The sequence below is a fragment of the Salvelinus alpinus genome, chromosome 24 (assembly GCF_045679555.1).
Source record: "Salvelinus alpinus chromosome 24, SLU_Salpinus.1, whole genome shotgun sequence".
Taxonomy (NCBI): domain Eukaryota; kingdom Metazoa; phylum Chordata; class Actinopteri; order Salmoniformes; family Salmonidae; genus Salvelinus; species Salvelinus alpinus.
Genome location: NC_092109.1, coordinates 20,416,408 through 20,560,586, shown reverse-complemented (window position 1 = coordinate 20,560,586; position 144,179 = coordinate 20,416,408). Strand labels below are relative to the sequence as shown.

The window sequence follows — 144,179 nt, the reverse complement described above, 5'->3', positions numbered from 1 at the left end:
TCTGGTATCTTGTTTGGTATGTATGAGTGTCTGAGCTGTGTGTTAACCGAATAAAAAGACAGTTTGATACTTTAATACGTCAATACCTCTCAAAAAGACCAGTAGTGATGCAGTCAATCTCTCCTCTACTTTGAGCCAGATGAGATTGATTTGCATGTTGTTGATATTAACTGTCCTCATAGGCCTTCATTTAAGGGCCAAAAGTGCTGCTCTGTTCTGGGCCAACTGTAATTTCTGTGTGTGTGTGTGTGTGTGTGTGTGTGTGTGTGTGTGTGTGTGTGTGTGTGTGTGTGTGTGTGTGTGTGTGTAAAACCTTTTGGAGATCCCTTCTCAATGGTAAGTGCCTCACAAGGGGTAGCAGACAGTAGTATGCATCTGCACACATGCAATCAGTTGTGTTTGCAACGCTCCCTGTTGGCAGCCAATGGGATCGAATCGCATACACATATACATCAGAAGCAGTGGCACAGACACAGAAATCTATAAACATTATATACATTGGAAGAAATGCCGTCTAAGACTTGGCATTGTGGATTTCAGAATGACATGACTGTAACCAGTACGGTGTCTGCTCTAGACTGACTTTTTATTCGGTTGTGCGTGGATGAAGCAGGTTACTGTCTCCCTCCCATCCCTTTACAAAGCTAAAGCCAGTCTTTAGACTGTACTGCTAAGACCACCCAATCCAACAGTCGGTTTCAATTTTTATTAACGTTAGAGTCACCTAATGTTATGCGCAAATGTCGAGGTTTGAGGAATCCCAGACGCAGCTAATAGCGCGTCCTTCCGCGCAATGGGGAAAACCCTGGAACTCTATTCCTGTCTCGTAACCTCAGCAGCCAATCCAGAAGTGTCGATTTGGGAGGCACTTTGGATTGCGGCACGGACGGTGCCCTAGACACATCAGAATAAAAATGGATCTCTCTAGCTCTCTCCTTTTGCCTGCTGTGACGTGCCCACCGATTCAAAGTTTTGAGCATTACATCATAGTTTAAAATAGCCAGACGCCTCATAAAAAATACAATTTCTACGCACGATGACATCACCTGTCAATCAAGTGATGCGGAATAAATGGGAATATCAAACAACCTTGAAATAAACCAAAATGGTGATAAACCACCCAATATTTGAGTAATTTTGCTCATGAGAGTTTAAATGAGCAATATTTCGAAAAATATACCAGGTTATTTATATTTATATAAAATGCATTCATTATGACCGAAAATATTAGCTGAATGAACATACCCAAGTAGGCTAATGCGTGCGTCTACACAAAATCTCTCAAAGGCTATTGCACTTTTTAAGGTATTACATCACATTACATTGGCGTGGGTCAGTTGTGAGATGAACTCACTCTCAAACTCAGTTACGAATGCATGTTTTACTGTGACAACCGTGCATGATTTGAGCTAAAACAACATGCATGATAAAATAATAGCCTACACAGCCAAATATGGGTCATGACATTCAATTGGTTTATTAACATATATTAGCCTACTTTACTTCTTAATGTGTACGAGGTAATAAAATATACATATTTCACACTTAACTTTGAAATGTTGTTGAATTTTAAGGCGCATAGACTAGTAAAATCATTCTGATAATTCAGTAATTTGTGAACTGAGACAGTTGTTTAGGCTACCTGCAATCACCGTAGGAGATCGTTGACCTCCCTCTGGTTTGATCCACATCTCCAGAGTAAAATTCCCTCTCGGTATCTCCACGCCCGGTTTAAGCCGAAGTTGGTCTCCCCTGCCGGTAAAATAAACAGCTTTCACCCGACTTGGAGAGTTCTCCTCCGCCTGAGAGGAGCGCCGACGCTGGCGAGGCACCCGTCGTTCCATGCCGGGCAAGGAGCGTTTGCCCCGCGGCAGACGTGTGGCACAAGCCCCTGGGAAGGTGGCTCTCGCCTCCCTGATACGCACCAAGTCCCTTTTGGATCTCCCCTTTCTCCGGACAGTCCCGCACTCTGATCCAAAACATAAGATGAGTATCACCAGGCAAGGCAGCCAGGGAAAAGTCCAAAGTTTCATTTTCAGGAGAAGGGGTGATAAAAATATATAAAGAGCAACGAATAGATATAAATTCGATAAGTATAAAAATCGTAGGTCCACAATGCTCCTCTATAAAATCTTCCCGAGTTTCTCTTTCTGTTTTTTTTTCTTTACAGCTGCTTGTCAAACCGTAGAATCAGTCTAAATAAACCCATGAAGCGATACTGTAATATCCCCCTTATTGGCTAATGTTAAGCCACGACCCCCTTTCCTTGCCCGCGTTTAAGCAAAAGTAAGACTCTTCTGGAGAGATTCAAGGGACACAGGAATATTTGATTCGTGCAGGTGTTCCACTGTGCCTTTTCAATGGGTCTCATTAAGCCAAAGGGATGACTAATAAGTAATCAATCAGAGGGATCCGGTTGATCATGCCCCCCATCACTCCTTGGATTGTATGAGTTAGCTTAGTCGCAGAAACCCACAGTTGTCTGCCAAACGCTTATTACATCTTTTTGTTTCCTTATCTCACCAGTAAAGTAAAACAGTATGCAAAATACCACATATTACATTCTAAATAAAAGTCATAATAAACCGACCTGTCATTATTTTATTAAAGAAAAAATAAACATTCCTTGACTTGCTTTTTGATATTCAAAAGTTGAAATGCACAAAATTATCTTGTAAGGCGAGAGAGAGCTGCAAAAGTAATAAGCATCGCGATCCTCATTCATTTGCCTGAAGCAGAGAGACACTTGGAGAGAGAGCCAGCACTGTGCGTCCGCTTTAAAGCAATTTCTCAAGTCTTTTTAAGAGCGTGGAAATCATGTTTCGAACGTTCCGGGCTTTTTGTTTTTAGCCGAAGTGGGAAGTCAGACCGGTACTCACTGGCGGCAATTCCATTTCTCCGTGGGACACAGTGATGGGACGCTGTTTACGGAGTTTGGAAAGCGTATGTGTATCCCTCTAGCGGCTACAATTTTACCTAAATCTGAGACAAAACAGACGTAGACTGGAAAGTGACAGGCCATCCAAGCAGTTCCCTTGTTGCGGTTGGATCACATTCCTATACGATTTCCTATTTAAAATACATGAACCCAATGTTGATTGTCATGTCTTATTAGCTATTAAATGGTCAGCAGTAATCAATACAATTGTGTAACTAACCAGGATTGGAAAATATAGAGAGTAGGTTAGGCCAGGGGGCGGAAGTCAGATTTTGCAATACACAGCAAAGGCATAAAAAACCTTACACCCAGAATTCCATTTTAATATCCCACTTGTAGCGTACAGTAACCTGTCTGTGGTACAATATTGTGCATCGCTAAAACAAAGCTGTTGATGTTCAGCACTCCCACCAGCAAAACTGCATTGTAATGTGTCCCTAGTTGGAAATATAAATTCTCATCACATAAGTTGACAGAAATGTAATGCTTTACAGCACCCTTTCATGGCTTTCCCCAGAGACAGTCAGGAATATGAATGTTTCCCCTTTTGTCCCCCTGTGGGTTCTTTGGTATAAATGTATGCTTGGAGAGCTGGACATTTCCACCTACCATAAAGTAAGAGGGAACAAACATTACATATTTGCCTAGCCCAAGCCATATTGTGTTGTGACTTTGTCGTGGCAGGATGGCCACATATTTCCATTTGTGCCTTAGGAAGGGGAAATGACATATGGTAAGGGTAAGAGAGAGCACAACTCTGGGAGAAGGTTTCAAGTGGACCACTAAGTGTTAAGTAGAAACCTCAGCCAAAGAAGAGGGATAATGTTCTACTTTTCCAACCCCCATACAGTAGATACACCCATTCTTCTAAGTTCTGGCTGTCTAGTGACCTCTACTGACCTCATAAATACAGTCTTGTTCTGTGTTGGTCTGGGTCTTGGCCTGCAACACCTAGTCTATCTCTCGGTCAAGTCCCACAAGATTGGCACTTACATTCCACTGCAATTATACCGAGCACACCATCAGTTAGAGTAGTGATGTGTGCATACTACCTCATCTTATGTCTGTGTCAGGAGATTCAAAACTCTGAGTGATCTTAATTCCTGTACTCAACTCTCCTCTCACCGGTACACTATGTACCAACTGGAGAAAACAGCTGCAGTGTGCATTAAGGTATGACAATTGCTCTCAATTTTACTATAACCTGCACGCTTCTAGTGCAGCGACACTCACATTCAAATTAGCCAATTGTTTCTATGGCCTGGATATTATACAGGGATGATAGCATCCCATCTTAACCCATGACCAGTGATGCTGCGTGTCATTGTGCCCACCATTTATTCTAAATTTTCCGGTGAACTGAAATTAGCAACCCTGGCCTGGAATAACCCTCTTACATGAATGGCAGCTTAGGTCAACGCTGGGTCAGGGTTGGAAATAAGAGGAATGGGGGGGTGGAGGGTGCTGTTCTGGATATTGCCACTACAATGGATATTCTGGATATTGCTCCTACAAAAAAACAGGAGATGCTTTCATGTATCCAGAGCATTGTGTCAGAGTGATGAGCATCATGCCATTTAAAGCAATTGTGTGATGCTGGTTTTATATTGCGTAATCATTTTTGTATCTTGAAAAAGCATATTAGGAGATCAATTGCAATTTCTGTGTGCCTGCTTTGTCAGAATTCCAGATTATTCATGTCAGCATTGACCATTGGTGCCCTTGATGCGATGATCAAAACACACCCGTTTGAATTATACAATGAGAACTGGTGCAGATACAGATGTAAGATCCTCATTCGAGCCAGTTTGCTACAGTAGGAAAATAATCCTGCAGAAACAGGAAATTTGAATTATTACGTGGATTCTAATTAATGACAAGAAAATGTGTAGGGGTTGATTAATTTTTCGTTAGAGCAAATCAAGTCTTACATTTTAAAGTGGAAATTACAAACTTTAGAAGCCTTTTTAAGCCTTGAATACACTACAAGCTTGAATTTCTTGCCGTGCAGGAAAATTCTCATCAACAAAGGAGTGTTCTGTACTGTAGTTTCTCTTCTGTACTGCAACATCCATGAGATGCCAGAATAATAAAAGACGGTTAACTGATGCAGTTAGGATTACCATTTAAATTCCAATGCATGCAAAGGCATTTGGGTTTTTCTCTCTGGCCACTCGTTATGGACAGATTACAGTTTAATACTTGCATGAGTAGAACAATCTGGGAGGGGAGTGACAGCTGGGAGAGAGGCAGCATGAGTAGAACAATCTGGGAGGGGAGTGACAGCTGGGAGAGAGGCAGCATGAGTAGAACAATCTGGGAGGGGAGTGACAGCTGGGAGAGAGGCAGCATGAGTAGAACAATCTGGGAGGGGAGTGACAGCTGGGAGAGAGGCAGCATGAGTAGAACAATCTGGGAGGGGAGTGACAGCTGGGAGAGAGGCAGCATGAGTAGAACAATCTGGGATGGGAGTGACAGCTGGGAGAGAGGCAGCATGAGTAGAACAATCTGGGAGGGGAGTGACAGCTGGGAGAGAGGCAGCATGAGTAGAACAATCTGGGAGGGGAGTGACAGCTGGGAGAGAGGCAGCATGAGCAGAACAATCTGGGAGGGGAGTGACAGCTGGGAGAGAGGCAGCATGAGCAGCGGTATGCATGTGTTTGGAGTGAGGGGAGGACCCTGTTCTCCAACAGCAAAAGTGTGTGTGTCAACTGACTGAAGTCAAACAGAAAAAAAACACTGTCCACTATAATCCATTAATGCACTGGGCTTAATCTGCCACTGTGCTAAAGTGCAAACCTAAATGCTCTCTCCTCTATGTTTTAGTATGATCCAGAAGAGGAATAAATATACATCACACTGACAACACTAGGGAAAGAAGTGGTGAGAATGTCATTCCATGACATACAGTGCATGCACAGTACATTTGGATAATGTTATGTCAGTTGTAAAATGGTAGTTAGCTATGAAATGAAAACCATCACGCATGGATCATTTCTAGAAAAGATTTGGTTATTTCTGGGGAGCAGATAAACTATTATTATTATTATTATTATACTACTACTACTACTACTACTATATACTACTGTATGTATTACATAGTAACGAAAATAACAATTTCACGTGTACAAAAATACAACCATAAATCATATCTAATATTTTTTCATGCTTATGACGTCTCTCAGTTAAGCACGCTTTGCATCTTAGGGGAGACAGTTCAGCAGGGCATTTCAATTTACTACAAATATATGAGTTGCCCATGACATGATATGTGACCATTGGTATGGATAAAATTCTTGGAAGAGTCTTGACACAAGTAAGAGATCACATACATTGCACTGCTACATCCTGGATTAGACTTTTGTGACGCCAATACACCAAAACAGCTGCAAGCAACTAGATTCAGCCGCGGGGCGATTTATGTCGGAGCGGATGGTCAGGGGGCCGGAACATAATTATAATAATTCTTACATAACAATTTGACCACAACTACTCCCCAAAAGAGGTTGTATTTGAAAAAAAAACTATAATTTCATACCTTGATTACATTGCGAAACGATGAAGTCTCTTTTTGTATTTGTGGGAATACTTGGGAATATTTTTACTATAAACTTTGGGGGGGGGGGGGGGGCTGGGGGCAAAAAAACACATAATAATAATAATGCTGAACCCTGCACTAAAATATCAGAAAAATACCACTCCAATGGCACAACAATATAGAAACATGTACAGTTTATACTGTTGTGATTACTGAAAGCATCTAGTTGACTAAACTCCACTCCATGGTGAAGAAAGTTTCTGATGAACTACCCCAACGGAGTGGAGCAGACACCAGGCTTTCAGTGGCGTGTCCAGGGGGTGGCCCAGGATGGCTAAGGCCCCACCTGAAATCTGATTGAACAAACCCCCCCCCCCCCCCTCTGTTTGCTATGAGACTCGAAATTGAGGTCAGGTGCGTCCTGTTTCCACTGATCATCCTTGAGATGTTTCTACAACTTGATTGGAGTCCACCTATGGTAAATCAATTGATTGGACATGATTTGGAAAGGCACACACCTGTCACTATAAGGTCCCACAGTTGACAGTACATGTCAGAGCAAAAACCAAGCCATGAGATTGAAGGAATTGTTTGTAGAGCTCTGAGATAGGATTGTGTCGAGGCACAGATCTGGAGAAGGGCAACAAAAAATGTCTGCAACGTTGAAGGTCCTCAAGAACACAATGGCCTTCATCATTCTTTATTCGGAAGAAGATTGGAACCTTCAAGATTCTTCATAGAGCTGGTCGCCCGGCCAATCGGGGGAGAAGGGCCTTGGTCAGGGAGGTGACCAAGAACCCGATGGTCATTCTGACAGAATTCCTCTGTGGAGATGGGAGAAACTTCCAGAAGGACAACCATCTTTGCAGCACTCCAATAATCAGGCCTTTATGGTAGAGTGGCCAGACGGAAGCCTCTCCTCAGTAAAAGGCACATGACAGCCCGCTTGAAGTTTGCCAAATGGCACCTAAAATACTCTCAGACCATGAGAAATAATGTTCTTTGGTCTGAGGAAACCAAGATTGAACTCTTTGGTCTGAATGTCAAGCGTCACATCTGGAGGAAACCTGGCACCATCCCTACGGTGAAGCATGGTGGCCAGACTTGAACCCGATCGAACGTCTCTGGAGAGACCTGAAAATAGTTGTGCATCCAGCCTGACAGAGCTTGAGAGGATCTGCAGAGAAGAATGGGAGAAACTCCCCAAATACAGGTTTGTCAAGCTTGTAGCGTCATACCCAAGAAGACTCGAGGCTGTAATCGCTGCCAAAGGTGCTTCAACAAAGCACTGAGTAAGGGGTTTGAATACTCATGTAAATGTGATTTTTCAACCCTTCAAAATTATACATTTGCTAAAATAAAAAATATAAACTGTTTTGCTTTGTCATTATGGGGTATTAAAACAATTTGTAACGTAACAAAATGTGGAAAAAGTCATGGGTTTGAAACATTTCCGAATGAGAGTGCACATGTTTATCTCCAGAGGTTAAATTAATAAAAATTACTATAAAACGTGATCATTAAAGTAACAGGGTTGACCTTAAGAGGGTTGACAATTTTATCTTAAATCAGCCATTACTCCCCTTGTGACAGGTGGAATGGAAGCTTATTGCGTGCAACAGGTAGGAGCAATTGAATGTAAGCTTCCAGTAACAAAACCAACTTGTTAAAACATTGCTAGCAATCTATCTATGAGTAACATGTTATGACCGACGCACTCAGTTTTCCACCATAAAACACTAGAAAATGGCCAAAAAGAGTAGTACCAGCTCACCTGCTTTCACACTATTATTTGACTATTAGATGTTCAATGTTTCTTTTGAAAAATTATTTTTAAAGGAATAGTTTCACCATATTAAAACAAGAGTTCAGTTCATGTAACAGGGTTGACTTTAAACCTGAGGGACAAATGTAAATTAATCACATTAAATAAATAACAATCTTCAGAAGTGACATTATCAAAACAACAAAATAACTAGGGCTTTACAATAACGAAGAAAACATGGGATTTTGGGGGGGTTAACTGAGTTAATATCATCATAGAAGTTGGACAAACACGACGTAGGAAATCCCAAAATGGGGATTTTCAAAGAAAACAACGTATATATTTTTATTAAATACGCTACTACTGGAAGTTAGTATGGTTTACTTTAGTAAGAAAGTAGATGTATGGGATCCAACGGTTAAATTAAGGGCTCTATTCAATCAGATCCACTTTAGCTCATAGCGGTTGTTTTTGCGGTGTCAGAGGTGGAACTGCATTAGGGCTGTCAAATTCACAAGCGGCTCATGTCATTACAGAATGTTAAACTTAGGTGAAATAAATCATTAATTAATAATTCACTTTTGACAAAATGACTCTGCCCAAAAGGCACTCCATTTGTGGAATGACCTTCTTGCAGTACAAGATGTGTTCAGGAAAAGTCACTTTTCAGTGCCCGTAATTGTGTCTGGTGTGGAGAAATTGTTAATGCCTAATTTTGTGATGACTCATTCATTACTTTACTTTATCATGACATTTCCTATGACTCGATCACCCTCGTCATACCCCAAGAATCCTGGGGGATGCCCACCGCAGCCATTTCAACCCTTCACTTGTACCAATTCCTCATTCTTCCCCGCAAACTCCTCCGGTCTTTTCCTTATCCAAGCGCTACATTATTAGCATTAGCCTCCAGCCTCAGAGCGACGTGGATTGCGTTGTCTCTCTCCCTCTCACCTTGGCTGCCACAGAAAGAATCCTTGACATCTACACTCATATCACTTTACATCTCTCCTATTTCCTGCTCTCATGGTTTACCATGTTGAGAAATAAGGTGATGAAAGAAATCAGACAGGCCAAGGCAAACTTTTTATTAGCATTATTGGTGAAGCAAAGGGAAATTCTAAATTGATCTGGGAGAATCTAAACAAGTTAACAGGGAAAGACCATAGTAACACTGCAAAAAGACTAGAAATCATGGTGAATAACAATCTAACACAGGATGCAGTCGAAATAGCAATAGCCTTCAATTCCTACTTTATTGACTCTGTCAGGGTACTGACACAGAACCCCTCCACTGGTTTCTTGCGCTCAGTGCTAGTGAATGACGCGCAACCTGTCTTCATCATAAGGGAGGTTTCTGAGTCAAAGGTGAACAAGGTGATTAGCTCACTAAATAACTCTAAAGCCAAAGATGTGTTTGGGCTGGACTCTACCTTTCTTAAAAACTACAAAAAGAGTCACTCATTGGCCCCATTACTAAGGTCACCAACACATCTATTGGTCTGGGGGTGTTTCCAAGGGTATGGAAGTCGGCCATAATAACGGCCATCTTTAAATTGCGCGACCCTGCTGACGTGAGTAACTACAGGCCCATTAGTATACTACCTGTGGTGTCAAAGGTTGTTGAAAAGTGTGTAGCAGAACAACTGATTTCCCACCTCAACAACAGCCCCTTCACATTACACTCCATGCAGTTTGGCTTCAGAGCGAAACACTCCACAGAAACGGCCAACTGCTTTCTTCTGGAAAATGTCAAGTCCAAGATGGACAAAGGGGGCGTTGTTGGGGCTGTGTTTCTGGACCTAAGGAAGGCTTTTGATACTGTTAACCATGAGATTCTCATCACAAAATTGTCCAAGTTCAACTTTTCCCCCGATGCCTTGAGATGGATGAAATCATAGCTTGAAGGCAGAACTCAGTGTGTCAGAGTGAGCAATGAGCTGTCGCCCACTCTTAGCTATGATGTGGGCGTGCCACTAGGGTCAATACTGGGGCCCCTCCTGTTCAGCCTGTACATTAATGATCTGCCTTCTGTCTGTACTGGGTCTGAAGTTCAAATGTATGCAGATGATACAGTGATATATGTGCATGCAAAGAGCAAACAACAAGCTGCACAAAAAGTCACTACTGTAAGGGTCCAGGTTACAAAGTAGCTCAGTGACTCGTGTTTGCATCTCAATGTTAAAAAAACTGTTTGCATGTTCTTCACAAAGAGGGCAACAGATGCTACTGAGACAGATGTCTATGTGTCAGGGGAGAAGCTCCAGGTGGTATCTGATTTTAAGTACCTTGGCATCATACTTGATTCCAACCTCTCTTTTAAAAAAGCATGTGAAAAAGGTAATTCAAATAACCAAATTCAACCTAGCTAATTTCTGATTTATACGAAATTGTTTGACTACAGAGGTAGCAAAACTGTACTTCAAATCTATGATACTCCCCCACTTAACATACTGCTTGACTAGTTGGGCCCAAGCTTGCTGCACAACATTGAAACCTATTCAGTCTGTCTACAAACAGGCTCTCAAAGTGCTTGATATGAAGCCCAATAGCCATCATCACTGTTACATCCTCAGAAAGCATGAGCTCCTGAGTTGGGAAAATCTTGTGTAATACACCGACGCATGTCTTGTATTCAAGATCCTAAATGGCCTGGCTCCCCCTCCACTCAGTATTTTTGTTAAACAGAAAACCCAAACATATGGCAGCAGATCCACAAGGTCTGCCATGAGAGGTGACTGTATAGTTCCCTTAAGGAAAAGCACCTTTAGTAAATCCGCATTCTCTGTGAGAGCTTCCCATGTCTGGAATACACTGCCATCAGACACACATAACTGCACCACATATCACACTTTCACAAAATGCATGAAGACATGGCTAAAGGTCAATCAGATTTGTGAACATAATCCCTAGCTGTGTATTGCCGCTTTCCATGTTGTCTGTAGCTTGTGAGGTGTGGAAACACTGTTGCTTTTATGAATTTTGTCTTGCTGCATTTTGTTCTATGTTTCTCTGTCTGTATGCTATGTCTTGCTTGTCATATGTTGCTCTGTCTGTTTGCTATGTCTTGCTTGTCCTATGTTGCTCTGCGTGTGCTCATTGCTTAATGATTGTCTATATTGTAATTGTTTTTAATAACCTGCCCAGGGACTGTGGTTGAAAATTAGCCGGCTGGCTAAAACCGGCACTTTTACTGAAACGTTGATTAATGTGCACTGTCCCTGTAAAAAATAAAATAAACTCAAACTCAACATCCAAACAAGCCCTTCAATTAACCTTTCACCAAGCCCCGCCCCCCTTGGTTACTGTTGCAACCTTGGACAACATTTCCCGGGAAGCCCAATTCCCCATTCAACCACTGCCAAAATCCCCTCCCAATGATCTCAAACTGTGTTTTTAATACACATTGAAATTAAACACAGACTGTCCCTTGCTAATAAGGAAACTATTGGTTATGTTGTGGTGGACTGTCATTACAATTGCTTCAAGGGAACCTGGTAAAATGATGTTTGTAGTGGGGCTAGCCACTGAACGGCTCTGAATTCACTGTCAGCATGCAGTCAAAGCTATAACCACTTTAGGAGCAAACTAGTTCTCTCAAACAGTATACTGATGTTAACAGCAGATGAGTTATATTCATAACATCGCTAACATACATTGAGAAAACAAGTTACATTAAGTGGCAATCGATCTAGTGTTAGCAACAATTGATGGTTAATCAGATTGAGAGCTGGCTAACCAGATAAGCTAGCAAACAATGTAAAAAAAGTATAATTTCAGATTCCGAAAATACTCCAACAGTCCTTGCATTTTAGGAATCACAGTAGCAAGTACAGGTAGCCTAGCGGTTGGAGCGTTGGGCCAGTAACCAAACTGTTGCTAGTTTGAATCCCTGAGCTGACAAGGTGACACATTTGTCGATGTGCCCTTGAGCATATCACTTAACCCTAATTGCTGTAATGGCAGTCCCTGGCCGTGACCCTACTCTCCAAGAGTGTGTCAGGGGGTTGGGATATGCAAAAAATACATTTGTGAAATAGGAGAAATAAAAGCACCCACCTAACTATTATCATCATCCTGGTGCATTGTTAAATTATTTAGCTATTCAAGCATTTTTTTATATTTTTGAACAGTCAGTTTTCTTCATATCCCTCACTGGCTTTCATGCAATTTAAATGTGAGCTTGTCCGAGGTGTCAGACTCAACGACAGTTGCTAATCATTGAGAGCTGCAGTTGGTTGCCCAAAAGTCTGGGGCGGGGTTTAGCGAAGGATCAATTGGGCAGATTTTTGGCAGCAAATTGCAACAACTCATCCTAAAGGTTAATGGAAAAATCCACAAAAAAATTATATTTGTATTTTTTTATTAGCCCACAAAATGTTTTCCATGTCAGTAGTCAAGTTTTCAAGTCATTTGCCACAACATGATGATGCGTTCATCAACATCGGACTAATTAAAAAAATATATATTTTTTTTTATAAACCTTATTTTCTGCTTAGTCACTCACTAACTCAATTTGACGGAAACAAGATCAGGTTTGACAACATCTTTTACAAACTCAAAATATTTGTCCTCTGCTCACCAGATCACAGCGACAGCATAATATGCTGAGGCAAACATTGTTATTATTCTTATACCCAATGTGACTCTATTTTCTTGTTAGGTTACACTTAATGTTATAGCCTCCACACACACCATCATACTCATTTTGGCATCCCTTAACTTTTGAAATGCACTTTCATTACAAGCACTATTAGATTGCTATGTGCCCCATCATTGGGTACTTACTTAATCAAAACCAATTCTGGAAACTGACCAACCAACACACAAAGTGTCATTTCAGGCCAAATCAACTCTGCAGAAATTAATTGAAGCTGGCAGTTGAAGTGGAGAATCACACCCACTTTCTAACTTCACAATATGGCCCATATACTTTCCTTTAATCACTCACTGGTACTGAAGCATGACTGATGCATAAAACACTCCTTCACTCCTTTAACTTATAGCAGAGAGAGAGAGAAAGAGAAAAGGAGAGAGAGAGAGAAAAAGGGAGACAGATACACAGACAGAAAGGGGACAGGAGAGGAAAAGAGAGGTACCACCAAGGACACACAAGACGTTAAAAGAGAGGCAATGCAGACAGAAACAGAGAGAGATCCTTCAAAGGATCAGCTGGCGAACGGTTAAGCTCCGCAAGGTGTTTGGGCGTGAAAGGACACAAGGGTGATCATCTTTTTCCCTCCCCAGCCCCAGGTCACTTCTGCTCCTAGACACAATCAACAGTGAAACAACAATCTAATCAGGATCACAAGACCCAACAGCTGGCACCCTCACCTCTAGCCAGGCTGCCCTAATATCCAACACATGATAGACACAATCCTATGGAATCCAATGAGCTCCATCAGTTCAGCCATCAGTTATCTCGCAAGCGAGTGCCATGAGAGGACAGATTGAACCCCTATTGCATCAGAAGTGGGGTGGTCTTGACTGGAGGGCAAAGATTAGGCTCAGAATGTAACAGAGGAGTAGAGATTCTGGGTTGGAGCACTGGTGATGTACCCTTGAGGGAAATTGTTTAACCTCAGTAACCAGACATGCAAATTAGATGAATTTATGATTTGTTTAAACTGGTGGCAAAGGACGTTTAGGGATAAACCTAACACCAGGGTCGGGGTCAATTCCACTAATAAAATTATAATTCAATTCTCTCTCCCTGTAAATTCCATGTAATTCTCCCTGTAATTCAATTCAAATTCCAGGTCAGTCTTTGAATTCAGATATACAGTAATTCAGTTCCTTTGAATTCCAATGTTAGATAATTCCAATAATTAAATTCCCAATTCAATATTATCCCCAACAATTCAACAAATGCAAATTCTTCAGACTTTCAGGCAGATCTTGTCACTATTCAGACATCCTAGCTATACTGGAAATATAGGAATAGAAATTTTAATAATTAAAAACAAACCCTACCCTTACCGAAAAAGCTTCTGGCAAACAGTTGTGGCAAACTCAGTATGAATATGCAGATGAAATCAAGTTTCTGGATGTTAACAACATTGACATGTTCTATCTACATAAACCAAATCACATATAACTTTAAATGAACTTGCTTCTCACAGAGAACTAAACATACTTAATGTTCTAAATATACTAAACAACATGTACTGCATTCAATGTCTTATCAGATAAAAATAAATCCAATACAACTTGAAATCATCAACATTCTTGTGAAGACAAGATTAAAAGATCATTTACAAAATGTAAATAATTAAAACAACAAAAACTAAATCAAACCCAGTTCAGAACTATTGCCTTCTTGAGGGAACTTCAGAGATGGCGGCTCTGTGGAAGTCCTTCGTCCAAAGCTTGTTGGATGCATGCTATGAAACAATCATAGACACACACAAAACAAAAACAAAATGAGGATACTGAAAACATTTTCTATTTTGGCATCTTAAAAGGTTGACTCGGTGACTAATTGGCTTTGGAAAAATGAGGTCAGACTGTTAAAGTTGCCTTGATGTTGCTATACTTCTTACAGAAACTGGCATTCTATATATTTTTTCAGCGAGGGAAACAATGTTTCTGCCCTGTATAAATACTTTATAAACAAATGAGGTATATAGCATAAACTGGGACTTAGGCCTACTAAATGTACCTTTAAACTGTTCCTAGAGAACCACATTATACAAGATGTTTCTCCAGCTTAGTCTCAACACAAATGATTCAAACCAACAAACTAATTATGATATTCAATCTAGACTAGGGACTTAATCATTAGGAGACAGCTGTCTGATAGTTATCTCTTCTTCCTCACTCAGGTGTATAAGGCCTGGGTGGAAGAAAAGCAACATAACATTGAGTTACGCCTAATATGGTAATCCATATTATTTTTCCAAAATGAATTATTGTTAACTTATATCAAAAAGCCATGCATGCAAGATGCCTCGACCTGGTGCACACACATTTCTCTGTCCTCAGTTTGATTGAAGGTATCAATCTGTCTTTTTACATTGTAACTGACTGCTTCTAGAAAGACAGAAGGAGCAATACATGATGAAGATGAGCTAGCTATTAGTTTAAAGCAATGAAATATCTAATTCTTACAAAGAATGAATGTATGGGCTACATTTATGAGAATAATACATGCATTTGCTTACTTTATCAAGCTTGAAGACGATCACTGATTTATCACTCAAAAAAAGTTTTATGAGCGAGTGCACCACAAACATCTTTCCAGGTTGTTGATGCCATCCTCCTCCCAATACAGCCTCTTTCAACACCACGGGTAGGGAAGGGCAATTAGCTAACAATGTTTAAGTTTGGTTCCATTTTCTAACAGATTTTTTGAATCCCCCTGATTGGTAGTCAATGGTTACTGGTCTTGGAACTCGTGTTCAGCAGAAACGGCTTCTGGTAAACTGTTTGTCACTCGTGTCAATAAATAGTTGCCACAGGTTTGCCATAGATTCAAATAGAATCTTGAGAGAATTGTTTGCCAGAAAAGAACCTCTGGTCAATAAATATTATTGTTGCCAAATATTTGCCACACATTCAACACTTGTGGCAAACATTTGAAAACTTCCGGTAACATTTTGTGACACACTATTTAGTTTGCATCAAATTTGCCACATACTTTCGGGAATGTTTGCAGCAACACATTCATTTTTGTATACTATGTGCATTCATTCTATTAAATAGGAAATGTAAAAATATTGAATTCCAATTCAGTTCCAGAGATTAAATGTTTTTACATTTCCAATTAAATTCCAATACAAAAAGTTCAAACAGTCTCATTCCAATTCAATTCCAATTTCTTAACTTAAAATTGTATACATTTGAATTTAATTCAAGGTAAATTCTCCACTTCATGATTGAATTCAATAATTTAATTGGAATTAACCCCAAGTTGACGGTTATGCGTCAAGATCTTGTGTATCGAATTCTACAAGGAACTTCAAATTATCATTATCACCAACTCTATCCTTGATCAATACTGCTTTGAAGATATCTAAAGTGACATCATCGTCTCCAAATCAGAACCTACAGAACTAACGTGTTTCTAGTAATCAAACTACAACTTTACCACCGCCATAGGGCTCTGTGGGATACAATAACTCTTGAGGACTTGCCCTCGGTTTAACTTTTTGGGGTAAGGGGAGCAGAGTCAAACTTTGGCCCAGTCGGCAGCACACACGCATCTGCCACTGCTCCTGCCCCATATTACGTCTCGTCTGGTCAATAGAGCACATCCATATGGAGATGGTTAAAACCCTCATTAGTCGGCTTAATTTAAATACAGTCACAGTGACGCTTGTCCATAAAAGCACAAAGCAAAGTGGTTTCTGCGGCGGCATTAACCAGGTCGAGGCATCAAACCCCTGTTCGCTCGAGTGATGGCTGAAACCTGACTGCATTCCAGGAAATGAGAAGGAAGGAGGTTTTCTTGGAAGGTTTCTGGATCTTTTTTGTTGTTGTAGCCTGGTTGAGGAAGGATGGAAAACTTAAAAAAAATATATATATGATGGTCTACGGTATGGTCCATTGGAAGAATAATTACTTGGTTTTATTACAAACATACAGTATTGCAAAAGTCTAGCTTGAGGGCATAAACAAGAATGGTAATTTCTGAGTCTGTGCCTAAAAACTAAACGAGGATCCAACAATGGTACACTGTTTTATTATTTGAGCTTTTTCATGATATCCAATTGGTAGTTAGAGTCTTGTCCCATCACTGCAACTCCCGTACCTCCGACCCTGCCAAGCCGCACTGCTTCTTGACACACTGCTCACTTAACCCGGAAGCTAGCCGCATCAATGTGTCGGAGGAAACGCTGTACAACTAGCAACATGAGTCAGCGTGTGCCCGGCCCACCACAAGGAGTCACTAGAGCGCGATGAGAAAAGGACATCTCGGCTGGCCAAACCCTCCCCTAACCCGGACGACGCTGGGTCAATTGTGCGCCACCTCATTGGTCTCCCGGTTGCAGCTGGCTGCGACACAGCCTGGGATCGAACCAGGGTCTGTAGAGACGCCACTAGCATTGCGATGCAGTGCCTTAGACGGCTGCGCTTCTCGGGAGGCCCCGAACAATGGTACATTTTGCCTACATTCTGGAGAAGCCTACAGAGAGCACTGGATTAGGTTACATGCAAAAACCATCTTCAATGTGACATTTTGCCTGTATTGAACGGGACCCTAACTTGACTCCATTTTGAAAATGGTTTTGAAGTTAGAGATATGTGTCTACACGTGATGCTTTCCAGCTAAAGTATGTTAGTTTGACGGTTGGATAATGGTACCCAAAAGTGTTTGAGTGACATTTGCTGGGCCTTTTGATTCAGACCCTAAAAGTTCTGATCTGTTTGGTGGGTAGATGATTTGAAAAAGTGGCTTTACCACTCACTTTAAAATATACAATCTGCAAACAGGAGAAAGTTTGCAGAGCTATTGAGATGCTTTACAATCAAACATCACTCCTGATTTTAATGGTGTTTGTGTGTGTGCTCTTTGACAGTTCATTTGTCACCTTATTGCCTCCCTTTGGATGTGACCTTTCCTCTTAATAATTCTTGCCAAACCAATATTATACAGCCATAAATGTTGGGAAACTTTACAACATAAAGATACCAAACTATGAATTTGCATTGATTTGGCAAAAATGACCAATTGCCACTGACATACAGTATGGAAAGCGCTGTCCATGGGTGTTGGAAAAGCTATTGGATAAATCAGGTTAGACAACGGCAACCTGAATATCCTGTCAGAAAACAGATTCATTAAAGTGATCGCTTGGCTTTTTTCCCCCCTAGGCGTTAACACAGACAATTGAGAGATGTTTCCACTCTCTGCAGAGGTCAGCCACCTGTGCGCATATTTCGGCCAATATGTGTGTGTGTCTTTGTGTCTAGGTGTGTTTTTACACATGCATTTCCACACATGTGTATGTATGTATGTTTGTATGTGTGTGACAGGAAGAAAGAGAGTGCATATGTACAGTATGAACATCTGTCAAAGCAAGCATGTCCATGTGTACATATGCCAAATTCAATGTGTGACTATTTGTTTGCACAGTCTACCAGCAGTAGTTAGTAAATCAGTCGCTGTCAAAAGTAGAACGAGTTCAACACAGGAACCTACAGTATTAGCAAGTCAATACACATGGATCAAAATAATCCATTGTGTGTGCATCGCAAAGACCAACACCTATCCAAGTGTTCCTTTGAATACCTTCAAGAGTTATTTCACAATATCTGTGAGGCAATGGATTTTGACAGGCAGGACATTTTTACCTTCAAACTAACAATTAAAGAGTAACTGAATGCCAACTATTAACAAAGCATCCGATTCTGAGAATGGCGCTAGAGCGAGCGGCATCTGTGTGTTTGCGTGGTTGCGTTTGAACAAGTCGTACTACAGAGCTGGCTGTGGTGGTGTGTTTTACCTGTAAGCAATACATGGAAATACCTAACAAGAGAAGGTGGAAATGGGTGAATGTGCACAGCAGATTGCAGTGTGTGTGTGTGTGTGTACACAACATCTGCAACATAACAGAAGAACATAAAGATTTCCACCAAGCCACCTGAAAGCTCAGAGTACCAAAATAATTCAGTCAAGTCAATCTCCCTGGTTTGTTATGTTTATTTGTACATTTTTTGGAGGGAAGCCTAGCTTTCTTTGACATCCATGAATACATGCCACTTTGTAGGCTGAATGTCATTACACTTATGGTGTTTGTAATAGATGTCCCTTTCCATTCAAATTGCGGGAGCACAGTGCACTGTTCAGATGCTGGACTTATTTTGGAGTAGACTAATGTGTGCAGGTAACATACTTTTTGAAGTGATTTGTTTGACAATAAGATAAAAACATCTTGACTGGTTGTGTTCATGACACATTAAAAGGTAATACATTTTTATAGTGGAATTACAGCACCTTCAGAAAGTATTCATACCCCTTGACTTATTCCACATTTTATTGTTAAGGCCTGAATGAAAAATGTATTAAATATTTAAAAAAATCTCACCCATCTACACACAATACCCCATAGTGAAAATATCTTTTTTTAAATACATTTTTGCACATTTATTGAAAATGAAATACATAAATATCTAATTTACATAAGTATTCACACCCCTGAGTCAATACTTTGTAGAAGCACCTTTGGCAGCAATTACAGCTGTGAGTTTTTCTGGGTAAGTCTCTAAAAGATTTCCACACCTGGATTGGGCAACATTTGCCCATTATTCTTTTCAAAATTCTTCAAGCTCTGTCAAATTGGTTGTTGATAATTGCTAAACAACCATTTTCAGGTCTTGCCGTAGATTTTCAAGTAGATTTAATTCAAAACTGCAACTCGACTCAGGAACATTCACCGTCTTCTTGGTAAGCAACTCCAGTGTAGATTTGGCCTTGTGTTTTATGTTATTGTCCTGCTGAAAGGTGAATTCATCTCCCAGTGTCTAGTGGAAAGCAGACTGAACCAGGTTTTCCTAAAGGATTGTGCCTGTGCTTAGCTCCATTCTGTTTGTTTTTTTATCCTAAAAAATTCCCCAGTCAAACTATTACAAGCATACCCATAACATGATGCAGCAGCAACTATGCTTGAAAACATGGAAAGTGTTACTCAGCAATGTGTTGTATTTGATTTGCCCTAAATATAACACTTTGTATTCAGAACTTAAAGTTAATAGCTTTGACACATTTTTTGCAGTATTACTTGTTGCAAACAGGACGAATATTTTGGAATATTTGTATTCTGTACAGGCTTACATCTTTTCACTGTGTCAATTAGGTTAGTATTGTGGAGTAACTTCAATGTTGTACTCTTTAACTGTTTTAAAGTCACCATTGGCCTCATGGTGAAATCCAGAGTGGTGTCCTTCCTCTCCGGCAAATGAGTTAGGAAGGACACATGTACAGTGGCTTGCAAAAGTATTCACCCCCCTTGGCATTTTTCCTATATTGTTGCCTTACGACCTGGAATTAAAGTTGATTTTGGGGGAGTTGTATCACTTGACTTACACAACATGCCTACCACTTTGAAGATGCAAATATTTTTTATTGTGAAACAAACAAGAAATAAGATGAAAAAAACAGAACTTGAGCGTGCATAGCTATTCAGCCCCCAAAATCAATACTTTGTAGAGCCACCTTTTGCAGCAATTACAGCTGCATGTCTCTTGGGGTATGTCTCTATAAGCTTGGCACATCAAGCCACTGGGATCTTTTCTCATTCTTCAATGCAAAACTGGTCCAGCTCCTTCAAGTTGGATGGGTTCCGCTGGTGTACAGCAATCTTTAAGTCATACCACAGATTCTCAATTGGATTGAGGTATGTGCTTTGACTAGGCCTTTCTAAGACATTTAAATATTTCCCCCTTAACCACTCGAGTGTTGCTTTAGCAGTATGCTTAGGATCATTGTCCTGCTGGAAGGTGAACCTCCGTAACAGTCTCAAATCTCTGGAAGACAAACAGGTTTCCCTCAAGATTTTCCATGTATTTAGAACCATCCATCATTCCTTCAATTCTGACCAGTTTCCCAGTCCCTGCCGATGAAACACATCACCAAAGCATGATGCTAACACCACCATTCTTCACTGTGGGGATGGTGTTCTCGGGGTGATGAGAGGTGTTAGGTTTTGTGCCAGGCAATGATAGGTGCATTTTTTTGTTGCCAAAAAGCTAAAGTTTAGTCTCATCTGACCAGAGTACCTTCTTCCATATGTTTGGGAGGTCCCCACATGCCTTTTGGCAAACACCAAACATGTTTGCTTATTTTTTTCTTTAAGCAATGGCTTTTTTTCCGGCCACTCTTCTGTAAAGCCCAGCTCTGTGGAGTGTACGGCTTAAAGTGGTACTATGGACAGATACTCCAATCTCTGCTGTGGAGCTTTGCAGTTCCTTCAGGGTTATCTTTGGTCTCTTTGTTGCCTCTCTGATTAATGCCCTCCATGCCTGGTCCCTGAGTTTTGGTGGGCAGCCCTCTCTTGGCAGGTTTGTTGTGGTGCAATATTCTTTACATTTTTTAATAATGGATTTAATGGTGCTCCGTGGGATGTTCAAAGTTTCAGATATTTTTTAATAACCCAACCCTGATCTGTATTTGTCCACAACTTTGTCCCTGACTTGTTTGGAGAGCTCCTTGGTCTTCATTGTGCCGCTTGCTTGGTGGTGTTGCAGACTCTGGGGCCTTTCAGAACAGGTGTATATATACTGAGATCATGTGACAGATCATGTGACACTTAAATAAAGTCCACTTGTGTGCAATCTTACTAATTATGTGACTTCTGAAGGTAATTGGTTGCAACAGATCTAATTTAGGGGCTTCATAGCAAAGGGGGTGAACACATACAGTTGAAGTCGGAAGTTTACATACACTTAGGTTGGAGTCATTAAAACTCATTTTTCAACTACTCCACAAATTTCTTGTTAACAAACTATAGTTTTGGCAAGTTGGTAAGGACATCTACTTTGTGCATGACACAAGTAATTTTTCCAACAATTGTTTACAGACAGATTATTTCACTTATAACTCACTGTATCACAATTCCAATGGGTCAGAAGTTTACATACACTAAGTTGACTGTGCCTTTAAACAGCTTGGGAAATTCCAGAAAATGTCATGGCTTTAGAAGCTTCTGATAGGCTAATTAACATCATTTGAGTCAATTGGAGGTGTACCTGTGGATGTATTTCAAGGTCTACCTTCAAACTCAGTGGCTCTTTGCTTGACATCATGGGAAAATCATAAGAAATCAGCCCCAAAAAATTGTAGACCTCCACAACTCTGGTTCATCCTTGGGAGCAATTTCCAAACGCATGAAGGTACCATGTTCATCTGTACAAGCAATAGTAGGCAAGTATAAACACCATGGGACCTCGCAGCCGTCATACCACTCAGGAAGGAGACACGTTTTGTCTCCTAGAGATGAACGTACTTTGGTGCGAAAAGTTCAAATCAATCCCAGAACAACAGCAAAGGACCTTGTGAAGATGCTGGAGGAAACGGGTACAAAAGTATCTATATCCACAGTAAAATTAGTCCTATATCGACATAACCTGAAAGGCTGATCAGAAAGGAAGAAGCCACTGCTCCAAAACCGCCATAGAAAAGCCAGACCACGGTTTGCAACTGCACATGGAGACAAAGATCATACTTTTTGGAGAAATGTCCTCTGGTCTGATGAAACAAAAATAGAACTGTTTGGCCATAATGACCATCGTTATGTTTGGAGGAAAAAGGGGGAGTCTTGCAAGCCGAAGAATACCATCCCAACCGTGAAGCACGGGGGTGGCAGCATCATGTTGTGGGGGTGCTTTGCTGCAGGTGGTGCACTTCACAAAATAGATGGAATTATGAGGTAGGAAAATTAGGTGGATATATTGACGCAACATCTCAAGACATCAGTCGGAAAATGAAAGCTTGGTCGCAAATGGGTCTTCCAAATGGAGAATGACCCCAAGCATACTTCCAAAGTTGTGGCAAAAAGGACAACAAAGTCATGGTATTGGAGTGGCCATCACAAAGCCCTGACCTCAATCCTATAGAACATTTTGTGTGCAGAACTGAAAATGCGTGTGCGAGCAAGGAGGCCTACAAACCTGACTCCGTTACACCAGCTCTGTTAGGAGGAATGGGCCAAAATTCACCCAACTTATTGTTTGTTATTTATTTATTTCACCTTTATTTAACCAGGTAGGCAAGTTGAGAACACGTTCTCAACATTTACAATTGCGACCTGGCCAAGATAAAGCAAAGCAGTTCGACACATACAACAACACAGAGTTACACATGGAGTAAAACAAACATACAGTCAATAATACAGTAGAAAAATAAGTCTATATACAATGTGAGCAAGTGAGGTGAGTTAAGGGAGGTGAAGGCAAATAAAGGCCATGGTGGCGAAGTAAATACAATATAGCAAGTAAAACACTGGAATGGTTGATTTGCAGTGGAAGAATGTGCAAAGTAGAGATAGAAATAATGGGGTGCAAAGGAGCAAAATAAATAAATACAGTAGGGAAAGAGGTAGTTGTTTGGGCTAAATTATAGATGGGCTATGTACAGGTGCAGTAATCTATGAGCTGCTCTGACAGCTGGTGCTTAAAGCTAGAGAGGGAGATAAGTGTTTCCAGTTTCAGAGATTTTTGTAGTTTGTTCCAGTCATTGGCAGCAGAGAACTGGAAGGAGAGGAGGCCAAAGGAAGAATTGGTTTTTGGGGTGACCTGCTGGAGCGCATGCTACAGGTGGGTGCTGCTATGGTGACCAGCGAGCTGAGATAAGGGGGGACTTTACCTAGCAGGGTCTTGTAGATGACCTGGAGCCAGTGGGTTTGGCGACGAGTATGAAGCGAGGGCCAGCCAACGAGAGTGTACAGGTCACAGTGGTGGGTAGTATATGGGGCTTTGGTGACAAAACGGATGACACTGTGATAGACTGCATCCAATTTATTGAGTAGGGTATTGGAGGCTATTTTGTAAATGACATCACCGAAGTCGAGGATTGGTAGGATGGTCAGTTTTACAAGGGTATGTTTGGCAGCATGAGTGAAGGATGCTTTGTTGCGGAATAGGAAGCCAATTCTAGATTTAACTTTGAATTGGAGATGTTTGATGTGAGTCTGGAAGGAGAGTTTACAGTCTAACCAGACACCTAGGTATTTGTAGTTGTCCACATATTCTAAGTCAGAGCCGTCCAGAGTAGTGATGTTGGACAGGCGGGCAGGTGCAGGCAGCGATCGGTTGAAGAGCATGCATTTAGTTTTACTTGTATTTAAGAGCAATTGGAGGCCACGGAAGGAGAGTTGTATGGCATTGAAGCTCGCCTGGAGGGTTGTTAACACAGTGTCCAAAGAAGGGCCAGAAGTATACAGAATGGTGTCGTCTGCGTAGAGGTGGATCAGAGACTCACCAGCAGCAAGAGCGACATCATTGATGTATACAGAGAAGAGAGTCGGTCCAAAAATTGAACCCTGTGGCACCCCAATAGAGACTGCCAGAGGCCCTGACAACAGACCCTCCGATTTGACACACTGAACTCTATCAGAGAAGTAGTTGGTGAACCAGGCAAGGCAATCTTTTGAGAAACCAAGGCTGTCGAGTCTGCCGATGAGGATGTGGTGATTGACAGGGTCGAAAGCCTTGGCCAGGTCAATGAATACGGCTGCACAGTATTGTTTCTTATCGATGGCGGTTAAGATATCGTTTAGGACCTTGAGCGTGGCTGAAGTGAACCCATGACCAGCTCTGAAACCAGATTTCATAGCGGAGAAGGTATGGTGGTATTTGAAATGGTCGGTAATTTGTTTGTTGACTTGGTTTCGAATACCTTAGAAAGGCAGGGTAGGATAGATATAGGTCTGTAGCAGTCTGGGTCAAGAGTGTCCCCCCCTTTGAAGAGGGGGATGACCGCAGCTGCTTTCCAATCTTTGGGAATCTCAGACAACACGAAAGAGAGGTTGAACAGGCTAGTAATAGGGGTGGCAACAATTTCAGCAGATCATTTTAGAAAGAAAGGGTCCAGATTATCTAGCCTGGCTGATTTGTAGGGGTCCAGATTTTGCAGCTCTTTCAGAACATCAGCTGACTGGATTTGGGAGAAGGAGAAATGGGGAAGGCTTGGGCGAGTAGCTGTGGGGGGTGCAGTGCTGTTGACCGGGGTAGGGGTAGCCAGGTGGAAAGCATGGCCAGCCGTAGAAAAATGCTTATTGAAATTCTCAATTATAGTGGATTTGTCGGTGGTGACAGTGTTTCCTATCTTCAGTGCAGTGGGCAGCTGGGAGGAGATGTTCTTATTCTCCATGGACTTTACAGTGTCCCAGAACTTTTTTGAGTTTGTGTTGCAGGAAGCAAATTTCTGCTTGAAAAAGCTAGCCTTGGCTTTTCTAACTGCCTGTGTATATTGGTTTCTAGCTTCCCTGAAAAGTTGCATATCACGGGAGCTGTTCGATGCTAATGCAGAAAGCCATAGGATGTTTTTGTGTTGGTTAAGGGCAGTCAGGTCTGGAGAGAACCAAGGGCTATATCTGTTCCTGGTTCTAAATTTCTTGAATGGGGCATGCTTATTTAAGATGGTGAGGAAGGCATTTAAAAAAAATAACCAGGCATCCTCTACTGACGGGATGAGATCAATATCCTTCCAGGATACCCTGACCAGGTCGATTAGAAAGGCCTGCTCGCTGAAGTGTTTCAGGGAGCGTTTGACAGTGATGAGTGGAGGTCGTTTGACCGCTGACCCATTACGGATGCAGGCAATGAGGCAGTGATCGCTGAGATCTTGGTTGAAAACAGCAGAGGTGTATTTAGAGGGCAAGTTGGTTAGGATGATATCTATGAGGGTGCCCGTGTTTACGGCTTTGTGGTGGTACCTGGTAGGTTCATTGATAATTTGTGTGAGATTGAGGGCATCAAGCTTAGATTGTAGGATGGCTGGGGTGTTAAGCATGTTCCAGTTTAGGTCGCCTAGCAGCACGAGCTCTGAAGATAGATGGGGGGCAATCAGTTCACATATGGTGTCCAGAGCATAGCTGGGGGCAGAGGGTGGTCTATAGCAGGCGGCAATGGTGAGAGACTTGTTATTAGAGAGGTGGATTTTTAAAAGTAGAAGTTCAAATTGTTTGGGTACAGACCTGGATAGTAGGACAGAACTCTGCAGGCTATCTTTGCAGTAGATTGCAACACCGCCCCCGTTCTATCTTGTCTGAAAATGTTGTAGTTAGGGATGAAAATGTCAGAATCTTTGGTGGTCTTCCTAAACCAGGATTCAGACACGGCTAAAACATCCGGGTTGGCAGAGTGTGCTAAAGCAGTGAATAAAACAAACTTAGGGAGGAGGCTTCTAATGTTAACATGCATGAAACCAAGGCTATTACGGTTACAGAAGTCATCAAAAGAGAGCGCCTGGGGAATAGGAGTGGAGCTAGGCACTGCAGGGCCTGGATTCACCTCTACATCACCAGAGGAACAGAGGAGGAGTAGGATAAGGGTACGGCTAAAAGCTATGAGAATTGGTCGTCTAGAACGTCTAGAACAGAGAGTAAAATGAAGTTTCTGGGGGGCGATAAAATAGCTTCAAGGAATAATGTACAGACAAAGGTATGGTAGGATGTGAATACAGTGGAGGTAAACCTAGGTATTGAGTGATGATGAGAGAGATATTGTCTCTAGAAACATCATTGAAACCAGGTGATGTCATCGCATATGTGGGTGGTGGAACTGAAAGGTTGGATAAGGTATAGTGAGCAGGGCTAGAGGCTCTACAGTGAAATAAGCCAATAAACACTAACCAGAACAGCAATGGACAAGGCATATTGACATTAAGGAGAGGCATGCTTAATCGAGTGATCATAAGGGTCCAGTGAGTAGAGTTTGGTTGGGGTCACGGCGATTCAGACAGCTAGCCGGGCTATCGGTAGCAAGCTAGCATAGGATGGAGGTCTGTTTTTAGCCACCTCGTCCGTTTCCGTCGGTAGATTAGTGGGGTTCCGTGTGGCGGAGGGGATCAATCCAATTGGCAAAATAGATATAGTTATAGTGACCCAAGAAAAATTGTCCGATAGACTTATTCAGATAGCAGCCGATAAGACAGCTAACGATTAGCGGGCCCCAGATGAGCGTTCAGGTAACGTTGCGACGGAGGTGCTAGTTGGATAACTCCCTCGGGCAGATAACGTCGGTAGTCAGTCGTGAAGGCCTGGTGGGGCTCCGCATTGGCAGTAAAACGGGTCCGGATAGGTGATTGTAGCCCAGGAGTGGCTGATGGAACTCTTCAGCTGGCCAGCTCCGGAATAATTGATGTTTGCTCCATGATCGACGTAAGCCAATAGACACACGGGTGGCAGCTAGCTAGCTGCGAAATCAAGGTGTAAATGTCCAGAGCTTGCGGTTGAAATCCGGGGATATGGAGAAAAATAGGTCCGGTATGTTCTGGTCTGAGTCGCGTTGTACAAAAGTGGCGATAGATTATCGAGCTAAAGGAATAGCTGATGACCACAAACCGTGGTTAGCTGAAATAAAAAAAATGCAAATGAATTACTTAAAAATCATACAATGTGATTTTCTGGATTTCTGTTTTAGATTCCGTCTCTCACAGTTGAAGTGTACCTATGATAAAAATTACAGACCTCTACATGCTTTGTAAGTAGGAAAACCTGCAAAATCGGCAGTGTATCAAATACTTGTTCTCCCCACTGTATGTCCGCGCAGACCTGCTCACTTGTCACAATATCTCGACAATTATGGCGATGGCTACGAGTCAAAGCACAGACTACCACACACATCCACATACCACTCCTATGAGGGAGAGTAGCTAGAGGGTTTTCTTGAGCACTTGAGACAGGATATACTGCAGTCAGTGCCCTTCTTCCCCCGACCACCGTCGCCTGTACTTACCTGATGGACACTGCCAGGTGTCACCTGACCGTCTCAGCCAGTCCTCTCCTCTTACAACTGAAAGACGTCTTAGAGGGGGAGAACGGTGACCTGTGTCACCAAGCTTCCGAAGAAGTTAATGGCATATCAGAGATCATCATGCAACAAATACTACACCAGAAGTGCCAGAATGAGTTTCTGCGGTGCCAGCACGACCAGCTCATTGACGCCAGATGTCAGATGCTCGAGACGCAGTGCCGTTCCACATCAGCTTCACCATTAGCTCCAGTCTCAGAACCAACCCCTGCTGTGTAGTCCCCCACAGTGGTGCTACAGCTTTCTCCAGGGCCAGTGGAGCTACCAGAACTCATCCTGGTGGAGCACCCTGCCACTGTGCTCCAGCCGACCCCAGCCATGCTCCTCCAGCCTGTTCCGACAATGGAGTGCAAGTTAGTAGTGGGGCCTACTACACCGACTCCAGTCTTGGAGCTTCAGCTTGCCACTCCCACATCTCCTGTCGCAGAGTCTCAACAGGTTCCCACAGTTGTGCCATCGCCGTCTCCAGTGACACAGGTTCTGCCGACCCCTGTTTTGGGCCCAAGATTTCCTATACCAGTAGGCCCAGAGCTTTCCATCCTGATAGATCTAACATCCCCTAGCTCACAGTCTGTAGGCCAGTCAGGCCCCAAGTCAGTAGCTCTGTCAGACCCCAAGTCAACAGCTCTGTGCACTCAGTGTCTCCCTCTCTTTCAGGTGTGCCTGTCCTGAGATCATCACCTGTCACTGCTGTGGAGATCCAGCCGACCCCAACTTCTGTCCCTGGGGCCTCTCGTTGCCGCTGGAGCTCTGCTGCTGCAGACCTGTGGTCACTAATTCTGAGAGCTTCGTCGAGGCCTGTGGCCAAACCTCCGCCGTCTGCCGTGCTGAGACCATCGTCGAGGCCTGTGGCCAAACCTCCGCCGTCTGCCGTGCTGAGACCATCGTCGAGCTCTGCTGTTGCAGCCTGACCTCCTGACCCGGAGCCCTCACCTCGTCCCTCTGCCTGGGTCCGGGCCTGTCCGGTGGCCATCGCCCGTTTCTGCTTCGTGGCTCCATTCTGTAGTAATTGCTACCGGCCTTAAGCCAGCACCTAAGGTTTCTTATTATATTCATGGGCCTTCGATTCTCTACCCCTATTTTTCAGTCTGAAAACTTATGTCATATTTCAGTTTTTTATTTTTAATACATTTACAAAAATAAAATAAAAAACGGTTTTTGCTTTGTCATTATGGGGTATTGTGTGTAGATTGATGAGGGGAAAAATCAAATGTAATCAATTTTAGAATAAGGCTATAAATTAACACAATTTGGAAAAAGTCAAGGGGTCCACATACTTTCTGAATGCACTGTAGACAGGTGTGTGCCTTTCCAAATCATGTTCAATTAATCAATTGAATTGACCACAGGTGGACTCCAATCAAGTTGTAGAAACATCAAGATGATCAATGGAAAGGATTCATCTGAGCTCAATTTCGAGTCTCATAGCAAAGGGTCTGAATACATATGTAAATAAGGTATACAGTGGGGAGAACAAGTATTTGATACACTGCCGATTTTGCAGGTTTTCCTACTTACAAAGCATGTAGAGGTCTGTAATTTTTATCATAGGTACACTTCAACTGTGAGAGACGGAATCTAAAACAAAAATCCAGAAAATCACATTGTATGATTTTTAAGTAATTAATTTGCATTTTATTGCATGACATAAGTATTTGATCACCTACCAACCAGTAAGAATTCCGGCTCTCACAGACCTGTTAGTTTTTCTTTAAGAAGCCCTCCTGTTCTCCACTCATTACCTGTATTAACTGCACCTGTTTGAACTCGTTACCTGTATAAAAGACACCTGTCCACACTCAATCAAACAGACTCCAACCTCTCCACAATGGCCAAGACCAGAGAGCTGTGTAAGGACATCAGGGATAAAATTGTAGACCTGCACAAGGCTGGGATGGGCTACAGGACAATAGGCAAGCAGCTTGGTGAGAAGGAAACAACTGTTGGCGCAATTATTAGAAAATGGAAGAAGTTCAAGATGACGGTCAATCACCCTCGGTCTGGGGCTCCATGCAAGATTTCACCTCGTGGGGCATCAATGATCATGAGGAAGGTGAGGGATCAGCACAGAACTACACGGCAGGACCTGGTCAATGACCTGAAGAGAGCTGGGACCACAGTCTCAAAGAAAACCATTAGTAACACACTACGCCGTCATGGATTAAAATCCTGCAGCGCACGCAAGGTCCCCCTGCTTAAGCCAGTGCATGTCCAGGCCTGTCTGAAGTTTGCCAATGACCATCTGGATGATCCAGAGGAGGAATGGGAGAAGGTCATGTGGTCTGATGAGACAAAAATAGAGCTTTTTGGTCTAACTCCACTCGCCGTGTTTGGAGGAAGAAGAAGTATGAGTACAACCCCAAGAACACCATCCCAACCGTGAAGCATGGAGGTGGAAACATCATTCTTTGGGGATGCTTTTCTGCAAAGGGGACAGGACGACTGCACCGTATTGAGGGGAGGATGGATGGGGCCATGTATCGCGAGATCTTGGCCAACAACCTCCTTCCCTCAGTAAGAGCATTGAAGATGGGTCGTGGCTGGGTCTTCCAGCATGACAACGACACGAAGCACACAGCCATGGCAACTAAGGAGTGGCTCCGTAAGAAGCATCTCAAGGTCCTGGAGTGGCCTAGCCAGTCTCCAGACCTGAACCCAATAGAATATCTTTGGAGGGAGCTGAAAGTCCGTATTGCCCAGCGACAGCCCCGAAACCTGAAGGATCTGGAGAAGATCTGTAGGGAGGAGTGGGCCAAAATCCCTGCTGCAGTGTGTGCAAACCTAGTCAAGAACTACAGGAAACATATGATCTCTGTAATTGCAAACAAAGGTTTCTGTACCAAATATTAAGTTCTGCTTTTCTGATGTATCAAATACTTATGTCATGCAATAAAATGCAAATTAATTACTTAAAAATCATACAATGTGATTTTCTGGATTTTTGTTATAGATTCCGTCTCTCATAGTTGAAGTGTACCTATGATAAAAATTACAGACCTCTACATGCTTTGTAAGTAGGAAAACCTGCAAAATCGGCAGTGTATCAAATACTTGTTCTCCCCACTGTATCTGTTTAAAATTGTTTATACATTTGCAAACATTTCTAAAAAAGAATCAATTTGAGAATAAGGCTGTAATATAACAAAATGCAGAAAAAGTCAAGGAGTCTGAATACTTTTCAAATGCACTGTATATTCACAAAAATATATGGGGGATTGGAAATGATGCAGACAATTACATTGGACTCTACAATCTGCACAATTAAAGCTGATCTACACCCTAAAAAATGTATTTAAAAAAGTATGTTATTCAATGGGCTAACAGCAGTAATGCGAAATTCAATGTTTCATCAAATAATGTTATAATATGTATTTTTGATACCTTAAGTCTTAAAATTCGAAGTCAAATAGCTAAATGATCCTTGCTATGACCATCTTAAAACAATTCCATATGTTAGTAGAAACCCCCCTCCCCTGGCTTAGACAGGGCTTAGACTCCAGAGGGTTAATCACCTTCACTCTTCTCACGACACGGACACTACGCTACCACGGAAGCAGACAACTCGCTCTGAGTGAGTGCCTGAGAGTTTTGTTGTCCTATAATTTTCATGTTTTGAATTCTCTGACAGTAGACGTGTTATGCCACAGGAACTTGTCGGTGGGCTCTTGTCAGATGGATGTCTACACTTCTAAAGAAAAGGAAAAAATACTTTTGTTGTCCATTTTCATTGTTGTGTGTCATAAACTTGACTGACTCCATGATAGCAACTCTCAACATTTCCGTTGACTGTTCTACACTGACACTACAAGCCAAGGGACTGAATTACATAATACATTTGCTACGATTACCTGAAAAAAATGACAATTTTGTATCTAGCATTCCCTCCAGTGACATGGGAAGGGAAGAAAATGAGCTAACTTTCAAATGAAATGTTGATGAAGATTAGGGATATGATCATTGTAGATTTGGCCACAGAGAGTACACTGCAGACTGCGCTCACTCGCTGCCCTATCTTGTCATCTCCATCTTGACATTCTCATTGGTTGTCAGACATCATGCAGGGAGCTGGCCCAAGTCCCCAGATCATGACTATGATTAATAAATAATAATGGAGAGATCACAGCTCTATTTATAGACAGGCAGTTCAACCTTCACCTCACTTCACACACTGACCACGGTCGTCCTCCTCAAGCCAAGACCACTACGTCATCCTTTCACACCTTCCTCTCACCCCCTTACTATGAAATATTAACACTGGTATACTGTATGTTTGGAGGTTGGGGATGATGGGGAAAGTATCACCTGTGTATTTCATCAGTGGACAGCGATACATCTGGGTGCTTTTTCTCTGAAGTAGACAGTACACTATTAGTATTAGTAGTTACACCTGCATACTGTGTCTATTAGAAACAGCGTATCTATTAGAAACACACCTGCAAACATGACGGTGATACTTAAATTCTGTGTCATTATAGGATAAGACTGCCTAACACACCATCTCTTCTGTACAATGTTCTAGAAGTATTGTGTGTAGCCCAGAAGTATAAAGCCTGTATGTGTCTTTAAAAATGATATTAAAAGGGAGGGAAAGGGGGATACCTAGTCAGTTGTCCAACTGAATGTATTCAACACGCTCACAATCTTTATGCCATACTGTATCATTGGGGAAAGCCCCACCGATGTGGCTGGATGTTGAATCCAGTCCAACGTGTGTGTGTTTCTATGTGTGTCGGTGTGCAGGGAGGGAGATGCAGTTAGGCAGGCACACTGGGTGCCTGTGAAGTCAGGGGGGGCTAGGTGGAATATTTCCTGGGGGCGACACCTGACAGCGGTGGGGTGGATGCGCCCTGGCACTTCTGTACATCCATGTCACTGCGGATAAAGTCACCGCCTGTGATGAAGAACTACAGCACTGCTGCCACTGTCAGGGACAGGAGTTCTCTATACTTCTATTCCTGTGTCCTCCTCTGTCTCCCTGCACTCACTGAACAGACAGCTGGGGACAGGTGGGATGCCCACCGGTTGTCTGAGGTGGAGGTGCCAGCACCCTTGTCGTTGTCAGGCACATGGTATGAGATGCATGTCCAGAAAGCAAGATGAAGCTGTGGTTCTCTCTCTGCTTGGGTAACAATCAAGAAGTCCAATTGGGACTTGGGGCGTGGTCTGAAGTGAGTCGAAAGTGGCTCTCCTCTCCTTTTCTTCGACTGGAGACGCAGGATCTGGCAAACTCTGTTATAAAATGTCAATTGGACACCTGTTAGCGTTAGTAAGTAAGTGCCGGTGGAATGAGAGAACATGAGACTGAGACAGCCAAGGTGGAGACAGTGTGAAGGGCTAGTAGTGGCTTGTATTGTAGGAGAAGCATGGCACAATGCCCAGTGAGAGTCATCAGATCGGAACTGTGTGTAGGCTGCTTACTTCATTACATTTAGCATGTTACCCACTGTCATACCGGACACCCACGCAGGGCGGGGGGCACACAGGCCCATACGCCGGTCATCGATGTCTTTTTTTTGGTACAATTTATTTGTATTTTAAAACAATACCATCACACCTGCCCATACACACCTGCTCACAACCCCATCTCCAGCGTCCGCATCACTCTCCACCACATGGCCTCAAACTGCACCATTTTGTTTCTCTCCATCGCCCACACACTTTCAACATTTAGATAATAAAGCTTTTGACCTTTCCATTGTGTTAACGATGGAGGATTGGTTGATTTCCAGTTAAGTATACGTTTTTTCAAGATGATTGACAAGAAAAGTGTTGTCCAACTTATCTGGTATCTCACTGCACCCTCATATGCCATGTCTTGAAATATGCAGACAGACGGATTAAAAATACATTTATATTGTAATACTTCTGACAGGCAACTTTCTAACTCCGCCCATAACTTTGACTTTCTAGCGTCCCCAGAAGGTATGAATTATTGAGTCATTGTCAGTTTTACATTTAAGACATGACTCTGACATTGTGCGGTCGAATTTGTGAATTTTTCTGTATAATTAAACCTATACATTGGTTTATACTGAATTAAGTGTACATTTTTGTAAACTGTAATTTCATTAGTCATGTTCCAACATTCCCTCCATCTTGTGCCAATATCAGTTATTTCTAAGTCTTGGTTCCAATAGTTTATTTTTTCCCCCGAAGAGATAGTCAGCTGGATAGGCTCTCTGCAAGGTTTTGTATATCGTACCCATCTTATAAATATCATTTTCTGACTCAAATAGGATTCCCCAAAGACTGCTCTGATGTCCAAAAGATTTCAAATCAAAATATCCTGATATGAAACTTTTAAGTTGCATGTATTTGAAAATATCTACATTGGTCAGTCCAACATTGCTTTAAATGTATTTTTTAATACATCATTTTGACAGTAACCCTCCATAAAGTCATTCATAAACCTTTTTTAATTTCCATATGTAGGAAGCTAAGTGCTTATTAAAAATGTTTTTTTTCTTGGGCTTCAGGAATGTGACTGAAAAAGTGCTACAGGCATTGAATTATTTATATATTTTTTACTGATTGAAAGAAAGGGAACATCGGTGAACAAATGCCGTGGTCAAGGCTTGGACGGCGCCAGTGCAATGCGTGGAGTTTACTCAGGTGTTCAAAAGAGTATGTCAGACCGAGACCCTAATGCTTCTTAGGTCGTTCTTTATGAGATTTAGTTTAAATAAACGATCTCTCTGCAGAAGTTAGTTACAGGGATGGTAAAAGCTTGATTGCGGTAGCAATGTCACGTGTCCCTATGGTTCTATTTAGTCCTTTTTCTTTATTCCCTTGTGTGTACTTTATTTTGAATATATTAACCGAGATGTGCTTTAAATATTTATCCTATCTTGTGCTGTGTTTTAGTATTTCTTATTTGAGTGACTTCCTTTTCTTTGAATTGTTTAATCTCCTTTTGTGAGTTTGTCTCGTTGTGGGAATGAGTGTGTTAATCAGGGACCTGAGCCACCACGCCCCACACACCTGAGAAGCATTGGGGCTAATGAGCAGTCCCTGCACAAATGGCAGCTCTCAGGTGTATGTAAACTTCCGACTTCAACTAGATACAGTTGAAGTTGGAAGTTTACATACACCTTAGCCAAATACATTTAAACTTAGTTTTTCACAATTCTTGACATTTAATCCTAGTAAAAATTCCTTGTCTTAGGTCAGTTAGGATCACCACTTTATTTTAAGAATGTGAAATGTCAGAATATAGATAGAATTGTTTAACTTGGGTCAAACATTTCGTGTAGCCTTCCACAAGCTTCCCACAATAAATTGGGTGAATTTTGCCCCATTCCTCCTAACAGAACTTCTGACCCACTGGAATTGTGATACAGTGAGTTATAAGTGAAATAATCTGTCTGTAAACAATTGCTGGAAAAATTACTTGTGTCGTGCACAAAGTAGATGTCCTAACTGACATGCCAAAAATATAGTTTGTTAGCAGGAAATTTGTGGAGTGGTTGAAAACCGAGTTTTAATGACTACATACACTTAGGTTGGATGTATGTAAACTTCCGACTTCAACTGTAGTAGGCTACACTGCATCAGCGGTGATTGGGGGGGGGGGGAGGGGGGTGGAGTGGGATGCATGCCAGCAAAGCCACAACACAAAACAATACATTAATTGCACTATAACAGTGACCACATACTGTTAGGGCCTAACATAAAGCTGTCCCAGCGGCAGTCCCAACATCTTACCACTGCTACACCTGGCTATCAGTGGAGCCTTGTCTGGCAGCGAAACAGTTAATTCAGCCTCATTTAATGCCTTTAAAAAAAAGCATAGCTGATATGGCTGACTTGCTTAAACAAATGTGGTTTCTAATGACAATTGAGATGTATAAACTATGGCATAAAGGGACGAAGTGGATAAGAGGCAATCCATAATTTCGATTAAGACATTAATAAGCGAGCTAGGACGGACGTAATGTTAGTCAATATAACTATTTGTTTAGCACTTTTGAAATGTACAGCGACAGAATTCAGAACATGGGCCGTTCTTAGTGTTCTCCCTGTACACCAAGTCAGAACCGTAAGATAAATAAAAGGTGGCATATAAGCAGTGGCTGCATGTCCACCACCAAATCAGAACAGTAGGCAAAATTAAGAGGGGTAAATAGACCAAATTATTAGGGTGAGGCGCATGGGCTACTAACATCTTACTACACAACATTCTTTCTTAGCTACAGTATACATATCTCCCTGGCATATTATATAATTTATGCAGCAGCATACAATACATTTTTGGACTCACCTTGTTGTGCTGTGCTCACTTGAACCGGAAGGTGGTGTGACGGTCCTTCGTGGGCAAAAGACTTGGAAAAGAGCCGCTTAATCCCAGATTTGGGACCACAAAGCCACTGATTCCTTCCAAACCACTCATTGTTGAATTTCCAACTTGTGTAATATTTATGTCCAATGGCCGATAAGCACCGATATGTTTAATAATTTCTCTTCATATGACAAGGAATTGCCAGTAGATTGTCGACTTGATTCATGACGATGCTAAGATTTTGAAAAATATGATGTTGACATGATCAGTCCAATCAAAGCTAGTGTACATATAACATGATTTGATGTAATTTTATCTGTGGCCAATGACCTTGATCCTTCTTGGATGGGCACTTCTAATCCAACTCTATGGCGGCACCCAAGGTGCAAGAATTTGAGGTCTCCCCTTAGACTTGGCGGTGACATAGTATCCCCATTAATGACAGAACACTGAGCCAATCACGGCGCAATGCTCCGTATTTTCTGCTGGCTTGCCCCACCACCACTGAGCTAGGCTGAAACACCTGCATTTTGGAGATACCTTACTCAAAAAAAAGAGACCGTGTTTGTATGCGGCTTTATTAACTCAATTATATATTATTTTTTACATTGTTTGCAAACTGATATGGACACGTATTAATGCCAAAATAACATGCAAAACAGGCAAATGGCGGGTCGGCCACTTCACCGCATAATGGAACAATCCCTAGTAAGGCGGCGTTAAGAGGGTGAACTAGCTTATTTGGCATTAAGACTGGTTTTACGCACAACTTTCTGTCCAAGCTGGGAGAGAGCGCAAGGACGGCTCAAGTCATGCAGGCTAAAACCACATTTCATTGGTCGCATACACATATTTAGCAGATGGCAATGCGAGTGTAGAGAAATGCTTGTACTTATACAGGAAAGTTATATTTAAAAACAGAATTAGGGCCCGAATTCCCTTGCAAGTGGTCGAGAGAAACTGCGTTATGCCAGTGATGGTACCTTGCAATAATCAGTTTCATCTCATTCATCAAAACTCATGGGTTTTCACTTTGGGGTGGGGTGTGCTCTCTGGGAATTCACTTGCTGCACCTGAACGAAAAAAGTATTCTCACATTTACCTTAAGGGCAACACGCTATCGGGTTGCACTCCTGTCTCGATGTATGAAATATTAAAAAATACATACACATGCTGCACGTGGGCCCCTGGTCTTGGCAGCACTTGGCTGTTAAATAAATGTTCCTCCCGCTTCCAGTCCTGAAGTATGTCAGCCCCTAAAGCACAGCACGGCATAGCAAAGCCAGAGGTTACCTGGAGTTGGGCTATCAATGTTTTCCCAGTTTACCCCCTGAAGAATGTCTCCAGCTATATTGAGCTAAAGGCTGTACTGCCACCTGCTGGCCCAGAGTGTAAACAGGGGAACCCCTCACAATCCCAGAGTGCTCTTAAACGAACTTGTCTGCCAATGAAATGAAGAACTAGTCAGGTTAAAGGCGTTATAAAGCTACAGTTTATATAGAGGTGCTAAAGTGAATGTGAAAACGTGTGTGCACAACATATTTCTATGCTACCCTTAGAAAGAGCTGAGATGCAACAACTTCTCTTACTAGTGCATAACAGAAGCAATTTTCTAAGGGTGGTGTTTTTTTTCTCTCCCCTCTGCTTTCTAAATGACCAAACATTTGAGCTTCCCTAACACTTGTGCTGTAAGCAAAAACAAACTTGGCATCCAACTCTGTGGTTAAATGGTATGGAAAAACTCACCTTCAGCAGTGGGGCGGGGAAATGGAGGCCCGGATGGGCACATGTGCTGTGAATTAGCTTTCGCGGGCAGGCTAGTGGTGGGAGTAACCTTAGAAACCAGCAAGGGTGTTTCTGCATGGCTGCAGTCTGCAGTGCCTCAGGGGCTCAGTGACCCGGGTACGAGGGGAGGAAGAAAGACAGCAGGCCGAAACCCACGCTCCCCCTCACTCTCTCGCCACACCAGTGGCCCCCAGGGAACCCTCGCACGCACGCACCTCCAACCAACTACCCTCTGTATGGCTTCTCTCTATCCTTCCATGTGAGTCTTCTCTCTCACTCTTCCTTTACATAAGGCCTCTCACCCCTTTCCATGAATCCTCAGTTTTTCCTCTCAGCCACTGTGTAAGGCTTTGCTTTCTTTCTCTCCATGTGGAAGCCCTCTGTATGCCACTGAAAAGCAGCCACCTGTCTCAGTGTGTTCATATCTGAGGGGCTCTCTCTAACTTGGTCTACATGTTAAGAGTCCTTTCTGTCTCACAAACACACTCCTCTCAATGCATCAACACTGCACATTAGAACGTGGTCAGAGGCTGATGCTCATTTCGGCCAGTTTATTCACACAGCACATACTACAGTGGGTAACGTATTTCAGAACATTCTACAGTGCGGTCACTTCTGACATTCTGAAACAAAATACTTTGTATCCTATCATCAGCAGTATATCAAAATAGTCACTACAAAAGTATAAATTAGGCCTACCGATAAGACAAATATGGTGGAATTAAAATAAGTTAAAATAAAAAAAATTGCAGTCTAGCAGAGTATAAAAAGTACAAACAATATGACATGTTACCATAAAATTAGACAAACAACATTGATGCTCAATTAGAATTGAGAATAGTCAATTTCTGAAGGAGAAGGAAAGAGTATTTGTTAGCCATCTTGTACTTACAGTGAACATTAGAATCTTGTTATACCCACCGGATAATAACAAGACCTGCGTTTCTGCGAAGCCATTAGTTAGCGGCAAAATATATATTTTTTTGTAATCTGAATTCAGTTCTTTATAACAAACAGTATTTATCTTGAGTTGTGTGTATCAAAACCCTTGAAATGCTAGTTTATAAAAAGAGGTATGGCGTTATACACTGTACGCCTCATTTCTGCAACACTTGCGCCCTCTACTGACGTAAAACAGTTATTGTATTCGCATACTGCCACCCCTTGAAAGGAGGTTGAAGTTGCCCCTAGACACTAATCTGAGGTCAGGTCTGTGCCTTTGCCCCTAATGGTTCAAATTGGGATTAGGGGAGGGTAAACTGCCTACGAGCAACTTCTGACCCCCTGAAACTTTTCCGTTTTTAGAATAAACATTCTGGTTTACATGATAGAATAGATCAGTCCTCTAATATTGATTGCATGCATATCTTTGTTATAAATTCTCATCCTACCAACAAAGTGTACGAGGCAATTGTATAGTATTGGAGATCACCAAATCAACGACTGCATGTCCAGGAGAATTTACTGCTTGAAATTCTTATGTAAGATCTACAGGTTAAATCCCTTGACTATGGTTGTCTAAAAAAAAACCCCACTTAAACACAGAAATCAATTTCAGTGGCATTATCTATATGCTACACTTACTATTTCATTATATTCATAATGTCGGACAAATCATAGCCTTAACTGTATGTCCTTGAGTCATTGAACTGGAGGTAAGAAAGAACTCAGATGCTATGGACAGAGGAAAGTTAAGTCAACCATCTATACTGAATAGACATGTTATCAAGATGTGTGTACCTAGGTGTGTGTGACACTCACTTCCAATATAGTACTGGTCTAGCTAGCCAGTTGGATTCCAACTTATTTGTGCAAGTCTTCACAAAGGCAACAATAGATTTCACACACTCAACTCCTAAATGAGAAAGTGGAGTGTGTCACTGAATGGAGGACAGACAAAACTCAAGTGCGGGGATGGATCAACCATGCTAAAACATTTAACCCTACAAGAAAAATCAGTGCATGAATTAAAAGCATGAAACCATAATTGCCACACCAGTAAGTTTCTTTGGACTATTTGCTTTTGGATAAATGAATACATGGGTCTATATTCGATGTAAAAAGTACAAAACGACAAAATGAAGACTAAGACTAATATATCAGAAACTGACAAACATTATACATAAAGACATGGAGTTTGGTGTAGTGAGACTGTCTATAAAAACAACAAGGGTTAAGGAAAGAGAAACTGTGTTTGTAGACCTCATTAAATCTCACAAACCATGTTTCCATCCAGTTTTTATGCAAGTAAAGTCATAGCGTATAAATCAAAAATCCCGACAACTGTGATGGAAACAGGAAGTTTCGGTACAATTCTATAAATGCTGACAGATAATTTGTTTGTTTGACATGGTGGGATCTTTCTGTGTCTGTAAAATGAATTATGTGAGAAATGGCAGTGGAAACGCCTTATGCTCAAATATTTATAGAACAACCATCAAATCTAAGTAAATTTGGAGTCACATGATGATATGGTGTGTGGTCCTTCCACTATGACTCGGGAAACCACGCAGTTTATTAAACTATAGAATCAATTATTTATGATGAACTTCACAGGGTGGTGAAAGTGCTGATTCTGGTAACATGATCGATGCTTGACTGCCGTTTGACAAACATATTCTAATCTATAATAATCTCATCATGTAGACTAGCCTACCCACACTGTATTTGATAGTTGTTGGCTAGATGGCACGTGCCAAGACCAGAGTACGCACATTTGCTATTTAATGCAACAGTTTGTGTGACAAACTGTAGAGTAGCTAGCTAAATTTGGCCCTTTCCTACATTAGCAATGATGGACATCGAGATTTGGACTTGTGGTTTTAATTCTCCGTACTGGCCAATGATTATAATGGTGATTCTGAGCCAACCATTAATTCATACATTGTTGTGCCCCTGGCCCAAGAGGATGGAAGTTTAATATGTAGCTAGATGTAAAAGGCTAATGTTAACTAGCTAACGTTGGGCTATCGAGCAAACATTTTAGCCAGGTAGCCCAGGACAACAAAAAAGTAGTGTGTACTGTTTGACAGTGATAGACCGTTTCGTCAACAATAACGAGAGGAGGATGGCATTGGCGTTTCTCTACAAGTAGGGAGAGTCAACATATTTTTCTACTTGTATGAACGTGCATACACATACACACAGAAATCAGAACCATGGACAGCCAAATTATATTTAGCTTACAGTGATTGGACTAAATTGTGAGTGACTGGGCCTCCCGAGTGGCGCAACAGTCTAAGGACCTGCGTCCCTACAGACCCAGGTTCGATCCCAGCCTGTGTCACAACCGGCCGTGACCGGGAGTCCCATAGGGCGGTGCATAATTGGCCCAGCGTCGTCCAGGTTAGGCGGTGAGAGCTTTACTTTGCTCATCGTGTTCTAGCGACTCCTTATTGTGGGCAGGGCGCCTACAGGCTGACTGCGGTCATCAGTTGAACGGGTTAAGAGGGTGGGTGTTAAGAAGCACGGTTTGGCGGGTCTGGCTTCCCCAGTGATTTTACCCACGCACTGCTACTGGAGTTTTATTCTGTACATAAAAACTTATGTGAAAAAGTACATTTTCTGTGCATAAGACATCACACACTGATTTTTATATCTGTAACAAATCTGTTTTGTGGAGACACCACTTGTGGGAAAATGCTCATATTCTTTTAATGCATATTTTTGAATAATTGCATGAAAATCTGTCACCAATTGGATGAAAACATAGCTACTGACGGTTAACTAGAGTTAAAATCTATAAAGATGTATCATTTTCATTTGGAAAACAACAAATTGGTTGCCATCCCATTCCACTCTTTCTAGGAAGAGCAGTTTGATACTCCCATTCACTGAACAAAACTACACACAACATGTAAAGTGTTGGTCCCATGTTTCATGAGCTGAAATAAAAGATCACAGAAAATGTTCCATACGCACCAAAAGCTTATTTCTTGCAAATTTTGTGCACAAATGTCTTTAAATCCCTTTTAGTGAGCATTTCTCCTTTGCCAAGATAATCTATCCACCTGACAGGTGTGGCATATCAAGAAGTTGATTAAACGGCATGATGATTACACAGGTGCACATTGTGCTGGGGACAATAAAAGGCGACTAAAATGTGAAGTTTTGTTAAACACAATGCCACAGATGTCTCAAGTTTTGAGGGAGCATGCAATTGGCTGACTGCAGGATGTCCCACCAGAGCTGTTGCAAAGAAAATGTAATGTTAATTTCTCTATCATAAGCCACCTCCGTCGTTTTAGAGAATTTGTCAGTACGTCCAACTGGCCTCACAACCGCAAACCACGTGTATGGCGTTGTGTGGGCAAGCAATTTGCTGATGTCAACATTATGAACACAGTACCCCATGTTTGCAGTGGGGTTATGTATGGGCAGGCATAAGCTACGGACAACAAACTGCATTTTATCGATAGCTATTTGAATGCACAGAGATAACGTGATGAGATCCTGTGGCCCATTTTCGTGCCATTCATGAGCTGCCATCACCTCATGTTTCAGCATGGTAATGCACAGCCCCATGTCACAAGGATCTGTACACAATTCCTGAAAATGTACACAACACCGAAAATGTCCCAGCTCTTCCCTGGCCTGCATACTCACCATACATGTCACCCATTGAGTAAAGTGTGTTCCAGTTCCCACCAATATCCAGCAACTTCACACAGCCATTGAAGAGGAGTGGGACAACATTCCACAGGCCACAATCAACAGCCTGATCAACTCTATGTGAAGGAGATGTGTCGCGCTCTGGTCACACCAGATACAGACTGGTTTTCTGATCCATGCCCCTACAGGTATCCGTGATCAGATGCATATCTGTATTCCCAGTCGTGAAAATCGATAGATTAGGGCCTAATGAATTTATTTCAATTGACTGATTTCCTTATATGAACTGTAACTTCAAATTGTTGCATGTTGTGTTAATATTTTTCTTCAGTATAAAACAAGACTTCACAATCCGAATGTTTCAGTTGAAGATCTTGTACACATTTCTGGCTACTAACAAGAGGTTTCAAATATGGGGCATTGAACAATCCCATTTGTGCAATTTTTTTGGTGTGGAAGTGGAGGATTTGTTACATATTTTCTGGCATTGGGCCATAGTTTCCAACTTTTGGGCAAAAGTACAAGTGTTTACTCCGTTTTATACTATTGTGTTATATCTCCACAAACAGTTAAATTGTGACTTAAAGGAGAGACTTAAGGGAGATAAAACACGATAAAGGATCTCTTGATTCTGCTGGGGAAGGTTTTCATTTTTTTAAACTCAAAACCGATATGTTATTATTATATTCTTTAAAAATAACTGTCAAACAATATTATACACTGGGAGGATTTATTGCAAAAGAAAGTGGGAGGTCAAGATTTTACTGAGAAGTTGGACCAAATAACACAAAGAGGGATGGGCCTGATTTCATAGACAAATGAAAGGTGCTCCTGATAGCCAGTTATATGACAGTGTGTCCACCACACCGAGGTAGTGGGGTGTTCTGGGGGAGGTGTGGCAGTTAGTCTGAGGGACCATGAATCTTTAGCTCCCACTTCCCTAATGTGGGATGGCTATTTGTAACGGCTGTCAATGGCATTACATGCCCACGATTGAAACAAATAAATAAAAGACAAGAAAAAAAAAAACCAAAATTAAATAATAATTTAGACAAATTACATCCATTAATAATACATGATGATTTCTTTCTTTTCCCCAATGTCCACGCTAGCTATTCTCTCTTGGAATTTGAAGGGCCTTTATACTTCTATTAAACGTTCCTGCTGTCTTGATATCCTAGCAAGAAACCATATTAATATAGCAAAGTTACAAAAACACATCTGCTCAAAAAGGACACATAGAAAAGAGAATTTGTAAAAAATGACTGCTTTTTCATCAGCCCCAAACAAAACTAAAAGGTGTAATTATAATATTGGGTAATGGCGAAGACCAAGAAGGCAGAATCGCTTCCCTAAATGTATCCATAATGGAAAGAAAAATGCCTTAATTAATGTGTATCCTCCAAATTCATATGATCCTACGTTTTTTTGATTCTCTGAACAACATATTGTTAGAATTAACTGATTTCCATGTTGTTATTGGGACAGAAGAATGTTTTATGCCTGTTTGAGTGGAAAGTGTACTCTTCTGCTTTAGGATTATTTGCTCGCCAGGCATCAATGAGGTTGTAATCAGAGAGTATATGCTGGAGAGACTTGGTTGCGTGTGGATTGTAGTTGGTCTCATTGTACTTGTCTCGCATGTCTATAATTAAATAAGATATCAATATTGGAAATGTTAACTGTGTTAGAGCATTCTCAACAAACACTCTTTATAGACCAGGTAGATAGTACTCTTTCCAAAGTCAAGACAGAACGTCATTTACTGATAAGACAGAGAGCAGAATTTGCCATCCATCGAGTTAGACTCAACCATTACTTTCATGGTATTCGTCCCAGTCATTTACTGGCCAACAAGCTATGGACTAATGATCAATTAGCTGACATAGCGACTATTGAATCTGAAACACGGGAATTACCATTAGAACCCAAATGAATCAAATATTTTCCACTTCTATAAAGAACTGTATACCTCGGATTAGAAATCCACACCAACCCAGACTAAGTCCTTTCTAAAATAATTAAGAACTCCTCTTCTCTCAGAGAAAGCCACCTCGCTGGGAGCACAAATGTCTTTCAGTAAACACAAAAGGGCAGTTGGGCTAGCATGATCACCTGGATGGGAGGGTATTCCTCCTGAGGTCTAGTACAATTTTGGGAATCAATTAGGTCCACTATTGCTCGAAATGATTAACACAGCCATTCACAAAGGTTCATTTGGGAGAGATGTGAATATAGCACTAATTTCGCTTTAATTTTTTAAAAAAAGGTAAGGATGCCTGCCAGTGTCCTTACTATCGCCCCCTATCTTTGATAAACACAAATATTAAACGTTTTTTCCAAAATACTGTCGTCCCATCTCGAGACTTACCCAAATTGGCCCACATGGGTTTGTTTAAAAACATATATCCTTGGATAACCTCCCTCGATTATTACATATCTTAGATGCTCCTTGGGCTGTATTCTCTCTCGATGCAGAAAAAGCTTTTGATAGACCAGACATCTCTCTAAAATTAACAAACTCACAAAGAGGGAAAGACGTAGGACTATCCCTACCAAACGTTAAATAGTATTTCCAGGCACTAGCATTTCACACCATCCTAAATTGTTTTAGACAGGATTCTTCTTCCCCTTGGCTGAGTAGAGAGAAATATTGTCTCCTATTGCCCTGGAAGAGGTGGTCTTCACAGATATTGGTCCCGTGTGGCTCAGTTGGTAGAGCATGGCGCTTGCAACGCCAGGGTTGTGGGTTCATTCCCCACGGGGGGACCAGGATGAATATGTATGAACTTTCCAATTTGTAAGTCGCTCTGGATAAGAGCGTCTGCTAAATGACTTAAATGTAAATATTCCCCTTAAACAATGTCAAGTATGCTTTGGTCCTATTATAGCTCACACAATTTCTATTTTGCGCCAATTTTTAAACAACGCAACTGGGAATCAAAATGGCATGCTCCAATATATCACAAGAATGCCTTGCGATATGTAGGGAGGCCTTTTGCATCCTCCCCAATGGTCCAAATTTGGAATCCGTACCTTTACCGATATCATGGACAGAAATGGTTTGAGAATATTCCAAGATTTGAGATACATACACATTACCAGGCAACTCTTTTTTTTGTTTGTATTTTTTTCTTACAACTTAGGTCAGCTATGCTGGCATAAGAAGTCCCTTGGGAAACACAACTACCGAACCATCCAATGATGGGATTTATAAATAAATTATCTGGGCTCTGGAAAGGACTGATCTCTATAATATATAAACAACTTGGAAAGCTCATATTCTGAGCTAGCCATTTAAAAAAAGTATTGTTCGACAGATCTAATTAAATCTGAACAACACTAACGAACAGAACATGGAAATATATGACCTACACAAACCATCAATTTATACATTTTAAGTTTGTTCACAGACTGTATTTATCACCAAGGAAACGTTTTATGATGAAATTGGCCCCAACTCCCAACTGTTCACTGTGTCCCCTAAATCAGGTAGGCACATTTTTCAAATTATGTGGGAGTGCCCTGCAGTTAAATGTGCATCAATGTAAATATTCAATGCTTTGCATCTATTATGTTACTTAACAATGATAGCTCCTTGAATCTCTCAATAAGAGATGATTAATTGCTGGCAGGCAGCATTGCCGCAAAAAAAAGCTGTTGTGTCTTAGATGGCAATCACCTCACTCTCTCCCAATTCTCCAGTGGATACAGTTACTGTTAGAAGCTCTAACATCAGAATTATCCTCAGCGAGAATGAATGGTGCTAATCAAGGAACAATTGAGGCCTGGACAAATATACTTGACTCTAAAGAATAATCTTAGCTAAAGCCTAATACATACAAATAAAAAAAAATGTATAAAGCCCAACACATATACAAAATAATAAATAATAATAAATTGGATTGATTGTCTGTGTGCCATTCAGAGAGTGAATGGGAGACAAGACAAAATATTGAAGTGCCTTTGAACGGGGTATGGTAGTAGGTGCCAGGCAAACCGGTTTGAGGTTGTCTAGAACTGCAACGCTGTTGTATTCACGCTCAACAGTTTCCTGTGTGTGTCTCAAGAATGGTCCACCATCCAGAGAACATCCAGCCAACTTGACAACTGTGGAAAGCATTAGAGTCAACATGGGCCAGCATCCCTGTGGAATGCTTTCGACACCTCTGGTCACCTGGAGGGGGGGGAGTGCTGACTGACGAGCAAACCTAGTTTCTAGGGGGGTGGGGAAACATGGTTTCCAGGTGTGGGGGGTTGGATGGAAACATGTTGGCTGCGTGGGGTTGGAGGCCCACTTCATTTAAGTTCTCTTTTCCTCTTTATATTGAATTTATTATTACTAATATATATATAGCAATCAGGCCGCCGAGTTCCTAATCACACCCACCCCAACCATCAAGTCATTCAGTATAGTCACTCAGTAACAGACTGCACTCCAATGGCACCATTGTCCAGAACGGATCTGATGCCAGGCCATACACAACCACCGAAGGCCAATCTTCCTCCTTTAGTCCTTCAAATGGCTACTAAAGCCAGACAACTACAAGCCATTGAAGAAATTGTAAAAAGACGGCAGTTTGATAACATTGTAAAGGCATGAAATTGACTTTGACACATAGGGTCAGAAGTGATTCAGTGAAAGCGAGATCTTTAAGGGCCAAAGAATAACAGCGGTTACTAGCTAGCACCAGATGCAACACCCCTTGTCTATCCTTGTCATTTATCCTATCAATTTTAAAAGCCATTCAACCCCTGATAATAAATTTTTTCTTTGTTGCATTTGGCACTAACCACAGTTTGATCAGCATTTTGAGAAGATCGCACTATGGGTTCCGCTATCCCGCTGTAGATAGTCTGTGTAGTCATTGGTGGGTCGGTCTAGGACAGTCGAGCTATGGTCGTGGTTCGGTCAGCCTTATTGGTCGGACCGTAACATTCAGGCCATGTTGGAGCGCAGGAAGATGAGTTTGTTCATCTCCTCGGCGGTGACCTGCTGCCTCCTCTTCATGGCCAAGCTCTGTTCGCAGACGCTCACACACTCGCTGCGGACGCCCACAGCGGGCACGGCCAGCAGCCACAGTGCCAGGCGTGCCAGTCTGGGGTAGCGGTCGCCCACCGTGGTGCTCCAGTAGTGGAAGAGGTCTGGGTTGGTACCCTGGAGGAGCGGTTCAGCCAGATACTGGAACACCTCCTGTCTCACCTGGGTCTGGCTTTCATCTGACGACGCCTCAGACGACACGGCTACTACCCCTCTGGCATTCACCCCACCCCTGGGGACGTCCAAGCGGAGCCGTTTGAGTGTTGAGGGTCCATCCACGTCCTCACCTCCGGACCCCCCACCGTCGCGGGCATCTGTGGCCATCTCGCAGGCGTGGGCGATGATCTCCTCTTGCTGGTAGGCTGGGACAGGACGTAGCTTCAGCTGGGGGTCCAGCACCATGGCTACCTGGTGGGCTTTCTCCACCTTGAAGTTCTCCTTAAGAGCTTCCAGAAAGTAATGGCAGAGCTTGCTGGAGGTCCCCACCTCCCCAGCCTTGGAGGTGAACAGTTTCTCCAAGCGCAGGTAGACAGGTAGGACCTGTTGCAGGGTTGGCCTCCTCTGGCTGCTGAGTTCCAGGGCGGCCAGGCGCAGAGGGGCCAGCAGGCAGGTCAACGTCCCTAGAAGGTGCTTGTTGAGGCCCTGCAGTGTGGAAGCCGTGGCCTTGCTCCTCCCATAAGCCTCGAAGATCTGCTCAAAGTGGGAGTGCACCTGAAGGAGAGCCTCAGCCATGTGGTCCCAGCAGGGAGGAGTGGGGCTGAGCCCAGGGGGAGTGGAGGGGTTAGACATGCCCTCATCCGTGGCGGCGCTGGTGGACAAGAGGCTGGTGGAGGCGGCAATGTCGTGGCAGGCAGCCAACAGCTCAGCCAGCTCGTGGAGCCCCCTTGTCTGCAAGCTGTGCTTCCCCAGCACCGCTTGAACCACAGCACCCAACGAGCACCCGGCGCACCGCAGGCAAACCCTCCTCCGCCCGCCTCCACCCAGCGGCAAGCCCCCCACCCCCACCCGCGGCTCAGTCACGTACACCGTGCGGATGTCTGACATGACGAACTCCGACAGCACGTTCTGTGTCCACTGGTGCACCTGCTCTGGCCCCTCCCTCAGGTCTGCCTCCTTGACGCCTAAAACATAGCGCTTGAGCCTGGACCCCTCCACCTGGTAGGCTGTCAGCACTAGGCAGGCATCAGGTCCCACTGTCTGGGAGTGGCAGGTGACGGCAATGCCCAGGTAGGAGTTGGAGCCTAGGGCGCAAGTCACCTTCACCTTGACCTGGTTGTACATGCGGGGAAGCTGGCGTAGGGCCAGAGAGCTCATGTTGCCCAGGGCGTCACGGGTGGAGTAGGCACCGTGGCGGGCACCCGTGTCCACCAGGGTCTGGGCTAGCTTCAGGAAGTCCTTGCTGTTGAGCATGTTGAGCACGCCCAGGTCTGTACACATCACCCTCAGGAGACGCTCGGCTACCTGTTGCCTTTCCTTCTCCGGTAACCCACCACTGTTCTCTGTGGAGAGAGAGGAATGGGAGAGATGCAGTGAGTGAGGAGGAGAGAGGGAGAGGAATTGGGATGAAGAGAAAAATAGAGGAAAACTATGGGAAAGGGAGGTAGAGATAGGAGAAAGAGTTTAAGCAAGAGAGATAAAGTATGTATTCATAGGCAGTGTGGCCTAAGTGTGTTTATTAGGGTGTCCAAACAAACACGCATATTTTGACCAGTGGGTAAAATAATCATGTCTCTATCATAATCCATTCAAAAGGTTATTGGAGATTTGGCCAAAATGAAGGTGACTAAATCAATGGAGACCAGAGAAAAAAAGTGGTCATTAATCAGGATTATGCCAGCTAGGCTGGATGCTGTGCGAGAATGCTAACTGACAGGCTAACTGATAGGCTAACCATAGAACACGTCATCTTTCTTCTGGAATCCGGAGGACATAAAACAATAGAGGTAAGATGGATATTGATTTTGAGACGTCATGCATTTTCATATTTTAGTATACGCTTTTCATATTAAATTCCTGTTCAGAAGATTTCTCACAAAAATAAGCGTATCTCTGACATGTCAACGGAGCACCGAGCATACTGCAAGCTTTTTACTTGCAAAGCCTTTTACATTTAATTTAGATTGTGTCATACTAAATTTGATTTTTGCGACCTGCAGAACCAACTTTGCAGACTACCACCACAACATGTAAAATCCGAAGATGTTTCTGCAAAAAAATGGCACCGCTCTGTCAACAGAGCTTGGTGCTTATCATCGGATCTATTAGGTTACGAAATACGACTTTTTGGATATAAATGTTTATATACACGTTAGAGAAAGAACCCACTGAACAATTCAGAACATGAAGAATCCTGTTCTGGTAAAATGTATTTTATAACACAAGTGAAATTTCATCACCATAGCACGTTTTCAAGAGTGGGTGGAAACCCTGTTTATTCATAGGCAGCATGACTATAACAGCGATATTGAATGATTCGTAGCCTACTCACGGTTGATGGAGTGGTTTCTCTGTGCAGCCTGGGATTGAGCCTGTATCTGGAATTGAACTATTTGAGCTTGGGCCTGATGCTGGGTCTGGGGGGACCTCCATAACTGGTCCTGTGAGGCTGGGCCCGGTGATGTCTTTGGAGACTCCCCTTTGGTATGCTTTTCATTATCCGCTGAGGGGAAACAGACAGATAGAAGGTCGGTTAACTGTTATGCTAGTGTTACAGTATCTAACCGCTACAAGCTACCGAGGGATAGCTAAAGGCTAATAGCTAAAGTGTTTGTAATTGGTTAATTGTTATAGGGCCATATACACTGAACCAAAATGTAAACGCAACATGTAAAGTGTTGGTCCCATGTTTCATGAGCTGAAATAAAAAATAACAGAAATGTTTCATATGCACAAAAACCTTATTCCTCTCAAATTTTGTGCACACATTTGTTAACATCCCTTATAGTGAGTATTTCTCCTTTGCCAAGATAATTCATCCACCTGACAGGTGTAGCATATCAAGAATCTGATTAAACAGCATGATCATTACACAGGTACACAGGTGCACTGTGCGCTGAGGACAATATTGGCCATTTTAAAATGAGCAGTTTTGTCACAACACAATGCCACAGATATCTCAAATTTTGAGGGAGCGGGCAATTGGCATGCTGACTGCAGGAATGTCCACCAGAGCTGTTTTATTTATTTCACCTTTATTTAACCAGGTAGGCTAGTTGACAACAAGTCCTCATTTGCAACTGCGACCTTGCCAAGATAAAGCATAGCAATTCGTCACATACAACAACACAGTTACACATGGAATAAACAAAACATACAGCCAATAATACAGTAAAACAAAAGAAAACGTCTATATCAGTGAGTGCAAATGAGGTAAGTTAATTAAGGCAATAAATAGACCATGGTGGCAAAGTAATTACAATATAGCTATTAAACACTGGAATGGTAGATGTGCAGAAGATGAATGTGCAAGTAGAGATACTGGGGTGCAAAGGAGCAAGATGAATAAATAAGTATGTATGGGTATGAGGTAGGTAGATAGATGGGCTGTTTACAGATGGGCTATGTACAGGTGCAGTGATCTGTGAGCTGCTCTGACAGCTGGTGCTTAAAGCTAGTAAGGGAGATATGAGTCTCCAGCTTCAGAGATTTTTACAGTTCGTTCCAGTCATTGGCAGCAGAGAACTGGAAGGAAAGACGACCAAAGGAGGAATTGGCTTTGGGGGTGACCATTGAGATATACCTGCTGGAGCACGTGCTACGAGTGGGTGCTGCTATGGTGACCAGTGAGCTGAGATAAGGTGGGGCTTTACCTAGCAGAGACTTGTAGATAACCTGTAGCCAGTGGGTTTGGCGACGAGTATGAAGCGAGGGCCAACCAACGAGAGCGTACAGGTCGCAATGGTGGGTAGTGTATGGGGCTTTGGTGACAAAACGGATGGCACTGTGATAGACTGCATCCAGTTTGCTGAGTAGTGTTGGAGGCTATTTTATAGATGACATCACCGAAGTCGAGGATCGGTAGGATGGTCAGTTTTACGAGGGTATGTTTGGCATCATGAGTGAAGGATGCTTTGTTACAATATAGCCTATTCTAGATTTAATTTTGTATTGGAGAAGCTTAATGTGAGTCTGGAAGGAGAGTTTACAGTCTAACCAGACACCCAGGTATTTGTAGTTGTCCACGTATTCTAAGTCAGAGCCGTCCAGAGTAGTGATGCTGGACGGGTGAGCAGGAGCGGGCAGTGATCGATTGAATAGCATGCATTTAGTTTTACTTGCATTTAAGAGAAGTTGGAGGCCACGGAAGGAGAGTTGTATGGCATTGAAGCTTGTCTGGAGGTTAGTTAACACAGTGTCCAAAGAGGGGCCAGAAGTATACAGAATGGTGTCGTCTGCGTAGAGGTGGATCAGAGAATCACCAGCAGCAAGAGCAACATCATTGACGTATACAGAGAAGAGAGTCGGCCCGAGATTTGAACCCTGTGGCACACCCATAGAGACTGCCAGAGGTCCGGACAACAGGCCCTCCGATTTGACACACTGAACTCTATCAGAGAAGTAGTTGGTAAACCAGGCAAGGCAATCATTTGAGAAACCAAGGCTGTCGAGTCTGCCAATAAGAATGTGGTGATTGACAGAGTCGAAAGCCTTGGCCAGGTCGATGAATACGGCTGCACAGTAATGTCTCTTATCGATGGCGGTTATGATGTCGTTTAGGACCTTGAGTGTGGCTGAGGTGCACTCATGACCAGCTCTGAAACCAGATTGCATAGCGGAGAAGGTACGGTGGGATTCGAAATGGTCAGTAATCTGTTTGTTAACTTGGCTTTCGAAGACCTTAGAAAGACAGGGTAGGATAGATATAGGTCTGTAGCAGTTTGGGTCTAGAGTGTCACCCCCTTTGAAGAGGGGGATGACCGCGGCAGCTTTCCAATCTTTGGGAATCTCAGACGATATGAAAGAGAGGTTGAACAGGCTAGTAATAGGGGTTGCAACAATTTCGGCAGATCATTTTAGAAAGATAGGGTCCTGATTGTCTAGCCCGGCTGATTTGTATGGGTCCAGATTTTGCAGCTCTTTCAGAACATCAGCTATCTGGATTTGGGTGAAGGAGAAATGGTGGGGGCGTTGGCAGGTTGCTGTGGAGGGTGCAGGGCTGTTGACCGGGGTAGGGGTAGCCAGGTGGAAAGCATGGCCAGCCGTAGAGAAATGCTTATTTAAATTCGCAATTATAGTGGATTTATCGGTGGTAACAGTGTTTCCTAGCCTCAGAGCAGTGGGCATCTGGGAGGAGGTGCTCTTATTCTCCATGGACTTAACAGTGTCCCAGAACTTTTTTGAGTTAGTACTACAGGATGCACATTTGTTTGAAAAAGCTAGCCTTAGCTTTTCTAACTGCCTGTGTATATTTGTTCCTAACTTCCCTGAGAAGTTGCATATCACAGGGGCTATTCAATGCTAATGCAGAACGCCACCGGATGTTTTTGTGCTGGTCAAGGGCAGACAGGTCTGGAGTGAACCAAGGACTATATCTATTCCTAGTTCTACATTTTTTGAGTGGGGCATGCTTATTTAAGATGGTGAGGAAGGCACTTTTAAAGAATAGCCAGGCATCATCTACTGACGGGATGAGGTCAATGTCATTCCAGGATACCCCGGCCAGGTCGATTAGAAAGGCCTGCTCGCAGAAGTGTTTTAGGGAGCGTTTGACAGTGATGAGGGGTGGTCGTACGGTACGGATGCAGGCAATGAGGCAGTGATCGCTGAGATCTTGATTGAAAACAGCAGAGGTGTATTTGGAGGGCGAGTTAGTTAGGATGACATCTATGAGGGTGCCCGTGTTTACGGATTTGGGGTTGTACCTGGTAGGTTCATTGATAATTTGTGTGAGATTGAGGGCATCAAGCTTAGATTGTAGGATGGCCGGGGTGTTAAGCATGTCCCAGTTTAGGTCACCTAGTAGCACGAGCTCAGAAGATAGATGGGGGGCAATCAATTCACATATGGTATTGAGGGCACAGCTGGGGGCAGAGGGAGGTCTATAGCAAGCGGCAACAGTGAGAGACTTGTTTCTGGAAAGGTCAATTTTTAGAAGAAGAAGCTCGAATTGTTTGGGTACAGACTTGGATAGTAATACAGAACTCTGCAGGCTATCTTTGCAGTAAATTGCAACACCGCCCCCTTTGGCAGTTCTATCTTGTCGGAAAATGTTATAGTTAGCGATGGAGATTTCAGGGTTTTTGGTGGTTTTCCTAAGCCAGGATTCAGACACGGCTAAGACATCCGGGTTGGCAGAGTGTGCTAAAGCAGTGAGTAAAACAAACTTAGGGAGTAGGCTTCTAATGTTAACATGCATGAAACCAAGGCTTTTACGGTTACAGAAGTCAACAAATGAGAGCACCTGGGGAGTGGGAGTGGAGCTAGGCACTGCAGGACCTGGATTCACCTCTACAACACCAGAGGAACAGAGGAGGAGTAGGATAAGGGTACGGCTAAAGGCTATACGAACTGGCCGTCTAGCACGTTCGGAACAGAGAGTAAAAGGAACATGTTTCTGGGCACGATAGCATAGATTCAAGGCATAGTGTACAGACAAAGGTAAGGTAGGATGTGAGTACATTGGAGGTAAACCTAGGCATTGAGTAATGATGAGAGAGATATAGTCTCTAGAGACGTTTAAACCAGGTGATGTCATTGCATATGTAGGAGGTGGAACAACATGGTTGGTTAAGGCATATTGAGCAGGGCTAGAGGCTCTACAGTGAAATAAGACAGTAATCACTAACCAGGACAGTAATGGACGAGGCATATTGATATTAGAGAGAGGCATGCGTAGCCAAGTGAACATATGGGTCCAGTGAGTGGTTGGGCTGACTGGGGAAACGGCGATTCAGACAGTTAGCAGGCCGATGCTAACAAGCTAACAGTTAGTAGGCCGGTGCTAAACAAGCTAGCAGTTAGCAGACCGGGGCTGGCAAGCTAGCAGTTAGCAGACCGGGTTAGCAAGCAAGCAGTTGGCAGACCGAGGCTAGCAGTTAGCAGACCACGGCAGGCAAGCTAACAGTTAGCAGACCGGGGCAAGCAAGCTAGCAGTTAACAGACCGGTGCTAGCAAGTTAGCCTTTGGGGGACGTCGCGATGGGGGTAAGTCTGTTTTTGCCTCTTCGTGCGGTGACGTCGATAGACTAGTCGTGGATTTTGTTGACAGAAAAGTGAATGTTACTTTTTCTACCATAAGCTGCCTCCAATGTCGTTTTAGAGAATTTGGCAGTACGTCCAACCGGCCTCACAACCGCAGACCACGTGTAACCACGCCAGCCCAGGACCTCCACATCCAGCTTCTTCAACTGCGGGATTGTCTGAGGGGGTGCTGAGGAGTATTTCTGTCTGTAATAAAGCCCTTTTGTGGTAAAAACTCTTTCGGATTGGCTGGGCCTGGCTTCCCAGTGGGTGGGCCTGGCTGCCAAATGGGTGGGCCTATGCCGTCCAAGTCCCACCCATGGATTAAGGCCTAATGAATTTATTTCAGTTGACTGATGACCTTTAATGAACTGCAGCTTATACTTCCAGAGGGTTAGCTAAAAGCTGAGGGTTAGCTAGTGGCTAACAGTTAGATGGGGTTGGTAAACAACCAGTAATTAACCAAAAGAGTAGGTACACATAAAACTACAGGGGTGACAATGGTCATAACACAAATAAAGTGCATAATAAATGTAATATGTAAAACATTTGATGTGTGATATATATCTTAACCTAAGGGTGTGATATACAGCAGCTGTTTGTGTCAAGATATTAACTATTCCAAAATGAAGGTGTAGTTTGAAAGAATATCAAAGTACTTTAAGAATCCAAAGTATCACGCCATTAACAAGCTTAGAATTCAACTTCAACTTGGACTGAGACCAACTTGATCAGCTGAAAGCTTGCCTCCCAGCCATTTGACGACTACACTCCATGAGTAGAGCCAGTCGGGTATATCTCCCTCTAGGTGCAGGTAACTCACCAGCGTGGGACTGCATGTGCTCCAGCAGGTTGTTGTAGAACTGGAACGGGATGCCACAGGCGCCACATGTGTAGGGTTCTAGAAACACAAGGCCCAGAATAAGGGTTCCCGTAGCATAAGAAAGAGCACATCCACTGTAGACCTGTCCAGTCTATTCCCAGAGCGTCGCTAGATCTAGGTCACTGCCTGCAAGTTTAATTTTACCGCATATAAAAATACAGGAACATGTTCAACCTACTTAATTTAATATCTATGTATGCCATTTAAGAGTGATTGAGTCTTCCTACCAAGTGACATTGTCTCTGCCACTGTCGCTTTGTCTTTGGGGTTCTAGCGGCATTAGGTCCTGATTGTTGTGAAGCACTTTGTGGCTAATTTATTTGGTTAAAGATGTAGATAAAACTTCATTTGATTGCATAGGTTTTTCATGACAGTTTCCCACCTGGCTTGTCAACTGTAACAGGTTATTGCTGAAGGGCACAGAATCATTATGTCTCAGCGGGGTAAAGTATGGGTCAGCAAAAAAGTCCCTCATCTCATGTCATGACAACACTTAAAACAGTAATACAACACCTAGTCTCTTCCATTCGCCATGGATTAACCTGCCTAAATTCAACCCTTTACATCAAGTACTACAGGGTCACAAACACTGCCTAAATGGAGGTGCAAGTGTGACAAGCCCAAATGAACAGGGCAAAATGACAAGTGAGTAGGAAAATATCACTGGCAGCAGCTGTTTCTCATTATGGTCAAAATAAACAAAATGGAGAGGGTGAAATGGTCCCATTTGTTTGTGTTTGCAGGGAGGCAGGTAGAGAGAGGAGTGGACTCACTCTGTGACGCAGGGAACGAACCGGTCACCAGGGGGCTTGGAGTACCTGAGTGAGAGGAAGTGAGTGACATCAGACTCAGACTTTTTCAGATAAAATTCCCTACCCTTTCAGAGTGTGCACTTGCTCTTCTCCCATTGTGGATTTAAAAGCATTCGATTGATGTAGGCATTGGCTAGACTGAGGATGTTTCCACTACATTTCCTAGACCAATCCATTATTTTTGAATCCACAAGGGGGAGCAAACGAGTGTATACTTCAGGAAGCAGGGTAGAGAATCAGACTACGGCCTTGATTTGAATGTGGTTATATGCTTGGACTCTAAGCCAATGTTTCCCAACCCTGGTCCTCAAGTACCCCCAACAGTACACAGTTTCGTTGTAGCCCTTGACAAACACAACTCTTTCAACTCATTGAGGGTTTGATGATTCGTTGACAAGTTGAATCAGGTGTGCATGTCCAGAGTTATAATAAAAATGTGTACTGTTGGGGGTACTCGAGGACATGGGTTGGGAAACACTGCACTAAGCCACCAACACTCACATTTCTGCCTGATTCACTCTCCATCTACCTCCATGTTCTACCCAGGTCTCAGTAAGAACACATTGTCTCCCTATGTATTGACATTCACACCTAATGATTGGGAGAGTTACCCAACTGAAAATGCACTGTGCAGAGAGACATTCACAAAATGCACAAGTATACAGCTAATGAGAAGCGCCTCAGTGCTCACCGCTTGAGTTCTGGGAACTGTTGGTGTCCACCAAGCTGGACTGGGTTTTGCTCTCTATTTTCCGACTGAAGGGACTGTCTGTAGAATATATCAAATCAAATTGTATTAGTCACATGCTTGGTAAACAACTGGTGTAGACTAACAGTTAAATGCTTACGGGCCCTTCCCAACAATGCAGAGAGAAATAAAATAAGAGAAATAATAGAAAAGTAACACACTAAATAAAAAAGTATGAATAAATACAATGTTTTAACTGACAAGACCCAAAGAAAACCCATTGCGCTCTCCAAAAAGGTTTCTTACTTGGTGTGTAAAAACAGTCCAGATACACACAAAAAAAACAACGTTATTTTTGAGTGTAGACCTCTGACATGGGTGAAAAACAGGTGCCTACATAACGTATCATACAATAATGGTGGATAATGATGCAATATCTGCTTTCTGAAGCCCATACAATTCTGATCCAGTGAAATGACCATCATGGATACTGCATATTGAGTGTCACCTTTGGATGATTCATCGCTTTTTCTTCACCGAATTCAATAAAAAAAAGGAATATTCACCCATAGCATTTGCATAGGAGTCCTACTACTCCTGTCCACCCTCTCTTTTGACCCATTATTCTGTGCTAGAGGAGTGGGTCAAGCTTTAAATAGCTCTGCATAGACAGACTGCTCAGTGGAGACAGAGGAACTGATCAGGTGAGAGATATGACAGAAAAGACGAGCGAGGGAGTGCTTCGGATCACAGCAGAGAAAGTTGAGACAAAAAGATTTGCGGTAGGAGATTGTAGCCTTGCTTTACAGTGATATCAAATGTTACTTAACGACAGTTAGGGTTTGAACCTGCCCACTTCATTAAAAACTCTCTGGTCTATTTTAAGGTCTAAAAGTTTACATCTTTAAGTGGTTTAGGACACCTTCTTTGGTTGTCACTCTATATACATTCACATCCTAGCTCAGTTGTCCATACCGGTTTCTAATTTAGTGGCACTGTACTTGCTGACGTCCATGTTTCCACCCACACTTCCACGTGACCGAGGCGACTTCATATTATCGAAGGACCAATCTGTGGGTAGAGAGTTGTGTCAGTACCATCAAATAAATAAGTGGTAACTTATCTACCTACTTTAACTGAACTGATGACCTAACACAGGTGACGGGAGTTTGGGAGGTTAGACTACAACAGATGACTAGTCCCTTCCGTAGACCTGTGTGATTACTTACTCGTTGGTTGGTGAAGAGCCACATGTTCCTGGTATGGGTTGAAGTACTTGTACTGCTTCCCACAGAACTCACACACATAGCTCCCAGTTTCTGTGGAAGAAAATGACAAAAGAAGTTAATCAAAATATCACATTACTTGCATTCAATAAAAATAACTTCCTGTAATGATAGAAGAACAACACGAGTAGCATCCTTGGTGGTTCCCTGAAATGGTTTCCTTCATTTTCAGTACTGGGGAAATTGAGACTGAATTATTCCCCAAATCTAATCATATTGTATTACGCTCATAATGGGATATAATCTACTAATACCTATCCTCAGAGCCAAATACATTGCATCAATGAGGTAAGGCGCTAAATGCTAAAACGAATAACATTGCCTTAACACACTGCAAAAGGATGGATTTCAGATACATAATCAACCACTTTGCAGTATACACTGACTGTACAAAACACAGATCATAGACTGAAAGCTATGATCACTTATTGATGTCACCTGTTAAATCCACTTCAAATCAGTGTAGATGAAGGGGAGGAGACAGGTTAAAGAAGAATTTGTAGGCCTCGAGACAATTGAGACATAGAAGGTGTATGTGTGCCATTCAGAGGGTGAATGGGCAAGACAAAAGTGCCTTTAAACAGGGTATGGTAGTATGTGCCAGGTGCACCGGTTTGAGTGTGTCAAGAACTGCAACGCTGCTTGGTTTTTCTCACGCAACAGTTTTCCTTTCCATGTGAATCAAGAATGGTCCACCACCCAAAGGACATCCAGCCAACTTGACACGAATGTGGGAAGCATTAAAGTCAACATGTACCAGCATCCCTGTGGAACACTTGACACCTTGTAGTCCATGCCCCCCGACTAATTGAGGCTGTTCTGAGGGTAAAAGGGGGTGCAACTCAATATTAGGAAGGTGTTCCTAATGTTTTGTACACTCAGTGTATATCTCACACAGTATGGTGTGCCCAATAGCAAAACCCAAATCTGCCAAGCAACAGCAGACCAGCATGCAGCGCAGCCTTACTTGGACCCATTTTCTGGAATGGTTCCACTGGCGGCTCCTCCTTGAGGTCTTCCACGGGTCCTAGAACCACCTGCTCATATGGGTCTGGGGGGAGAGGGGGAGACCGAGAGCGATATGGAGGAAGGGGTCAAGTTAATTCACACAGGGTACTTTCTTTAGAGCAGCAGTAGCCGTGGAAGTGAAGGTTCAATCAAATTGCTTAAGAGCTACAATTACATTACTCTTACAAATATCAGCCCTGTGACTGGCTAGTTTCCTGTTTTAAGCATTTGAGATCTTCCTTTTACTAGGGACTTTACATGCTCAACTTCCAAGGAATGAATTCTAACAAAACCACAAACTTTTCTGGAACTGCAAGTCAAGTCAACATTGCCACTGAGATAGAACAAGTTCCCATTTAACATCAAAAAGAAAGGAGGACCAAGGCACTCTTCATATAATTAATTAAAAGGCCTTTATTAGTATGGCATGCTCAATAGAAACAAAGTTTTTACTAAAAACCGACGCATTTCGGCTGCATGGCCTTCGTCAGGGAGTACAAAAAAAAATAAAAAATAATAGTTCCCATTTGAGTTCAAAAACAGACACGGAATAGAAAGGCCTAGTAGGAACAAAATCATGGAAAGTAAAAGGAGGAGAAGAGAGGGTAGGTAGGTAAGTCCATTACCGTCAACAGCATGCAGGTCACGATGCTCCTGGAAGCAGCTGTAGTACTTGTATTTCTTCCCGCAGATGTCACAAGAGTAGCGGAAGCTATCTGCGGCACACACAATGACGTCACAACCCACTGGTCACTGCCTAGCTCACAGCAGTCATTTCTTTCACTTCTCAATAAGGTATAACAACAGTGAATGTTTTTTTTGTGTTGTTGGTCCGTCGACTCTGCTGCAGTGCAGTGTGGGATATTCCATGTACAGGAAGAAGGTTGTTTTTGAGATGTGACCTATTCTCTTACTGGGAGAATTATCAAGGTGGTGTTGTGAAGAGAATGGTGCAGGTCGAAAACATATGGTTTGTAGCTACAGTGCCTTCAGAAAGTATTCACACCCTTGACTTTTTCCACATTTTGTTGCCTTACAGCCTGACTTTAAAATAGATTAAAATGCGATTTTGTCTTCACTGGCCTACACACAATACTCCATAATGTCAAAGTGGAATAGTGTTTTTAGACATTTTTTACAAAATAATAAAACATTTTAAAGCCGAAATGTCTTGAGTCAATAAGTATTACACTCCTTTGTTATGGCTAGCCTAAATGAGTATAAATGTGCTTAACAATTCACATAATAAGTTGCATGGACTCACTGTGTGTGCATTAAGTGTTTAACACGATATCTGAATGACTACCTCATCTCTGTATCCCACACATACAGATAATTCTAAGGTCCCTCAGTCGAGTAGTGAATTTCAAACAGATTCAACCACAAAAAAACAGGGAGGTTTTCCAATGACAAAGAAGGGCACCTATTGGTAGATCGGTATAAAAACAAAGCAGCAGACATTGAATATTCCTTTTAACTTGAAGTTATTAATTACACTTTGGATGGTGTATCAATACACCCAGACGCTAGAAAAGATACAGGAGTCCTTCCTAAATCAGTTGTCGGAGAGGTGAAAACCACTCAGGGATTTAACCATGAGGCCAATGGTGACTTAAACAGTTATAGAGTAACGGCTGTGATTGGAAAATATTAGGATGGATCAACAGCATTGTAGTTACTCCACAATACTAACCTAACTGACACAGTGAAGGAAGCCTGTAAAGAACACAAATATTTCTAAACATGCATCCGGTTTGCATTAAGGCACTAAAGTAAAACTACCAAAAATATGGCAAAGAAATTAACTTTATGTCCTGAATACAAAGCGTTGTGTTGTGTTTGCCACAAACATATCACTGAGGACAACTCTTCATATTGTTGGAAACGGACTAATTGATTTGAGCACGTTTTACTATGTTTAAAATTATATAAGTGGTCTAGAAGTAGTGATTACAGTGTTATGGGGCGGCACGTAGCCTAGTGGTTAGAGCATTGGTCCGATCGAATCCCTGAGCTGACAAGGTAGAAATCTGTCGTTCTGCCCCTGAACAAGGCAGTTAACCCGGTAGGCCGTCATTGTAAATAAGAATTTGTTTTTAACTGACTTGCGTAGTTAAATAAATGGTTAAATTATTTGTTTTAAATATGGGTTAGCGAGAATGATCTACATTGAACAAAAATATGAAATGCAACAATTTCAAAGATTTTTACTCAGTTACTCAGTTGATAAGGAAATCAGTAAATTGAAATGAATTCATTAGGCTCTAATCTATGGATTTCACGACTGGGAAAACAGATATGCTTCTGCTGGACAAAGATACCTTAAAAAAAAAAAGTAGGAGAGTGGATCAGAAAACCAGTAAGTATCTCGTGTGACCACCATTTGCCTCAAGCAGCGTGACATCTCCTTCGCTTAGAGTTGACCACGCTGTTGATTGTGGCCTGTGGAATGTTGTCCCACTCCTCTTCAATGGCTGAGTGGAGTATCAGCCATTAACTGGAACACGCTGTCATACACATCAATCCAGAGCATCCCAAAAATGCTTAATGGATGACATGTTTGGTGCGTATGCAGGCCATGGAAGAACTGGGACATTTACAGCTTCCAGGAATTGTGTACAGATCCTTGCGTGCATTATCATGTTGAAACATGAGGTGATGGATGAATGGCACGACAATGGGCCTCAGGATCTCGTCAAGGTATCTCTGTGCATTCAATTGCCATCAATAAAATGCAATTGTGTTCATTGTCCGTAGCTCATGCCTGCCACCGCCACGGGAAACTCTGTTCACAACATTCACATCAAACTGCTCGCCCACACCACGCCACACACACTGTCTGACAGCTGCCTGGTACAGTTGAAACCGGGGTTCATCCGTGAAGAGCACGCTTCTCCAATAAGCCAGTGGCCATCGAAGGTGAGCATTTGCCCACCGAAGTCGGTTAAGACCCTGGTGAGGACGACAAGCATGCAGATGAGCTTCCCAGAGACGGTTTCTGACAGTTTGTGCAGAAATTCTTCGGTTGTGCAAACTAGGCTTGTCCCCAACTTGCATTGTTCTTTCAACTAATCATTTGGTAGAAATTTTTATTGTGTATTTTTCCCCTATATAGACACACCCTATGTGTTTTAATAAAATCAACTACATGTAGGCTACTGAGCTTGTCTGATGCGTCAAGCACATGTTGATGAAATAATTAGACCCAAATGACATGAGGGTGCCAGAGATCAAGATAGCCTAACCAGAATGGGAGAAAAAAAAACACACAAAAAACATGTCCCCGACCCTCTTCCTCTCGCTGCTGCTGGCCTTCGCAGATTCTGTGGTTACGCTACTAAAAAGCTACACCAGGGGTCAGCAACCTTTTTTTCTTCTTCTTCCATGATATCATGGCGGTCCTTCTCCTCTTCCATGATATCATGGCGTTCCTTCTCTTCCATGATATCATGGCGGTCCTTCTCCTCTTCCATGATATCATGGCGGTCCTTCTCCTCTTCCATGATATCATGGCGGTCCTTCTCCTCTTCCATGATACATGGCGTTCCTTCTCTTCCATGATATCATGGCGGTCCTTCTCCTCTTCCATGATATCATGGCGGTCCTTCTCCTCTTCCATGATATCATGGCGGTCCTTCTCTTCCATGATATCATGGCGGTCCTTCTCCTCTTCCATGATATCATGGCGGTCCTTCTCCTCTTCCATGATATCATGGCGGTCCTTCTCCTCTTCCATGATATCATGGCGGTCCTTCTCCTCTTCCATGATATCATGGCGGTCCTTCTCTTCTTCCATGATATCATGGCGGTCCTTCTCTTCTTCCATGATATCATGGCGGTCCTTCTCCTCTTCCATGATATCATGGCGGTCCTTCTCCTCTTCCATGATATCATGGCGGTCCTTCTCCTCTTCCATGATATCATGGCGGTCCTTCTCCTCTTCCATGATATCATGGCGGTCCTTCTCCTCTTCCATGATATCATGGCGGTCCTTCTCCTCTTCCATGATATCATGGCGGTCCTTCTCCTCTTCCATGATATCATGGCGGTCCTTCTCCTCTTCCATGATATCATGGCGGTCCTTCTCCTCTTCCATGATATCATGGCGGTCCTTCTCCTCTTCCATGATATCATGGCGGTCCTTCTCCTCTTCCATGATATCATGGCGGTCCTTCTCCTCTTCCATGATATCATGGCGGTCCTTCTCCTCTTCCATGATATCATGGCGGTCCTTCTCCTCTTCCATGATATCATGGCGGTCCTTCTCCTCTTCCATGATATCATGGCGGTCCTTCTCCTCTTCCATGATATCATGGCGGTCCTTCTCCTCTTCCATGATATCATGGCGGTCCTTCTCCTCTTCCATGATATCATGGCGGTCCTTCTCCTCTTCCATGATATCATGGCGGTCCTTCTCCTCTTCCATGATATCATGGCGGTCCTTCTCCTCTTCCATGATATCATGGCGGTCCTTCTCTTCTTCCATGATATCATGGCGGTCCTTCTCCTCTTCCATGATATCATGGCGGTCCTTCTCCTCTTCCATGATATCATGGCGGTCCTTCTCCTCTTCCATGATATCATGGCGGTCCTTCTCCTCTTCCATGACATCATGGCGGTCCTTCTCCTCTTCCATGATATCCGTTAAACAATCGTTTAAGTGCATGCCACCACCTACTGTTCTGGAATGCCAATTCTGTACTACCATGGAAATAAAAACCAAATCAATTTCTACTACTTATACCACACCCTCCCCAACCCCCCATACCCCATTACATTCTATCTATATCATGCTGAAACACTCCACCCTTAGGATTGTTCAGCATGTCAACAACCATTTCAACAGTAACATCTGTTAGCCACAATATCTCTTTTGCCATCTCCACAATAACCTTAAAATTAAAACAGCAGCAGTAAAATAACAAGCCAATGTGCGGGGGCACTGGTTAGTTGAGGTAAGTAGAGTTAAAGTGACAATGCAAAGATTATAAACAGGGAGCAGCAGCAGCGTAAAAGACGGGTCTGGGCAGCTGTTCAGGAGTCTATTGACTTGGCGCTCCGGTAACGCTTGCCGTGCGGTAGCAGAGAGAACAGTCTATGACTACGGTGGCTGGAGTCTGACAATTTTTAGGGCCTTCCTCTGACGCCATCTGATATAAAGGTCCTGGATGGCAGGAAGCTTGGCCCCAGTGATGTACTGGACCGTACACACTACCCTCTGTAGTGCCTTGCGGTGGGAAGCCGAGCAGTTGCCATACCAGGCAAAGATGCAACCAGTCAGGATGCTCTCGATGGTGTAGCTGTTGAACCTTTTGAGGATCTGAGCAACCATGCCAAATCTTTTCAGTCTCCGGAGGGGGGAATAGGTTTTGTCGTGCCCGCTTCATGACTGTCATGGTGTGCTTGGACCATGTTAGTTTGCTGGTGATGTGGACACCAAGGAACTTGAAGCTCTCAACCTGCTCCACTGCAGCCCCCTCGAAGAGAATGGGGGCGTGCTCGGTCCTCTTTTCCTTGTAGTCCACAATCATCTCCTTTGTCTTGACCACGTTGAGGGAGAGGTTGTTGTTGTCCTGGCACCACACGGACAGGTCTCTGACCTCCTCCCTATAGGCTGGGTCGTTGTTGTCGGTGATCAGGCCTACCACTGTTGTGTCATCGGCAAATTTAACGATGGTGTTGGAGTCATGCCTGGCCTTGCAGTCATGAGTGAACAGGGAGTACAAGAGGGAGCTGAGCACGCACCCATGAGGGGCCCCAGTGTCGAGGATCAGAATGGCGGGTGTGTTGTTACCTACCCTTACCACCTGGGGGCGGCCCGTCAGGAATTCCAGGATGCAGTTGCAGAGGGAGGTGTTTAGTCCCAGGGTCCTTAGCTTATTGATGAGCTTTGAGGGCACTATGGTGTTGAACGCTGAGCTGTAGTCAATGAATAGCATTCTCACATAGGTGTTCCTTCTGTCCAGGTGGGAAAGGGCAGTGTGGAGTACAATAGAGATCGCATCATCTGTGGATCTGTTGGGGCGGTATGCATATTGGAGTCGGTCTAGGGTTTCTGGGATGATGGTGTTGATGTGAGCCACGGCCAGCCTTTCAAAGCACTTCATGGCTACAGACGTGAGTGCTATGGGTCGGTAGTCATTTAGGCAGGTTACCTGCAGGCACTATGGTGGTCTGCTTAAAACATGTTGCTATTACAGACTCGGACAGGGAGAGGTTGAAAATGTCAGTGAAGACATTTGCCAGTTGGTCAGTGCATGGTCGCAGTACATGGCCTGGTAATCCGTCTGCATATCCAGTTCATATCAGAGCAAAAACCAAGCAATGAGGTCGAAGGAATTGTTTGTAGAGCTCCGAAACAGCATTGTGTCGAGGCACAGACCTGGGGAAGGGTACCAAAACCTTTCTGCAGCATTGAAGGTCCAAGAACACAGTGACCTCCATCATTCTTAGAAATGGAAGAAGTTTGGAACCATCAATCCTAGAGCTGGCGGCCCGGCCAAACTGAGCAATCGGGGGAGAAGGGCCTTAGTCAGGGGGGTGACCAAGAACTCGATGGTCACTCTGACAGAGCTCCAGAGTTTCTCTGTCGAGATGGGAGAAGCTTCCAGAAGGACAACCATCTCTGCAGCACTCCACCAATCAGATCTTTATGGTAGAGTGACCGGATGGAAGCCACTCTTCTGTAAAAGGCACATGACAGCCTGCTTGGAGTTTGCCAAAAGGCAGCTAAAGGACTCTCAGACCATGAGGAACAAGATTTTCTGGTCTGATGAAACCAAGATTGAACTCTGGCCTGAAAGCGTCACGTCTGGAGGAAACCTGGCACTATCCCTACGGTGAAGCATGGTGGCAGCATCATGCTGTGGGCATGTTTTTCAGTGGCAGGGACTGGGAGACTAGTCAGGATAGAGGGAAAGAGGAACTGAGCTAAGTACAGAGAGATCCTTACAGACTCGAGGCTGTAATCGTTGCCGAAGGTTCTTCAACAAAGTCCTGAGTAAAGGGTCTGAATACTTATGTAAATGTCCTATCAGTTTTTCATTTTTAATACATTTGTCAACATTTCTAAAAACCTGTTGTTTTTAATACATTTTAGAATAAGGCTGTAACTTAACAAAATGTGAGAAAAAAAATATGAAGGTATCTGAATACTTTCCTAATGCACTGTTTCGCTAAACCTCTCTCTGCACCTGGCACCCACCAAATGCTGCACTATGCCCCCCTTCCCCCCACAATTACAACACAACCTTCACATTGCTCCCCTCCACATCTTTTCTTTCCTTTACATTGAGCAGCTACATGTCCCATTCTTTGGCATTTAAAAACACCTCAATGGGGATGGGACAAAATCTCTGACATTGAAACTAAGGAATCCTATCTGTACTTTCCCTGGCATAACCTTCTCAAACCTCAGCAGCACTGATAGGTCAAAGAAGTGAAAGCCTTCTTTCCTACTGATCGACCTTTTGGCCTCAATCACTCTTCCTCCCTTTACATTTCCTTTAATATCGTCTATGGACATAGATATTGGGACCCCGGTGATGACTCCTCTCAATCTAGCATAAGCACCAGGGACATGACGTTTCATCTTCTTCCCATTAAGCTTTTCTCTTGCCGAGCCTGGCTACCACAAAATATGAACAAAATCTACCATTTCCAATTAATGGAAATTAATCCAATACATCACTACTCTTGCTTCCTACCTTGGCCCTCTTTATGCTTTCTTTATTAGATGGTCCACTGTTTCTGTATTACGATCTCTTCTTCCTATGTCTTTCCACTACCGACCATACCGGTCCTTAACCCTCATCCTTCCGCTCCATACCATCAGAACTGACACCAATATTGGTCGCATTCCAGCACAGCTGTTGCTTCACCAACTTTTTCAGCACTACTCACCGCCATTTCCGACTCCTCCTAGACTCGTCTCTCTGGCCCTCTGCAACATTTTCCATTTGGAGTGCCAATTTATCTTACCATTTCTAACAATCTGTGTGCCAGTTATGATTTTTATATTCACATTTTCATGGAACAGTTTAATTTCATTTATAATAAAGTCTTCGTATATCAAAATTATTATCATGTGCTTATAAAAAAATCTAAAAGTAACTTCTATTGCCAACTATATGTGGAAATATCCCACAAAGCCAACAAATAAACATTTCAGCCTGCAGGGTAGAAAATATCCCATTAAAAATAAATATCCCATATATCACATTGGCTATGCATGGTCTGTCTGCAAGGAATTTGAAACATTGTATCAACTATTAACTTGGGCGGGCCTGAAGCTTGAGCTAGCAAACTTGCAACATTGTATAAAATAAGTGTCCCGGACAGACATACTGTAGCTGTACGCTATTTGCGCAAGGGATAAGTAGTAATCAGGTAGGCCTATTTTATGATGTTTCCACCGGATCAGAGCATGACATTTTGTCCCCCTTTAACACCGAGTGGTTATCGAAAGAGAGCTGGACAGATGTTTCAAATAGGCTACATTGAGGAACTAGTCAGGATAGAGGGAAAGATGTAAAAACAGACATAAGTTTAACATTATTAACAGAAATTACCATAACCAAACAAACACTGTAGACTAGAAATGGGAATTAACAGTAAATGTACTACTGGTGATACTGGTGTGCCATCCCCACAGCAGATTAGTCCACTGAGAGACAGGCGTGAATCAGACTGGCGTCTCGTGCCATAATATATATTTTAGACTGCTCGACTAAAAACAAATCTTTAGTCGAGTTTCTCCCATTCTACTCTGCAGATCCTCTCAAGCTCTGTCAGGTAGGATGGGGAGTGTCGCTGCACAGCTAAACTCAGCAAAAAAAGAAACGTCTTCTCACTGTCAACTGTGTTTATTTTCAGCAAACTTAACATGTGTAAATATTTGCATGACCATAACATGATTCAACAACAGACATAAACTGAACAAGTTTCACAACCATGTGACTAACAGAAATGGAATAATGTGTCCCTGAACAAAGGGGGGGGTGTCAAATCAAAGTAACAGTCAGTATCTAGTGTGGCCACCAGCTGCATTAGGTACTGCAGTGCATCTCCTCCTCATGGACTGCACCAGATTTGCCAGTTCTTGATGTGAGATGTTACCCCACTCTTCCACCAAGGCACCTGCAAGTTCCCTGACATTTCTGAGGGGAATAGACCTAGCCCTCACCCTCCGATCCAACAGGTCCCAGACGTGCTCAATGGGATTGAGGTCCGGGCTTTTTGGTGGCCATGGCAGCACACTGACAATCCTGTCTTGCAGGAAATCACGCACAGAACGAGCAGTGTTGTCATGCTGGAGAGTCATGTCAGAATGAGCCTGCAGGAAGGGTACCACATGAGGGAGGAGGATGTCTTCCCTGTAACACAGCATTGAAATTGCCTGCAATGACAACAAGCTAAGTCCGATGATGCTGTGACACACCGCCTCAGACCATAATGGACCGTGCACCTCCAAATTGATCCCACTCCAGAGTACAGGCCTCGGTGTGACGCTCATTCCTTCGATGATGAACGCGAATCCAAACATCACCCCTGGTGAGACAAAACGGCGACTCATCAGTGAAGAGCACTTTTTGCCAGTCCTGTCTGGTCCAGCGACGGTGGGTTTGTGCCCATAGACAATGTTGTTGCCGGTGATGTAAGGCAGGTCCTCACCAGACAACAGGCCTACAAGTCCTCAGTCCAGCATCTCTCAGCCCGTTGCGGACAGTCTGATCACTGATGGAGCGATTGTGCGTTCCTGGTGTAACTCGGGCAGTTGTTGCCATCCTGTACCTGTCCCGCAGGTGTGATGTTCGAATGTACCGATCTTGTGCAGGTGTTGTTACATGTGGTCTGCCACTGCGCGGACGATCAGCTGTCCGTCCTGTCTCCCTGTAGCGCTGTCTTAGGCATCTCACTGTACAGACATTGCAATTAATTGCCCTGGCCACATCTGTAGTCCTCCTCCTTGCAGCATGCCTAAGGCACGTTCACGCAGATGAGCAGGGACCCTGGGCATATTTCTTTTGGTGTTTTTCATAGTCAGTAGAAAGGCCTCTTTAGTGTCCTAAGTTTTCATAACTGTGACCTTAATTGCCTACCGTCTGTAAGCTGTTAGTGTCTTAATTAACGACCGTTCCACAGGTGCATGTTCATTAATTGTTTATGGTTCATTGAACAAGCATGGGAAACAGTGTTTAAACCCTTTACAATGAAGATCTGTGAAGTTATTTGGATTTTTACGAATTATCTTTGAAAGACAGGGTCCTGAAAAAGGGACGTTTCTTTTTTTGCTGAGTTTATTTTCAGGTCACTCCAGAGATGTTCGATCAGGTTCAAGTCTGGGATCTGGCTGGGCCACTCAAGAACATTCAGAGACTTGTCCCGAAGCCACTAGTGCATGGTCTTGGCTGTGTGCTTAAGGTCGTTGTCCTGCTGGAAGGTGAACCGTCACCCCAGTCTGAGGTCCTGAGTGCTCTGGAGGAGGTTTTCATCAAGGATCTCTGTACTTTGCTCCGTTCATCTTTCCCTCGATCCTGACAAGTCTCCCAGTCCCTGACCTGAAAAACATCCCCACAGCATGATGCTGCCACTGCCATGCTTCACTGTAGGGATGGTGCCAGGTTTCTCCAGACATGATGCTTGGTATTCAGGCCAAAGAGTTCAATCTTGGTTTCATCAGACCAAAGAATCTTGATTCTCAGAGTCAGAGTCCGTTAGGGGCCTTTTGGCAAACTCCAAGCGGGTTGTTATGTGCCTTTTACTGGCTTCCGTCTGGCCACTTTACCATAAAGGCCTGATTGGTGGAGTGCTGGAGAGAATGTTGTCCTTCTGAAAGGTTCTCCCATCTCCAGAGGAACTCTAGAGCTCTGCTGGGTTCTTGGTCACCTCCTTGACCAAGGCCCTTCTCCCCCGATTGCTCAGTTTGGCCTGTGCGGTCAGCTATAGGAAGAGTCTTGGTGGTTCCAAACTTCTTCCATTTAAGAATGATGGAGGCCACTGTGTTCTTGGGGACCTTCAAAGCTGCAGAAATGTTTTGGTAACCTTCCCTAGATCTGTTCCTCGACACAATCCTGTCTCGGAATTGTACCTTTGACCTCATGGCTTGGTTTTTACTCAGACCTACATTATATAGACATGTGTGTGCCTTTTCAAATCATGTGCAATAAATAGAATTTACCACAGGTGGACTCCAATCAAAGTTGTAGAAACATCTTAAGGATGATCAATCCTTAAAAAATTCAAGGGGTCTGAATACTTTCTGAATGCACTGTATTAGTGTTTGTTTGTTCACATTTTTCTTCCAAGTTTGTGTAGATCAACAACAAAATATTAATGGGGGGGGGGGTCTAAACTGACATATGGTATTGTTTTAAGATGTTCAAACTATTAATTATTTAGCTATTTGACTATGAACTTTAGGACCCCTTTAAGCATAAAAAATATATATTTATTAAAATATTGAATTTGGCCTTTACTACTATAGCCCAGGGAAACAAACAACACTACCTTCACACTTCCATAATATTTTTTAAATTGGTAGCGGTTACATTCAGATGAGTCCCGTGACACTTTTGGGAGACGTAAAGCAAAAAGGAGAACACCATCGTGTTCATGAAAATGTCCCCTTTCCACCGTGTGATCACATTAGTTTGTAGCCCAAGCGGTTCGGACGCTACAAACAGAAGTTCACAAATCAACTGTTTCGACTTCAGACGAGTCCCCTGACACTTGTGGGGGTCGTAGAGCAAAACAGAGACCACCATAGTGTTCGTGAAAGTCTCATATTTCGGTCAAACTGTTCAGACGCTACAGACGTTTTCGTGAGAAGACCGATTTTCTGGATGTCTTTCCAATACAAAACAACAGATATCTCTAGTTTAAAATGACGGATTTTTATGTGGATTTTTGTATTGTTACTTACACACTTAGTGTCGTCAATCGCCTCTAGGGGGTTGAATCCATTTTAATCCCACTTTGTAACAAAATGTGGAAAAGTTCAACTGGTGTGAACACTTTCTGAAGGCACTGTAGATGTGCGCCTGTGTATGCATGTACACACCTGTGTGTATGCTCATGTGTGAGCGCATGCGCGTTTGTGAATGCGTTTGCATACACATCCGTGTACTCACTGTTGGGAGCTGGTGGTGCACCCTCCCCTGGCATGCTGTCGGACTCTGCAGGGGGAAAGACAGAGACACATTCATAAGAGATCTGCTGTTGGCGTGGCGCCTACGCTTATAACAACAGCTTGACTCACTCGGATCTCAGACATTCGGCATCGCTCACATTAAAAATGATGGATGTCAGGAAGGAGAGGGGAAGAAAAGAGTACTTCAAAAGTATTAGAGGATGAATGCAGCTGACAAGTTAATGATAAGAAATGAGCCCCAAACATAACATTACGCCACAAATCCAATTTTAGGTCCCCAAAATTGGATTCATGTGACTTTCGGATCGGGGCTTGCATTATCATGCCATATATATATATTTAGCAGGGGGGGGTGTATCAAAAATTAGGTGCTATTAAATCATGTCTGTAGTGACTTGAGTTGATTATTTTAATCTTATCAAAAATTTCCAATGTCATCACACAAAGAAGCCTTAGTGTTTCAGGGCAGGCCTTCCTTACCTCTGTGGGCACGGACGTGCGTCTGAAAGCAGTTGTAGTACTTGTATTTCTTCCCACATATCCCACAAACATAGGAGCCTGTGTGACAGAGGAAAAGCAATACAGAGATGGCTGAAAATGCTACAATAGTTGAGTGCATTGATATCATTGGTCTGTAACATAGAACATACTCAGTGGCCAGCTTATTAGGTACACCACCCCATTGACGAAAATGGTTCCCACATACAGACAGTGAGTCACGATGAGGCAGAGGCATTGTTACTGTTTGAACGTTAGAAATGGGCAAAATAAGTGACTGAGCATGGTATGATCGTCGGTGCAAGGCGCGCCGGTTACAGTATCTCGGAAACTGCCGGCCTCCTGGGCTTTTCACGCACGACAGTGTCTAGGGTTTACCGAGAACGGTGCGACAAACAAAAAACATCCAGTCAGCGGCAGTCCTGTGGGCGAAAACAGCTTGTTGATGAAGGAGAATGACAAAAAATCGTGCAAGTCAACAGGCAGGCCACAAACAGGCAAATAACGGTGCAGTACATCAGTGGTGTGCAGAACGGCAACTTGGATTGCACGACTTGCCGGTCCTTGTCACGGATGTGCTACTGCAGCAGACGACCACAACGGGTTCCACTCCTATCAGCTAAAAACAAGAGGAAGCGGCTCCAGTGGGCACGCTGGGCAATTGAGCAGTAGAAAAACATAGCCTGGTCCGACGAATCCCGGTTCCTGTTACTTCATGCTGATGACAGAGCCAGGATTTGGCGTAAGCAGCATGAGTCCATGGCCCCATCCTGCCTGGTGTCAACTATACAGGCTGGTGGTGTAATGCTGTGGAGAATATTTTCCTGGCACACATTCGGTCTATTCAAACCAATTGAGCAACATGTCCATGCCCCGAAGAATCCAAGATGTTCTGGAGGCAAAGGGGGGGGGGGGGGGGGTCCCAACCCAGTACTAGATGTCTGTACATAATAAACTGGCCAATGAATGTAGATCTCTGTGTGTAACAACATCATACCAAAACACTTTGGGTGATTTTCCAGACACAGATTAAGCCTAGTCCTGGACTTAAAATAATGTTCAATGGAGATTCGCCATTAAGTTTCCTTTTTAGTCCAGGACTAGACTTAATTTGTGTCCGGGAAACCTCCCGTCGGGGACCTAAGTAAATATTTTACTTATTCAAGACTAAAATACATTTCCCATCTTATTTCAGAAACAATAAATGACCTGTTAAAAACAGATATTACATGAGAATTGAAAAACCAAATTTTCTTCTAAATAGGCACAGAAATTATTATTTTCTCAGTAAATAGATGGTGCCTTCAGATAGTATTCATACCCCTTGACTTTTTCCACATTGTCGTTACAGCCCGAATTCAAAATTGCTTAAATATATATGTTTTTCTCCTCACCCATCTACACACAATACACCATAATGACAAAGTTAAATGTTTAGACATTTTGTGTCTATATAAGGTCCCACAGTTGACAGTGCATGTCAGAGCAGAAACTAAACCACGATGTCCAAAAAACTATCCGTAGAGCTCCAAGAAAGAATTGTGATGAGGCATATATCTGGGGAAGGGTCTAAAACTATTTCTAGAGTGTTGAAAGTTTCCAAGAGCACAGAGGTCTCCATCTTTGGGAGAAAAAAAAATGTTTTATTGAAATCCCCATCCTAGAGCTGGCCGTGCAACCAAACAAGAAGGTCCTTGGTCAGGGAGGTGACCAAGAACCCAATGACCTCTCTGAGAGAAATACAGAGTTCCTTGGCTGAGATGGGAGAACCTGCCAGAACCTGCCAAAAGTCTCTACAGCACTTCACCAATCTGGGCTTTATGGGAGAGTGGCCACTCCAGAGAAAAAGGCACATGACGGCACTCGTGGAGTTTGCAAAAAGGCACGAGAAAGACAGTGCATAAGGCAAAAGATTCTGTGGTCTGATGAGACCAAAAAATAATATAGCCTGAATGCAAAATGCTTTGTTTGGAGAAACCAGGCACAGCTCATCCCCCGTTTAACAGCAGTGGTGGAAAAAGTACCCAATTGTCATACGAGTAAAGGTAACAATACCTTAATAGACAATTACTAATTTAAAAGTCAAGTCACTAAGTAAAATACTAGAGTAAAAGTCTACTATACCTAAGTATCAAAAATACATGTAATTGCTCAAATACCGTATCAGTCAAAAGATTGGACACACCTACTGTACTCATTCAAGGGTTTTTCTTTTTATTATTTTCTACATTGTAGAATAATAGTGAAGGCATCAACACATACGGAATCATGTAGTAACCAAAAAATAAACCAATGATTTATTTGACATTCTAAAAAAGTAGCCACCCTTTACCTTGATGACAGCTCTGCACACTCTTGGCATTCTCTCAACCAGCTTCATGAGGTAGTCACCTGGAATGCATTTCAATTAACAGGTGTGCCTTGTTAATGTGTGGAATTTATTTTATTTTTAATGCGTTTGAGCCAATAAGTTGTGTTGTGACAAGATAGGGGTGGTACAGAAAACAGCCCTATTTGGTAAAATACCAAGTCCATATTATGGCAAGAACAGCTAAAATAAGTAAAGATAAATTACAGTACATCAATACATGAAGGTCAGTCAATACAGAAAATGTCAAGAACATTGAAAGTTTCTTGAAGTGCAGTCGATAAACAATCAAGCGCTATAATGAAACTGACTCTCATAAAGACCGCCACAGGAAAGGAAGACCCTTCTGCAGAGGATAAGTTAGAGTTAACTGCATCTCAGATTGCAGCCCAAATAAATGCTTCACAGAGTACAAGTAACAGACATCTCAACATCAACTGTTCAGAGGAGACTGCGTGAATCAGTTCTTCATTGTCTAATTGCTGCAAAGAAACCACTACTAAAGGATACCAATAAGAAGAAAAGACTTGCTTGGGCCAAGAAACATGAACAATGGACATTAGACTGATGGGAATCTGTACTTTGGTCTGACGAGTCCAAATTTAAGATTTTTGGTTCCAACCGCCCTGTCTTTGTGAAAAGTGGAGTAGGTGAACGGATGATATCTGCATGTGTGGTTCCCACCATGAAGCATGGAGGAGGTGGTGTGATAGTGCTTAGCTGGCAACATCGTCAGTGATTTATTTAGAATTCAAGGCACACTTAACCAGCATGGCTACCACAGCATTCTGCAGCAATACGCCATCCCATCTGGTTTGAGCTCAGTGGGACCATCATTTGTTTTTTAACAGGACAATGAGCCAAAACACAACTCCAGGCTGTTTAAGAGCTATTTGACCAAGAAGGAGAGTGATGGAGTGCTGCATCAGATGACCTGGCCTCCACAATCACCCGACCTCTACCCAATTGAGATGGTTTGGGATGAGTTGGACCACAGAGTGAAGGAAAAGCGGCCAACAAGTGCTCAGCATATGTGGGAACTCCTTCAAGACTGTTGGAAAAGCATTCCTCATGAAGCTGAATGCCAAGAGTGTGCAAAGCTGTCATCAAGGCAAAGGGTGGCTACTTTGAAGAATCTAAAATATATTTTGATTTGTTGAACACTTTTTTGGTTACTAAATGATTCTGTGTGTTATTTCATAGTTTTGATGTCTTCACTATTATTCTACAATGTAGAAAATAGTAAATAATTTATTAAAACACTTGAATGAGTAGGTGTCCAAACTTGACTGGTACTGTATACTTAAGTATTAAAATGTAAAAATAAAGTTCAAATTCCTTATATGAAGCAAACAAGACAGCACAATGTGTTTTATTTACGGATAGCCAGGGACACATTCAGACATAATTTACAAACGAAGCATGTGTGTTTAGTGAGTCAGCCAGATCACAGGCAGTAGAGATGACCAGGGATGCGGTCTTGATAAGTGTGTGAATTGGACCATTTTCATGTAACAAAGTTTTTGGCTGTCAGGAAAGATGTAAGGAGTAAAAAGTACATCATTTTCTTTAGGAATGTAGTAAAGTAAAAATTGTCAAAAATAGTAAAGTACAGATACCCCCAAAAAATACTTAAGTAGCACTTTAAAGTAATTTTACTTAAATATTTTACACCACTGGTGGTGGCATCATCATTCTATGGGGATGCTTTTCAGTGGCAGGGACTGGGAGACTGGTAAGGATAGAGGGAACATATACAGCTCCAAATACATGGAGCCAAATACAGACAAAACCTTTGAGAACATGCTTCAGAGTGCAAACAACCTTAGAAATGGGGCGAAGATTTACGTTCCAACAAGTATACAGCCAAAGCAACGCTGGAATGGCTTCAGAACAAGAATGTGGAAGTCCTCGAGTGGCCCAGACAAAGACCAGACTTTAATTCCAAAAATCTGTGGAAAGACTTGAAGATTGCTGTTCACCGCCGTTCTGCATCTAATTTAAGAGCTTGAGAAAATCTGCGAGGAAGAATGGGAGAATAATCCAGATGTGCAAAGCTGTAAATCGTCACCAGAGGTGCTTCTACAAAGTATTGACTCAGGGGTGTGAATACTTAGGTAATTTCTGTATTTCATTTTCAATACATTTGCACACAAAAAAACATTTTAAACATGTTTTCGCCGTCATTATGGAGTATTGTGTGAAGATGTATAATTTATTTTTTTGGCCATTTTGAATTCAGGCTGTAACAACAAAATGTGGAATAAGTCAGGGTATGAATACTTTGACACTGTACATTCCATCTGAGATAGTTAATGTGGAAGAGTGCAGATGTAGAGGGAGAAGGTAAAATGACAGGGACATGGGTGTTGAAAGGCGTTCCTCTTTCCTACAGTGTGGGTTCGTTCGTTTTGGGTCAGCCCTTTTACATCATGGTTTAAAATGTGCAAACTCATTTTGCATCACAGAGGGTGGTGCAAACTCATTTTGCGTTACAGAGGGTGAGGCAAAATGATCCTGCGCATTGTGTGTGGAGTGGAAGGTGATGTGTTAAGGGGTCATACCCTGGGTCTGGTCATTGCGAGACTTTCCTCCTCCACCGAGGACCACGCAGATCTCGGCAGGCACATCTTTCCCGTTACTGGCCCCCTGCGTGCCAGGCTCCTTCTTTATTGTGACCGGGACAGCGAGGGTGGCGGTCGTCGGGGTAGCGGTGGGGCCATCTGGGACTCCATCCCCCGTGTCAACCTGCTCCTGCGCAGGATTGGTAGGCACCTCCTGAGCACTCATGACTCCTACTACTCAGGGCCAGCGTTCCTAGGGCTGTGTGTGTGTGAGAGTGAGAATATTTGTGTGAGTGAGAATGTGTGTGAGAGCAACAGACAGCCAGGAGAGAGGAGAAACAAACAATACAGAATTACTAAATCGACCTCTCCAAAAACAGCTGCTTTTCTTTGAAACAGGTGCAGTTCAAATACAACATCAAGGGACAACATCAAGGCAACCGAGTACTGAAAAACCTATTTTTAGACAGCTCTAAGGCAAGGCACTTGACACTCAGTAACACCCACAAACTGGGATTGCCATATGCCTGACCAACGCACTTCAGAGAGAGAGCTGTAGTCTGGTGTACCAATAACAGAAAGGGACATTTTAAGGTTCTCAAAATTGTCTCCATATGGACATTATTGTTATTGTATGAATAAAGGTCTATTCTAACCAAGGGGGATACCAAATCTGGCATCTATAAAAAAAAAAATGTTTTTAAAAAAGGTGACTCATGACAAAGGAGTTTGCCAAAAATAGCAGGGGAATAGATGGGAGAGATATGCATGATCATTATGTATAATTAGCCCTACAGCACAGTGCTTCATTGTGTATGGGTGACCTATGATGACAATACATCCATAGTGCCCAGGTGCTCTAATTTCAGAGACATCCAAATTACCCAGCCTTCTACTGTAAGTACCATAGTACTATGAGGGGACTCCAGTCAAGAGGGGACGCATAAAATGCAACCAAACAAAACAGAGTTATAACCGGGATGACAGATTTTTTGTGGAAAGATGAGAATTTCACTAATAATATTAAACACCTTATCTTGGAAGTGATAACTGACCGACATTGGTGCTAATTATTAAAACAGATCATAGTTATGTGTGCAGCTGCTGTTTGTCACCCTAAATATGAATAATTGTGCAGAACTTTCTATTTAGATGACCAAGCTGTGGAGGGAGTATTGCTGGATGGCAATTGGTTAATCAAGTGCTCCTTCAAAACAGAGCTGGCCATATTGAAAAGGGCATTGGTTCAACACAACAATGTCATTAAAAAAAACTTTGTTAAACAAATATTAGGCCTAATTGAAATGTGTTTCATGCTCCATTGTTTCATGCCGCACTTCCCTAATTTTGAAATCTAGTCTACATTGCTTGGTCATGGTGCTCCTTATCTGGTAGAGAAATGGACAATGGGAGAACCTCCATGTTTTTCATATCTGCATGGGTTCAACAGTTTAATGGGCTGGGGCTATACTAATCTCATACAGCATTAGAATAAATGTAAAATTACTAACCGCCCCTGACATCTAGCCTACTCAATAAAAATGATGCCTGCAAAGAAAAGTAGCTAACCGACAATGGAAACATTGGAAATTCTAATCTCCCTCAAAAGAGGCCAATTCAATTCAACACGCCTGGGCAGATTGGAGGCCGTAAAGGCTAATTTGGGAAGCAAAGGGAACGGCTGAGTGTTCATTTCAGCAGCAGCCGTGTCGCGGCTGTGCGCTATGTTGTGTTGGAAATTATGACGAGAGCTTTATTTCAAACAAAAACACAGCCCTATCTGGAACAAGCGGAAGCAGGAAGCTACATGGAGGAGAATATCAGCCGAGAAGAAAAATACAAAATGTGAAATCCCTCTCAGAGCTGGACATGATTGGATTTCATACCATAAATGGCAGAATGTGATACATTTTTTCACAAAATTAGAACACGTAGGCATTAAATCTGTGCTGCTTGGTCGGCAGCGATGCAATTGTGAATTAGTTATTGATAAATAGACTGGGCTAGTTGAGACTAGTTTGCGTATGCGCTGTAATCATCATCATACAATTAAATCTGGTCAAACTTGTGAAATCTCATGGTGAAAAAAAAACAACCATGGATGAAATAGGATCAACTGAAGATATATCTTGCAGCCTCTGAGAAACAAGCTACATTTTAGAAAATATGCCATTTCATGGACTTTCTCTCGTAAGGTCACACAGCCACATTTCCATCCAGTTTTTATGCGAGTAAAGTCATACAGTATCACCACGACAGCTGTGACAGAAATAGGAGGTTTCTGGACATTTTTATAAATGCAGATAGAATTTGATAGTTCGATATGGTGGGATCTTTTTGTGTTGTTAAATTAATTATGCAACAAATGGCAGAGGAAACACCTTTATGCACAAATATTGATATAATAAACTTGAAGTCACACGATTATATGGTGTGTGGTCCTCCCACTAAGGCTGCCGATGAAATAAGTTATGATTAACTTCACAGGGTGGTGAAAGTGCACAGTGATGAGCTTGATGCTCCTTTCCAATAAACATTTTGGGGTCTTATTCTGGTGATATTATGATCAATGCTTGATCACCATTTGACAAATACAAAGATTCTCACTCTTATCCATAATAATGTCATCATGTGTACTAGCCTACCTGCACTGTATGTGCGAGCTGCTGGCTAGAGCGCAAGTGCCAAAACCAGAGTAGGCCCATTTGTCACAAACACTGTTGCGTTAAATAGCAAAACTATCAGTAAAGTTGAGAATGCGATGTAAAACACATTGACCTTTAAGATTTTCATTTGGGCAAAAAAGTACATTGTGTGCAGTACAGCGTTACGTAGTGATTTTTCTTCAAGCTGATTTTAGAATATTCGCATCAAAATCTTTCACCGATTGGATGGAAACCTAGCTACTACTGATACAGATATTTTCACCTGTATTGTTGTCTCTACCTTCTTGCCCTTTGTGCTGTTGTCTGTGCCCAATAATGTTTGTACCATGTTTTGTGCTGCTACCATGTTGTTGTCATGTTTGGTTGCTACCATGCTGTGTTGTCACCATGCTATATTGTCGTCTTAGGTCTCACTTATGTCGTGATGCGTGTTTTGTCCTATATTTTAATTTTAATCCCGCAGAAGGCCTTTTGGTAGGCCATCATTGTAAATAAGAATTTGTTCTTATCTGACTTACCTAGTTAAAATAAGGGTTAAATAAATAAAAATAATTTAATTAAGTGAAAGGCCTAAGTTGTAGGCCTCGTGTAGGGGTTAATTTAGTTTTTCCATTCCCTCACTGTTTAAATAATTACATCACATAACTACAGCGGCATGATAGTCCAAACATCTGACATTTTTCCATCTCCATTTTTTTTTTTTATGAGGATTTATACATCTTGCTATTCACAATAAGGAATTTGACCGTTCTCAGAGTCAATTGAGATCAGGAACAAAAACACAGAACGTGTCCAAATAATCAAATGCTCTGAATCTGAAATGGGCCTACTTCCAAGATGTAAAAAACATGGTGTCACAACACTTCAAAAACAGCCTGGAAATAGCATGTATGGACATTGACTAAAGAACAACTGAATTCTGGGAAGGCATCATTGATCTCCACTCCCCTCTTATGGTTTAAATGGATGAAAATCAATCAATGAGCAAATGGTTGTATATTGAGCACATTTCTCATGCATTATTCCAGCCCATCACAACAAGTTTTACTAAAATGTAGACAAAAGGTAATTTCAACATTAGAAGAGAAAAAGGGAAGCAACCGAATATATAAGTCTGAAGAATTTACCTATTTAAATTCTTGAACAAATGCTTTGCGCTTCTAAATAGGCTGAATTCTTTCAGAATCTTGATGAATCGTTTTGGCACCCATATTACGCTTCCATTTTGTATAGCCTAACCTTAGTATATTTCCCTGCAAACAAAATGGCTTGCTGTATTCTATCAAATTGAAAATGTGAAACTTGCCATCTGTCATTTTTATTGATCCCAAAAGCTTTACCTCTTGCAACTTCGGGTAATTGAAGCATGACAACTAAAACATTTTTCCCATCAATGTTTTTTAACCTTGTTTCACACAACTGGTTCAACCAACAAAGGAAAACAGCCGAAGATTTTCCTATTTCATAAATTATTCAAATGACTGTTATGGTTAAAATGTTCCGATTTCATGGCTGACATGACACATTTTCCAAAGGATCTGGTCGAATATACTATACCAGATCCATTTGTCATATCAACCATGAAATAGGAAAATACTCCACCAGATCCTTCTGAAAATGTGTCATATCAAATCGGATCAAAGCAGCATCAATTCAATATGAAGGCTTTTTTAGGCAATAGGCAGTGTGTGTATGCGAGACTGCATGTTATGAAACTGGTTTAGCATTAAATTTCCCCCATTTAAATAGACGCCTGCTTTCCTCAAGATTGAGGGCAGCTGTTAAATGTCATTGCATGGATATTAAACATAATATTTGTGCTAGACTACATTACTAAGCTAATCAGTCTCATTGCTAATGATGTCAGAAAGGTCAACATTGGAGGAAAAATAAATGAAACATTGCATCAAGAGGGGTCAAGATACTTGGAATACTAGGCTAAATGTGGACAGGCATGATGGGCTAATAACAGAACAAAGGATGCACTACTAAACCAATTCTGACACAAAATAAGAAAAACAAGAGTATAGAAATTGGTTGAATATATATGAATAAAAAAACGTTTAAAAATCAGTGGAGGCTGCTGAGGGGAGGACAGCTCAGCTCATAATAACGTCTGGAACGGAGAGAATGGAATAGCATGAAACACAGAAACCATGGACCCCGGGAAGAGTAGCTGCTGCCTTGGCAGGAACTAACGGGGATCCATAATAAATACAAATACATTCATTCCGCTCCAGCCATTACCACAAGCCCGTCCTCCCCAATTAAGGTGCCACCAACCTCCTGTGATTGAAATCAATACATTGGTTTCCTATATTCCTGCTATGCAGAGAGGAGTATCAGTGGTGAGTAGAATATTGTCAGCCACAGAGATGACCAAAACCTATTTCAGTCTGAATGCTTTCCCTCGCTCCTTAATCAGAAGCACATTTTCCTAGCCCCCTCGGTGTAATAAATTTCTCTCAAGATGGCTTCCAACCAACGATAAAAAAATTAAAAAAAGCAATAATGCAGAGAAATGGGAAAATCGTTTTTTTCCCCTCCTACATTTCCTTCTATTAGCCGGAATGGTCTGGAAACAGAACTGCGTCAACTCGTAAAATTCCATCCACATGCACTCCAAAACCCCATAAAAACTTTTCGATTTATATGTTAATGCTGTGAATTAAAATTTAATAACTAGAGATTTTGAAAAGCGGACTTGAATTATACAAAAATAAATCCTGAAAGAGCAGCCCTAAAATTAGAAATTCAGGGCGGCATCCGGTCTGCCGCTAAGCCCTTGTACGCTGGCAGATTACATTTTTTATGAAAATCTAAATTGCAGTGCAGGCTGAGGCAGGTCTGGTAAACCTGCTCCATTGTGATTTATAGATTCATTAGAGCAAGAGGAGACTTTCCCGCTGTTCCACAGAAATTTAATTATCTTTATAAAATAGTATTTTTAGAAAGGCAACCTGAGCCCTGAAACCGTTACAAACCTGACACAAAAAGCACACACTTCCTATGTGCATATAACCACAGTACAGACTGGGCTTAATTCATCTTTGCTGCAGCAATTGAGTGTCCTTGTGAATTATTCATGAGACCAATAAGGTTCATTTTAAGTAGAGGGGGAAATATGCACAGAATACACAAACTCCCAAAAGCGCTTTCATGTAGCCGTCCAAACCTGAAATACTATCCTGCTGGCCCTAACTCGAGTGATGTCATTTTCAGAGATTTATCAGGACAACTATGCTCATAAAGGTAGGTAACTGCTGATGCGTTTGGCAGATTTGGACAGATGCCAACATTTACCTGGCCAACGAACAAGAAAAGAAAAGAAAAAAGTTACTAGCAACTGTAATTGCTAAGCTTTTGTAGCTCTCAGCAAGAACATCCAAATGCTCAGACGGAATGATTACACCTACCTACATTGCAACAAGGCCTCCTAAAAACACAGGTATGCCTACATAAAGTTTGGACTGCACTCTAGACAAAAGTAAATGACACTAAGTTCTAGCTAGTGAAAGATGGTCAAGCCTTCATTAATTGTTATGAACTGACAACAGGGTTTGCTCTCTCTTGCTCTCCATCTCTCTACAGACCTATTGAGTTGTTTTGTTTAAAATTGGGGCAGCAGATATTTTGGGGTTCACAAGCAGACCATTACACCCTAAAGTACCTCTTGGTGCCTAAAAAGGTGCAAACAGCTGTCTTGCACAGTCCTGTGTCTCCCTTCTACCAAGGTCCCACAAGCCACAGTGTCTGTCACCTGGGTGGGTAAATAGTTTAGGTCTATTATTTAAAACATTTGAGAATACATTCCACAAACTAATATGTATTAACGTATACTATATATAAAGCACAGAACACCATCAAAATGTACAATTCAAGTTGCGGGTCTATAAAAAGGTGCCTTTCACTTTAATGCAACCTCACACCAAAACAAATCCTAAATGACTTTCATTACCTGGCTGCTCTGACATTTAATAATAATTTTCCTGTCATTCATACATTCATTCTCTTCAATTAAAAACCTGGAATTTCCTAATGTAATTCATAGCCAGCATTTTTTATTAGATTGAATGTGGAGGGAAAAGGTCAGGGTTCAGGTTCAGGATGCGAAGCACAACATTTCCACCAACACTTCAAATTCACAGTCCAGTTCTGAAGGTCAGCGCCAAAATGACCAAACTAAAATGGCTCCCTCAGATCTACTTACATAGACAAACCATCCTATACGGGAAATTGTTTAGTGTCTACAAGATTAATGTAAACAGCAGAGAAATTGGTTATGATTGTATTTCCTGTTCCTAAAATGTGCTGACTGTCCTCCTCTGCATTGGTCCTCCTTTCTGTACTGTTCCCTTTTGTTTGGGCAGTGTTTGTTTTATTTACAAAGTTTAGACACAAGTCTGGTGTATTCCTTGTTTACCATATTTCATCATTCGAGCAGACCATGACATGAATTTGCTTTATATACTTTCTCAAAACACATAAAACAAATTCAAGATGGGCAACCTTGACCTGTCAAACAGCACATGTCTATTGTATATTGCAAAGGGAATTCTTATATAAGAATGTCAGAATGGGTGACATCCAGAAGCTCTTACATTACAGTGCTGTTGCCACATCTCTTTACCCTCTCTTCCAATCTACATCTAGGAGCTTAGATATGTCATTATTTCTTTAATACTATGGAAAGGCACACCCAGCCTAAACATTAGGCTGATTGTTACTATGTCGGTAGCCGGTAGCCTACTAAACACACTTTCTCACAATTACCATCAACATCAGAGAGGATGTTAGTAGTATCAAAGCCACAATCTACCCTTTCAACAGCCAGACCCTGCCTGCCACTTTGTTAAAGCTTGATAGGGCTGGGTAAATATGAACACTCAAATGCATCTAAACTGTGGAAACAAAGATTAACAGTCTACTTTTAGATTGACATTAGTTCTAAACAGAGGCTATAGCTTACATCAACAATGAATTAATACAGTCAAGATCTTGGGTTGATGGAGTAAGACAGTTGCACTGTAAATTAAGGCAGTTATATTGTCTTATTTTAAGTTTGATGATGCGAATTGGTAAGCTATTTAAATTAAGGACATAGTCACTATTGAAATATACAAAAACTATATAGTACTTCAAACTTTTTGTTTAAACGTCATGGGAGTTGACACACCCTGATTCAAACTGTGGCCTAGGCTACTCCTAGTTTCTCATATTCAACATCAAAGAGCACATAATGATAGAACGAATCTGGTTCAAGACTGAGGCAATATTGCAATCAATACATGTATCAAACAGTTTTTCTTTTTACATGCACTCAAACAGCAGCTCGTGCAATCTACCAATTATCCTCTACAGTAAAAAAAGCAGATTGTTCATACTGCAAACGTTCATACAGTCAAGGGCCGTAATCATAGGCTACCAATGCAGCTTACTTTTCAAAAATTGCTTCGAAATTAAAAACGAAAATGAATGTTACAAAATGTTTAAAAAACGAAGGTTACAATAAAATGTTTAAAACAACAAATTAATTGGAATTTCTTAATTTCACAAAATAACAGCCGACAGGTGTCGCCAATTTCAGAATAAAATGAATTAAAATCCTACCCCGTTTTCGAAAACAGAAGTAGAAATTATATTCGAAATTGGAAACATTGTCTTCATGTCGACCGATTGAACCAAATAGCCCACGCTTTATCACAACACACACTGTCACGACTCAATTGATGTGATTATGGAATGTGAGAGAAAATTGAAGCAAATTTCACAAAACATGGCTGGCTGCAAGGTTGTTTTCAGACTGTTCCTCCTCGTCCTTCACTGCTTTAACTTCCAACACGCTTCCAAAGCTACTATTCATCAGTTACAATCGATCACTGGGTTAATTAGCCAGTGCAGACAGCTGAGTTTTACTCGAAAACTTTATTCGAAATCGCTGTCTAAAAATCAACAGATAATTTGTGACTGAAACTAAAGCCAGTACACCATTGCTTTTGATAATGCCCACCAAACATGCATTAGCTTGAAAACAGACACCCTCACTCATTATGAAGAGCGAGTCGAGTGAACTATCAGCAACTGCGGCCTGTACACATTTTTTAAATTTAGGATTTCTAAATCAGAAAAAACGAAAAAGAATGGTTTGACTACCTCCCAAAATGATGCAGCTCATGCGTGTAGGCTTGTTCGAGCTCCAAAATCCTCCTCATCCACAAGAGGTGACTGTACAAATAACGCTTTGAAATAAAATGAGTTACCGGTATTCATTCTCAAATGATCAAAATTAAAACAGCTTTATTTCCGAGCTTGCAACCTTGACATCTTCCGGAATGAGCCCGGTTGTATGATTGTTTTGACGAAGGTGTAGGCTACAGTCCGTCCGGGCTCTGTTTATTAGTTTTATTTTTTCATTTTTTTCCGTATTCAGAGTAGGCTATGCGTTGCGGTTTCTCCAGTGGAAATTTTCGTCCGCCATCATACAAGGACAGATTCCGAAATTGCAACGCCTGCTAGTTATATCAAAATTATTCTGGGCAGAGTGAAAAAAAAGGTCGAACGACAGTAAAGTTGCGCAGGGAAATAAAGAAACTATAAATCATACAGAATAAAATTCCCGGATCTAATATTATGGAAGTTGTATAGGAGTTGAAACAAAGTAACAACTTCATGATGACACAAATTATTAGAAATTATGTTGACCATTATAAACGTTATGTAATTTGTACCCTTTGTCCATGTATTTCCAAATAATATATAAATCAATCCAACAACACTGATGATATTATGTTGTATATTTTTTCCCACTCATATGTATACATATATTGTATACTGAACAAAAATATAAATGCAACAATTTGAAAGATTTTACTGAGTTACAGTTCATAGAAGGAAATCAGTCAATTGAAATAAATGAATTAGGCCCTAATCTATGTATTTTACATGACTGGGCAGGGGTGCAACCATGGGTGGGCCTGGGAAGGCACAGGCCCACCACTTGTGAGCCAGGTCCACCCACTGTGGAGCCAGGCCCAGACAATCTGAATGAGTTTTCCCCCATAAAAGGGCTTTATTACAGACAGAAATGCTCACTAACAGGGATGTAAACAAATTTGTGCACAAAATTTGAGCGGAATAAGCGTTTTGTGCATATGGAAAATATTTTATTTCAGCTCATGAAAAATGGGACCAACACTTTACATGTTGAATTTATATTTTTGTTCAGTATAATATATTTAATTTCAATAAATGTTTTTGCTGTGTCTGAATTATAGATACACTGTGTACACAAAACATTAAGAACCGCCTCAATTTGTTGGGGCATGGACTCTACAAGGTGTCGAAGGCGTTCCACAGGGATGCTAATCCATGTTGACTCCAATGCTTCCCACAGTTGTGTCAAGTTGGCTGAATGTCCTTTGGGTGGTGGACCATTCTTGATACACAAAGGAAACCATTAAGGGTGAAAAACCCAGCAGTGTTGCAGTTCTTGACACATACCGGTGCGCCTGGCATCTACTACCATACCCCGTTCAAAGGCACTTAAATATTTTGTCTTGTCCATTCACATTCTGAATGGCACACATACACAATCCATGTCTAAATTGTCTCAAGGCTTAAAAATAATTATTTAACCTGTCTCCTCCCCATCATCTACACTGGTTGAAGTGGATTTAACAAGTGACATCAATAAGGGATCATAGATTTCACCTGGATTTACGTGGTCAGTATAAGTCATGGAAAGGGCAGGTGTCCATAATGTTTTGTACACTCAGTGTATATAGGCCAATATGCATATATGTGTTGGGCCTGGCTCCACGAGGGGGCAAAAGGCAGCTTAGCCCCTTCAGTTTTAGTTTTATGTCCCGATACAAATATGATTGTTTGAATGATTGAGTGACAGGTTGGCGCAAAATCTGTATCTCCGCTTCACTGGTCTATTCAACGCTGGTCCGACCAATCTGATTCCACTCTTCAAGACTGCTTCAATCACGTGGATTGGGATATGTTCCGCATTGCGTCCAACAACAACATTGACGAATACGCTGATTCGGTGAGCGAGTTCATTAGAAAGTGCATTGACGATGTCGTACCCACAGCAACGATTAAAACATTCGCAAACCAGAAACCGTGGATTGATGGCAGCATTCGCGTGAAACTGAAAGCGCGAACCACTGCTTTTAACCAGGGCAAGGTGACCGGAAACATGACCGAATACAAACAGTGTAGCTATTCCCTCCGCAAGGTAATCAAACAAGCTAAGTGCCAGTATAGAGACAAAATAGAGTCGCAATTCAACAGCTCAGACACAAGAGGTATGTGGCAGGGTCTACAGTCAATCACGGATTACAAAAAGAAAACCAGCCCCGTCGCGGACCAGGATGTCTTGCTCCCAGACAGACTAAATAACTTTATCCCTCACTTTGAGGACAATACAGTGCCACTGACACGGCCCGCTACCAAAACCTGCGGGCTCTCCTTCACTGCAGCCGAGGTGAGTAAAACATTTAAACGTGTTAACCCTCGCAAGGCTGCAGGCCCAGACGGCATTCCCAGCCGCGTCCTCAGAGCATGCGCAGACCAGCTGGCTGGTGTGTTTAAGGACATATTCAATCAATCCTTATCCCAGTCTGCTGTTCCCACATGCTTCAAGAGGGCCACCATTGTTCCTGTTCCCAAGAAAGCTAAGGTAACCGAGCTAAACGACTACCGCCCCGTAGCACTCACTTCCGTCATCATGAAGTGCTTTGAGAGACTAGTCAAGGACCATATCACCTCCACCCTACCTGACACCCTAGACCCACTTCAGTTTGCTTACCGACCCAATAGGTCCACAGACGACGCAATCGCAACCATACTGCACACTGCCCTAACCCATCTGGACAAGAGGAATACCTATGTGAGAATGCTGTTCATCGACTACAGCTCAGCATTTAACACAATAGTACCCTCCAAACTCGTCATCAAGCTCGAGACCCTGGGTCTCGACCCCACCCTGTGCAACTGGGTCCTGGACTTCCTGATGGGCCGCCCCCAGGTGGTGAGGGTAGGTAACAACATCTCCACCCCGCTGATCCTCAACACTGGGGCCCCACAAGGGTGCATTCTGAGCCCTCTCCTGTACTCCCTGTTCACCCACGACTGCGTGGCCATGCACGCCTCCAACTCAATCATCAAGTTTGCGGACGACACTACAGTGGTAGGCTTGATTACCAACAACGACGAGACGGCCTACAGGGAGGAGGTGAGGGCCCTCGGACTGTGGTGTCAGGAAAATAACCTCACACTCAACGTCAACAAAACAAAGGAGATGATTGTGGACTTCAGGAAACAGCAGAGGGAGCACCCTCTGTGCAAATCAATCCCAGAACAACAGCAAAGGACCTTGTAAAGATGCTGGAGGAAACAGGTACAAAATATCTATATCCACAGTAAAACGAGTCCTATATCGACATAACCTGAAAGGCCGCTCAGAAAGGAAGAAACCACTGCTCCAAAACCGCCATAAAAAAGCCAGACTACGGTTTGCAACTGCACATGGGGACAAAGATCGTACTTTTTGGAGAAATGTCCTCTGGTCTGATGAAACAAAAATAGAACTGTTTGGCCATAATGACCATTGTTATGCTTGGAGGAAAAAGGGGGAGGCTTGCAAGTCGAAGAACACCATCCCAACTGTGAAGCACGGGGGTGGCAGCATCATGTTGTGGGGGTGCTTTGCTGCAAGAGGGACTGGTGCACTTCACAAAATAGATGGCATATTGAAACAACATCTCAGGACATCAGTCAGGAAGTTAAAGCTTGGTCGCAAATGGGTCTTCCAAATGGGTCTTCCAAATGGACAATGACCCCATGCATACTTCCAAAGTTGTGGCAAAATGGCTTAAGGACAACAAAGTCAAAGTACTGGAGTGGCCATCACAAAGCCCTGACCTCAATCCGATAGAAAATTTGTGGGCAGAACTGAAAAAGTGTGTGCAAGCAAGGAGGCCTACAAACCTGACTCAGTTACACCAGCTCTGTCAGGAGGAATGGGCCAAAATTCACCCAACTTATTGTGGGAAGGTTGTGGAAGGCTCCCCGAAACGTTTGACCCCAGTTAAACAATTTAAAGGCAATGCTACCAAATACGAATTGAGTGTATGTAAACTTCTGACCCACTGGGAATGTGATGAAAGAAATAAAAGCTGATAATTCTCTCTACTATTATTCTGACATTTCACATTCTTAAAATAAAGTGGTGATCCTAACTGACCTAAAACAGGGGATTCTTACTGGGATTAAATGTCAGGAATTGTGAAAAACTGAGTTTAAATGTTTTTGGCTAAGGTGTATGTAAACATCCGACTTCAACTGTAAGTATCAAAAGTAAATGTAATTTCTAAAATATACTTAAGTATTAAAAGTAAAAGTATAAATCATTTCAAATTCCTTATATTAAGCAATCAGATGACACAATTGTTTTGTCTTTAAATTGACGGATAGTCAGGGGCACACTCCAATACTCAGACATAATTTACAAACAAAGCATTTGTGTTTATTGAGTCCGCCAGATCAGATGCAGTACATATGACCAGGGATTTACTCTTTAAGTGTGTGAATTAGACCATTTCCTGTTCTGCTAAGTAATAAAAATGTAAAAAGTACTTTTGGGTGTCAGGGAAAATTATTTTCTTTAGGAATGTACTGGAGTAAAATTAAAAGTTGTAAAAAATATAAATAGTGAAGTAAAGTACAGATACCCCAAAAACTACTTAAGTAGTACTTTAAAGTATTTTTATTTTAGTACTTTACACCACTGCTGAGGCCACCACCAAGTCCAGCGCCACCAGGATAATGGCTCCACAGCCCCCTCCACCTCCAACTGTTCTTGATGATCTTGGAACAGAGGAGCCAGCCCAGGTTAGCCTAGAATCCTACCCCAGCTGGTTCATAGGAAGAGAATGGCTCGAACACTCGGTTACTGCAGATGCAGCATTTTATTTCTCATGCCGAAAGTTCTGTGTTAGGTCCAATGTTAATGCAGACAAGGCTTGCACCCAAGATGGGTATTCTAATTGGAAGCATGCTATTGATAGTACCAAACAATTCGCTAGGCACGCATCAAGCAAAGAGTATTTGAAATGCATTGCACTGTGGAAATAAAAACAAGTTCAAAGTGCTATGGGACATTATTGAGTTCCTCGTTTCAAACCATCAACCAGAGGAGGACATTGGGCTCAATAGAGTCAGTGGACTTTTTCTATCTATGATGAAATATACTCTCCGAAAAGACGAAGAACTTGCCAATGTGTTTAGCATTAAGGAGGCTGCAACTCTTCTGAAAATGTAAAAAACTATCTAGCTGGTTAGTTTTTATCCAAATCTTGGTGGTATAGCCAGTGGCGTCATTTCAGCAAAACTCTAGGGTATGGAATGACAAAATTACTTCCTTACTTAGCCGTTTTCAACGGCCTTGCTTTAGTGTGTAGGAAACTGTCCATGGTGCTGATAGAACGCAGTGGAGATATTGGAAAACCTATCACTTCTTGGTCAAAAGCACACAATGGTGTTGGCATTTTAACTTTTATGTTTATTGCGGTATAGAGTGATATAAGCAGAATTCTATATAATTCCAATGCAAGAACCCAAATGACACCCCTGGGTATTGCTACATATTGGGCTCGAATTTGATCCACAGAAGTGTATTGTGCCATATCACAACGTGTTGCTGTATTAATGAGCGGCATGATTTTCCATGTTTGAAGTGGGCCTATAGACGTGTTTGTTTGGCAAGACAGCTGTGCATAGCTGCATCTCTGTCACATCTGCTCCTGCCATGCACTCTAGTGCTCATCCGGTGTCTCCTTGACCTGCCGCCACTCCCCCAGTGCTCTCTCCCTCTCTCACTCTCTCTGTGTGTGTGATTGTGTGGGCGGAGACAGGTGTGCTGGAGTCAGAGCAGATCCCCAACAGGTGCAACCTGTTCCATAATCAAGACCTCTACAAACACTCAGTCCTTCCACTTCCACACTGCCAGATCGTAATCTCTGCCCAGTCAGTCCATGGTTCTAGTTGTTTGTTCCTGTTTTCCCTTGCCTGATGCTGTTTTCCTCTCCGCTACAGTTCTGCCCGCTATGACTCTGGTCCCTTTCTCCAGTCCGACTTTTCGTCAGTCCTGCTACTCTGTCCTGGATTCCCCACTCTACACTCCCTTTGATACTTCTGGACCTGCTTACCCTGTCCCCACACCTGTCGCTCCAGCCTCCATGCCTGATTTCCAGCAACCTGCCCAAGCTTCCCCTGGCCTGCACTCAATCCCCCCCCCCCCCCCATGTTTCAATAAATACCTTGGCAACACTGAACCATGCGTGAGAGCACCAGCTTTTACGGATAACTGCGTGATCACGCACTCTGTAACCGATGTGAGTCAGACCTTTAAACAGGTAAAAATTCACAAGACCACAGGGCCAGACAGATTACCAGGATGCGTACTCAGAGCATGTGCTGACCAGATGGCAAGTGTCTTCATTGATATTTTCAACCTCTCCCTGACCCAGTCTTTAATACCTACATGTTTCAAGCGGACCACCATAGCCCCTGTGCCCAAGAACACAAAGGTAACCTCTCTAAATGTCTGTTGCCCCGTAACACCCACATCTGTAGCCAGGAAATGCTTTAAAAGGCTGGTCACCCTGGACTCACTCCAATTCGCATACTGCCTCAACAGATCCACACTGCCTCCCCCACCTGGACAAGAGGAACCCTTACAGTGCCTTGAAAAAGTATTCAACCCCCTTGGTGTTTTCCTATTTTGTTGCATTACAACCTGTAATTTAAGTGGATTTTTATTTGGATTTCATGGAATGGACATACATAAAATAGTTGTAAATTGGTGAGTGAAATGAAAAAAATTACTTGTTTCAAAAATGTCAAAGAAAAAAAAGTGGTGCGTGCATATGTATTCACCCCCTTTGCTATGAATCACCTAAACCTGGTGCAACCAATTACCTTCAGAAGTCACATAATTAGTGAAATAAAGTCCACCTGTGTGCCATCTAAGTGTCACGTGATCTGTCACATGATCTGTATATATACCTGTTCTGAAACACCACTAAGCAAGGGGCACCACCAAGCAAGCGGCACAATGAAGACCAAGGAACTCTCCAAACAGGTCAGGGACAAAGTTGTGGAGAAGTACAGATCAGATCAGGGTTGGGTTATAACAATAATTTTAAAAAAAATTGAACATCCCATGGAGTACCATTAAATCCATTATTAAAAAATGGAAAGAATATGGCACCACAACAAACCTGCCAAGAGCCCACCAAAACTTATAGACCAGGCAAGGAGGGAATTAATCAGAGAGGCAACAAAGAGACAAAAGATAACCCTGAAGGCGCTGCAAAGCTCCACAGTGGAGATTGGAGTATCTGTCCATAGGACCACTTTAAGCCGTACACTCCACAGAGCTGGGCTTTACAGAAGAGTGTCCAGAAAAAAGCCATTGCTCAAAGAAAAGAAAACTTAAGCATACTGCTAAAGCAACACTCGGGTGGTTGAAGGGAAAACAATTAGATGTCTTTGAATGGCCTAGTCAAAGCCCAGACCTCAATCCAATTGAGAATCTTTGGTATGACTTAAAGATTGCTGTACACCAGCGTAACCCATCCAACTTGAAGGAGCTGGAGCAGTTTTGCCTTGAAGAATGGGCAAAAATCCCAGTGGCTAGATGTGCCAAGCTTATAGAGACATACCCCAAGAGATTTGAAGCTGTAATTGCTGCAAAAGGTGGCTCTACAAAGTATTAACTTTGGGATGGTGAATAGTTATGCACACTCAAGTTCTGTTTTTTTTTTCTTGTTTGTTCACAATAAAAAATATTTTGCATCTGATATAAACCCCCCAAAAATCAATTTTAATTCCAGGTTGTAAGAAAGCAAAATAGGAAAAATGCCAAGAGGGTGAATACTTTCACAAGGCACTGTATGTGAGAATACTCTTCATTGACTACAGCTCAGCGTTCAACACCATAGGGCCCTCCAAGCTCATCACTAAGCTTAGGACCCTGGGACAGAGCACCCCCCTCTGCAACTGGATACTGGACATCCTGACGGGCCGCCTCCAGGTGTTGAGGGTAGGCAACAATACCTCCACCATACTCAACACACTCAACATGGGCCCATCAGAGGTGTGTGCTCAGTCCCCTCCTGTACTCCCAAGTTCGCCAATGACTGCGTGGCTGCGCATGACTCCAACACTATCATTATGTTTGCTGACGCCATGATGGTGGTAGTCCTGATCACCGACGACGATGAGACAGCCTATAGGGAAGAGGTCAGAGACAACCTCTCCCTCAACGTCAGTAAGACAAAAGAGCTAATCGTGGACTACAGGAAACGGAGGGTCAAGCATGCCCCCATTCACATCGACAGGGCTGTAGTGGACCGGGTCGAAAGTCCACATCACTGAAGATCTATCATGGTCCACACACAGTCATGAAGAGGGCACGACAATGCCTCTTCCCCCTTAGCAGGCTGAAAAGATTTGGCCCTAAGATAAAGAGTTATACAAATGCACCATTAATCAAATGTATTTTCAAGCCTTTCTTACATCAGCTGATGTCACAAAGTGCTGTACAGAAACCCAGCCTAAAACCCCAAGCAGCAAGCAATGCAAGTGCCGATCATTCAGATCGGCACCTGCTTCAGCCGATCATTCAGAATATCTCTACCGCTCCTGCTGTCTCTAGAGAGTTGAAAACAGCAGGTCTGGGACAAGTAGCACGTCCGGTGAAGAGGTCAGGGTTCCATAGCCGCAGGCAGAACAGTTGAAACTGGAGCAGCAGCACAACTAGGTGGACTGGGGACAGCAAGGAGTCATCAGGCCAGGTAGTCCTGAGGCATGGTCCTAGGGCTCAGGTCCTCCGAGAGAGAAAGAAAGAAAGAAAGAAAGAAAGAAAGAAAGAAAGAAAGAAAGAAAGAAAGAAAGAGAGAAAGATTTAGAGAGAGCATACTTAAATTCACACAGGACACTGGATAAGACAGGAGAAATACTCCAGATATAACAGACTGACCCTAGCCCCCCGACACATAAACTATTGCAGCATAAATACTGGAGGCTAAGACAGGAGGGATCGGGAGACACTGTGGCCCTGTCCAACGATACCCCCGGACAGAGCCAAACAGGCAGGATATAACCCCACCCACTTTGCCAAAGCACAGCCCCCACACCACTAGAGAGATATCTTCAACCACCAACTTACCATCCTGCCACCCAGGACTTATATACCAGGGGGTGGCCCTACACATGTTTTGAATCCAGCCACCCATGTCATAGACTGTTTGTTCTCTCTGCTACTGTACGGAAAGTGGTACCGATGCACCAAGTCTGGAACCAACAGGACCCTGAACACCTTCTACCCCCAAGGCATGAGACTGCTAAATATTTAGTTGAATAGTTAACCAAATAGCTACCCAGACTACCTGCATTGACCCTTTTAGCACGGACTTTGACTCATCACATATGCTGCTGCTACTGTTTATCATCTATCCTGTTGCCTAGTCACTTTATTCCTAGTTATACAGTGCATCCGGAAAGTATTCAGACCCCTTGACTTTTTCCACATTTTGTTACGTTACAGCCTTATTCTAAATTTGTTTAAATCGTTTTTCACCAAATCATCAATCTACGCACAATACCCCATAATGACAAAGAAGAATCAGGTTTTTAGAAAACAAATTGCAAATTTATTTTAAAAATATATAATTAAATATCCCATTTACATAAGTACTTAGACCCTTTACTCAGTACTTTGCAGAAGCACCTTTGGCAGCGTTTACAGCCTCAAGTCTTCTTGGGTATGACTCTGCAAACTTGGCACACCTGTATTTGGGGAGTCTCTCCAGAGATCGGGTTCAAGTCCAGGCTCTGGCTGGGCCACTCAAGGATTTTCAGAGACTTGTCCCGAAGCCACTCCTGCATTGTCTTGGCTGTGTGCTTAGGGTCGATGTCTTGTTGGAAGGTGAAGCTTTGCCCCAGACTGAGGTCCTAAGAGCTCTGGAGCAGGTTTTCATCAATGATCTTTGTACTTTGCTACATTCATCTTTGCCTCGATCCTGACTGGTCTCCCAGTCCCTGCCGCTGAAAAACATCCCCACAGCATGATGCTGTCACCACCATGCTTCACCGTAGTGATGGTGCCAGGTTTCCTCCAGACGTGACGCTTGGCATGCAGGCCAAAGAGTTCAATCTTGGTTTCATCAAAACAGAGAATCTTGTTTCTCATGTTCTGAGAGTCTTTAAATGCCTTTTGGCAAACTTCAAGCTGGCTGTCATGTGCCTTTTACTGAGTAGTGGTTTCTGTCTGGCCACTCTACAATAAAGGCTTGATTGGTGGAGTGCTGCAGAGATGGAAGAACCTTCCAGAAGGACATCCATCTCCACAGAGGAACGCTAGAACTCTGTCAGAGTGACCATCGGGTTCTTGGTTACCTCACTGACCAAGGACCTTCTCCTCCTATTTCTCAGTTTGGCCAGGCAGCCAGCTCTAGGAAAAGTCTTAGTGGTTCCAAACTTCTTCCATTTAAGAATGATGGAGGCCACTGTGTTTTTGGGGACCTTCAATTTTAGAATAAGGCTGTAATGTAACAAAAGGTGGAAAAAGTCAAGGCGTATGAATACTTTCCAACGGCACTGTATGTACATCTACCTCAATTACCTTTTACCCCTGCACATCGACTCTGTACTGGTACCCTGTATACATAGCATGATATTGTTACTCACTGTGCATTTATTATTACTTGTTATTACTTTTCTATTATTTATCAAATTTCTTTCCCTCTGCATCATTGGGAAGGGCCCGTAAGTAAATATTTCACTGTTAGTCTACACCTGAATCATGTGAAAAATAACATTTTATTTGATTTTAGGGTAGCACCAGGTGTAGCCAGAGGACAGCTATTTCCCGTCCTCCTCTGGGTATATGGACTTCAATACAAAACCTAGGAGGCTCATGGTTCTCCCCCCCTTGGACTTACACAATTATGACTTCCAGAGGACATCCTCCAACCTATCAGAGCTCTTGCAGCATGAACTAACATGTTGTCCAGCCAATCAAATGATCAGAGAATGAATCTAGTACTAAAGCATAAGCTACAGCTTGCGAGCTCTGCAGTCCATAAAGTGTGGTGAGTAGTTGACTCTAAAGATAGAGAAAGACGAAAACATCTATTTCTTTACAAATTAAGGAGAAGCAGCAAAGAGAAGGGGATAGCTAAATGTCATTATATTTTCTTCTCCTTCTTAGTTTCCCTTCCACTTACTTAGCTACATACTGCAGCTAATTTAGCCTACTCAACAACCTGACATAAACAAAGAGGAATGCTATTAATGTTAGATAGCTGGCTAAGGCTATCTAACACTGCAACTCTTCCAACTCAAGGTAAGCATTTGATTTTGCCACTGGGGCCCGCCTGTGTAACTGCTAAACTGCTTGCTGTACACTGTACTGCATGATTGAACACATGGATTGGATTGTAGGTTTACTGACACATTAGTTCAAGGAGCTATGTTGACTATGACATTAGCCAATATGGTGACAATGATGTAGGCTGTGTAGCGGTTAGCGGTAATGGTATGAAGGTTTGGCTTGGAGAGTTTTTTTCGCCTGGTCACAGACAGCTGTTGTGTTTTGCACTGAAGTGAAGGGAAAAGGTGAGAGGACGAGAGCATGTAGATGCAAAAAGTAATTACACAACTAGCAGAGTGACGATGCTGTACTGTATGTGGCTGCTAAGAAAGTGCTTAAATTCTTAAACAAAACACGGATGGACCTACCTAAAATTGTCCAATAGAAATTCTTGTTTTAGTTACTGTTTGGAATAATGATTACACCCCAGATCAGCTACTGTATATGTCGGCAAGAGTGTGCAAGGCGGTATTGAATGCGCCACTTTCTGACACCTTGATTACTTAAATTTGTCTCTCGACCTGTACACCTACATTATAAACTTTAATTTGTAGGCTAGGTTGTAGCAACCTCATGATGGGTTTAGGGAAAATTTGAGTATCATGTAGTAGCCTAAATCTATGGATGTTACATTGAGCTGGGTCAATGGAATATGAATGACAGTCATCCAAAATGCTGTAATAAAAAATAAGGCCTTGCTCATAAAAGAAAAAAATTGGCCTCTTTAATCTTAAATAGCACAGGTAACTACTGTAGTAGTCCTGGGGTGTATTCATTTCTGAAACCGTACAGAAAGATGGTTGATGAAAACCTACTCCAGAGCACTTAGGACCTCAGACTGGGGCGAATGTTGACCTTCCAAAAGGATAATGACCCGAAGCACACAGCCAAGACAATGCAGGAGTGGATTTGGGACAAGTCTCTGTACATCCTTGAGTGGCCCAGCCAGATCCTGGACTTGAACATGATCGAACATCTCTGGAGAGACCTGAAAATAGCTGTGCAGCACTGCTCCTCATCCAACCTGACAGAACTTGAGAGGATCTGCAGAGAAGAATGGGAGAAATTCCCCAAATACAGGTGTGCCAAGCTTGTGTCGTCATACCCAAGACACAATGCTGTAATCGCTGCCAAAGGTGCTTCAAGAAAGTACTGAGTAAATGGTCTGCACCACAACCACTACTTATGTAAATGAAATATTGTTTTTGCGTTATTTTCATTATTGTGTATTGTGTGTAGATTGATGAGGGAAAAAAACAATTTCATACATTTTAGATTAAGGCTGTAACGTAACAAAATGTGGAAAAAGTCAAGGGGTCTGAATACTTTCCGAAGGCACTGTATATGCATGAAACGTACATTATGGAAAACATGTCTCACACTCAGTCATAGTTAGTAGAATAATGAATGGATTGGCACCATCAACTTTTAGGTCAGTAGGAAAGTTAATAATTTAAACCACTTAAATATACCCACATTCACAGAACATTTAGTATTTGAAACTCAAACATTCATTTCCCATCTGCTTTTTCTATAATCTATATGCTCTTTATTGTTCTGCATACGTTATTTTCCAACGCATCCAACATTATGCATGCCCACCATAGTATTGGGCAGCTGCTATAAGAGAACTCATCATACTCTGGTTATCTTTTTTTAGAGAAGATTGTATTGCACGGTATGCTATATGTGTAGGCTATGCCATATGTGTTAGCTAATATGCATATGTAGCTGTCGTTTTTAAACCTCCATTTTAGCAAACATCACACACACAATCTTTCAATCTACATGCTTTTATTTGGGTTTTTATGCAAAGTATATGATTGAATGTCTTTTTAAGCATGCAGCTAGTTACTAGAAATAACACATAATCATGCCAAAACATGATTAAAAAATGTAATTCACTGACAGAGAGCTTGTTAATGAATCACAAATTGATATTTACAGTAGCTGGCTAGGCTTGTCAAACTGTAACATTGGCTAGCTTTCAATAAATTGTCTAAATGGTCAATGGAGTTAGTTACCTCTTCATACGATCAAGACAATTCATATCGCATGCTGCACATTTTAAGAAAACATATGTATTTTATTTCAGTCTTTGGGAGCTAGCTATATCTGTTCCTCTTCATCAGACAGCAGATTGCGTTCTTCACAAGACGCTGTGTTTACATCATAGATAGAAGCAGGCCATTGCCTGCCTTCATCAAGAGGGGTACAGTATGTACGGGAGTGCGATTGGTTCCAAGTTTAGCAGTTCGGCAAATTTTCCTGAGCAGACAGTGTTGAAATATACTTTAAATTGGTAAATGTGAAAGAATTGAAGTTGCCAACAATTGTTATAGTCATCATATGAATGCTTTATCGTCATTTACAACAAATCAGCTCCTCCCCTGACGGGGATCGATCGATTTCACGTTTCTTGGCTTCGGCCCTACTGGGATTAGAAACACTGTGATTTGAATACCTTGTTCTTTGGTGGGGTTTTACAGCAGACTACATACTTTAATGGTGCATTGCCACCACCTACTGGGTGGGGTGAAAACTGGAACTTTAAAGCAAAAGGAAATAGAGGGAAGAGGGAAGAGTGCAATCTTTCCAGCTTCAGTTTGAAGTGATTGTGTTAGCTTGCTCCTGTGAACAACAGTGTCCTGACCAGTGAGCACATTTTCTATGCCAGGCAAAATTGTGCCTCATTAACTCATTGTTATGGATGTCTCCAAATAAATGTCAATAGAAAACAGCTTAAACAAATGCAAATCCAGCTACTTTGCTGTTATTCTGGCTGCACTTTTTGACGCGACTATAAATAAGCCGTAGTTGGCTAGCTAGCAGGCAAGGGATAAGAACGTTGCCAGCTAGTATTTCAATGGAACACTGAGAACGAACGACTGGGTTGTGACCATAGATACAAAACAAAAAGACTGAACGACTGGGTCGCGTCTCTGGAAACCGAACCGATAGAACATACGACCGGCCGGCTTGGGTAGCAACCCTAGATTTGTGTCGGGACTATATCTTGTGGAAGGATGAAATAACTTTTTAATTGAAAATGTCAATCATTATTTGAATATGATGGTAACCTGTTGTATAAAAGTGACAATGCCCTCGAAGCCGGTGTTTGGAGGATATATTGGCATGGTTTGCCAGGCCCCTGACAAACACCCGTGCCAATATATCCTCCAAACACCGGCTTCTCGGGCATTATCACTTAAGCAAACCACAAGCTAAAAGCACTGTAATTTGTAGCCTAGCAACAATAATCACATATTTTCTGGCAGTTTTGAATTTGGGTGCCACAAATGAGTGTGTAAATGATGTGTGGTGAAACTGACAACTGGAGAAACAAAGATGTGAGAAGCTGCTCAGAATATACCTCAAAGAAGTTAACACTAAAGTGAATGGCCAATAAGATGTTTTATTTATCACAACTAGAATCAAGAACTTTAGCTAATTTGGCCAGCAGCCAGTAGCTAGCTAGGCTTGAGGCAGTGGTCAAATGTGAATAGTCTGGGTGGCCATTTGATGAATTGTTCAGCAGTCTTATGGCTTGGGGTAAGAAGCTGTTAAGGAGACAATGCACTCCGGAAACCTTTGCAGTGCGGTAGCAGAGAGAATAGTCTAGAACTTTTTTTTTTTGCCTTTCTCTGACACCACCTGGCATATAGGTCCTGGATGTCAGAAAGCTTGGCCCCAGTGATGTACTGGGCCGTACGCACTACCCTCTGTAGCGCCATATGGTCAGATGCAGAGCAGTTGCCATACCAGGTGGGGATGCAACCGGTCAGGATGCTCTTGATGGTACAGCTGTAGAACTTTTTGAGGATCTGGGGACCCATGCCAAATATTTTCAGTCTGCTGAGGAGGAACGGTTTTGTAGTGCTCTCTTCATGACTGTCTTGGTGTGTTTGGACCATGATAGTTTGTTGGTGATGTGGACACCAAGGAACTCTCGACCCGCTCCACTTCAATCCTGCCGATGTTAATTGGGACCTGTTCGGCCCTCTGGTTCCTATAGTCCACGATCAGCTCCTATGTCTTGCTCACATTGAGGGAGAGGTTGTTGTCCTGGCACCGCAATGCCAGGTCTCTAACCTCCTCCCTATAGGCTGTCTCATCGTTGTCGGTGATCAGGCCTACCACTGTTGTGTCGTCAGCAAACTTAATGATGGGGTTGGAGTCGTTCTTGGCCACTTAGTCGTGGGTGAACAGGAAGTACAGGAGGGGATTAAGCATGCACCCCTGAGGGGTCCCAGTGTTGAGGATCAGCGTGGCAGATGTGTTGTTGCCTACCCTTACCACCTGGGGGGGTCCCATCAGGAAGACAAGGATCCAGTTGCAGATGGAGGTGCTTAGTACCAGGGTCCTTAGCTTAGTGATGAGCTTTGTGGGCACTATGGTGTTAAACGCTGAGCTGTAGTCAATGAACAGCATTCTCGCATAGACGTTCCTTTTGTCCAGGTGGGAAAGGGCAGCGTGGAGTGCGATTGCGTCATCTGTGTTTCTCTTGGGGCGGTATGCGAATTGGAGTGGGTCTAGGGATTCCTGCATGATGTTTTGATGTGAGCCTTTGCAAGACTTTCAAAGCACATCAAGGCTACAGACGTGAGTGCTACAGGGAGGTAATAATTTAGGCAGGTTACCTTCGCTTTCTTGGGCACAGATACTTTCTGATCTGTTTGAAACATGTAGGTATTACATACTCGGTCAGGGAGAGGTTGAAAATGTCAGTGAAGACACTTGCCAGTTAGTCACCTCATGCTTTGAGTATACGTACTGTTAATCCGTTTGGCCCCGTGGCTTTGTGAATGTTGACCTGTTTAAGAAGGAAATAAATTCCACAAATGAACTTTTAACAAAGCACACCTGTTAATTGAAATGCATTCCAGGTGACTACTTCATGAAGCTGGTTGAGTTGAATCAAATCTGATTTCAAATGTATTTATATAGCCCTTCTTACATCAGCTGATATCTCAAAGTGCTGTACAGAAACCCAGCCTAAAACCCCAAACAGCAAGCAATGCAGATGTAGAAGCACGGTGGCTAGGAAAAATTCCCTAGAAAGGCCAAAACCCAGGAAGAAACCTAGAGAGGAACCAGGCTATGAGGGGTGGCCAGTCCTCTTTTGGCTGTGCTGGGTGGAGATTATAACAGAACATGGCCAAGATGTTCAAATGTTCATAAATGACCAGCATGGTCAAATAATAAACATAGTAGTTGTCGAGGGTGCAACAGGTCAGCACCTCTACCGCTCCTGCTGTCTCTAGAGAGTTGAAAACATCAGGACTGGGACAGGTAGCACGTCCGGTGAACAGGTCAGGGTTCCATAGCCCTAGGCAGAACAGTTGAAACTGGAGCAGCAGCACGGCCAGGTGGACTGGGTACAGCAAGGAGTCATCATGCCAGATAGTCCTGAGGCATGGTACTAGGGCTCAGGTCCTCCAAGAGAGAGAAAGAAAGAAAGAGAGAAAGAAAGAGAGAGAGAATTAGAGAGAGCATACTTAAATTTACACAGGACAACGGATAAGACAGGACAAATACTCCAGATATAACAGACTGACACTAGCCCCCCGAGACAAACTACTGCAGCATAAATACTGGAGGCTAAGACAGGAGGGGTCAGGAGACACTGTGGCCCCTCCCGATGATACCCCCGGACAGGGCCAAACAGGCAGGATATAACCCCACCCACTTTGCCAAAGCACAGCCCCCACACCACTAGAGGGATATCTTCAACCACCACCCTACCATCCTGAGACAAGGCCGAGTATAGCCCACAAAGATCTCCGCCACAGCACAACCCAAGGGTGGGCGCCAACCCAGACAGGAAGACCACGTCAGTGACTCAACCCACTCAAGTGACGCACCCCTGCTAGGGACGGCATGGAAGAGCACCAGTAAGCCAGTGACTCAGCCCCTGTAATAGGGTTAGAGGCAGAGAATCCCAGTGGAGAGAGGGGAACCGGCCAGGCAGAGACAGCAAGGGCGGTTTGTTGCTCCAGTGCCTTTCCGTTCACCTTCACACTCCTGGACCAGACTAGACTCAATCATAGGACCTACTGAAGAGATGATGAGTCTTCAATAAAGACTTAAAGGATGAGACCGAGTCTGCGTCTCTCACATGGGTAGGCAGACCATTCCATAAAAATGGAGCTCTATAGGAGAAAGTCCTGCCTCCAGCTGTTTGCTTAGAAATTCTAGGCAGTTAGGAGGCCTGCGTCTTGTGATCGTAGCGTACGTGTAGGTATGTACAGCAGGACCAAATCGGAAAGATAGGTAGGAGCAAGCCCATGTAATGCTTTGTAGGTTAGCAGTAAAAACTTGAAATCAGCCCTTGCCTTAACAGGAAGCCACTGTAGAGAGGCTAGCACTGGAGTAATATGATCAAATTTTGGGGTTGTAGTCAGGATTCTAGCAGCCGCATTTAGCACTAACTGAAGTTTATTTAGTGCTTTATCCGGGTAGCCGGAAAGTAGAGCATTGCAGTAGTCTAACCTAGAAGTAACAAAAGCATGGATACATTTTTCTGCATCATTTTTGGACAGAACATTTCTGATTTTTGTAATGTTACGTAGATGGAAAAAAGCTGTCCTTGAAACAGTCTTGATATGTTCGTCAAAAGAGAGATCAGGGTCCAGAGTAACGCCGAGGTCCTTCACAGTTTTATTTTAGACGACTGTACAACCATCAAGATTAATTGTCAGATTCAACAGAAGATCCCTTTGTTTCCTGGGACCTAGAACAAGCATCTCTGTTTTGTCCGAGTTTAAAAGTAGAAGGTTTGCAGCCATCCACTTCCTTATGTCTGAAACACAGGCTTCCAGGGAGGGCAATTTTGGGGCTTCACCATGTTTCATTGAAATGTACAGCTGTGTGTCATCCGCATAGCAGTGAAAGTTAACATTATGTTCTCGAATGACATCCCCAAGAGGTAAAATACATAGTGAAAACAAAAGTGGTCCTAAAACGGAAACTTGAGGAACACCGAAATTTACAGTTGATTTGTCAGAGGACAAACCATCATCTTTCCGACAGATAAGATCTAAACCAGGCCAGAACTTGTCCGTGTAGACCAATTTGGGTTTCCAATCTCTCCAAAATAATGTGGTTGTCGATGGTATCAAAAGCAGCACTAAGGTCTAGGAGCACGAGGACAGATGCAGAGCCTTGGTCTGACGCCAATAAAAGGTAATTTACCACCTTCACAAGTGCAGTCTCAGTGCTATGATGGGGTCTAAAATCAGACTGAAGCATTTCGTATACATTGTTTGTCTTCAGGAAGGCAGTGAGTTGCTGCGCAACCATTTTTTCATTTTTTTTGAGAGGAATGGGACATTCGATCTAGGCCGATTGTTTATATTTTCTGGGTCAAGGTTTGTCTTTTTCAAGATAGGCTTTATTACTGCCACTTTTAGTGAGTTTGGTACACATCTGGTGGCTAGAGAGCCGTTTATTATGTTCAACATAGGAGGGCCAAGCACAGGAAGCAACTATTTCAGTAGTTTATTTGGAATAGGGTTCAGTATGCAACTTGAAGGTTTAGAGGCCATGATTATTTTCATCATTGTGTCAAGAGATATTGTACTAAAACATTTGAGTGTCTCCCTTGATCCTAGGTCCTGGCAGAGTTGTGCAGACTTAGGACAACTGAGCTTTGGAGGAATATGCAGATTTAAAGAGGAGTCCGTAATTTGCTTTCTAATGATCATGATCTTTTCCTCAAAGAAGTTCATGAATTTATCACTGCTGAAGTGAAAGCCATCCTCTCTTGGGAAATACTGCTTTTTAGTTAGCTTTGCGACAGTATCAAAAATATATTTTGGATTGTTCTCATTTTCCTCAATTAAGTTGGAAAAATAGGATGATCGAGCAGCAGTGAGGGCTCTTCGATACTGCACGGTACTGTCTTTCCAAGCTAGTCGGAAGACTTCCAGTTTGGTGTGGCGCCATTTCCGTTCCAATCTTCTGGAAGCTTGCTTCAGAGTTCGGGTATTTTCTGTATACCAGGGAGCTAGTTTCTTATGACAAATGTTTTTAGTTTTTAGGGGTGCGACTGCATCTAGGGTATTGCGCAAGGTTAAATTGAGTTCCTCAGTTAGGTGGTTAACTGATTTTTGTACTCTGACGTCCTTGGGTAGGCGGAAGGAGTCGAAGGGAATCATGGAATCTTTGGGCTGTCTGAGAATTTATAGCCCGGCTTTTGATGATCCTTGGTTGGGGTCGGAGCAGATTATTTGTTGCAATTGCAAACATATTAAAATGGTGGTCCGATATTCCAGGATTATGAGGAAAAACATTAAGATCCACAACATTTATTCCATGGGACAAAACTAGGTCCAGAGTATGACTATGGCAGTGAGTAGGTCCGGAGACATGTTGTACAAAACCCACTGAGTCGATGATTCCATGTGAATATTAAAGTCACCAAAAATTTGAATATTATCTGCTATGACTACAACGTCCGATAGGAATTCAGGGAACTCAGTGAGGAACGCTGTATATGGCCCAGGAGGCCTGTAAACTGTAGCTATAAACAGTGATTGAGTAGGCTGCATAGATTTCATGACTAGAAGCTCAAAAGATGAAAACTGTGTTTTTTTTTGTAAATTGAAATTTGCTATTGTATATGTTAGCAACACCTCCGCCTTTGCGGGATGTGCGGGCGATATGGTCACTAGTGTAACCAGGAGGTGAGGCCTCATTTAACACAGTAAATTCATCAGGCTTAAGCCATGTTTCAGTCAGGCCAATCACATAAAGATTATGATCAGTGATTAGTTCATTGACTACAACTGCCTTTGAAGTGAGGGATCTAACATTAAGTAGCCCTATTTTGAGATGTGAGGTATCACAATCTCTTTCAATAATGGCAGGAATGGAGCAGGTCTTTATTCTAGTGAGATTGCTAAGGCGAACACCGCCATGTTTAGTTTTGCCCGACCTAGGTCGAGGCACAGGCACAGTCTCAATGGGGATAGCTGAGCTGACTACACTGACTATGCTAGTGGCAGACTCCACTAAGCTGGCAGGCTGGCTAACAGCCTGCTGCCTGGCCTGCACCCTATTTCATTGTGGAGCTAGGGGATTTAGAGCACTGTCTATGTTCGTAGATAAGATGAGAGCACCCCTCCAGCTAGGATGGAGTCCGTCACTCCTCAACACGCCAGGCTTGGTCCTGTTTGTTGCTGAGTCCCAGAAAGAGGGCCAATTATCTACAAATTATATATTTTGGGAGGGGCAGAAAACAGACACTGCTGTAGAGCTCATCACTCCCTCTAACTGGGAGGGTGTGTTAGTGGAATTAAATAATTCCTACAATATACTCATTAATTAAATTCAATCTGTCTATAAGAATTTGTAAGATACTTATTAACATAAAATAGACAGGATACAGTCATATTAAAATTAGATAATAGTGTTTATTCTCGGAGCAAGCTCCCATTTGATCATAAACACAGACTTATATACAATATATGACGTCATAGGTTACAGAATGCGTCTCATTGTCCTAATCAAATAGAAAACCGGTTCAAAAGTTCATTCTAACCTCACAGGGCACTCACATGACACACCATATAATCATTTATCCTGAAGGCTCACTATAATTGATTACCACTTGAGCAGACAACTCAAGATAATGAAAGACCTAAAAAGTGACCCACAGCCTTATCTAAACATCTCAGGGCTAAGTTGGGTCAGTTCAACCAGAGTTTAATGACCCTTTCTGCTTACTTTATAACCCACAACACAAATCTCTTTTCACCAGGCATGCAGAGTTCAATTTGTTTATAGTTTTATCTAAAGCTAGAATTTGTTTTAACTATTTATTAACAAAATTCCTAACAGGTGCCAGAGACAATTACTCGATGCCGACACATCTTTCTAGCTGATTTACACGCTGAAGCTATGTTTTGCTTGGTGACCTCTGACTGTTTCATCCTAACATCGTTGGTGCCGACGTGGATAACAATATCCCTATACTCTCTACACTCGCCAGTTTTAGCTTTAGCCAGCACCATCTTCAGATTAGCCTTAACGTCGGTAGCCCTGCCCCCTGGTAAACAGTGTATGATCGCTGGATGATTCGTTTTAAGTCTAATACTGCGGATAATGGAGTCGCCAATGACTAGGGTTTTCAATTTGTCAGAGCTAATGGTGAGAGGCTTCGGCGTCTCAGACCCCATAACGGGAGGAGTAGAGACCAGAGAAGGCCCGGCCTCTGACTCCGACCCGCTGCTTAATGGTGAGAACCGGTTGAAAGTTTCTGTCGGCTGAATGAGCCACACCGGTTGAGCATTCCTACAGCATTTCCCTCCAGAAGCCATGAGAAAGTTGTCCGGCTGCGGGGACCCTGCGAGGGGATTTATACTACTATCTGTACTTACTGGTGGCACAGATGCTGTTTCATCCTTTCCTACACTGAAATTACCCTTGCCTCATGACTGCGTCTGAAGCTGGGCTCGTAGCACAGCTATCCTCGACGTAAGGCGATCATTCTCCTGTATATTATGAGAACAGCGACTGCAATTAGAAGGCATCATGTTAATGTTACTACTTAGCTTCAGCTGGTGGAGGTCCTGACGAACCATATCCAGATAAAGCTTCCGGAGTGGAAAAGTTGAATGAAAAAAAAGTTGAGTGAGGGAAAAACTAAAAATATAAACGGTAATTAAAAGTAAAAACAGTAAAGTTGTCAGGTAGCAAAGTAAGGTGCGCAAGAGTGTGCAAAGCTGTCAAAGGCAAAGGGTGGTTATTTGAAGAATCTCAAATATAAAATATTATAAATATGTTTAACTTTTTTTGCTTACTACATGATTCCATATGTGTTATTTCATAGTTTTGATGTCTTCACTATTATTCTACAATGTAGAAAATAGTAAAAATGAAGAAAAACCCTTGAATGAGTAGGTATCTATGCATAGTAACTTTAATAACTCTACCTACATGTACATATTACCTCAATTATCTCAACTAACTGGTGCCCCTGCACATTGACTCTCTACCGGTGCCCCCTGTATATAGTCTCGCTATTGTTATTTTACTGCTGCTCTTGAATTATTTGTTCTTTTTATTTCTAATTCATATTTTTTAACTGCATTGTTGGTTAGGGGCTTGTAAGTAATCATTTCACTGTATTCGGCGCATGTGACTAATACAATTTGATTTGATTTGTTCTAAAACTTTTGACCGGTAGTGTATAACATGATTATTTGTGTCAATTGGGTGGCCATTGTTTTACATACACTTGAGAGATGCACAATTCAAGTGGAATTACAGCCAAAAATCGAAATGTTTTTTGTTTTTTTCCCCAGACCTAAAAAATTCAGAACATCTATTTTTGTTTTTTTCCCTATGAATAATTGTGACTCGTATCAGAACACTAGGCGTATGTCGCGGGTCACAACTTTACAGGAGAGCCATTTGATCGTATTTTATTTTATTTTTTAAAATCAAAACTTGTTTTTTGGCAGAAATGCCTTTTGGAACATGTAAACTATGTGCGCCTTAATAGCAAACTTGTATGCAATCTGTAAATACGAATACATTTGTTAAATTAGGACCCTAGTTGGTTTAGCCCCAGAAAAAGACAGCAACCGCTAGCCATGATTGGCTGAGATAATGAGTGGGCTGGACATGCCGAGAGAGGAGTTCGGCTCAGTATTGCCAACTTAGCGACTTTGTCGCTATATTTAGCGAGTATTCAGACCCCTCTAGCAACACATTTTCAAAAAATGCGACAAATCTAGCAACTTTTTCTGGCGTTATTGGAGACTTTGAGACTCTGACGTGAAAGCACGTATAGTTCATACTCTTCTCAACGAGCAGCGGGTGCTGCCGTGGGCCCCACCCCCATCCCAAAGCACTCACAGGTGGCCCAGTCCTCGCGCAGCAGTCCCTCCCAGCTGCAGTCAGAGCAGGAGATGTTCACCCCTCCTCGTCCAGACTGCAAATGAATCGCGCACACGTTGGCTCTCCTTTGAACCCGCGGTTTCATGCATTTTGGCTGCATTTTGCAGTCACCAAGTTCAGTGAACACTGCTACATGGCTGAGGTTTTATACTCCATGTACAGTGATCCTCAAAACATATTGTATCTGACTTTTCTGAAGTCAGTGCTGGGTGAGGTACAGTTGGCCATCAAGGCTTTTGAGGGAGAGCAAGTAGATCCTCTTAAGCTACTTGACAGCTTGGTTAGCCCGATCAAGTCTGAATCCACTGGCAAATGTTGATGTACTCAAAGGGCCAATAGATGGATACATCAGTCCCAAACCGTACCTTGGTTACCTTTTTGAGTCAAAGGCAGCTGAGTTCCACCTTGCGCCTGAGGATGAAAACAATGTCCGAAAGCAGTGTGTAGCCTTCACCATCTCCCTCACTAATGAGTTGAGGGTGAGACTGCCGGACAACATCAAAGCATTGCAGTACATGTCAGTTTTCAATGTGGAGGAAACTCTAAAGCATAATAAGAGTCCTGGAGAAATAGAAAAAATAGCCAAGCTCCTTGGCTACTCCCCTGCAGAGATAGACAAGATAAACGAAAATCAAACACCACGAAACAGTTCTGTCTGGTACAGACACAAACACAGAAAACAACTACCCACAAAACACAGGTGGGAAAAGGCTACCTAAGTATGGTTCTCAATCAGAGACAACGATAGACAGCTGCCTCTGATTGAGAACCACACCCGGCCAAACACACAGAAATAGAATGCCCACCCCAACTCACGCCCTGACCAAACCAAAATTGAGACATAAAAAGGATCTCTAAGGTCAGGGCGTGACATGTCCTTGCAGACCCTTAACTCCTGTACATTATGGCCTGAAGCTGTCTGGTGAGGCTTGCTATGAGCACCAGCTGCCTGTTAATGTTTTGCAGCTTTTTGGCACATCAGCTGGTTACTCATTTAAGTCATCTCCCTCAGTTGCTGAACCTGCCATAGAGAGCCTTGACCAAAATGACAATGACCCACTGTTTCTGTGAGCCAGCACAGCCTGTGTGTGTGTGGAGGGGGGTCTGGGGAAAAAAAACAATTATCCTGAATTAGGGCCAGACTAGTTACCATAATTTTCTCACATTGCCATTGTATACCAAAAAAATAAAAAAATGTTATGGTTATAAATGTTCATGTTTTACTGTGACTTGTTGTAAGCTCCTAAGTGGACCATAAGGTTAAAAACCAAACCAAATTAAGAAAACTAAACAAAAAATAAAAAAATAAGTAACTCCGTCAGAGTGTCTCTTTTAGGTCACTTTTGCCGGTCCCAAGCCCGGATAAAGGAGGAGGGTTGGAATTGTGACAACAAAAAACAAGAATCGACAGAAGAAAGTTAATTTGTAGTTCTAAACATATTTAGGGTGTTTTTTACTCACTTTTTGTCTCACCCATGACGTTATTCCTCTCTCCTACAGCGTCCATCACAATTACATGCACATGGCCAATTAGGCAAATTAGGTGATGATGTCATTTAGCGACTTTCAGGACAGCAAATAGCTACTTTCCTTACTGAGGAGTTGGCAACACTGGTTCGGCTTGGTCTGCTGTTACGTTCCCCAGTTCCTGTGTTGTGGTTTTGTTTGTATGTGTGTGTTTCAGGATGGATTCCTGAAATTCCCCCAAGCAGCTGATTGGTCGGCCCCATTGATGATTGGAGCTGACCCCGCCCTCTCGTCAAACAGCTGTATCCCATTAGACTCCTTCTCCAGCTATATAAGCCAGTGTTCTGTTGCTGAGAAGAAATCTGAGGGTTATATACTGTGTGGGTTCTTCTCAGAGAGAGATGATTATGTTCTGTGTTAGTTTGTTGCTCAGCGAGAGAGCGTCTTTAAGGTCCTGAGTTGTTTCTCAGAGTTTTTTTTTTGTGAAATATTTTGTAGCGGTCCTGCGGAGGTATGTTTATGTCTTGAACTTGTTTGTACTTTTCTGTTTCATTTGTTCCCAGGGGGAAGGGGAAGGCACCCAGAGAGTGCTTAGGCAAGAGGCCTGCGGGCATACATAACCCGTAGTAGTTTACTGTCTATGAACACTAGGTAAGACCTGGGTGGACCACCCCCTGTATTTTGGTTAGTGCACCAGGTGGTGCTAGTTAAGTAAGTAGTGGGTAGGCAGGTAATGTAGGAGAGGGGGCTTTGACATTTGCTTTCTGTGCTTTGGTTCTGTCCAGCCCCTTTTCCCCAAATTTACCATGTGAAGGAATAAATTCCTAGTAAACGGTAAATTCTCTGCCTTTTGTCATCCTTACTCGCACCTACAGTCCCATACCTCTTTCACTCCACGTTGAGTTGTAGCAGGGTGCTGCGTTCCCTCTTCCTAGAGGCGTGCATAACATCTGCCATATAGCACCCTTCTGTCTATTTGAGCTGGTCAGTATGTGTAGGTAATGCTGTCTAACGCAGCTTTAAAAAAAATATTGCCTAATAAACTCAGCAAAAAAAGAAACGTCCTCTCACTGTCAGCTGCGTTTATTTTCAGCAAACTTAACATGTGTAAATATTTGTATGAACATAAGATTCAACAACTGAGACATAAACTGAACAAGTTCCACAGACATGTGACTAACAGACATTTGAATATTGTGTCCGTGAACAGAGGGGGGGTCAAATCAAAAGTAAGTCAGTATCTGGTGTGGCCACCAGCTGCATTACATACTGCAGTGCATCTCCTCATGGTCTGCACCAGATTTGCCAGTTCTTGATGTGAGATGTTACCCCACTCTTCCACCAAAGCACCTGCAAGTTCCCGGACACTTCTGGGGGGAATGGCCCTAGCCCTCACCCTCCGATCCAACAGGTCCCAGACGTGCTCAATGGGATTGAGATCCGGGCTCTTCGCTGGCCATGGCAGAACACTGACATTCCTGTCTTGCAGGAAATCACGCACAGAACGAGCAGTATGGCTGGTGGCATTGTCATGCTGGAGGGTCATGTCAGGATGAGCCTGCAGGAAGGGTTTCGCATGAGGGAGGAGGTCTTCCCTGTAACACACAGCATTGAGATTACCTGCAATGACAAGCTCAGTTCGATGATGCTGTGACACACCGCCCCAGACCATGACAAACCCTCCACCTCAATCGGTCTCGCTCCAGAGTACAGGCCTTGGTGTGACGCTCATTCCTTCGATGATAAACGCAAATCCGACCATCACCCCTGGTGAGACAAAACCGCTACTCGTCAGTGAAGAACACTTTTTGCCAGTACTCTGGACCAGCGATGGTGGGTTTGTGCCTGTAGGCGACATTTTTGCCGGTGATGTCTGGTGAGGACCTGCCTTACAACAGACCTACAAGCCCTCATTCCAGCCTCTTTCAGCCTATTGCGGACAGTCTGAGCACTGACGGAGGGATTGTGCGTTCCTAGTGTAACTCAGGCAGTTGTTGTTGCCATCCTGTACCTGTCCAGCAGGTGTGATGTTCGGATGTACCGAACCTGTGCAGGTGTTACACGTGGTCTGCCACTGTGGACGATCAGCTGTCCGTCCTGTCTTCCTGTCGCGCTGTCTTAGACGTCTCACAGTACGGACATTGCAATTAATTTCCCTGGCAACATCTGCAGTCCTCCTCCTTGCAGCATGCCTAAGGCACGTTCACGCAGATGAGCAGGGACCCTGGGCATCTTTCGGTGTTTTTCAGAGTCAGTAGAAAGGCCTCTTTGGTGTCCTAAGTTTTCATAACTGTGACCTTAATTGCCTACCGTCTGTAAGCTATTAGTGTCTTAATGACTGTTCCACAGGTGCATGTTCATTAATTGTTTATGGGTCGTTGAGCAAGCATGGGAAACAGTGTTTAAACCCTTTACAATGAAGATCTGTGATGTTATTTGGATTTTTACAAATGATCTTTGAAAGACAGGGTCCTGAAAAAGGGACGTTTCTTTTTTTGTTGAGTTTTTGAACAGCATAAGTATTGCTCTCCACTTTTTGGAGGACTGAGTTTTGAAATCAGTGGAATTAGAGTATGATAGTCAAGGAGATGGAGGAAACACCTGTCTCTGGATTACATTTTCAAACTAAGGGCAACCATGGCATCCGTGACAGGGAGAAGTGTCCATCTATGATGTATATGGGTAAGAGTCTAGCTAGCTACATTTTCAGTTATTACAGTTCTAAATTTGACAGTTTTCATTTCAAGTTAGCTAGCTAGCTAACAGTACACTAACGTTACATGTATGATGTTATTATTCATATCTCAGAGCCATTTGCTTTACTAGTTATAGCCTAATGAACCTGGTTGGTTAGCTACCTGCAGATTCTGCAGGGTATTAAAGTCATACATTTGGGTTATGGTTAATTGTTCACCTAGCTAGCTACATGTCTTAACAAAATACTCCACTATGCAAGTAACCATTTCCATAGAATGTCACTGCGACAACTATTGATAGACTTAGCTGGTAAATTCGCTCTGGCTATCTACTTTGATTTCAGAGCACTCTCCTGAGTGTGTCAGTATGCAGAATAACTGACGAATTTATGAACACTCAACACCTGTTGAATATGGCCGGTGTCAGTAAACGTTGGCAAAGAAGCGTAAATTGATGCCAGCAGCAGAGTTGCAGTCACCAAATCTCTGGATAACATAACAGCCTAACCAGCTCTGCTAGGGCGAGTAAAATGGTCAATGAGCTGTTCTCTCATTTGTGTCTGGAAGTAGCTAGCCAGCTAGCCAATGTTAGCCAATTATCTTGGGTGCTTGACAGCTGTTATTAGGCCACTCCAATACCTTGACTTTGTTGTCTTTAAGCCATTTTGCCACAACTTTGGAAGTATGCTTGGTCATTGTCCATTTGGAAGACCCATTTGCGACCAAGTTTTAACTTCCTGACTGATGTCTTGATGTTGCTTCAATATATCCACAATTTTGGTGCATCATGATGCCATCTATTTTGTGAAGTGCACCAGTCCCTCCTGCAGCAAAGCACCCCCACAACATGATGCTGCCACCCCAGTGCTTCACGGTTGCGAAAGTGTTCTTCGGCTTGCAAGCCTCCCCCTTTTAACTCCAAACATAATGATGGCCATTATGGCCAAACAGTTCTATTTTTGTTTCATCGGACCAGAGGACATTTCTCCAAAAAGTACGATCTTTGTCCCCATGTGCAGTTGCAAACCGTAGTCTTTTTTTTTATGGCGGTTTTGGAGCAGTTGCTTCATCCTTGCTCAGCGGCCTTTCAGGTTATGTCGATATAGGACTCGTTTTACTGTGGATATAGATACTTTTGTACCAGTTTCCTCCAGCATCTTCACAAGGTCCTTTGCTGTTGTTCTGGGATTGATTTGCACTTTTCGCACCAACGTACTTTCATCTCTAGGAGACAGAACGCATCTCCTTCCTGAGCGGTACGATGACGGCCTCGTGGTCCCGTGGTGTTTATACTTGTGTACTATTGTTTGTACAGATGAACGTTCAGGCGTTTGGAAATTGCTCCCAAGGATGAACCAGACTTGTGGAGGTCTACAATTATTTTCTGAGGTCTTGGCTGATTTCTTTTGATTTTCCCATGATGTCAAGCAAAGAGACACTGAGTTTGAAGGTAGGCCTTGAAATACATCCACAGGTACACCTCCAATTGACTCAAATGATGTCAATTAGCCTAACAGAAGCTTCTAAAGCCATGACAATTTTCTGGAATTTTCCAAGCTGTTTAAAGGCAGTCAACTTTGTGTATGTAATCTTCTGACCCACTGGAATTGTGATACATTGAATCATAAGTGAAATAATCTGTCTGTAAGCAATTGTTGGACAAATGACTTGTCATGCACAAAGTAGATCTCCTAACCGACTTGCCAAAACTATAGTTTTTTAACAAGAAATTTGTGGAGTGGTTGAAAAACGAGTTTTAATGTCTCCAACCTAAGTGTATGTAAACTTCCGACTTCAACTGTATATAGTAATAATATAATGGAATATAACAGAAAACAATTGAAAGACAATATATTTTTCCCAAACAAACTTGTCTAGACCGAGGGCTATCTTGAGGAACGGATGGATTCGCAGTTATTCTCAAATAGATAATGCAGTTTGTGTATTCTGATCATAGAGTTCCGAACACATTATGCGTCTACACCTATATTTTAAATGTGTCCACATTGTGTCCAGATTCCCTTGTCCCGCGCTATATTCAAATTTAAGCATGCATTCTGAAAATGGTGGAATAGGCTAAATATGATATCACAACAACTTGATGGCAGTAGCTAACCTATGTAGCTAGCCAGCAAACACGTTCCCCACACATTTCCTCCAACTTTATAATGAAAAGGTGCCTCTCTGTCCCAAAACCACACGTTTTCTGGAGACTTGTGGGCGGAGTGCTGGTGACATCACCAACTGTATGCACTTTTGGTAGCCTGAATGCGTCTAGACTGAGGAGAAATTGACACACAATGCATCCCTGACCACCTGGTCAGCCATATCTGAACACAATCAGACCACAATGCAACCTGTCTTTTCAATGTGATCTTCCTATTCTGATAGCAGACGTCGCATGTAAGTGTCAAGTGTAGAACCGGCCTATATTATGACATATCATGAGATTAAAGTTTATGTTATTACTCATACTCCTGACATATAAATAGTTCAAACCTGTCCAGTATTTGGTTTAAACATGTTTCCAAGTGTCTTGGGTTAGGGAAAAAGTTTGTATCTGGTCAAGATTTTGGCTGTAGGAATATCCTCCAACATAATTTCTTTGAAATTTAAGCTAATTGATTGCATCCAAATTGGCAATTTTTTTATTAATAGGATTCACATTCTATTCAATAAATGTAGTACCCAACATCTGGTTTGGACCACACTTCTTCCTATTCCATTGAGTAAGGCATGAGGAAACCAATTAAATTGTCAAAAGCCACGCTCAGGTCCCCCCACACACGACACCAATCCCCCCCCCCAACGGTATACAATATCAGTTATCTATGTTGTGTCTTGGAATATTGATTCTTCATCCTTTATAATGTATTCCCTGTGAATCATGTGGTGTTTTCTCCCTCCTGTTCAGAGAAATTTGTAATTGAAGTGGCTAGGTTTATGGCCCATTATACAACCTGATATTACCAGATTCTGACAGCCTGATGGTGCTGCTCCTGCCATTTGGTGAAAAGTGTGAATAATTTTCCCTCCCTCAATGTTATTTCAAAACTTAATCTGATTTATGCATATAGAGTGAAAGCTAGAAACATTTTCAGAGAAAAATAATATGAAAAGAAAACTGCACTGAGTACTCATTCTCCATTATATTCTTTCACTTTCTTTTCTTTCTTTAGGCCATCTTCTATTTATCACAAACAGCATCCACAATTCAAATCCAGTAATCATCATCATGGCAGCAAACTAGAAAAGCAGATGCTTGCCCATTCACCATTGTAAGCTCATCTATGGGTTTCTCAAGGACGCATCAAGTGTAGACACGGCCTATATCATGACATATTATGACATTCAGGTAAATGTCAAACTTACTGGCATAATCTGTCGCTGGAACCTCTCTTTGCACCTGTGAGGCTTTTTGAAAGTGGAGCAAAGTGATAGAAGCGGTGGGTTCCTAGAAGTTCTTGTGTTCGCATATTCTTCACTCAGTGGCTGCGCCAATTTTCCCGGTCCGGTGTCCCATGAATAACACTTTGAAGAATTTGATTTTGCAGAGGTTGTTGGAGGCTTGGTCTTCCTGTAAGATGTTTTATTGTTTCTCCTATCCCATCACATGGGGATTTTCCATGGCTTGTAGCATAAAAAGAACAGACGCACTTCACTCAAATCACTCTCATGGTGTCACAAATTGATAATCTTTACAATTATTGTACTGTCTAGCACAGCCATCACTGAAATAGTGAACATTTGTTGAATCCCATTCATTTCCACATTCTTCTCAACATAGTCCATAACCATAGTTATGCCAGAGGTATACAAAACTTACATCATGAGACAGGTCGTCAGAAACAAAACTTAATCTTGATCTGGTGATTTAACCTCTAGTACAGAGGGCTACCTGGGGTGGCAGGTAGCCTAGTGGTTAGAGTGTTGGGCCAGTAACTGAAAGTTTGCTAGATCAAATCCCCTAGCTGACAAGGTAGAAATCTGTTCTGTCCCTGAACAAGGCAGTTAACCAACTGTTCTTAGGCCATCATTGTAAATAATTTGTTGTTGACTGACTTGCCTAGTTAAATAAATAAAATACAGTTCAATTGGGTGTAGGGTACATGATTGCTGGTTCCTGTAATAGCTTTGAACCTCATCCTGGACAACAAACTTGTAGTTCTCAGAAGAATCACCAAGTACAATAACTTCTCCAACCTTTACATTTGACTTGCATTGAGCCTTTGCAATGTATGAATGGGCAGTGAGGGCATACAAATTCTCCAACAATGTAAGAACATCACACAGGCAATGTCTGTGTTACTTCTCCCGCTTGTCAGTTGTCTACTGTTAAAAATGGACCTCATTTTCAGTCTCTTCCATTTCTTCATAGTGTTCAAGCTGCTGTTCTAAGTTACTTCTGGCCTCAATTACACCAGGGCATTTATAACATCTATGCATCTCTTGCTCTTCGGTCACAAACCAACAGGTCCAAAAGTGCATTAGAAACCTTAACATTGAAACCATAGAACTACTGTAGTCTAATAGTTTGTTTGTTCACCAGGAATGGTTTATTTACTCTAGACCTGACTTTTTTGTCCTATACTATTATCACATGTGACCGCCAAGCACTTCTGGACATCAGATCGACAGTTACTAACTTAGATTTCAACTTCAAATCCGACTCGGCTGTTCTATTGTTCGCACCAGACCCCATTCCTATGTTTCATGGGCTGCCAAAATAATGCAGGCGTAGACACGGTAGATGAGTCAGAATCCTGTTGAGATTGAGACAAAGACAAAACAGACCGGCACTCCCCTCTCTTCTATTGGCAAATGTCCATTCACTCGAATAAGATGGATGAGCTTCTTTCAAGAGTCTCCTATCAGAGACTTGAAAATCTGCAATATTATATGCCTTGCGAAGACATGGCTGGATGACTCTATGTACGTAGAACTTAATGGTTTCTCCAATAAGGCACCTCGGAGGTTTGTGATATATTGCCAATATACCTCAGCTAAGGGCTGTATCCTGGCACTCCATGTTGCCTCGTGCTCAAGAACAGCACTTAGCTGTGGTATATTGACCATATACTACACCTCATCGGGACTTATTGGTAATGTATAATTAAGCAGTCAAAAGTTGGACACACCTACTCATTCCAGGGTTTTTCTTTATTTGTACTATTTTCTACATTGTAGAATACTGAAGACGTCAACACTATGATATAACACATATGGAATCCTGTAGTAACCCAAAAAGTGTTGAACAAATCAAAATATATTTTACATTTGAGATTCTTCAAAGTAGCCACACTTTGCCTTGATAGCTTTGCACACTCTTAGCATTCTCTCAACGAACTTCATGAGGTAGTCACCTAGAATGCGTTTCAATTAACAGGTGTGCCTTGTTGAAAGTTAATGTGTGCATTGTATTTTCTTAATGCGTTTGACCCAATCAGTTGTGTTGTGACAAGGTAGGGGTGGTATACAGAAGATAGCCCTATTTGGAAAAAGACCAAGTCCATATTATGGCAAGAAACGACAGTCCATCAGTACTTTAAGACATGAAGATATGTCAATCTGGAAAATTTCAAGAACTTTGAAAGTTTAAGTGCAGTCGCAAAAACCACCATGATCTATAATGAAACTATCTCCCATGAGGACCGCCACAGGAAAGGAAGACCCAGAGTTACCGCTGCTGCAGAGGATAAGTTCATTATAAGCCTCAGAAATTGCAACCCAAATAAATGCTTCACAGAGTTCAAGTGAGAGACACATCTCAAAATCAAGTGTTCAGAGGAGACTGTGTGAATCAGGCCTTCATGGTTGAATTGCTGCAAAAAAAACACTCCTTAAGGACACCAATAAGAAGAAGATACTTTCTTTGGCCAAGAAACACAAGCAATGGACATTAGACCGGTGGAAATCTGTCCTTTGGTCTGACGAGTCCAAATTTGAGATTTTGGGTTCTAACCACCGTGTCCTTGTGAGACGCAGAGTAGTGTATGTAGTTCCCGCATGTGTAGTTCCCACTGTGAAGCATGGAAGAGGAGATGTGATGGTGTGGGGGTGCTTTGCTGGTGACACTGTCTGTGATTTATTTAGAATTCAAGGCACACTTAACCAGCATGGCTAACACAGCATTCTGCAGCAATACGCCATCCCATCTGGTTTGCGCTTAGTGGGACCATCATTTGTTTTTCAACAGGACAATGACCCAACACACCTCTAGACTGTGTAAGGGCTATTTGACCAAGAAGGAGTGTGATTGAGTGCTGCATCAGATGACCTGGCCTCCATGATCACCCGACCTCAACCCAATTGAGATGGTTTGGGATGAGTTGGACCGCAGAGTGAAGGAAAAGCAGCCAACAAGTGCTTAGCATATGTGGGAACTCCTTCAAGGTGTTGAAAAAGCATTCCAGGTGAAGCTAGTTGAGAGAATGCCAAGAGTGTGCAAAGCTGTCATCAAGGCAAAGAATGCCTACTTTTAAGAATCAAAAAAATATTTTAATTGGTTTAACACACTACATGATTCCATATTGTATAGTATCTCCATAGTGTTATTTCATAGTTTTGATGTCTTCACTATTATTCTACAATGTAGAAAATACTACAAATAAAGAAAAACCCTTAAATGAGTAGGTGTGTTCAATCTTTTGACTGGTACTGTATAGACCTCACATGCAACAAGACTAAGCAATTAACCTATTAAAATGTTCACCTGACTCCATAAAGATAATTAACATGTGCAAGCATTAGGCAATGAGTTGATGTTGACTAGCAATAATTGGTCTGAGAATTGCCTATATCAAAGGCAGATAACATTGTACAATGAATGGATTCACATACAATGCGTAGACCTTAAGTTACAAGCATTACAAAGCATACTTCCAGGCATATAGATCCTAAGGTTAACTTAGAAGACAAAGCATGAACAAAGAGATGCCCTTTAGGCCTAGGAAATGAGAATTGATCATATAACCTTTCTCCAAGGATTGGATACAGGATAAAAGAGAGAACAAAGGCATTTCATTCCATTTACAACATCTGAAGGTATAACCTTCTCAATCCAAAACCAACCACCATTGACCAATCAAACGATACAAAGTTTACAGTGTAACCTGACCACCAAGATCCAATCTCCGCAAGGAGTCACAGCATCTAAGCGCTTGTGTGGGGGATGAGACCAAAGGTAATTAGGACAGAATTCCTGAGAAGAAAAAACACCTTTGCAAAGAGTAATCCAGCGATCACCCTGTACAGATACAAGTAACCACATAGATACGTTTCAGATAGAAACCAAACATGGAAAATATAGTATTATTCTATCATTCATTCAGTAGTCAGTCCTCCGCATACTTTAACAGAGAAATACATTTTGGCCCCTCAGAGGGGGAAGGGTTGGCTAGTCCTTGGACATTGTCCTTTCTGCTTTCCTTATGTTCCTGGACCATTTGCCCTGCAACTCCATGTGACAGAGAGCACAAATTAGGGCCGGGCCTAAATTACGATTTCATGAATCATCGGCTGTAATATTGAAAGGATTACATCAAAACCTATGAAAACTTGTCAATGGTGTGACAATAAATATCATATTTAATGCTAGCGTAAATGGTGGGGAATTATTAAGACCTCAGAGCTGACAACTTTTTCCCTTGCACTGTAACAAATCACTCTATCTTTGTCCAGCAGAGTGCAGCAAATCTCCATCAAATTCCCATCTTTCTTATCAGCTCTCCGGTCAAAAGCCTGTAGCTCTTATATGGTAGCTGAAGAGATCCAAATGAACTCCTATAGAGCTGCAATGAGTTACCTCGTTTTATTTCTTAATTGTCATTTCATACTTGTGTTTGATACAAGCCTGTGTTTGATTATCATCATTCCTGGGACTCCTTACATCTCATCATTGGCCCAGCGCTGTGCATGCACACAGTATGTACTAGTGAAACAGAAAAGTATTTCCTGTATGTCATCTGTCGCCCATGCAACGCCTGCAGTTTCACTAGTTTCACTGCTGGACTAGGGTAAAGGATGAGCTCAGCTCACTCACTCAATCTAGCCTGTTTTGAAACATGAGTCCTCCTGATCTGCTAATCTGTTCTGCTGGAGCAGAGGTGGGTAGCCTAGTGGTTAAGAGTGTTGACCCAGTAACTAAAAGGCAGCTGGTTTGAATCCCTGAGCCGACTAGATGAAAAATCTCTAGATGAGCTCTTGAGCAAGGCACAACCCTAATTTATCCTGTAAGAATGTCTTCTAAATGACTAATTTCATTTATATACAGTACCAGTCAAAATGTTGGACACCTACTCATTCAAGGGTTGTTCTTTATTTCTATTTTCTACATTGTAGAATAAAAGTGAAGTCAATAAAACTATGAAATAACACATATGGAATCATGTAGTGTGTTAAACAAATCAAAATATGTTTTAGATTCTTCAAAGTAGCCACCCTTTGCCTCGATGACAGCTTTCACACTATTGGCATTCTCTCAACCAGATTCTCCTGTTGGTTGCTTTTCCTTCACTCTGCGGTCCAACTCATCCCAAACCATCTCACTTGGGTTGAGGTCGGGTGATTGTGGAGGCCAGGTCATCTGATGCAGCACTCCATCACTCTCCTTCTTGGTCAAATAGCCCTTACACAGCCTGGAGGTGTGTTTGGTCATTGTCCTGTTGAAAAACAAATGATGGTCCCACTAAGCACAAACCAGATGGGATGGCGTATCCCTGCAGAATGCTGTGTTAGCCATGCTGGTTAAGTGTGCCTTTTAATTCTAAATAAATCACTGACAGTGTCACCAGCAAAACACCATCACACCTCCACGCTTCACGGTGGGAACCACACATGCGGAGATCATCCGTTCACCTACTCTGTATCTCACAAGACACGGCGGATGGAACCCAAAATCTCAAATTTGGACTCGTCAGACCAAAGGACAGATTTCCACCGGTCTAATGTCCATTGTGCATGTTTCTTGACCAAAGCAAGTCTATTCTTGTTATTGGTTTCCTTTTTAATAGTGGTTTGTTTGCAGCAATTTTACCATGAAAGTCTGATTCAAGCAGTCTCCTCTGAACAGTTGATGTTGAGATGTGTCGGTCACTTGAACTCTGTGAAGCATTTATTTAGGCTGCAATTTCTGAGGCTGGTAACTCTAATGAACTTATCTTCTGCAGCAGATGTAACTCTGGGTCTTCCTTTCCTGTGGCGGTCCTCATGAAAGCCAGGATCATCATAGCGCTGGATGGTTTTTGCGGCTGCACTTGAAAACGTTCAAGTTCTTGAATTTTTGTCTTAGAGTAATGATGGACTGTCGTTTCTCCCTGCTTATTTGAACTTTATACAGTGCAAGAAAAAGACATCTCAGACTGGCCAATAAAAATAAACTCTACCTAGAAAGCCAGCATCCCGGAGTCACCTCTTCACCTTTGATGTTGAGACTGGTGTTTTAATAAAGTTGCCAGTTGAGGACTTGTGAGGCGTCTGTTTCTCAAACTAGACACTCCAATGTACTTGTCTTCTTGCTCAGTTGTGAACCGGGGCCTCCCACTCCTCTTTCTATTCTGGTTAGGGCCAGTTTGCGCTGTTCTGTGACGGGAGTAGTGCACAGCGTTGTACGAGATCTTCAGTTTCTTGGCAATTTCTCGCATGGAATAACCTTCATTTCTCAGAACAAGAATAGACTGACGAGTTTCAGAACAAAGTGCTTTGTTTCTGGCCATTTTGAGCCTGTAATCGAACCCACAAATGCTGATGCTCCAGATACTCAACTAGTCTAAAGGACAGTTGTATTGCTTCTTTAATCAGGACAACAGTTTTCAGCTGTGCTAACATGATAGCAAAATGGTTTTCTAATGATCAATTAGCCTTTTAAAATGCTTAACTTGGATTAGCTAACACAACGTGCCATTGGAACACAGGAGTGATGGTTGCTGATAATGGGCCTCTAAAAACCTACATAGATATTCCATAATAAATCAGCCATTTCCAGCTACAATAGTCATTTACAACATTAACAATGTCTACACTGTATTTCTTATCAATTTGATGTTATTTTAGTGGACAAAAAATTTGCATTTCTTTCAAAAACAAGGACATTTCTAAGTGACCCCAAACTTTTGAACGATATTGTATATATATTTTTTAAAATCCTGTTTATCTTCCATAATTAGCCATGAATATTTATAGTAATGTAGGCAGTTTATGCAAAGGATTTTTACCTCTTACCATTATCGCCATTACCAAAATTACATTATGGCACGCAATTATTATTTTAGCAAACAATTATTGTGATTCATTCTATATTGTCCTTAACATCTTTTACTCCCTCGCAACAGTTGTGGGATACACACAAACATAAACACTCATACACACTCAACCCCTTTTCCCTACAACAACCATAGACTCAGATTCTCAAGTTGCACCATCCCAGAGCCCAACTTAACAAAGGTCTTGATTTACAAGTGCATATAGAGTTGCAGCTGTATGAGAAGGCCTGCAAAACGGAGCAAAAAAATGAGCAGAAATGGGGAGATTTAATTAACCATTGTCACGTCCTAGATGATGGAGGTCAGATATACCCCCTTCCCCTGAAACACCCACACATGGTCCCCTGTTGTGACCATATTCCCAAGCATCTCCGTGCAGTCAGACCTTTGATTTTGTGCCACCAGGGCCACAATAATATGCCCACTCTCTGAATGTTTGCGTGTGACCCCCTCCCCATGGGTTACTGCAGCTAGTGTTGCCAGCACTGCCACTGCCTGGGTTGGGGCACCCACCGAAATCCCCACCGACTAGGTACAAGGTCGTCAAGGTTCTCATTAGCAGATTTGAGCATTTTCTTGTATATTATGCTCTCCCATCAGGGGGCTCTGGCTTTGCAGGACCAACCCTGCCAGGCAGGCTCAGAATCTTGAGGGGGCGGTGTTGCTCTAGAAGGTCTCTGACTGCATTTTGGCTGCATACAGGAAGCTTACAGCTGGCCCATAAAACATATAGGGACTTCTCTTTAGTGTCTGCGTCATTCAGGTGGGTGTCTAGGGTATAGGGTTGTGGCCTGTTCCATCAAGGTAGGACAATAAATAAATAATTTAGATGTATTATTTATTTAAAAAATGTAGTTCCCCATGATAGGATAATAAATAAATTAGATGCATCATTTATTTTAAAATGTTGTGATGGTATTTTCCTGTATTACCAAATGAGGAGAGTTACAAACCACACACCAGTCAGAGTTATACCTAAACTTCATCTTTAATAATATGAGCTTTACAATAGCCCTTTGACTCTCAGATCAATTCACTATCTATAATGAATTTTGAGAGTGACTACAGAAGAATACAAAGATCTTTTATAGCCAAGATACACCCCTCTCAACTTACATGACAAACCACAGATCTTAGGAACTCTTCACAAAGGGCCTTTTACTTGAGAAAGGAGTATCCCTTAGCCAGATTGCATACGCTATAAATTATCGCTCAGTTTGGTCTTTAAAACGAGGTTCTAATCTCGTTCCTGGTACTTCATAGTACCAAAACATTACCTCATCCAAGGCATAACTCAATTGTCAACTCTATATACCCCCATCTCAAGTAAACCCCCTCTTGACCCCACTCCTGAACAAGCTCACTGAGGGGAGTGAGCCTTTAGGTCATACACTATCCCAGGATAAGTGTAAGATGAGAGAGAACTCACAATGTTTCCAGACACTGCCATACACCTCCCCCCAATGGGAAAAGGAGGGAGTGACTGGCGCACAGACATTGTGGAGACAAGTAATTGGTTCCCCATTAATCACTCCATCCCTTCACATGGTTTAAGAATAGGTAAAGACACATTCACATATGAAGACAATGTTCCATTCTGTCTTCTTCCCTTTCTGATATTCTGCATAGCACCAGGGACATGTGAAACTGTGACTGAGCCCTAGCTGAGAGGGAAAAGTGCAACTGCCAACACTATAGTCCAAAAGGACACATTCGAATGACAAGTATCTCACATAAGCATATTATATAAATAAAACATCTTATTTATCTATGTTACCCAACTAATTCTGATTCATCCGCCACAATGTATATCCCTCATCTGCACAAAATTGAAAGCTCTCTCACAACCCCTGCTCACAGACATACATTGGTTCTGGGATATGCAATCATTTCCTTTCTCACTCACTTAACGCCACACTTACCCAAACACCAAAAAAACACACACCACACCATTCATCTCAATACATCCACTCATACCCACATACTGTGCCTTCGTTCTCCTGTGTTTTTATCTCCATGTTGAATTAGTGCTTTTGTGTTCCAATTAGTTATATTTGAAGATAGATAGAAAAGCATTTTTTTTTTATTATTACAATCCATACCATGGCTAGTATTGTGTATTTTTCATTATTTTCCTCCTCTGAGAACTTTGTATTTTTTAGAATAGCCATGAAGTAGTCTTTGTGTGTCTGAGCAATTTGTTGTCAATATACAGTTTATCGACAACGAGAGCTAAGCGTTTCCCTTTCAATCTATTTTCCTTGAAGATTGGATACAGAACTTTGCGCCGTTCCACAATTTCCTTTGGGAACTGATCATTCATGCCTATTTTTGTGCCAGCAAGTCTTTTACCCAGGCTTTTAACCATTATTTTATCTTTAAAGAAAGCAAATTTGGCAATGATTGTATATAGCCAAGATACACCCCTCTCAACTTACATGACAAACCACAGATCTTAGGAACTCTTCACAAAGGGCATTTTACTTGAGAAAGGAGTATCCCTTAGCCAGATTGCATACGCTATAAATTATCGCTCAGTTTGGTCTTTAAAACGAGGTTCTAATCTCGTTCCTGGTACTTCATAGTACCAAAACATTACCTCATCCAAGGCATAACTCAATTGTCAACTCTATATACGCCCATCTCAAGTAAACCCCCTCTTGACCCCACTCCTGAACAAGCTCACTGAGGGGAGTGAGCCTTTAGATCATACACTATCCCTTTAAAGAAAGAACATTTGGCAATGATTGGGCATTCATACCTCTGCTCTCTCTGTCCGAAACAGTGTTCAAGTTCGATTTTGTCGATAGCTTCGCGTGAGATATGAAGCGCTGTAAGGAGGAACTCTCTAATTACACATTCAGGAACTTCTCCTTCTTTCTCTTGGATACCTGTAAGTACCAGATTATCTCTCATGGATCTAGTCTGTATGTCAAGTAAGGCTTATCTCAGAACAGTGTTCTCCTTTTTAAGTTCATTAACTTCGGTTTCAATCTTATTGACTGTCCCTTTTAGATTGTTTGTGTCTTTCGACCAGTCACATCTTTTTTGTCACTAATCTCAAGGCTTGCCTTCAACTCTTTTATATCCTTACTGACTAGTTCAAGTATGCCCAGTTCGTCATTTATTGATTTTAACAGATCGGTTTTGACCTTAACCATTCCTGGTATTGATTGTATTGATTCCTGGTAACCATTCCTGATATTGATTGTAATCTGGTTCAGAGGGCTGAACCAGATTACAATCAAGAATTGTTACCCCCTACCCCTGATGTCCTCCACATTGGAGTTGGTCCAAGCGGCCCAATTCTTCAACTCCAGCAACTCCGGCAGTCTTTCAAGCATAGGTATATGTTGAATCGGTTCATCTTTGTTTACCTTGACGACATCTTGATCTTCTCCAAGACCCTTCCGGAACACATACTGCACATCCGCCAAGTCCTGAGATGCCTCCTGCATAGTCAACTATATGTCAAGATAGAGAAGTGTTCCACGTATCCCAGATTTCCTTCCTGGGTCACATTATCTCTACCGCAGGCATCCAAATGGACCCTGTAAAGATTGAGGCGGTCGCCGACTGGCCCCATCCCACCTCGGTCCAGTGATTCCTCGGGTTTGCCAATTTTTACAGGCATTATATACTTAACTTTGGTGCAGTGCCAGCACCTCTCACGGTCCTAACCCGCAACGTCTCAGACCCGTTTTTGCTGGACCCCTGAGGTTGACAGGGCATTCATGATGCTCAAGGGATGTTTCACCTCTGGACCCTTCCTCATTCATTCTGATCCGACTCGTCCATTTGTGGTGGAGGTGTACGCCTCGGACACCGGAGCAGGAGCATTCCTTTCACAACGGAACGAGGAGGAAAAGAAATTGCACTCATGCGCCTTTCTCTCCAAGCGGTTCTCACCAGCAGAACGCAACTGCGATGTAGGCAACTGGGAGCTCTTGACAGTTAACCTCTCTTGGGTAGGGGGCAGTATTTTCACGTCCGGATGAAAAGCGTGCCCAAAGTAAACTGCCTGTTACTCAGGCCCAGAAGCTAGATATGCATATAATTGGTAGATTTGGATAGAAAACACTCTAAAGTTTCTAAAACTGTTAAAATTATGTCTGAGTATAACAGAACTGATATGGCAGGCAAAACCCCATGCACAAACCACCCCCCCCCCAGCCTACCACTGTTTTCAATGGCTGTCACATTTATAAGACGAAATCCTCCCAGATTGCAGTTCCTAGGGCTTCCACTAGATGTCAACAGTCTTTAGAAAGAGTTTCATGCTGGTTTTTGGAAAAATTTACCAGAAATGGTCGTTTTTCTAGGTGGCTCCCATTTTGGCTGTAGTGTTTCCAAGCGTGTGGAAGAGAACGCGTTCTTTGGTATTTATCTCCGGTAAAGACAATAACGATTCTCCGTCTTAAATTTGATCGTTTATTTACGTATTAGGGTACCTAAGGTTTGATTATAAACATTGTTTGACTTGTTTGTAAAAGTTTAGTAACGTTTGCGATTCATTTTGTATGCATTTTGATGGAGGGAAACTGGGTGGATGATTGACTGAAGCGCGCCAGCTAAACTGAGTTTCTATGGATATAAAGAAGGACATTATCAAACAAAAGGACCATTTGTGATGTATCTGGGACCTTTTGGAGTGCCAACAGAAGAAGATCATCAAAGGTAAGGCATTTATTATATCGCTATTTCTGACTTTCGTGGCGCACCTGCCTGGTTGAAATATGCTTTTGTATGCGGCGCGCTGTCCTCAGATAATCGCATGGTGTGCTTTTGCCGTAAAGCCTTTTTGAAATCTGACACAGTGGCTGGATTAACAAGAAGTTAAGCTTTATTTTGATGTATTACACTTGATGTTATGAAAGTTAAATATTTATAATTCTGTAGTTTGAATTTCACGCTACCGTCCCACCTGCCCATAAGAAGTTAAGTGGGCTCTTGAGGGGTGGAGACAATGGTTGAAGGGGGCACTTATCCTTTCATGATCTGGATGGACCAAAATAACTTGGTCGCCAGGCTAGGTGGGCTCTGTATTTTAACAGGTTCAATTTTACACTAGCCTATCACCTGTGATCCAAGAATCAGAAGGCAGAAGCCCTGTCCCACCAACACAATGTCTCTAACGAGGAGAGGGACCCTGAGTTGATCATCCCCAGTTCAAGCATTGTGACCCCAGTGATATGGAGTATTGAGCCCACGGTCCGACAAGCCCAGGCCCGAGAACCTGACCCCGGCGGGGAACCCACTAACTGACTTTACGTTCCGCGGTCAGCCTGGTCTCGGGGACACTCCTCTGAATTAACTGGCCATCCAGGGGTTAACTGGACACTGGAGTTCCTGAGACGGAAATTCTGGTGGACCAACATGATGGAGGACGTGAGATCCTTTTGTTATGGCCTGTTCCGTCTGTGCCCAAAGCAAGTCTTCACGTCACTGACCGGCCGGGTTGCTCCAACCTCTGCCCATCCCCAACCGGCCCTGGTCTCATCTGTCTGTAGACTTTAACACAGGGTTACCTCCATCTCAAGGGCTTACCACTATCCTGGTGGTCGTTGATTGGTTCTCCAAGGCAGCCCGTTCCATCGCCTTACCCAAGTTGCCTTCAGCGAAGGAGACTGCTGATCTCATGGTTACCCATGTCTTTTGACTACACGGACTTTCCCAGGACATTGTCTCAGATCGTGGGCCCCAGTTCGTTGCACGGTATTGGACGGCCTTCTGCTCCCTGTTGGGGGCATCAGTGAGTCTCTCCTCGGGGTTCCACCCTCAGTCGAATGAGCAAACTGAGCGTGCCAACCAGGAGAAGTTTCTCTGCTTCGTCTCCACTCATGCCAGCAACTGGAGCAAGTACCTCGTCTGGGCAGAGTATGCTCATAACACACTGCCAAACTTGTCCACTGGACTGTCGCCGTTTGTGTCTGTTTGGGTTAACCTGTTTGGGCTGCAGGGGCAGTATTGAGTAGCCTGGATAAAAGGTGCCCATTTCAAACGGCCTCGTACTCAATTCTTGCTCGTACAATATGCATATTATTATTACTATTGGATAGAAAACACTCTCTAGTTTCTAAAACCGTTTGAATTATATCTGTGAGTAAAACAGAACTCATTTTGCAGCAAACCTCCTGACAGGAAGTGGAAAATCTGAAATCGATGCTCTGTTCTAGGGCCTGCCTATAAATGTGCTTGATATGTATTAGTATACATGCACTTCATATGCCTTCCACTAGATGTCAACAGGCAGTGAGAGAAGAAATGGAGTGTATAACATGATCTGAGGTCGAATAAAAGCTCTTGGCATGACGTGACACCAATTTCCTGTTTTCTGGAACGCGCGAGAAGGGACCTGGTATTGCGTTCTGAAAAGCTGTTGTTATAGACAACTAATATCTCCGGCTTTGATTTTATTTGATAAATGTGACAATATCATCGTAAAGTATGTTTTTTCAATATAGTTTTATTAGATTATTGAAATTTTTTCGGGACGTTAGGCGTGTTGCTTTGTCTGCGTTTGTTCACGAAGGAGAGCTTCGCGCCACTTTGCTAGCTTTCCGTGCTAATTGACTGGAGAAGAGGACATTCTAAAACCAAACAACGATTGTTCCCGACAAAGGACCCCTTGTACAACATTCTGATGGAAGATCATCAAAAGTAGGACCCATTTTATGATGCTATTTCATATATCTGTCGAACATGTGTACTATTAGTTTGCGCCCAGATTTTGGGCACTCTCTCGCTATAACTAAGCTGGATGTCGTAATGAAGTTATTTTTTGAATTCTAACACGGCGATTGCATTAAGAACTAGTATATCTATCATTTCCTATACAACATGTATTTTTTAGTAACGTTTATGAATAGTTATTTGGTCAGAATAGTTGAGTGTCATAAAAATATCCGGACATTCTGGGAAAAAGTTGTTACGTTAGCACAATGTATAACCACTGATTTCAGCTCTAAATATGCACATTTTCGAACAAAACATAAGTGTATGTATAACCTGATGTTATAGGACTGTCATCTGATGAAGCTTATCAAGGTTAGTCAAAAATTATATATCTTTTGCTGGTTTGTTACGATCGCTAACTTTTGCTGCTGGTAAATGGCTTGTGTTTCTGGCTATTGTGGTAAGCTAATATAATGCTATATTGTGTTTTCGCTGTAAAACACTTAAGAAATCGGAAATATTGGCTGGATTCACAAGATGCTTGTCTTTCATTTGCTGTACACCATGTATTTTTCAGAAATGTTTTATGATGAGTATTTAGGGTATTTCACGTTGGTGTCTGTAATTACTCTGGCTGCTTCGGTGCTATTTGTGACGGTAGCTGTGATGGTAGCTGCAATGTAAAACTGATTTATACCTCAAATATGCAAATATTTCGAACAAAACATAGATTTGTTGTATAACATGTTATAAGACTGTCATCTGATGAAGTTGTTTCTTGGTTAGTTTGGTTGGTTCTTGGTTAGTTAGCTTGGTTTTGTGCATGCTACCTGTGCTGTGAAAAATGTCCTTTTATGTATTTGGTGGTGAGCTAACATAAATATACGTGGTGTTTTCGCTGTAAAACATTTTAAAAATAGGACATGTTGGCTGGATTCACAAGATGTGTATCTTTCATTTGCTGTATTGGACTTGTTAACTTCTTGCAACTATAGGGGGTGCTGTTCCGCATTAGCATATTTGGGTCTCCAAATTAAACTGCCTCGTGCTAAATTCTTGATCGTACAATATGCATATTATTGTTATTATTGGATAGAAAACACCTTCTAGTTTCTATAGAAGTTGGAATTTTGTCTCTGAGTGGTACAGAACAATATCTACAGCACTTTTCATGACAGGGGTCAGATTTCAGTATTTTTTACCCCTGATCTGGAGTCTGTTTTTAAGGCGACAGTGAATGCTATGAAGAAACCGACACTGCCTACGTCTTCCTCTGGGTGTCTGTACGTCATCACGTTTTGAATGGAGTCTATTGCACAATCCCAGCCCATATAAAACCACAAAACGTGGGACTACCTTTCTCTCTCTCCGCGCGCCACAAGCAAGATGGGCATCGGACCTGCCTCATTCCAAATCGTTGTTTAACTAGTTAGATTTCTCCGGTCATGTTTTCAGTCGTTATAGTTGTTAAAAACATCATAATGTAGTTAATTTGAACCGTTTTATAGCAATTTATATCCGTTTAGTGCGATTTTGAGGAATTTCTTTGTCGTGCCCTTTTTAGCTTTGGAAACGTTTCGGGGTGTCGGTCGTTGGTGGTGGACATTTCGAAGGACAGAGGACATCTATCGACCAAAAGACGTTTATAACATAGAAAGGATACATTGCCCAAGAATCTGATGGAAGAACAGCTCAAAGTAACCAATATTTAATATGATAAATCGTTGTTCTGTCGAAATATTTTAAACGCATATTTCGCCATTTTGTTTGTTATCGCGTCACTTGGCGAACCCTGTATTGAAAAGTAAGGATAATTTTAAAAATGTAAGTCAGCGGTTGCATTAAGAACTAATTTGTCTTTCGATTCCTGTCAACCCTGTATTTTTTAGTCAAGTATATGATTAGCTTTCAATTAAACTAGATCACTCTGATAGATGACGTCAGACATATTGAGGCTTGATTTCCTAGTATTTTTATTGTGTAACCACGGTTTTGTATGGCTAAATATGCACCTTTTCGAACAAACTGTATATGTATGTTGTAAAATGATGTTACAGGAGTGTCATCTGAAGAATTCTGAGAAGGTTAGTGAAAAAATTAATATATTTTGGCGGTGATTACGTTATAGCGCTCTTTGGCTGGAATCGATGCTCTGGTAACGTTTGCACATGTGGTATGCTAACTTATCGATTTATTGTGTTTTCGCTGAAAAACGCTTAGAAAATCTGAAATATGGTCTGAAATCACAAGAACTGGGTCTTTCCATTGCTATGCTTTGTCTATTTTTATGAAATGTTTTATGATGAGTAAATTGGTCATACACGTTGCTCTATCTAGTAATTCTAGTCGATTTGTGATGGTCGGTGCAATTGTAAACTGTGATTTCTACCTGAAATATGCACTTTTTTCTAACAACACCTATCCTATACCATAAATATGTTATCAGACTGTCATCTGAAGAGGTTCTTTATAGGTTATTGGCTATCAATATCTTAGTTTAGCCGAATTGGTGATAGCACCTGAAGGAGTAAGAAACTGATGGAGTTAGAAAAGTGGTGTATTTTGCTAACGTGTTTAGCTAATAGATTTACATATTGTGTCTTCCCTGTAAAACATTTTAAAAATCTGAAATGGTGGCTTTATTCACAAGATCTGTATCTTTCATCTGGTGTCTTGGACTTGTGATTTAATGATATTTAGATGCTACTATCTACTTGTGAAGCTATGCTAGCTATGCTAATCAGTGTGTGGGGGGGGTGGGGGGTGATCCCGGACCCGGGGTAGAGGCTCGTGAAAGGTTAATGTGTGAAAGTTAAATATTTCCCCAAAAAATATTTTGAATTTCGCGCCCTTTACTTGAAGTGGCTGTTGTCATATTGTGCCCGGCTTCGGGCTTGCAGCCCAAAGAAGTTAAACCTGCTAGGTCCCTGAAAAAGAGGTCGAACTGTGGGTGCCATCAGCCAAAGCATTCATTCGATGATGTCACTGCACCTGGATCAGAGTGCGATCCTCCTTGCGCCGCTCCTCTGCCCGACACCAACATCAGGCAAACCGGCACCTAAGACCTCTTCGGCTCCTCCGCCCGGGTCAACGGGTGTGGCTGTCCACCCGTGATATTCCCTTAATGATGGACTTGCAGAAGCTCGCTCCTTTTTACATTGGACCATTCAAGATCCTGAGTCGCATCAACCCGGTCACCTATCATCTCCAGCTTCCCAGGTCCATGAGTGTCTGTCTGTCCTTTCATGTCTCCCATGACCAGTCCATTATCTCCCCCCACACCTGCTCCTCCGGCCCCTCGACTTGTGGGTGGCCGCTCGGCCTACACGGTCCAGCGTCTGTTGGAGCCTCATCCGGTCCAAGGGACCCTGCAGTACCTGGTGGACTGGGAGGGCTACGGTCCCGAGCATCTGGATCTGGGTCTTGTTAGAGACTTCAAAATAACTATGTGGCGGTCGTCACGGCTGGAGCCGCTCCTGGGGGGGGAGGGGGTTGTCATGGTTCCTCCTGGTACCAGAGGGCGGCAGAGACCACCTTAGAGACTTTTATATTGGACTCAGGTGTGTCTTATTATTTCATGATCGTGTCCCTGTTAAAAGAGGTGTGTTTTCTGTGGTCCTTTGCAGAAGCTTGAATTGTTTACCGTGTGCGTTTGTTCCCTTAGTGAGTTTGAGACAGTGGTTGTTGTTTTTCCAGTGTACTGTGATCCTGCGGCTGCTGTTTATCAGTAAAGTATTTATGTTTATCCCGTTTAGCCAATTTTTTCTCAATTACCGCCTGAATGAGGTGCCCAAAGTAAACTGCCTGTTGCTCAAGCCCTGAAGCCAGGATATGCATATACTTGGTACCATTGGAAAGAACACTTTGAAGTTTTTAGAAATGTTAAAATAATGTAGGGGAATATAACACAATAGATATGGTAGGAGAAAATCCAAAGAAAACCCAACCCAGAATTTTTTGTTTTGTTGAGAGACCATCCTCTTACAATGGCATGTATAATGTCATACTGAAAATTAGCTCCCTGGATGCAATTTCTATGGCTTTCACAGGGTGTCAGCAGTCTATGTTTAAGGCTTTTAACTTAAAAAACGAATAAGAAAAATCAGTTTTAGTACAGGGACACAGTCTTGGAAATATGTGTTTGCACGCGTCATGAAGACAGGACGCACCTGCTAAAATCGGTTTCCTATTGACCATACTTCTTTCTGTAAGAAATATTATAGTTTGATTACATTTTAGGGTATCTGAGGAGTAAATAGAAATGTATTTTGACTTGTTGAAACAAAGTTTAGGGGTAGATTTTTGGATTCCTTTCTCTGCATGTTGAACGAGTGGGTTACTCAAATCGATGGTGCCAACTAAACTGATTTTTTGGGATATAAAGAAGGATTTTGGCAACAGGTCACAAATATTGCATGATGATGAGACACTGGTATTTCATCTAATAGATTTGGGAGTTTATCAAACTTGGATTTGTTTTCGACGTCTTTGTGGGTCTGTGTAATCTGAGGGAAATATGTGTCTCTAATATGGTCATACATTTGCAGCTCAGTTTCAACCTCCTTTTGTGGGCAGTGGGCACATAGCCGGTCTTCTCTCAAGAGCCAGGTCTGCCCACGGCAGCCGCTCTCAATAGCAAGGCTATGCTCACGGAGTCTGTACATAGTCAAAGCTTTCCTTAATAATTTTGGGTCATTCACGGTAGTCAGGTATTCTGCCACTGTGTACTCTGTTTAGGGCCAAATACCATTACAGTTTGCTTTGTTTTTTGGTTAGTTCTTCTCAATGTGTCATTCTGCTACTTGTTTTACGTTGTACACTGAGGATGTTTTTGCAGAATTCTGCATGCAGTCTCAATTTGGTGTTTGTCCCATCTTGTGAATTCTTGGTTGGTGAGCGGACCCCAGACCTCACAACCAAAGAGGGCAATGAGTTCAATAACTGATTCAAGTATTATTTTGCCAGATTCTAATTGGGATGTCAAATTGTTTTATTATGTAGAAGGCCCTTCTTGCCTTGTCTCTTAGATCGTTCACAGCTTTGTGGAATTTACCTCTGGTGCTGATGTTTAGGCCGAGGTATGTATAGTTTTTTTGTGTTCTCTAGGGCAACGGTGTCTAGATGGAATTATTATTTGTGGTCCTGGTAACTGGACTTTTTTTGGAACATCATTATTTTTGTCTTACTGAGATGCACTGTCAGGGCCCAGGTCTGACAGAATCCGTGCAGAAGATCTAGGTAATGCTATAGGCCCTCCTTGGTTGGGGACAGAAGCTCTAGATCCTCAGTAGACATTTGACTCCAGATTCTAGTATGGTGAGGCCAGGTGCTGCAGACTTGCCAATTCATTGGTATATATTTTGAATAGGGGTGGGGCTCAAGCTGCATCCCTGTCTCACCCCGTGGCCCTGAGGAAAGAAATCTATTTTTTTGGGGACAATTTTAACCACACACTTGTTGTTTGTGTACATGGATTTTATGTTGCATGTTCCCAACAATGATTTCCATCATTTAATATAGCAGACCCTCATGTCTCTCTCACTCTGTGTCTCTCTGTGTGTTGCTTTATTGGCATGACATTCAGGCAGTGTGTATTGCCAAAGCATACAAAACATTCACAAGACATACAGATGGAAAGATAAATGTGGGAGTGTGTGTGTTGTCTTCAGCAGTGGGGGGTGTGGGCCGCTGCATAGTTCAGCTCCCACACCCAAACTCACCACAAGGCTTGAGTAAAAACCAACCTCCTGCAGGTTAAGTTCAGTAACTACAGGCAGATGTATAGTGAGATACCGGAGGAACCAGAAATGGTCGTTTTTCTAGGTGGCTCCCATTTTGGCTGTAGTGTTTCCAAGCGTGTGGAAGAGAACGCGTTCTTTGGTATTTATCTCCGGTAAAGACAATAACGATTCTCCGTCTTAAATTTGATCGTTTATTTACGTATTAGCGTACCTAAGGTTTGATTATAAACATTGTTTGACTTGTTTGTAAAAGTTTAGTAACGTTTGGGATTCATTTTGTATGCATTTTGATGGAGGGAAACTGGGTGGATGATTGACTGAAGCGCGCCAGCTAAACTGAGTTTCTATGGATATAAAGAAGGACATTATCAAACAAAAGGACCATTTGTGATGTATCTGGGACCTTTTGGAGTGCCAACAGAAGAAGATCATCAAAGGTAAGGCATTTATTATATCGCTATTTCTGACTTTCGTGGCGCACCTGCCTGGTTGAAATATGCTTTTGTATGCGGCGCGCTGTCCTCAGATAATCGCATGGTGTGCTTTTGCCGTAAAGCCTTTTTGAAATCTGACACAGTGGCTGGATTAACAAGAAGTTAAGCTTTATTTTGATGTATTACACTTGATGTTATGAAAGTTAAATATTTATAATTCTGTAGTTTGAATTTCACGCTACCGTCCCACCTGCCCATAAGAAGTTAAGTGGGCTCTTGAGGGGTGGAGACAATGGTTGAAGGGGGCACTTATCCTTTCATGATCTGGATGGACCAAAATAACTTGGTCGCCAGGCTAGGTGGGCTCTGTATTTTAACAGGTTCAATTTTACACTAGCCTATCACCTGTGATCCAAGAATCAGAAGGCAGAAGCCCTGTCCCACCAACACAATGTCTCTAACGAGGAGAGGGACCCTGAGTTGATCATCCCCAGTTCAAGCATTGTGACCCCAGTGATATGGAGTATTGAGCCCACGGTCCGACAAGCCCAGGCCCGAGAACCTGACCCCGGCGGGGAACCCACTAACTGACTTTACGTTCCGCGGTCAGCCTGGTCTCGGGGACACTCCTCTGAATTAACTGGCCATCCAGGGGTTAACTGGACACTGGAGTTCCTGAGACGGAAATTCTGGTGGACCAACATGATGGAGGACGTGAGATCCTTTTGTTATGGCCTGTTCCGTCTGTGCCCAAAGCAAGTCTTCACGTCACTGACCGGCCGGGTTGCTCCAACCTCTGCCCATCCCCAACCGGCCCTGGTCTCATCTGTCTGTAGACTTTAACACAGGGTTACCTCCATCTCAAGGGCTTACCACTATCCTGGTGGTCGTTGATTGGTTCTCCAAGGCAGCCCGTTCCATCGCCTTACCCAAGTTGCCTTCAGCGAAGGAGACTGCTGATCTCATGGTTACCCATGTCTTTTGACTACACGGACTTTCCCAGGACATTGTCTCAGATCGTGGGCCCCAGTTCGTTGCACGGTATTGGACGGCCTTCTGCTCCCTGTTGGGGGCATCAGTGAGTCTCTCCTCGGGGTTCCACCCTCAGTCGAATGAGCAAACTGAGCGTGCCAACCAGGAGAAGTTTCTCTGCTTCGTCTCCACTCATGCCAGCAACTGGAGCAAGTACCTCGTCTGGGCAGAGTATGCTCATAACACACTGCCAAACTTGTCCACTGGACTGTCGCCGTTTGTGTCTGTTTGGGTTAACCTGTTTGGGCTGCAGGGGCAGTATTGAGTAGCCTGGATAAAAGGTGCCCATTTCAAACGGCCTCGTACTCAATTCTTGCTCGTACAATATGCATATTATTATTACTATTGGATAGAAAACACTCTCTAGTTTCTAAAACCGTTTGAATTATATCTGTGAGTAAAACAGAACTCATTTTGCAGCAAACCTCCTGACAGGAAGTGGAAAATCTGAAATCGATGCTCTGTTCTAGGGCCTGCCTATAAATGTGCTTGATATGTATTAGTATACATGCACTTCATATGCCTTCCACTAGATGTCAACAGGCAGTGAGAGAAGAAATGGAGTGTATAACATGATCTGAGGTCGAATAAAAGCTCTTGGCATGACGTGACACCAATTTCCTGTTTTCTGGAACGCGCGAGAAGGGACCTGGTATTGCGTTCTGAAAAGCTGTTGTTATAGACAACTAATATCTCCGGCTTTGATTTTATTTGATAAATGTGACAATATCATCGTAAAGTATGTTTTTTCAATATAGTTTTATTAGATTATTGAAATTTTTTCGGGACGTTAGGCGTGTTGCTTTGTCTGCGTTTGTTCACGAAGGAGAGCTTCGCGCCACTTTGCTAGCTTTCCGTGCTAATTGACTGGAGAAGAGGACATTCTAAAACCAAACAACGATTGTTCCCGACAAAGGACCCCTTGTACAACATTCTGATGGAAGATCATCAAAAGTAGGACCCATTTTATGATGCTATTTCATATATCTGTCGAACATGTGTACTATTAGTTTGCGCCCAGATTTTGGGCACTCTCTCGCTATAACTAAGCTGGATGTCGTAATGAAGTTATTTTTTGAATTCTAACACGGCGATTGCATTAAGAACTAGTATATCTATCATTTCCTATACAACATGTATTTTTTAGTAACGTTTATGAATAGTTATTTGGTCAGAATAGTTGAGTGTCATAAAAATATCCGGACATTCTGGGAAAAAGTTGTTACGTTAGCACAATGTATAACCACTGATTTCAGCTCTAAATATGCACATTTTCGAACAAAACATAAGTGTATGTATAACCTGATGTTATAGGACTGTCATCTGATGAAGCTTATCAAGGTTAGTCAAAAATTATATATCTTTTGCTGGTTTGTTACGATCGCTAACTTTTGCTGCTGGTAAATGGCTTGTGTTTCTGGCTATTGTGGTAAGCTAATATAATGCTATATTGTGTTTTCGCTGTAAAACACTTAAGAAATCGGAAATATTGGCTGGATTCACAAGATGCTTGTCTTTCATTTGCTGTACACCATGTATTTTTCAGAAATGTTTTATGATGAGTATTTAGGGTATTTCACGTTGGTGTCTGTAATTACTCTGGCTGCTTCGGTGCTATTTGTGACGGTAGCTGTGATGGTAGCTGCAATGTAAAACTGATTTATACCTCAAATATGCAAATATTTCGAACAAAACATAGATTTGTTGTATAACATGTTATAAGACTGTCATCTGATGAAGTTGTTTCTTGGTTAGTTTGGTTGGTTCTTGGTTAGTTAGCTTGGTTTTGTGCATGCTACCTGTGCTGTGAAAAATGTCCTTTTATGTATTTGGTGGTGAGCTAACATAAATATACGTGGTGTTTTCGCTGTAAAACATTTTAAAAATAGGACATGTTGGCTGGATTCACAAGATGTGTATCTTTCATTTGCTGTATTGGACTTGTTAACTTCTTGCAACTATAGGGGGTGCTGTTCCGCATTAGCATATTTGGGTCTCCAAATTAAACTGCCTCGTGCTAAATTCTTGATCGTACAATATGCATATTATTGTTATTATTGGATAGAAAACACCTTCTAGTTTCTATAGAAGTTGGAATTTTGTCTCTGAGTGGTACAGAACAATATCTACAGCACTTTTCATGACAGGGGTCAGATTTCAGAATTTTTTACCCCTGATCTGGAGTCTGTTTTTAAGGCGACAGTGAATGCTATGAAGAAACCGACACTGCCTACGTCTTCCTCTGGGTGTCTGTACGTCATCACGTTTTGAATGGAGTCTATTGCACAATCCCAGCCCATATAAAACCACAAAACGTGGGACTACCTTTCTCTCTCTCCGCGCGCCACAAGCAAGATGGGCATCGGACCTGCCTCATTCCAAATCGTTGTTTAACTAGTTAGATTTCTCCGGTCATGTTTTCAGTCGTTATAGTTGTTAAAAACATCATAATGTAGTTAATTTGAACCGTTTTATAGCAATTTATATCCGTTTAGTGCGATTTTGAGGAATTTCTTTGTCGTGCCCTTTTTAGCTTTGGAAACGTTTCGGGGTGTCGGTCGTTGGTGGTGGACATTTCGAAGGACAGAGGACATCTATCGACCAAAAGACGTTTATAACATAGAAAGGATACATTGCCCAAGAATCTGATGGAAGAACAGCTCAAAGTAACCAATATTTAATATGATAAATCGTTGTTCTGTCGAAATATTTTAAACGCATATTTCGCCATTTTGTTTGTTATCGCGTCACTTGGCGAACCCTGTATTGAAAAGTAAGGATAATTTTAAAAATGTAAGTCAGCGGTTGCATTAAGAACTAATTTGTCTTTCGATTCCTGTCAACCCTGTATTTTTTAGTCAAGTATATGATTAGCTTTCAATTAAACTAGATCACTCTGATAGATGACGTCAGACATATTGAGGCTTGATTTCCTAGTATTTTTATTGTGTAACCACGGTTTTGTATGGCTAAATATGCACCTTTTCGAACAAACTGTATATGTATGTTGTAAAATGATGTTACAGGAGTGTCATCTGAAGAATTCTGAGAAGGTTAGTGAAAAAATTAATATATTTTGGCGGTGATTACGTTATAGCGCTCTTTGGCTGGAATCGATGCTCTGGTAACGTTTGCACATGTGGTATGCTAACTTATCGATTTATTGTGTTTTCGCTGAAAAACGCTTAGAAAATCTGAAATATGGTCTGAAATCACAAGAACTGGGTCTTTCCATTGCTATGCTTTGTCTATTTTTATGAAATGTTTTATGATGAGTAAATTGGTCATACACGTTGCTCTATCTAGTAATTCTAGTCGATTTGTGATGGTCGGTGCAATTGTAAACTGTGATTTCTACCTGAAATATGCACTTTTTTCTAACAACACCTATCCTATACCATAAATATGTTATCAGACTGTCATCTGAAGAGGTTTTTTATAGGTTATTGGCTATCAATATCTTAGTTTAGCCGAATTGGTGATAGCACCTGAAGGAGTAAGAAACTGATGGAGTTAGAAAAGTGGTGTATTTTGCTAACGTGTTTAGCTAATAGATTTACATATTGTGTCTTCCCTGTAAAACATTTTAAAAATCTGAAATGGTGGCTTTATTCACAAGATCTGTATCTTTCATCTGGTGTCTTGGACTTGTGATTTAATGATATTTAGATGCTACTATCTACTTGTGAAGCTATGCTAGCTATGCTAATCAGTGTGTGGGGGGGGTGGGGGGTGATCCCGGACCCGGGGTAGAGGCTCGTGAAAGGTTAATGTGTGAAAGTTAAATATTTCCCCCAAAAATATTTTGAATTTCGCGCCCTTTACTTGAAGTGGCTGTTGTCATATTGTGCCCGGCTTCGGGCTTGCAGCCCAAAGAAGTTAAACCTGCTAGGTCCCTGAAAAAGAGGCCGAACTGTGGGTGCCATCAGCCAAAGCATTCATTCGATGATGTCACTGCACCTGGATCAGAGTGCGATCCTCCTTGCGCCGCTCCTCTGCCCGACACCAACATCAGGCAAACCGGCACCTAAGACCTCTTCGGCTCCTCCGCCCGGGTCAACGGGTGTGGCTGTCCACCCGTGATATTCCCTTAATGATGGACTTGCAGAAGCTCGCTCCTTTTTACATTGGACCATTCAAGATCCTGAGTCGCATCAACCCGGTCACCTATCATCTCCAGCTTCCCAGGTCCATGAGTGTCTGTCTGTCCTTTCATGTCTCCCATGACCAGTCCATTATCTCCCCCCACACCTGCTCCTCCGGCCCCTCGACTTGTGGGTGGCCGCTCGGCCTACACGGTCCAGCGTCTGTTGGAGCCTCATCCGGTCCAAGGGACCCTGCAGTACCTGGTGGACTGGGAGGGCTACGGTCCCGAGCATCTGGATCTGGGTCTTGTTAGAGACTTCAAAATAACTATGTGGCGGTCGTCACGGCTGGAGCCGCTCCTGGGGGGGGAGGGGGTTGTCATGGTTCCTCCTGGTACCAGAGGGCGGCAGAGACCACCTTAGAGACTTTTATATTGGACTCAGGTGTGTCTTATTATTTCATGATCGTGTCCCTGTTAAAAGAGGTGTGTTTTCTGTGGTCCTTTGCAGAAGCTTGAATTGTTTACCGTGTGCGTTTGTTCCCTTAGTGAGTTTGAGACAGTGGTTGTTGTTTTTCCAGTGTACTGTGATCCTGCGGCTGCTGTTTATCAGTAAAGTATTTATGTTTATCCCGTTTAGCCAATTTTTTCTCAATTACCGCCTGAATGAGGTGCCCAAAGTAAACTGCCTGTTGCTCAAGCCCTGAAGCCAGGATATGCATATACTTGGTACCATTGGAAAGAACACTTTGAAGTTTTTAGAAATGTTAAAATAATGTAGGGGAATATAACACAATAGATATGGTAGGAGAAAATCCAAAGAAAACCCAACCCAGAATTTTTTGTTTTGTTGAGAGACCATCCTCTTACAATGGCATGTATAATGTCATACTGAAAATTAGCTCCCTGGATGCAATTTCTATGGCTTTCACAGGGTGTCAGCAGTCTATGTTTAAGGCTTTTAACTTAAAAAACGAATAAGAAATATCAGTTTTAGTACAGGGACACAGTCTTGGAAATATGTGTTTGCACGCGTCATGAAGACAGGACGCACCTGCTAAAATCGGTTTCCTATTGACCATACTTCTTTCTGTAAGAAATATTATAGTTTGATTACATTTTAGGGTATCTGAGGAGTAAATAGAAATGTATTTTGACTTGTTGAAACAAAGTTTAGGGGTAGATTTTTGGATTCCTTTCTCTGCATGTTGAACGAGTGGGTTACTCAAATCGATGGTGCCAACTAAACTGATTTTTTGGGATATAAAGAAGGATTTTGGCAACAGGTCACAAATATTGCATGATGATGAGACACTGGTATTTCATCTAATAGATTTGGGAGTTTATCAAACTTGGATTTGTTTTCGACGTCTTTGTGGGTCTGTGTAATCTGAGGGAAATATGTGTCTCTAATATGGTCATACATTTGCAGCTCAGTTTCAACCTCCTTTTGTGGGCAGTGGGCACATAGCCGGTCTTCTCTCAAGAGCCAGGTCTGCCCACGGCAGCCGCTCTCAATAGCAAGGCTATGCTCACGGAGTCTGTACATAGTCAAAGCTTTCCTTAATAATTTTGGGTCATTCACGGTAGTCAGGTATTCTGCCACTGTGTACTCTGTTTAGGGCCAAATACCATTACAGTTTGCTTTGTTTTTTGGTTAGTTCTTCTCAATGTGTCATTCTGCTACTTGTTTTACGTTGTACACTGAGGATGTTTTTGCAGAATTCTGCATGCAGTCTCAATTTGGTGTTTGTCCCATCTTGTGAATTCTTGGTTGGTGAGCGGACCCCAGACCTCACAACCAAAGAGGGCAATGAGTTCAATAACTGATTCAAGTATTATTTTGCCAGATTCTAATTGGGATGTCAAATTGTTTTATTATGTAGAAGGCCCTTCTTGCCTTGTCTCTTAGATCGTTCACAGCTTTGTGGAATTTACCTCTGGTGCTGATGTTTAGGCCGAGGTATGTATAGTTTTTTTGTGTTCTCTAGGGCAACGGTGTCTAGATGGAATTATTATTTGTGGTCCTGGCAACTAGACCTTTTTTCGAACACCATTATTTTTGTCTTACTGAGATGCACTGTCAGGGCCCAGGTCTGACAGAATCCGTGCAGAAGATCTAGGTAATGCTATAGGCCCTCCTTGGTTGGGGACAGAAGCTCTAGATCCTCAGTAGACATTTGACTCCAGATTCTAGTATGGTGAGGCCAGGTGCTGCAGACTTGCCAATTCATTGGTATATATTTTGAATAGGGGTGGGGCTCAAGCTGCATCCCTGTCTCACCCCGTGGCCCTGAGGAAAGAAATCTATTTTTTTGGGGACAATTTTAACCACACACTTGTTGTTTGTGTACATGGATTTTATGTTGCATGTTCCCAACAATGATTTCCATCATTTAATATAGCAGACCCTCATGTCTCTCTCGCTCTGTGTCTCTCTGTGTGTTGCTTTATTGGCATGACATTCAGGCAGTGTGTATTGCCAAAGCATACAAAACATTCACAAGACATACAGATGGAAAGATAAATGTGGGAGTGTGTGTGTTGTCTTCAGCAGTGGGGGGTGTGGGCCGCTGCATAGTTCAGCTCCCACACCCAAACTCACCACAAGGCTTGAGTAAAAACCAACCTCCTGCAGGTTAAGTTCAGTAACTACAGGCAGATGTATAGTGAGATACCGGAGGAAGCTTGGAATAGGTCAGAAGCCTACAGAGTAATATGAGAAGGATGCAATTGCTGAATTTACTTAGATATTCTAAACTGATGCTTCGATCACACCGACAGCGTCATTGCATTTTGGTTCACCCGAATTACATTCATTTCAAATGAAACGCTGCGTTTTCCTTGCAGCATTGCGTTGCAGAGACGTTTACAGTGCGTTCGGTGTGGTGCATACGTTGGATT

General features: G+C 42.4%; 2 protein-coding genes across 3 annotated transcripts in view; both read right to left on the bottom strand.

The window, feature by feature from the left end:
• The window catches only part of pappaa (pregnancy-associated plasma protein A, pappalysin 1a), a 122,154-nt gene extending 119,260 nt beyond the window's left edge, over nt 1-2,894 (bottom strand). For both annotated transcript variants that reach the window (XM_071363921.1, XM_071363922.1), the window contains exon 1: nt 1,643-2,894. In XM_071363921.1, the coding sequence (XP_071220022.1) occupies nt 1,643-2,033 (391 nt within the window). In that variant the 5' untranslated portion in view covers nt 2,034-2,894. The remainder of the gene's footprint in view (nt 1-1,642) is intronic.
• A 35,419-nt stretch (nt 2,895-38,313) lies between these two features.
• LOC139552306 (zinc finger protein 618-like) lies at nt 38,314-86,082 on the bottom strand. The gene is made up of 13 exons (XM_071363920.1): nt 85,685-86,082; nt 76,866-77,124; nt 71,916-71,993; nt 71,416-71,460; nt 59,911-60,000; nt 59,244-59,327; nt 58,220-58,309; nt 57,966-58,061; nt 56,994-57,071; nt 56,264-56,308; nt 55,431-55,508; nt 49,918-50,088; nt 38,314-48,928 (listed from the first exon to the last, which is right to left on the bottom strand). Exons 2-13 carry the CDS (start codon nt 77,089-77,091, stop codon nt 47,328-47,330), a joined length of 2,682 nt encoding a protein of 893 aa, XP_071220021.1. The 5' UTR covers nt 77,092-77,124; nt 85,685-86,082; the 3' UTR covers nt 38,314-47,327.
• Between the last annotated feature and the right edge of the window lie 58,097 nt (nt 86,083-144,179).

Bases quoted from the DNA above. Each gene is read 5' to 3' on its own strand.
- LOC139552306 (XM_071363920.1), bottom strand. From the start codon at position 77,091: ATGAGTGCTCAGGAGGTGCCTACCAATCCTGCGCAGGAGCAGGTTGAC. The intron at 71,994-76,865 runs GTATGACCCCTT...TCTGTCACACAG, and splicing joins TCGCAATGACCAGACCCAGG to GCTCCTATGTTTGTGGGATA. The intron at 57,072-57,965 runs GTATGGACAACT...TATATTCTACAG, and splicing joins TGCCACTAAATTAGAAACCG to ACAGTCCCTTCAGTCGGAAA.